At 36.2% G+C, this 144,179-nt stretch overlaps 2 protein-coding genes, 1 long non-coding RNA gene and 1 other non-coding gene across 9 annotated transcripts; 2 read left to right on the top strand and 2 right to left on the bottom strand.

Moving 5' to 3' along the window:
• The first annotated feature begins 34,210 nt into the window (after positions 1 to 34,210).
• Positions 34,211 to 51,990, top strand: LOC131149205 (uncharacterized). Its single transcript, XR_009135169.1, has 2 exons — positions 34,211 to 34,697; positions 51,625 to 51,990. It is a non-coding gene; the product is annotated as an uncharacterized LOC131149205 (long non-coding RNA).
• A 758-nt stretch (positions 51,991 to 52,748) lies between these two features.
• On the bottom strand, positions 52,749 to 53,312 carry LOC131148909 (putative cell wall protein). Its single transcript, XM_058098872.1, has one exon. The coding sequence runs from the start codon at positions 53,238 to 53,240 to the stop codon at positions 52,926 to 52,928; it is 315 nt and encodes a 104-aa protein (XP_057954855.1). The 5' UTR covers positions 53,241 to 53,312; the 3' UTR covers positions 52,749 to 52,925.
• A 24,773-nt stretch (positions 53,313 to 78,085) lies between these two features.
• On the bottom strand, positions 78,086 to 98,698 carry LOC131149615 (probable protein phosphatase 2C 52). 6 transcript variants are annotated; one of them, XM_058100229.1, is made up of 8 exons: positions 98,594 to 98,698; positions 98,390 to 98,446; positions 97,637 to 97,712; positions 96,679 to 97,140; positions 96,252 to 96,596; positions 96,040 to 96,157; positions 95,735 to 95,958; positions 78,086 to 78,941 (listed from the first exon to the last, which is right to left on the bottom strand). In XM_058100229.1, the coding sequence occupies exons 4-8, from the start codon at positions 96,937 to 96,939 to the stop codon at positions 78,480 to 78,482; spliced, it is 1,410 nt and encodes a 469-aa protein (XP_057956212.1). In that variant the 5' UTR covers positions 96,940 to 97,140; positions 97,637 to 97,712; positions 98,390 to 98,446; positions 98,594 to 98,698; the 3' UTR covers positions 78,086 to 78,479. The 6 variants fall into 6 exon arrangements, with proteins under 6 accessions (XP_057956212.1, XP_057956208.1, XP_057956207.1 ...); XM_058100225.1 differs by lacking the exon at positions 97,637 to 97,712 and having other exon boundaries at positions 96,679 to 97,190; XM_058100224.1 differs by lacking the exon at positions 97,637 to 97,712.
• A 21,048-nt stretch (positions 98,699 to 119,746) lies between these two features.
• Positions 119,747 to 119,852, top strand: LOC131149965 (small nucleolar RNA R71). The gene has a single exon (XR_009135353.1). It is a non-coding gene; the product is annotated as a small nucleolar RNA R71 (small nucleolar RNA).
• Positions 119,853 to 144,179: the final 24,327 nt, after the last annotated feature.

The raw sequence follows: 144,179 nt of genomic DNA, 5'->3' as shown, positions 1-144,179 counted from the left end.
AGGGTCTTGTCGACAAACACAGGGGATTCGTCGACGAGCACAAAGAGGGTCTCGTCGACGGGGATGTGTCTTGTCGATGAGAAGATACTGAGAGGCTATTTTCCAAATTCTGAATTCCATCGACAAGGTGTAAGCATTCGTCGATGAACTTCCTTCTTGACCTCGTCGACGAAGTGACGTGGCTCGTCGATGAAGGCTAGTGTATAAATAGCCTAAACTTCATTTTCGGCCAAACTTTCATGCATAAAAAGCCCTTTTCTTTCTCTACTTCATCCCTTCCCCCTTTCTCTCTAAGTTTTCAAGCCCGATTCTCATCGATTTGATGATCCGAGGCCACCACGACGCTCCTAGGAAAGTTCTTTTCAAGTCTGTTGGAGCAGATTGTTGGTGGGACTGGTTTGAAATTCATCACAATCTCAGGGTAAGGCATTATATTTAGCATTTGTCTTTCCTACAGTTATAAGAAATGAAGAATAAGAAGAAATACTAATATTTTGTTTTGGTAGATGTTGTTTTCAGCGTGTTGAGTGGGGAGCCCTACAGGTGTAGGGCCAGAGTACAATAGGGGCTTTTTTCAGAAATTAGGCAAAGGAAATATGGTATGCTAGGGAATTTTTAGAATGTATAACAGAAGATTATGTATGTATACTGTCAAGCATGTTGAACATTTTATTTCCCAGAATATCATGAGTATCATTATTTTAGAGAAATTACATATATGAAGCATGATACTTTAATTACATAGTTGTGTGGCATGAGTTTATTATAGTTTAATATGTTAATTATGAAACTTTACAGATATCCAGTTATGCAAGTTTATTAGCAGTAAGTAAGGTTTATAACATTTTTTAGAATAACATGATTTCTAAATCATAACACTCCGACAGATATTACAGATATTTTAGACAGATATTACAGATATTTTAGATAAATACTACAAATATTATAGATAAATATTACAGATATTTCAGATAGATACTACAGATATTACAGACAAATATTACAGATATTTCAAATATTACAGCTCAGATTTATAGTGTTATGGTTGTTTTGAAATCATGTTAAAACAACAAGATAAATATATTTATATATATAGTATTACATAGTACAGATCTCTGAGGATATTACAGACAGAAACAGATAGCAGAGCACGATACCGTTACAATTTCAGATAGAGTGCAACCACATAACTCAAATAGTATGTGGATTTCGTTTAATCGCGCCAAGAGAGATTGTAGTCTCCCCAACAAGCTGGGTTGAGGTGGCTAATTAGACGAGATAGATATGGAGATTTCCCGAAGAGATTGTAGTGGGCCAGATTGGCCGATGTTAGAGATATATATTGACTTGCCTGATAGGCCAACCAGAGTAAGTCCAACCTACAGGCTGCACAACCCTTTCATGAGGGGTTAAATCATGACATACAGATCCCAGGGTATTAGCAGAAGTTCCTATGTACAGATATATCATACAACAACAATTTATATTATCATATTAGCAATATGTACATATAGTAAACTGAGATACACAGTTGTATTTTAAACTACATTACATGTGTGTTATACAGTATATCAACTTGCTCGTTTTACAGTATCAGTATTATTTCAGTTTATTAAATGTGCAACTCAGCCGCCACACACTAGTGATAACATATTTCCTCTTACTGAGCGTTGTCTCATCCCATTGACTTACTATTTTTCTAGAGATCTAGTTAGGCGAGCAGATCAGGCTCGCGAGTAGGGATTATCTTGCACTGCTTATACTGGAAGGGTAGGTGTTTTATGATACCAGTGGTTTGGGGTAGATTCTAGGTTTTGGTGATGTCACTAAGTATTTTGTAATATTTACATACACTATGAGATTTATAGTTTTCTGGTATTGTATGTAATAGTTTACCGTTTCTTGTATACCGCTGCTTAGGTATGTGTGACGTACAGAGTATCCTCGGTGCTCCTTTGAGCCTGAGATATTTTCAGTAGTATTTTAGAAAGGTAGTATTTATGTTTATATATATATATATATATAATATATAAAAAAATTAAATTATATAAACAGCAGGTCGTTACAATTTGGTATCAAAGCCTAGGTTGCTAGGTTCTGCAGACTCTAGAATGTTGCAGATACAATACCAGAATATAGGGAAAAAAAGATTTGAGGTTTTGTTCTGTGGTTTAGATACAAGATTTTCGTAGTGATTTCTGTGTTTTTCCTAGGGTGATGATTTCATGAAAGCCATAGTAAACTATCGACAAGTCATGTGTCTAGGTTACAAGATTAGATTTTGGATCAGGAACAGGAGTGATAGTTAATAAAGAATCTAAGGTTTTAATTGAATGAAATAAAATAGATTGGTATGGGAAATAGGATCCTGAAATAGTGTTCTTTCTATTTTCAAGATGGATCCAGGGAGCAGTGGTAGGAATGTTGGAGGTGATAGACCAGGACCCTCCAGTATGGGAGGTAGAGATATGGATGCAGTGTTGCGCAACGTCACCCAGCAGGTGATGGCTAAGATGGCTAGGAGCGGATGAGAGCATGGCTGCACGATTGAGCAGTTTACGTGGATGAAACCTTCATCTTTTGCTGGAGGACCTGACCCGATCATAGTAGAAAACTAGATTTAGGACATTGAGGAGATTTTGACAGTGCTGGCATGTACAGACGAGCAGAAGGTATCATTCGTGTTGTTTAAACTGACAGGAGAGGCAAAGCGCTGGTGGAGATCAGCGCGTTTGATTGAGGAACAGAGGCCTGATCCAGTGCCAGTATCGTGGGGTCAGTTCAAGGAATTATTCTTCAAGCAGTATTTCCCTACTATTTTTTGGAGCGCAAAGGCAGCATAATTCCTGCATTTAGCTCAAGGGTTAATGATAGTGTCTTGGTATGCTGCATGATTTATTGAATTGTCCCGTTTCACCCTACACTTGGCACCAAATGAAGAGAAGAAAGCAAAGAAGTTTGAGGAAGGCCTGAGGTAGAATTTATTCGAGCAAGTTATCGATTTTCGGGCTTAGACGTTTGTGGAGGTGGTGGATAGAGCTGCTATTATCGAGAGTGGCATGCAGAGAGGTGTCGTAGTTCAGAGTCAGAGAAAGAGGCATGCGCCTTAGGATTATCAGGCGAGTTCCAGTCGAGGGTAATGGAGAGGAGGCCGATATGGAGGTAATCAGGGACGGATGATGGGGTGTGGTGGTTCTTAGGGTGGACGGGTTATTCCTATCTATACTAGATGTGGTGAAGACATCCTAGAGAATGTAGAATGGGAGAAGATGTCTGCTATCGTTGTGGGAGACCCGGGCACAGGTCTTGGTCGTGTCAAGGATTGCTGGCTCAGACACCAGCTCCTAGACCACATTGGTGTGGTTATCAAGCACCCCGTGGAGGCTAGCAGAGGAACATAGCATCGGCGAGAGTGTACGCGTTAATGCCGGGTGACACTAATGCAGCCGGAGACGTAGTATTAGGTACCCATACTGCTTTTTCATATAAAGCTGTTGTTTAATTTGATACATGTGACACCCACTCTTTTATTTCATCGGTATATGCTAAGTTGACGAGGTATGAGGCACAGTTGTTACATGTTGGTTTGGCTGTAGCTACGTTGATTGGATTAGTGGTGAGATGTAGGAGAATACTCAGGAGCTTTCCAGTGATTATTCGGGGGAAGGTATTGCCAGCTGATCTTGTAATGTTAGATATGCAGGGGTTTGATATAATTCTGGGAATGGATTGGTTGGAAGTTAACCATGCTAGTATCGATTGTCACTTGAAGAAGTGATTTTCAGACCTCTAGGTGAGCAAGAATTCCAATTTTTTGGTTCATATGTCTGTTCTTCACCACAGCTTGCGTCAGCCATTCAGGTGAAGAAACTGATTCAAGAAGGCTGCCATGGATCTGTTGCGTACATAAAGGAATTGCCAAAAGAAGAATTGAAACAAGCTGATATTCCTGTGGTCAGAGAATCTCAGATGTATTTCCAGAAGAATTACCTGGTTTGCCACCAGATCGTGCAATTGAATTTACTATGGAGCTTCTACTGGGGTCAGCGCCAATGTCTAAAGCACCTTACCGAATGGCCCTAACCGAGTTAAAAGAACTAAAAGACAATTACAAGAATTGTTGGATAAGGGATTTATCAGGCCTAGCGTGTCACCCTGGGGAGCACCAGTTCTATTTGTGAAAGAGAAAGATGGGACCATGAGGATGTGTATAAATTATAGAGAGATAAATAAAATGACAGTTAAGAATAAATATCCTCTTCTTAGGATTGATGATTTGTTTGATTAGCTTCAGGGTACCCAGGTTTATTCTAAAATTGACCTGCGGTTGGGTTATCATCAGGTGAAAGTGAGGGTAGAAGACATCTCAAAGACAACGTTACGAACGAGATATGGACATTACGAGTTCTTAGTGATGACATTTGGATTGACTAATGCACCAGCAGTATTTATGGATTTAATGAATCGAGATTTCCATCAGTATTTGGACTAGTTTGTGGTTGTATTCATTGATGATATACTGGTCTATTCGAGAAATTTTGAGGAGCACGAGTATTATTTGAGGCTGGTATTACAAACACTGAGAGAGAGAGAGAGAGAGAGCTATATGCGAAGTTTAAGAAATGTGAATTTTGGCTGAGGCAGGTTTCTTTTCTCGGCCATGTGATCTCTAAGGTAGGTGTATCAATTGATTCGAGTAAGATAGAGGCAGTAGTGAATTGCGTAAGGCCAGGGAATGTTCAAGAAGTTAGAAGTTTTTTGGGTTTGGCAGGCTACTACCGATGCTTTGTTGACAGTTTATTTAGTTTATCAAGTCTGTTGATGCGACTTACGAAGAAAAATGTAAGGTTTAAATGGACTGATGACTGTGAGCAGAGCTTTCAAGAGTTAAAACAGAGGTTGGTTACTGCCCAGTGTTGGCTATTCCATCAGGAGAGGACGGGTTTGTGATTTACAGTGATACGTCCCTAAAGGGACTTGGGTGCGTATTAATGCAGCACGATAGGGTTATTGCATATGCATCTAGACAACTTAAAGAATATGAGAAAAACTATCATGTGCATGATTTGGAGCTAGTTGTAGTGGTGTATGCTCTCAAGATTTGAAGGCATTATCTATATGGTGGGAAGTGCGAAATATTCACATATCATAAAAGCTTAATATACTTCTTTACCCAGAAAAAGCCGAATATGAGGCAAAGAAGGTGGCTAGAGCTAATTAAAGACTTTGATTGCACTATTAGTTACCACCTAGGAAAAGCGAATGTGGTAGCAGATACTTTGAGCAGGAAATTAGTGGAACCAGTAATGGCAGCTATGGAGATTCAGCACTCGATCCTGATGGATTTGGAGAGACTTGACATAGAGTTAGTAGAGGGTAATCCTCAAGCATTTATTGCCAGCTTGGTTGTACAGCCTACGTTATATAAGAAGATTAAGGCTGCTCAGGGTGATGACACAGAGTTAGCAGAAGTAATAGCCAGAGTATGGGATGGTCAGGGGAAGGAGTTCAACATCTCTGATGACGAAGCTCTAAGGTTTCGCACTAGGTTGTGTGTTCTTGCAGATGGTGATATTAGAAGGATGATTTTGGAAGAGGCTCACAGATCACTATACACAGTTCATCCCGACAGTACTAAAATGTATAGGGACCTGTGAGAGTATTTCTGATGGAGTGGAATAAAAAGAGAAATTGCCGAATTTGTACAATAATGTTTGACGTGCCAGCGAGTTAAGGCTGAGCACCAAAGACCAGCAGGACAGTTGCAACCACTCTTTATTCCAGAGTGGAAGTGCAATCACGTCTCTATGGATTTTATTACTGGGTTACCACCAGTACGACAAGGATTGAATGCTATTTGGGTGATTGTTGATCGTTTGAGGAAGACCGCTCATTTCATCCCCATTAAAGTCGGCTATTCCATGGACAGATTGGTAGAAATATATATTTAGAAAATAGTTCGTGTCCATGGTGTGCCCGGTATCCATAGTCTTTGTTAGCTTTGGTGCAATCCCAAGAGGGGGGGTGAATTGGGTATTTAAAATTTATCTCCTAGGTCAATTGGTTTAACCACATTATTACAGAACCTAGGGTCAGTCTATGTGATTAACAAATAAACATACACGTGCAATAAAAGTAAAGTTCCGAAAAGTAAATAGTACACGCAATATATTATCGAGGTTTGGCCAAATTGCCTACGTCCCCGCCTTGGCTAACAAGCATAAGGATTACCACTATAGGCTCACTTAATGGGTGGAGCGACACCTAAACAACCAGGTCAATTAGCATAGGGCTGACCTTAACCTTTACAACCAAGTCAATTAACACAGGGCTAGCCTCAACCTACACAATCCTTCCCTGGCTGGATTACCTCCCCCTCAGGCCACGCCTAGAAATATAACAGTAAGTTCGCAATAAAATCGGTACAGTGATTATGCTTTCATGTAAAGCAAATATGTACCGAAATACAACACAAACAAATATGCACTCATAGATGATATAGATTTAATGCTCAAGTGAGATCCAATATGTAAACTCTCTACGATGTGTGAGTGTATGTATATGTGAGAGTTCAACCTTTGATTCAAGATAAGATATTCAACACAGAAATTATCAAAGGAAGTTTAACACAATCCAAATCAAATATCTCAATGATATTCTAAATGTAAAGCACAATAGATATTTTGGATTGAAGCTAGCAAAAACAATATCAAGGATAATATGCAAGCTTGTGTAAAATAATATTTTTGCAAATAAAAATCCACAAGCTTGATGAGTCTTGCAATTAAGATGCAAAGACTCACTAGCTATAAGGGTATTCCCACTCAAAGATTTATTGTTTAAATCAGGGGAAAAACCCTAGCTAAGAACTGTCAATGAAAATTAATCAATCAACAAGCAAGGAGAGTTTTAGCAATGTAGAACACATAATAACACTCTTGGGAACTTGATCTATTAAGGGAATAGCAAAATAGAGTGTATGGAAGTAGTATGGGCTAAATGAGATTTTGAAAGTTTGAGAGAATTTTCGCTTAATGATCTTGCTAGTCAACCTTTAATTTTGCAAATGAGAAGACATATATAGGCAAAGGCAAAATTATGACCGTTGGGGACTCAATGGGCATTATTAGAAAAGTTTAAAATAGTTTTAGAAAAATTAACCCAGTTTACCCCTTTTAATTTTTAGTAAAAAATAATTTACTCCGCGAGATTCGAGTGCCCGGTCTAAGGCTCGGGTGCCCGAATAGACACACTCAAAAATTCACTTAAAAAAGGTTCGGGTGCCTGAATTGAGGGTTGATTGGCTGAACGAAAGACAAAATGTTTCTATCTGCAGTTCGGGTGCCCGGATACAAGTTCGGTCGCCCGAGGGCTTTTTGAACGCGAAGGTTCGGGCGCCCGGGTTGGTGAAAAGTTGTCATGTTAGGGACTCAGTCGCCGGTGGACGATAGGTTCATTTTAGGTTCGGTCACCCGAAGCCAAATCAACATGTTGACTTGTCCATGGTTTGGGTACCCGAGGCATTTTGAACGCCACAGGTTTGGTCACCCGACCTCTCTTATGATCTTCAATTATGTCCAATTTTTGCTTCAATTAATTCCCCTGATTATGTAAGAGGTATGGGAACTTATTATTTAGCATTAAATCCTATCATGCATATAGATGCATTATTACAAACCATATAAATTATTACAGGCCAATTAAAAAGGAATGCAAATACAATACAAAATAGGTCTTCATTCTTTCGATTCGTCAGACCCCATAAATGAAGCTTGAGCTTCATATACCATATGGCTTGCTTGAGTTCCTACCAACAGTGCATGCTAAGGATAAACCTGTTCAAGAAGCTCAGTGCACAGGTGAGAAACATTGGTTTTGTCATAATCAAAATGGGATCAGACTCATAGAGTCAACAGTCTTAGACTGAGATCCTTAGTTTACTTCACAATTTTGGAAAAGCTTTCAGGAGGCTATGGGTACACAGTTAGCATTCAACACTACTTTTCATCCCTAGATAGATGGCCAGGTTGAGAGTACAATCCAGACATTAGAAGATATGTTTCGTGCATGCGTGCTAGATTTTTGGGGTAGCTAGACTTAGTTTATGCCGCGAGTTGAATTTGCTTATAATAACAGCTATAAGGCTAGTATTGGTATGACACCCTACGAGACATTGTATGGTAGGAGATGTCGTTCTCCTCTTTTTTGGGATGAAGTAAGTGAGAGGCGAGTTTTGGGTCCAGAGATAGTGCAACAGGCGTGTGATACAATTCGACTAATTAAAGAAAGAATCAATATCGCGTAGAATCAGCAGAAAAGCTACGCAGATACCCGTCGTCGGGAGTTAGAGTTTGACGTGGGAGATCGAGTATTCCTGAAGGTAGGTCCTCTGAAAGGGGTTATGAGGTTTGGGAAGAAGGGCAAGTTGAGCCCTAGGTATATTGGCCCTTTTGAGATACTTGAGAGAGTGGGGTCAGTTGCCTAGAGGCTAGCTTTGCCACCAGCTTTATCTAAAATACATGACGTATTCCATGTAGCTATGTTGAGGAAATACGTCCCAAATTCATCCCACATAATCAGTTATGCAGAAATAGAACTAAAAGATTCATTAGCTTATGAAGAAGCACCAATACAGATCTTGGATAGAAAGACACTAGAATTGCGTACCAAAGAAATTTAGCTAGTAAAAGTTTTGTGGAGAAACCATGCTATAGAAGAAGTTTTTTGGGAGCTTGAAGAAGAAATTAAACAGAAATAACCACACTTATTTAATGAGTTATAGTATTAGTTAGTATGATAAAGATAAAGTTTGTTTAGTATAGAGTGATATTTATGTTGTACTTTAGGTTATAGGATAGGTAGTATTTTGGTTTTGGGGAAATTTTTCTTTTTGAATATATTTGTAATCTCCCAAAACTTCGAATGTAACCATGGTATTCCTCCGCCATAAGTGAGGGTAAATAATAAAATAAGTAGACAATTTTTCTTTAGAGAATAATGTTTGGTACGAATAGTAAATTTCGAGGACGAAATTTTATAAGGGAGAATGTAGAGACCTGGATAATTTTCATAATTTAATAATAGGAGACGGAGAGAAAAGGAATTTAAAATTGAAAAAATAAAATAGGGTCTCGTTGACGAATACAGGGGATTCGTCGACGAGCACAAAGAGGGTCTCGTCGACGGGGATATGTCTCATCGAGGAGAAGGTACTGAGAAGTTCCAAATTTTGAATTCCGTCAACGAGGTGTAGGCATTCGTCGATGAACTTCTTTCTTGACCACGTCGATGATGTGACGTGGGTCGTCGATGAAGGCCTTGCCCTCCAAGTTTGCTTGGAGTAAACATTAAGTTTTCAAAAAGAGTAGAGCCCAAGAAATCCATTTAAAAATTTTCCCATTGAGTTTTTGAAATTCTGCTCAAGTGGCAGTTGCTTTCCACGATCTGGCAGTCGCTTGCCATAGTGAAAACTAAACTACCAGAAGATTGGCAATTGCCTACCAAGACATAGGCAGTCACTTGGCTTGACCACCCAGGTGCTTAACAAATCTCAAGCAGTCGCCTGGGACCCTACTGGCTCCCAATTTTAATTCTTTTAAATTTTAGCAGTCTACTACCTTGTTTTGGCAGTCGCCTGGCTATCAGAAAATGGCTTTTTTACTTTGAAAACTTTCTTCCTTACTTGAGACCTTTATCATTTTGATTTAAAACATATTTTAAGGTCTTTCAAAATTTTGTTTCTTAGATTCTTTTTATTTGTAAGAGTTTCAATTCAATTTATATTGAGGTTTACATGAAGTACTTACATAGAGACATCCTTAAAACTCTAAACTTCTAATCTTCATGTAAATCCTTGCTTTGAAATTTTTCCTTGATATATATCATCTTTGAGCTTTCAATCAACTTTCATTCTTCAAGCTTTTATAAATTATGTCTATCATAAGCTTTATCAACTTTTGAGTTTGGCTTTGAAATACTTGAACTTTACCTGCTTCTTGAAACAGTTTAACTTGAAAACCATATCAAACTTATCTTGATTTATTATCATCAAAATAAGAATTGTGAGCCTTGTTAGGCCAACATAGGACATTTCCCATATTAAACCCGCATAAATTGATTCTTAACCAGACTATATATCACAAGTTTTGAGCATGCGAAAACCTAATATATCTACCAGCAAGAAATTTCACATCAACTGCATTCGCCATGCAGGAGGCTTTCAATTAGATAAGCATGTATATATATATATCAAAGCATGCAAGCCAATGAACAATCTGATATATAAAAATATAAGCAAAATGACAATCACCACAACATAGTATCTGTATGTATCTGTGTATGTGTGTGGTGAGTGTGTACGGCCGAAAAACAAAAATAAAAAGTTGTTTTAGGTATTACAAACCCCAAATATAAATGTATGTAGATAAAGCATAAGATCGATAAAATATAAAATAGCTGAACTCCAAGGACTCCTCTAAGTCTCACCATCATCGTGGTCGTCATCCTCATCACCACTCACCTCCATCTGATCCTCGCTGATGTCCTCATCATTCATCTCTCTTAGGTGCTCACCAAGGATATGGAAGTTCACCCGCACATCGGACTGGAACTTTGAGAACTTGCTATAGAAAGCATCAAGCCTGGCCGAGGAGGAGGATGCCTGCTATATCATATAGGTCTGAAACTCCTAAAATGATGCTGTGAGACTGGTGATGGCCGCCATGATCTCCGTGTTAGATGACACATAGGGATGTTCTTGTGGAATCTCCTGAGCCCCTGGTCCTCTCTCAGGAATAGTAGGTAACAACATGTTACCTTCAAGCTTTTACCCCATCAAGTTCAAAGTGGTGGAGGGGAAGACATTGATGCTCTTTATCTTCTTTAATACTGCATATGGAGTCCTCGTGACTCTCTATCTAAAAAACATCCTAGAAAGGATGCCTCCATATGGCAGTATGATTCTCTTCCCTACAATATTCACAAGCATCCACCTAAGGATCAATCTATGAAGATCTAGCTTCTTCCACGTGAATAAACACCACATGACAAAGCAGTCTAGGTATGAGACATGATCCTTGGACCCCGACTTCGGCAAGATATTATATGAAATCAAGTGGTGTACCACCTTTGCCTTTAGAGTCAATGATCTGTGGCTGGAGGTGTGTGCGAGATCTACCATGGGATGAGACATCACAAGATTCACGAAAGTGCTCACAGTGAAGTCCTGCTCATTTATCTAGGACGAGGTGGAGTCAGGACAATTGAAGTCGCCTCGCTGGATATCAAACACCTCAACCAGGTATGCATCATTGAAATGGATGTCCGTCTCAAACACAATGGAATAGTAACCCTGGTCATCCTGCCCAATGTTGGCATAGAACAGCCTAACTAGTATGAGGTTGATCCCCCTGGGTTGGAAACTTATAAACTCATACCATCCCTAGTATCTGAACATGTATAACACATTATTAAAATACATCTGCATAAATTGAATGTCCAGTACCTTACCAAGGATGGGATCCTTGAGCCGAAAAACTTTATCATACTTGATCCGTCTCTTAGGCGTGCAGAACCACTAATCAAGCGCAATGCCTACCTCAGTGCGTCTCTGGTCTCTAGATATGGTGGGAAGAAGTTTTTTTAAGAGATACTAGGTTAGGGATAAAAATCGAGTGGCTGAAATTGGGGAAAACTGGAGGATCTCTCAAGAGTGGAGTGAAAATAAAGCCTTTTCCATGGGTGAAAATATTTATACAGTGCGGTTCAGGCACTTGAACAGCAATTCGGTTGCCCGATCTGCAATGATTACCCCAGGTGCTAAGTCTGTTTGGCTGACCAAACAAAGATTTAGTTGGCCGAATTTCAAGCGCCTTTTCAGTTTTCCAATGCTCGGAAGCCCAAACTCATTTGTTCATCAAAGCTTAGTTGGCTGAAATACTGATTCGGTTACCCGAACCATGTTCGGTTGCCCAAATTATTTTGAACCTGAAAAATTCAGCAGCCCGAGTAAGGTCAACATGTTGGTCAACATTCTAAGTTCGGTCGCCCGATGAGAATAAGCTGAAATGGTTTAGCCGACCGAACTATGTTGATTTATCTTCCTTTGACCTTTTCTTAATATATATGACCCCCTATGATTTAGATATAAAACCTAAGGTTTATGGAGTCTACCTATTCTATTCAATTGGCACTTGGAACAGCTTCGGGTCAAGAAGGGATGGAATCAGATTTTTCTTTTACTCTCCACACTTGTTTCATTTTAACCCCTTTCCTTTTGAACGCACAATAAAACTTGGTATGTCCCTTCTTTTTACACAATGCACAGTAGATATGGGTATAAGGACCGGAGGAGGTACTAGCATAACAATCAGATTCTCTCACAAAGTACCCCATATACAGATTTTTCTTCTTTCTATTTCTAATTCCGTTGTACCCTAAACCCTCCCTATCTAAGGTCATCTTCTGTGATCCTAGCAACTTATCAAAATTTTCCTTCCCTCTAGTGAATGTGTGGATGATCTTAGACTAGTCTTCTATTTTCTTCTCTAGCTCTTGCATTTTTAAATTTTTAAGACCCTTGCAAACATCTTGTAATTTAATGAACTCTTTAGTCATATAGTTTGCTTTTTGTTCAAGTTCTGCAATCATAATATCTTTATTATTATCATTAAAGATTTTAGATTTCAAGATAGACATTTCCTTTTCCAATGATTCATTCTTGTTCACTAATCTTTTGATTTTCATGTCATTTTCTCTTTCAGCAAGAACTTTAGATTCACGTTCTTTCATATATGCCTCATACTTGTTCTCCAAAACAGCATATTTCTTATTAGATTTAACAAGTAACTTATGAATTCTAACATATTCAATTTGCAATTCTTCATAAGTAGGCATGCTTTCACTATCACTACTATCACATGATTTAGAATCAGATACATCATTCAAATCATCACATGAATCATTTCCAGATTGGTCTAATAAAATGGAAGGAGTTGAGATTACCTCATCATTAGTCAAAGCAACAAAGCATGAGTTACCTCCTTCAAGATTCGTGAAGCTTGAGTCACAAGGAGTGATTACTTTATTTTGCATGGATGCTCCATATCTCCTCTCAAGTTCATCTCAGATCTCTTTAACATTGCTACATGTCTGTTGACACTATGGGTCATTCCCTGTTTTGATTATGACAAATACTTTGGTATTTAATGTCTATCTAGTTTGTGTGCAGCTTTATATTAACAAATCAATTGATGGCACATGAAGACTTGAAGACTAAAGACCCTGAAGACTCATTGTAATTTATATTTTGTGGTATTTGGGTTTGTAATAGTAACTAGGTATATTGGTCTGTAATAATCTCTGCATGTAATGCATGTAAGTTTTGTAAGCTCAAAATGACCATAGAATGACCATAGGGTATCTAATGTCATTAGGGCACCCTTCGGTCGACCATGCCAAATTTTTTTGGTGTCTTCAAAAAGACCTTGAAATGGCCCTAGGATACTTACTCATGCATACATATGATTGATCATTTGATTAGGGTGATTGAATGCTTGAAACAGGACCGAAATGCACAAAATGTGCACACTCGATCGACCGAACTTACCTGTACAAAAATGCCCGGTCGACCGAACTGGTGCTGGGTTAATAAGTTGACCATAGCCCGGTCAACTGAACTCATGTAGTTCATTTGACCCTGGTCGACCCAACTCCCCAGGGGTCAACTTTATTGACCTCCTGCTCAACTGAGAATAAATTACATTGCAACGCCCTGGTCGACCGAGTTCCCACATGTGGGAACTCAGCTGTCTGGTCGATCAACTGGCTCAGTTCAAAATGGTTCTAGATGAACAAACCTCGAAAAAATAGGAAAATTGACTTAGACTTACAAGTCAGGTTGATCGAAGCTCACAATTCATTTAATGCTTGGTCGACCGAACCTCAAGAACTTCGGTCAACTGAACTTGTCCTGGTTGACCGGTGCTCTTGGGTTGTTCCAAATTTTTTACCGCAGTTAACTTTTTAAACGGGGTTAGTCGGGTTAAAATGATTTAAAACAACATTACTAATACCCTACATGTCCTAACGACTATAATTTTTCCTATCTCTATATATAGGCCTTCATTTGCAAAAATTAGGACGAGATTAGCCAAAATAATTAGCAAAAATCCTCTCTATCTCAAAATCTCATTTTGCCCAAAATACTCTTAAATATTCACTCCCTTGATACATCTTGATAGTGTAAGAATTTATTGATTTTCCTTTTGTTCATTAGATAGTGCTAATAATCCTATTTGTTTAGTTGATTGTTTGATATTATTTTTGGGGAGTCAATCAAGAGTTTTCCCACATATTTTTAATTGATAAATCTAGTACTGGGAAAAATTCATTAGCTTAAGGATCTTTGCATTGTCATTGTAAAGATTCCTATAGCTTGATTTTGTTGTGCAAAAACATTTTTCTACAAGTTATATTATTCTTTCAAGCAACTCTTAAGCAAATTACATTGAAGAAAATATTTTGAGTTGTTTTGAATATTTGCAGAATCTTTGAAACCTTAATTATTATTGAGATTTGATATATACTGTTTCAAAAAAATAGCTTGATTAGAAAACTCTTGAGCATATTAGCGATCATATCTAGTTGAGTGTGGCTTGCACAAAAATACACATCACTGAGCTTACATTTCCTATATTGTTGATGTGTGGTTGATTGAGTATACTGTGTTATTAGGGTACATATTTGCTTTACTTGAGAAGCATAATCACTGTACCAGTTATGTTGTGAAAAATACTGTTGTATTTCTAGGCGTGGCCTGAGGGGGCTTGATCTAGCCCAGAAGGATCAGGTTGGGGTCAGCCTTGTGAATTTAACCTAAAGCCTTCTCTGCCTTGCAAGGAGAATTTGTAAAGGTTGAGATAAGCCTTATGCTAATTGACCTGGTTGTATTAGGTGCTGCTCCACCTGTTAAGTGAGTATTAGTGGAATCCTCGGACTTGCAAGCTAGAGGCGGGGACGTAGGCACAGTTGGCTGAACCCCGATAACATATCGTTCGTGTTCTTTACATTTCTGCAATTTACTTAATGCACGTGTATGTTTTATTGTGAATGATTAGGTTTATTTTTGCATAGACAGACCCTAGGTTGAGTAATACAGTTGATCTGGTTTTACCTAGGTGATAATTTTTTAATATCGAATTCACCCCCCTCTTGGGAATACACCAAAACTAACAATGTCATAACCTCACATAAAATATCATAATCTAAAGCATATAGAAAGGTATTTGTAGCATCAAAATTCACTTGCACTAAGCTCCTATCATTATCATCCAACTCATATTAATATTTAGGAACACTAACACAATCAATGGTTTTTATAGGCACAATATCACCCTGATCAATGACTTTCCAAAACTTCCAATTTAAAGCTTTCACAAATATAGTCATTCTATATTTCCATACAACATAATTCTCACCATAGAATACTGGAGGGTGCGTAACTAATCTTCCCTCGCATGAAGGGGATGCACTAACATAAGTCATTATGAACTTTTACTCAGTAAAGTTTAAGTCTAAGTGATGAGTCTCCGATACCAAATGTTAGCTTTGGTGCAATCCCAAGTGGTGGGTGAATTGGGTATTTAAAAATTATGCCTAGGTTTATGTAGTCCAACCATTAGTATTACGCAACCTAGGAGGAAGTCTAAGCAGTTTCAAACCCAAGCCGATATTTAATCAATAAACATACAAGTATAGAAAATAAAGTGTGGAAAATAAACAGACACCAGATATGTTATCGAGTTTCAGCCAAAGTGCCTACATCCCCACCTTGGCTCACCAGCACAAGGATTCCACTACAGCTCACTTAACGGGTGGAGTGGCACCGTTTACAACCAGGTCAATCAGCAGGGCTAACCTCAATCTATACCTTACCAGGATGGTACACATAGCTTTCCTAACTGGGTCTAAGCCAATCCGAGACTATTCCATAGGGCTAGTCTCCCTCTTCAGGCCCACGCCTAGAATACAACAAATGTATATGAAATTTTGTGTACATAGAAATATGCTTCTTCAAATAATAACACAAGCACGAACGATAGAAAATATGCTCAATGCTTAGTGATGTGTGCTAAGCACTCAATCAAATATAGATAAGCAATCAACATCTAGAGTGTATATCTAAGCAACCTTTGAAACACAGTATTGAATATCACAATATCAGTTTAGGGTTTCAAAAAATGCTAGCAAGATGATTCAAACAACCTCAAAAATATGTTCTCAATAAACTAAGCACAAAAGATGTTTGAATGCAAACTTGAAAACAATTTTTGCACAAAAAAATACAGGCTAAGGTAACTTGCAATGACAATGCAAGAACCACTAGCCTCTAATTCTTCCCACACAAGATTGATTAAATAAAATCAATAGGAGAACTTTAAGCTTTACTCTCAATAATAAAATTAATCAAAGAGCACAACAAATGAGAGTATTAAGCTAATGAGAATGTAGCACAAATACTCTAAGCACACTCACAACTCTTGGATAATCAAGAAAAATGAAGCCTTTGAGTATATGGGAGTAGTATAGGCTAAAATATGATTTTGAAATTTTGAGAGAATTTGGCCATAATGATTTTTACTAATCCTTGCTAATTTTTGCAAATGAGATAGTATATATAGGCAAGGGGCAAATTATGATCGTTGGAGACAGATAGGGTATTATTAATTTTGTTTGAAACCAATTAAGAAAATTAACCCTATTTACCCCTCTTTAATCTCAGTAAAAATAAAAACAATCCGAGAGTTTCGGGTGTCTGACCCAAGATTCGGGTGCCCAAACAGACACAATAAAAGAAAGCAAATTTGAAGTTTGGGTGCTTGAAAATAAGTTCAGCTTGCTAAACCGAGGCGATTTTCCAAAAGACCGCGGTTCGGTCACCCGGTCTAACGTTCAGTATGCCGAACTTGTAATGACCGGCTTATTATTATTATTTTCCATAATATAATAAAAACCACAATAACAAATTCATCATAATCCACTTGAACCCGTGGGTAGCGGGGATATATCAAAAACACAATACGGAAACCTAAGCAGCAGGAAATTTAAAATCATAAATAACTCATAATACTATATACAATACCACCCATCACAATACTAGAGTTACTACATCCATTGTGTATATATACATCCCAAAAAGAATTCTAGAGTCACTTCTCACCAAAACTATCTGGCCCTAACAAAATACTCACCCTTCAAAAGGGCATGTCAGCTGAATCTATCCCAACGGAGCTTTATCTGCTCTCCTATCAGGGGCTCCTGAAATTTTCATGTAATTCGGGGTGAGACACCTCTCAGCAAGGGAAATAAACTAATACTAGTGTGTGATAACATGAGCATTTCGGTGTTTTACATATAATCATATACATATACATAAACATAACCAGTAAAACTATATGCATCATTTCTGAGAAAAACATGTATAATCACAGCATATCATAACATATAGGATTTCTTTAAGCATAATCCATCTTGTTGGAATTGGTGTGATCTTAAGAGAGGGGGTGAATTGGGTTTTAAAATATTTTTCGTTAATTTAAAAAATTACGCCGATTCACCACATATCATATCTCATCCAATATTAAACTCGTGTATGTAAGATGATTAATCTATTGGTTCATGCATACACGTGTATCTCATTCAATGTAAATGTGTGCATGCAACTAAATATAACAGTAAATAAATAGACATACACATACTTAATTTAAAGTGTAGTAATTTAAATGAGATAGGGAGAGAGAGACACAAGATTTGTTATTGAGGTTAGGCCAAAACCAACCTACGTCCCCACCTTAGGCATACCCCCCAAGGATTCCACTAAACCAACTCACTTAACCGGGCAGAGCAAAATCCTTTTACATCCTCTCCTTATGGGGCGAGGAAAATCCTAGCTCAATTATTAGGTTGAGCCAAACTAGTCTCACTTACGGGGCTGAGACTCCCCAGTTCAATTAACGGGCTGAACCCAACCATTACAATAAAACCATTTTTGTACATGAAAATGCTTCTGAAAATACAAGCTGAGATGTACACATTTTAGCTCAAATAAATGCACTCTAATATGATAAGCAATAATGCTCAGTAGAGTAAGGGTGTTTATCTAAATAGCATTTTGCAATCTTTGAAAAGAATGTATATAATAAAGAGCTTCAAAGAGGCATATTTGAACGTGGGGTTCGGGTGCCCGGGTTGGTGAAAAGGTATCTAACATGAGTTCGGTCGCTCGGGGACACTCAGTTCAATTTGGTTTGGTCGCCCAAACCAAGTCAAACGTTTGTCTGGATAGTAGTTTGGTCGCCCAAGGTAATTTGAACTGCAAGGTTTGGTCACCCGAAAGCCATTTGATTTTTACCTAAGGTCATTTTCTTTGCATTAAAATTTCCCTAATAATATGAGAATTATGTTAGGGCTTTGTGCACTTAAGTGCGGGAAACTAAGGTCTATTTAAGGCCAAAAATCTGGCATCGGTCGACCGAAGGGTCCCTAAGATCATTTGGTTCCCTATGGTCAATCTACGGTTATCTGAACATTCAAAACATATCATGGAAGATTTATGCATTATTACAAACCAAATAATAAAAAATAAATGCAATACATATTAAAATCAAAATGAACGTCTTCGTCTTTTGCTCTTCAGTCTTCACGGAATACGCCTGATAATATGATCTTTATGTTCTTCCAGGCTTCCATGTCCTTTACCTCATATGTGTGCTGAATCATGAACTTGTTCAAAAACACTAAATGACATGAGATACTTGTGTTTTGTTAGCATCAAAACAGGGATCGGACTCAAAAAGTCAACACATATCATATGATAATAATAATAATAAGAAAACAACCCTAGTAGGTTAGCTAGCTGTTGTCATGTATTACCCCCACATGACTGGGTTGTGTGGCCTGTAGGCCGGAGCTAGCAATGGCTGGTCGACCACTGTCAAGTCAAAAGTACAGTCTGTAAGTCTGATGGGTCTACCAGACCTAGTCCGTACACCAAGGGCGCTCACATTTCTTAAAACCATATCGACTATCTGTCCTCACGCTACTCCGTACAACATCGTTAACACAATATCATGATGATCACGAACACATAGCATCAGTACCGTGCAAGTGCTAGCCTAAACCAAGCCAACTAGGTTCTGATGACATATAGCTTATAATCAAACTGTGATACATGAATATTTCATACTATTAATTGCCAAATCAATATCATCACATCATTTTGCATTAATACATCATAAAATCATCGGCCCGTATGCCGGCATTTCATATTTTACCATAACTCGGCTCATGTGCCGACAAATCATATCCATAGCTCGGCCCATATATCGGCAAAACATATCCAGAGCTAGATTTGTACCCCGGCAAAATATATCCATAGTTCGGCCTGTAGGCCGACAAATCATATCCATAGCTCGGCTTGTATGCAGGCAAATCATGTAAAATTCTCGGTCTGTACGCCGGTTTTTCATTATAAAAATCCATATCTTTATCATATTCCCAGAAAACAGTATTTCATTATAAATTCTACTTATGCCACACAAAATAGGTTTCATACATATTTAAACATATCATCTTTTACAACAGTACTTCCCAAACATAAAGTACATATAAATATATTTATTTTCCCGAAATCAGATGCTGTAATAACATACATATATTTTCATAAAAGAACTAGCTTAGTTTATCCCCTTACCTGAGTCCTGAAAAACCCCTAAAATAAATAGTCCTGCACCCGCAGGGTTCTTCATTCAACACCTTGAAAATGAAATTCCCCATAACTAAATTTCAGTATTTCTATCCGTACTATGCTTCCTATAACCGTCAAGAAGTCAAATACTGTGTAGAAAGTCTTACCCTAAATTTGGAATGAATTTCAAACTCGCCCCACCGACGATCCACTCCAGCAAATATGTAGAGCACTTCCCCAGGAGTGTCATGGTGGCTTCGGATCATCGAACCGACAAAAGATCGGCCCGAAATCCTGGAGAGAAGTAAGGGGAACTAAAGGAAGAGAGAGAAGATTTTTGTGGCCAAAATCCACCAAAAAATGGCGTTTAGGACTACTTATACACTGGCCTTCGTAGACGAGCCACGTCACCTCGTCGACGAGGTTATGAAGAAAACTCGTCTATGAACTATCTCCTCGTCGACGAAATTCAGAATCACCCAAAACCCGCTCTCGGTATTTTCTCATCGACGAAGAGCACCCTCGTCGACGAGCCCAATATAGCGCGTCGTCGACGAACGCGAATTATTTCCTTTTTTCCTTATTTTATTATTATTTAATTACCATTATTCTTTGGGTCATTATATTCTCCCCTCCTTATAAAATTTCGTTCTTGAAATTTGCTATTTATGTAATCCATCATCCCTTAAAAGCAAAATGGTCTACTTATTTTATTACTTACCCTCACTTATGGTAGAGGAATACTGTGGTTACATTTCGAGTCCTGGGAGATTACATAAACAAAATAAAACTCTCCCAAAACTAAAATACCACTTACTAATAAAACTATTACATGTACCTGCAAAAGAAATATTACCTAACTACCTATGCTTCTTGAGATAATTGCTGGTACTTTTGCTTTATCTACTCCTCGGATTCCCAAGAAGCCTCTTCCACTGTATGATTCTTCCACAAAAATTTTACCAGAGGAATCTTCTTGTTACGTAATTCTTGTACTTTCCTAACTAGAATCTATACTAGTACCTCCTCATACACCAGTGAATCATTGAGCCCTAATTCACCATAGCTGATAATATGAGAAGGGTCTGAGACGTACTTTCTCAACATGGAAACGTGGAATACGTCGTGCATCATGGATAATACAAGTGGCAAAGCTAACCTGTAGGCAACCGGCCAAACTTTATCTAGAATCTCAAATGGACCGATAAACTTAGGGCTAAGTTTACCCTTCTTTCCAAATCGCATAACCCCTTTCAACGGAGCTATCTTCAAAAATATATGATTAACCACATCAAACTCTAGATTTTTGTGGCGATTATCAGCATAACTCTTCTGTTGGCTTTGAGTTACATTGATTCTCTCTATGATGAGTTGAACCTTATCATGCGCTTACTGAACAAGCTTTGGTCCCACAACTCGCCGCTCACCCACTTCATCCCAAAATAAAGGAGAACGACATCTCCTACCATAAAGAGCCTCAAATGGACCATGTCAATGCTGGTCTGATAGTTGTTATACGCAAATTCCACCAGCAGCATGAACTCAGTCCAACTACCCCCAAAATCTAATACACATGCTCAGAGTATATTTTCCAATATCTATATCGTCCTCTCAATCTGTCCATCTGACTGAGGATGGAATGTTGTGTTAAAAGACATTTAAGACCCTAGTGCTTCCTACAAACTCCTCCAAAATCGTGATATAAAGCGTGGGTCTCGATCCGACACAATAGATACCAGCACCCCATGATAACAGACTATTTCCTGAATGTAAATCTCTGCCAAACAGTTGAGAAAGTAGCTAATCTTGATAGGCAAAAAGTGGGCAGTCTTAGTCAAACGATCAACAATTAACCAGATGACATTCTGACCGTGTAATGTCGTCGGCAGTCCTGTCACAAAATCCATAGATATATGATCCCACTTATACTCTGGGATAAATAATGGCGGCAACTGCCCTGCCGGCCTCGGGTGCTCAGCTTTCACCTACCGGCACGTCAAACATTAGGCTACATACTCGACAATTTCTTTCTTTATACCACTCCACCAGTACAACTCCCGCAAGTCCCTATACATTTTCGTACTGTCGAGATGAATTGTATACAAAGATCTATGAGCCTCCTCTAAAATAGTCTTCCTGATCTCAGTATCGGCAGGAATGCATAATCTGGAACGGAACCGCAAAGCTCCATCGTCTGCAACACTGAATTCCTCCCCTTGATCACTCTACACTCTATCCATCACCTCTGCTAACTCTAGGTTTTCTTTCTAAGCAGCTTTAATTCTTTCCTGCAGAGTAGGTTGCACTACTAAACTGACAATGTGAGCTTGAGAACCACTTTCAACTAATTCAATGCCGAGTCTTTCTAGATCCATCATGATCGGATACTGGATCTCCATAGCCACGACCACTGGTCTCGTAGACTTCCTGCTCAACGCATCAGCTACCACATTTGCTTTCCTTGGGTAATAATTGATGGTACAATCAAAATCCTTAATTAAATCCAACCATCTTCTCTATCTTATGTTCAATTCGTTCTGAGTGAATAAATACTTTAAACTCTTATGGTTAGAGAAAATCTCACATCGCTCGCCGTACAGGTAATGCTTCCAAATCTTCAATGCGTGTACCACTACAGCCAATTCAAGATCATGGGTAGGGTAGTTCTTCTCATATTCTTTCAACTGTCTGGACGCATATTCCACCACCCTACTATGTTGCATCAATACACCGCTAAGTCCCTTTAAGGACGTATCACTGTACATAACATAACCCTCACCCCCTGACGAGATGATTAGTATTGGTGCTGTGACTAGCCTTTGCTTCAATTCTTGAAAAATCTACTCACAGCTATTATCCCACTCAAATATGACATTCTTCCTAGTCAGTCGTGTTAGAGGTCCTAATAGTGCTGAGAATCCCTTAACGAAACGACGGTAATACCCAGCTAGCCCCAAGAAACTCTTGATCTCTTGGACATTTATCGATCTAGCCCAATTCACAACTGCCGCAATCTTACTAGGATCCACATAAATTCCATCTCCAAAAATAACGTGCCCTAAAAACACGACCTTCTCAAGCCAGAAGTCACATTTACTAAAATTAGCGTACAACTTCTTTTCCCGTAGCGTCTGTAGAACCTGCCTCAAATGTGCCCTATGCTCCTCATAGCTCCTCGAATAGACCAGTACATCATCAATAAACACAACAACTAACTGATCTAAATATGGATGAAAAATCCTATGCATTAAATCCATAAATATAGCAGGAGCATTCATCAAGCCAAATGGCATAACGAGGAACTTGTAATGCCCATACCTGGTCCTGAAAGCCGTCTTCGAGACGTCCTCTGCTTTTACTTTCACTTGGTGATAGCCGGATCTTAGGTCATTCTTCAAATAAACCTGTGTACCCTGGAGTTGGTCAAACAAATCATCTGTGTGGGGTAGAGGATATTTTTTCTTGATTGTTACTTTATTAATCTCGCTATAATCTATATACATCCTCAAAAACCCGTATTTCTTCTTCACAAATAGAATTGGAGCTCTCCACGAAGCTACACTAGGTCATATAAAGCCCTTATCAAGCAAGTTCTGCAATTGATTCTTCAATTCCACCAATTCTGTTGGCACCATTCGGTAAGGTACTTTAGAGATCGACGTTGTACCTGTAAGTAGATCAATAGGAAAATCTACCTCACAATCAGGTGGCAGATCTGGTAATTCATCTGGGAACACATCGGTAAACTCCTTTACTACTAGCGTACTGGTGAACTTTACTTCATTCCCTATTGTTTCCTTCACGAAGGCCATAAATCCCTGACAACCACTCAAAAGTAGTCTCCTTGCCTGAATAGCTAAGACCATCTGAGGTAGAGATTGCACTCGTGACCCAGAAAATATGAATTCTGGTTTTCCTAGAGGTCTGAATATCACTTCTCTCACATGACAATCTATACTAGAAAAATTAACTGCTAGCCAATCCATGCCAAAAATGATATCAAACCCATGCATATCCAGCACCACCAAATTAGTAGATAAAATCCTCCCCTGAATATCAACTGAACAACCCCGGAGCATCCTACTACATCTCACCGCTGACCCAGTCAGTGTAGCCACTAATAATTCAACATCTAGTGATTGTGTTTCAGCCCCACACAATTTAACATACCCCACAGATACAAACGAGTGTGTGGCCCTTGAGTCAAAAGTTGTAATAACTTTAAATGAAAGAATACTAACCATACCTGTCACACGTTGCCGGTTGTCTCAGCATCACCCAGTGTTAGAGTGAACACTCTAGCTGGAGTCGTATTCCTCTGCTGGCCCCCTCGTGGCGCTTGATAACCTCCCTTGTATGGTCTAGGAGCAGGAGCTGCATTTGGGGGTGTAGGGCAATCTTGCACCATATAACCCTACCTACCGCAGCGGTAACAGACAATTCCACCTGCCCGATACTCTCCCTAGTGCCTCCTCCCACAAGTCTAGCAGACTGGAGGACCTAGCACTGCCTGTACCTCACGACCTCCAGTCTCTTGCCTCCGTCCACTACCATGTTTTCCTCTCCTTCACTGATTCTGTTTAGGACCCTAATGGTAGTCCGTATATGCAAATCTTTTCTTCTGTCCCTACTCCTCTACATCTAAACGCTTACCAACCTCTGCCAAGGCTGCTCTGTCGACTAACTCAGCAAAATCCTGGATCCGCAGTACTAGCACCTGCTTGAATATGCTTCACCTCAAACCTCTCTCAAACTGTCTCGCCTTTTTCACCTCATTAGGTACAATATACAGAGTGAAGCGAGAGAGCTCAATAAAATGTGTCGCATACTGTTGGACTGATAACTATCCCTACTTCAGACTTAGGAACTCCTTCACTTTAGCCTCTCGAACAGTAACTGGGAAATATCTATCGAAGAACAATTTCTTAAACCGATCCCAAGTCATGGCTATCGGCGTAGTCCTTTGCTACTCCAGAAGTCTCACAGCAGTCCACCACCTCTCAGCCTCTTCTGTCAGTTTATAGGTGGCAAAGAGGACCGTCTGTTCTTTGGTACACTACAACATGGCCAAGACTTTCTCCATCTCATACATTTAGTTCTCAGCAGCTACAAGATTGATTCCTCCTAAAAATGTCGGAGGATTCATCTTCGTAAACTTCTTGATAGTGCATTCATGACCTACAGATGGACCACCCTGCTCCCTAGAGCTCCTAGCGATCTCAGCCATAACTTGCTAAGCCACGCTGCGTAATACTGCGCTAGAGTCTGTCTCGCCTGCACTTGAGGGCCCTGCCCCATCACTACCACTTGCATTGGCACTACCTCCTCCTGGATCCATCCTGAAAAACAACAAACACAGCTCAATAATCCTATCCTTATAATTTACCTGCTAAACTTAGCCTCCTATCTCAACACTCTCAGCTTATTTCTAACCCTGGTCCTATATTATAGGAACATAACTCGACAATAGTTTACTATGGTTTTCCTGAAATCGTCACCCTAGGAAAAACATAGAAACCACCACGGAAGTCCTACCTATAAACTGTAGAACAAAATCTTAAATCATTTCCTATGCTCTGGTATCATTTTCGCTGCATTCTAAAGTCTACAGAACCTAGCAACCTAGGCTCTGATACCAAACTATAATAACCTACTTATTATTATTTTTTCCATGATATAATAAAAACCACAATAACAAATTCATCAAATCATAATCCACCTGAACTCGTGGGTACCAGGGATATATTAGAAACACAATACAGAAACCTAAGCAGCAGGAAACTTAAAATCATAAATAACTCATAATACTATATACAATACCACCCATCACAATACCAGAGTTACTACATCCATTGTGTGTCTATATATATATATACATCCTAAAAAGAATTCTAGAGCCACTTCTTACCAAAACCATCTGGCCCTAACAAAATACTCATCCTTCAAAAGGGCAGGTCAGTTGAATTTATCCTAGCGGAGCTTTATCCGCTCTCCTATCAGGGGCTCTTGAAAATTTCATGAAATTCGGGGTGAGACACCTCTCAGTAAGGGAAATAAACTAATACTAGTGTGTGATAACATGAACATTTCGGTGTTTTACATATAATCATATACATAAACATAACCAATAAAACTGTATGCATCATTTCTGGGAAAAACATGTATAATCACAGCATAGCAGAACATACAGGATTTTTTTTAGCATAATCCATCTCATATTATGATGATGATGACGATGATAATAATAATAATAATAATAATAATAATAATAATAATAATAATAATAATAATAATATAGCTGACTGTTGTCATGTATTATTCCCACATGACTGGGTCGTGTGGCCCGTAGGCGGGACCTGACAATGGTTGGACAACCACTGTCAAGTCAAAAGTACAGTCTATAAGTCCGATGGGTCTGTCAGACCTGGTCCGTACACCAAGGGTGCTCACACTTCTTAAAACCACATCGACTATCCATCCTCACGCTACTCCATATAGCAGCGTTAACACAATATTGTGATGATCACGAACACATAGCATCGGTACCGTGCAAGTGCTAGCCTAAACCAAGCCAACTAGGTCTGATAACATATATCATATAATCAAACTGTGATACATGGATATTTCATACTATTAATTGTTAAATCAATATCATCACATCATTTTGCATATTTATGTACATCATAAAATCATCGGCCCGTACGCCGACATTTCATATTTTACCATAACTCGACCCGTGCGCCAGAAAATCATATCCATAGCTCAGCCCGTACGCCAGAAAAACATATCCATAGCTCGACCCGTACGTCAGCAAAGCATATCCATAGCTCGGCTCGTACACCAACAAATTATATCCATAGCTCGACCCATACATCGGCAAATCATGTAAAATTCTTGGCTCGTATGCCGTTTTTTCATAATAAAAATCCATTTCTTTATCATATTCCCAAAAAACAGTATTTCATTATAAATTAGAATCATGCCACACGAAATAGGTTTCATACATATTTAAACATATCATCTTTTACAGCAATATTTCCCAAAAGTAAAGCATATATAAATATATTTATTTTCTTGAAATCAGATGTTGTAATAACATACATATATTTTTATAAAATAACTAGTTTAGTTTATCCCCTTACCCGAGTCCTAAAAAACCCCTAAAACAAACAGTCCTGCACTCGCAGGGTTCCCTGTTCAACACCCTGAAAATGACATTCCTCAGAACTAAACTTCAGTATTTCTACGCGTACTACGCTTCCTATAACTGTCAAGAAGTCAAATACTGAGTAGAAAGCCTTACCCTGAATTTTGGATGAATTTCAAACTCACCCCACCGACGATCCACTCCAGCAAATATGCACAGAACTTTAATAGGAGTGTCGTGGTGGCTTCGGATCGTCGAACCGGCAAAAGATCAGCCCGAAATCCGAGAGAGAAGTAAGGGGAACCAAAGAAAGAGAGAGAAAAGATTTCTGTGGCCAAAATCCATCAAAAAATGGCGTTTAGGACTACTTATACACTGGCCTTCGTCGACGAACTATCTCCTCGTCAACGAAATTCAGAATCACCCAAAACCCCCTCTCGATATTTTCTCATCAACGAAGAGCACCCTCGTCGATGAGCCTAATATGGCACATCGTCAACGAACGCGAGTTGTGCCCCCTTTTATTTTCTTTTCTCCCTCTTTTATTATTATTTAATTACCATTATTCTTCGAGTCATTAAAGAACTCATGTTTTCGATCACCTGAGGCTAAAATGAACGTATTGTTCGGGCGCATGGATTAGTGAAAAAGTGGCTTGACACAGGTTCAGTTGACCAAGAAGATGTGTACATTTTGGTTCGGTTTGCCAAACACAGGTCAACTTGTTGACCGGTCCACAGTTCGGTCAATCGAGGCAATTTGAACTGCCAGGTTTGATCACCCGACCACTCACAAAATTTGGCCTTTTAGTCCAACTATACTCCAGTTACATCCCCTGATAAATTATATAATATTGGGGGACTTAGTGCACTATGTGTAAGAACCTAAAGTCCAACTAAGGTCGTTTTGAGCATACCTACCTATCATGCATGATGCAACTTATTACAAGCCATATTGAGGTACAGTCCATAATTAAATTATATCCCAGAATGAAGAAAATGAAAATAATTACAACTACAACACAATTTTCTTCAATCTTCTGCTTGATCACTGTACACCATAATGATATGGGTTTCTGTTCGAATACACGCGTAAGGTGAACCTGCATGCAAGCCTTAGTACAAACATTAGTACCAAATGTATTTGTCATTATCAAAACAAGGATACGACCAACTAGGTCAACACTTATTCAGTCGAGTGCCATATTAGTGTTGAAATAAAGTAATGCTTCAAAAATAAATTAGCAATATCTCTCCATTTCTAGACTTGACTTTTGTCCAACGACACATGCCACTTTAGCGTAAGACTGGTGAAACCTTTGTGGAGTATATGCATCAAAATCTTCTAATTTCTTTTGCACATGACACCATCTTCCTAAAATAAATTTGGAGATGGATCTTTGGGCACCTTATTCCTTTGTATTTATTAAAATTAGGTACTTTGAATTTTTAGAGCAACATCACATATGTAAACAAGCACAAATTGTCAAAGCCTCCTTCCCTTATATCATGCAAACCTTGGATCGACTTTAGCTACTCTTCTATATATGACATTCGATCCTTATTGGTAGTGGATTGCCCTTCTTCTTCCTATGGCTTAGGTTACTTTGCGGCTGAGGTATGCTTAGTGATGTTTATAAAAATTTGCTCTGAAGGGATCAATGTTGGTTAAAGGGGCTAAGCCTCATTGGTCATTGGTGCTTTCCCTTTCATCAATCGCACTAGCTCAACTATGACCTTTTCCAAAAATTCTATCTTCTTCTCTATCAATGTTTCTTTGCTCTAGCTTGACTTTCATTGATCCATGCTCCAGACCTTGCTCGAATAATAATGGGGTCTTGGACAATGTGATGGTGCCTCTTTTGGCACAAAATTTTAGAGGTTTTTTTTGGTTAGACATAAAGTCAAAATATGTGCAAATGGGAAAATAATTCAACCAAACAACAAAAATAGAGAGGAAGGAGAAAATATAGAAGTTTATTGCATCATGGACATGACATGCCATAGAGCACTTGATTTCGTAGCCCATATAGGGATTATTTATCCCACGAGAACATATTACTCTAATTTTCATGATTTCATCCATAGAACTACCCTACTCTATACCATGGAGGCAAACAAAAGAACTTTATTCATAATTCCATAGATCAATTACAAGTAGCACTGAGAAGAGCATTTGTATTTTACCTTTCATTATACCTCATTTTCTCTCTTAAAATAAATTAATACATTAGAAAATAAAAAGAAAAATCGGGTTGATCCAGTTGATGCCGTATGGGCTAGTGTATCCCTAATCTTTGGGTCTAAATATTAGTGGGCTTGTTCGACCTGATGAAGGATAGGATCCAAGGCCATCAACTTATTCTGCATGGCATGATATAAAATGATGATAATATGGAGCTTCACTTTAGTGTCTATTTTCCCATCTCGAAGGACTGTGCATTGATCCTCTATTTTCTTAATGACCTCCTTTAGTTGATCTGCATAAGCTTGCTAGGCCTTGAGGTCCTGTTGTTGTTGTTGAGTCTACAATCGAGCTTCCTTAAGCCTTACTCCTAGCTCCTAGTTCATTGCCATTAACCGGTCAAATTGTTTTTCTAATTGCAATGATCTCTTAGCCTATTGGATCTTTTCATCATCAAGCTTTATCTTCTTCCACTTAAATTCTTAATTTTCTTTAGTCACTTGATCAAACTCTGATTGCGGTCTCTTCTTGGTTTAGTCATGCCTTTGCATTTACTTTCCTAATGTTTGCCATATGTTTGGTTCAATTGAGTAAGGTTGTCAATCTTAACTCTTAAATGTGTTTGTTCTTTTTAAACCTTCTCTTGCAACTCTCGACCAATTTCTTCTTTTGCCCTTTTAATTTTTGGACCTTCTTTTTCCATTCCTAATGGAAGACACATTGGCAGGGCCAAAACTCCTTGTAGTAATACTTCAAATCAGTGGGTTAGGGCATAGGCTCATTAGGTTCTTGTGCTCTTTAGGACCTTATAGGACTTGTCCCACCTTTCTTGCCAAACTAGGTAGCCAATGGTGATGCATGATGTGCACTTATATTTCTCTAATATCTTAGTGTTTAACCATGCTGCTTTGGCTTCATTGATCATCCCTTCGGCTAATGCTTCTTTGTACTTGAAATGAAACTAGGCTAAATATACCATTTTGAGGGATGAATTGAGGATGTACCCTTTAGCAGAGTGCAAGAGCTGGTGCATAGCTAATGCAACCATGGCCATCAAAGAGTGGGACCTAAGAGAATGTTCCATATCTTAGTAGCATCGGTCAGAGAACCATCCATTTGGCCACCCATTCCACTCTTGCTTATTTCAAGTTGGAGATGGCCTTTATCCTGTTTACCCTTGGGTGATTCTACAGACATTGCATTATTCAGTTCCTCTCACCCATGAAGGCGCTCTTAAACAAGTTCAAAGCAATGTGTCCGATGAACAAAAATTAAGAGAGAGAAGTTTTCAGTGAGAATGATGGGTATAGGGTTGTCTCCAGTATTCTCAATCTTTGAAAAAACCATGACAGTCTCATAGTCAACAATATGTGCTGATGAAGGAAGAAGTATCAAATCATATATCGTGAGATCTAATACCCATAGGCGGAAATGGGCAGTAGAATCATTGAGATGATACTTGAAGATTTTATTTATATTGGTCCAATGTCATCTTTTTATCTCTTATTCTTCTGAACATTGTATGCTATCTTTTTGGCCCTATGGCTTGGATCAGTACTCGACTTAGGTTGACTTTAGGGTCAAAGGTGTATAATCGGTCTTGTTCTAGTTTGGAAATCCGAAGCAACTCCTTGTATTGTTCTACTAATGACACTAGGTCAATGGGCCCAAAGGTAAAGCACTGGTATGATGGGTCCTTAGTGTTGTACCAAAGTGTCAAGGATCCTTTAGTCTTCATCCACCTTCACAATGTCCATGATACACCCGTATTTGGTCCTGAACTCACAATAATCCTCTATTGAAAGTCAATTCCAACAATTGAGGATACCACAAACATCTTGGTTCTTTTGCCATAATCTTATCTTATATGGTAGCATGCTTTGATAGCCCATTGGCAGTGCATCTAGCTCAATGGCTTGCCAACTTTGTTCTAGTGCCACCTCTGATATCCCAAGGATTTCCCTACGCATATCGCATCTCGAATGCAACAAAATTGTGTAAAATATAGAAAATGAAGACAATAAATTATTAACATGAGTTATGATGTTGACTACCCCAAGTGTCCTAATATCATGCATTTTTAAGGGGTATTACACTTGTCTCTAAACTTTGGACAAGTGATACATGGGTTTGCTAGTGTATGGTTTAGGATTTAGAGCACAATTCTTAAGGCTCCTAGAGTATCTTCAAAGAAAATATTCCGAGTGAGGGAATTTTTGTGAGACCTATATGGAGGACTAAGCCACACGAAGGCCCCACTACTTCTCCCTTCTCCTAGTCCCTAATTGGTATGAGTCCGAGTATAATTGGCTTTTCTAGGTTTCATCTCATTTTGATGATGATAAACCAAGACATCTAATTGTGCTACTAAGTATGTTTACAAGGATTAAGGTATTAAGCACAATAACCGATGCAAATTTAAAAACCATGAAGCGTACAAGACGATGATAATTGACTATGAACATGGAGCATATTAAGACCAAGTTTGAAGACTATGAAGATATTTATGGAGCTCATGAAATCCAAGCTTGAAGAATTTAAGGAAGTTATTTCATGTATTTTGCAAATAGGACCTATGCAAGTACACTTTCATTGATGATGTGAAGAAGCTCATAGGTGACCTTAGTTGGACCCTAGGCACTCTATATTTCATAAAAAATCATTTTTAAGATGTGCAAAAATTGTTTCAAAGTGTTGAAAATTATTTTACAAATGTGCAAAAATTATTTCGAAATGTTAAAATCACTTTTGGAATGAAAACCCCAAAACAAGTTTTTCAAAATTCCCTTCATGTTTTTGCCACTGCATTGATGAGCAATTTTCTTGATTCAATAAGTTCTCATCTTAAAAAATGTTCAACATGAAAGTTGTGGAATTTTCTCTTAGCTTTCTTGTGATACCAATAACGTCCCATTTGAAGTATTTTTAGAAAAAGTTATGCTCAAAATACTAAAGGGTGTTCGTAGCGGAAAACCCATAATCCAGCCGACTGAACCCTTGGCCCAATTGACCGGACCTCTCGGGAAAAGTGGCGTAACGGCAAAAAAACAACTAGTTTTCAAAATAAACAATTATTTTCAATCCTCAACGGTCATAAAATGGCTAGTAGACCATTTTGGCTATAAATACAAGGTCTCTAACTTGTTTTAATAAGGAGAAAAAGAGAGATACACATCTATCATAAAAATCCAAGTTTTTGTTTCTTTTTTGTAAATCTTTCTCAAGCACTTTGAAATTTCTTCATTTATCCTTCAAGTGCTCACCTTCTAAATGCTCATTGAGCTTCATTTATATTCATTTAGGGGTGTATTAGATTTGTGTTTCAAGTGTACTCATTTTCTCAAACAAGGAGCATTCATTGTACAACTTCTATTTTTCTTTTTACAAATGACGGTTCGGGTGTGAATTGTGCCAAGAAAGGGAATATTGTTTGAAGAGGTATCTCTGCCTACAAGGAGGAATTGTAAAGGCATCTCCGCTTGTTAAGAGAGATTGTAAAGGCATCTCCGCTTGTTAGGAGAGATTGTAAAGGCATCTCCGCTTGTTAGGAGAGATTATAAAGGCTTCTCTGCCGAGTGAAGGAGGGAGGTGACTCTGCTTATTGAAAGGGGTGGATAGTGAAATCCTCAAGTGGTTTTGTTGAGGCAAGGATGTAGGCGGGTATAGCCAAACCTTATAAAATTCGAGTTTTATTACTCCGCTTGTTAGGAGAGATTGTAAAGGCATCTCCGCTTGTTAGGAGATATTGTAAAGGCATCTCCGCTTGTTAGGAGAGATTATAAAGGCTTCTCTGCCGAGTGAAGGAGGGAGGTGACTCTGCTTATTGAAAGGGGTGGATAGTGAAATCTTCAAGTGGTTTTCTTGAGGCAAGGATGTAGGCGGGTATAGCCAAACCTTGTAAAATTCGAGTTTTATTCTTTCTTCCCTAATCTCTTTAATTTGAGCATATTTATATTTGTTCATATTTATTGTGAATATTGATTGGATGCACATTTTTAAATCACGTGCTCAAACTGTTGTTAAAATTGTTTAAGTATTTGCCTAAATTTTTTAAATATCCAATTCATCCCCCCTATTGGGACTACACCATTTCTAACATATAGGACTTGTGTAGTGTTGGTGATTGGTGTGTGATAGGAGCATGACATCAAGTAATAAGAAACAAATGTTGAGAAGTAAACACAACTAATAATAATAGCATTCATACAAACACAACAAGGGTGGCTAAAAACACATAAACACTAAACACAAATGTGGGCCATAGAGAGAAAAGCACACAAGTACATGAGTGGTTTGACTCCCAACAGTCCCCATATATTGTACACACAGACATATAAGGAGAGGGGAATGGGGGTATGCACTACTAAAGAATCTCCTTACCTTTCTCCCTTATGGGAGAAGCTATTTATACATGCAGTAGGGGGTGTTATGAGAGGTAAATGTGGATATTTTCACAAGAATGGCATGGAAAGGGGGGAATAGGAAGAGAAAAATGCATGGAGCATTTATAACACAAATGCACAGGCCCATGTGTTCGTGTGCGCTTGATGGAGCGACGCATGTGATGGCTTATGCTCTCATATGCTCGTAGATTTCTTTTAAAAAGTCCATGGAAGAAATGACGTTGTATGAAAAGTGATTTTTTAAACCACAATTTAATATTTAAGTTTTTGGAAGTGGTCCTCAATTTGGGAGGGATCCTATTGAGGCATGATGTATTAAAATGTAGGATTTATTATTTGAACACTCTAAATGAGAACCCCACAATCAAGCTATTAATGGTGAATTTTCTTTGAAAGCCACAGAGAGTAAAAAATATTGTAAAGATCTTTGCACCAAAGCTACTATTCAAACAATAAATATTCTCACTTATACATATGTGGCTAAATTTACAAAAAAACCTCAGAGTATAATTCTTGCAATTATACTATAACTTTCATTTAAAATAATACCTTAATATTTAAGTGAAAAAAGATAGAGGGACGAACCCAATATCTTGATAAATTAATTCAGTATTCAAAGATTCTTAACACTATTATTTAAAAATAAAAATAAAAATTAATATGAGATGGATAAAACTACACCATCTCAACGAAAAAACTTCTTACATAAACAGCTTTCTTAAAAATTATCATATTTTATATAATTTCTTTATTTTATTCTCTCAGCCTCACTGTGTTTTGTGAAGTTTACATAATCCACCAACTATGCTTATGGTCACGATTTTGTTTTTATTTTTTTCCTTCTAATTTTCTAAAATTAAGAAAGGTCTCCCTCGCGAAATAGAGCACGTAAACGTAGATCACCTGCACCGCACGAGATCTCTCAGCGCACAAACCACTACCGTCGGAGGGGGAAGGAGATACAGAGAGCAATCTCCGGCCATTGTACCAGAACTGGGAAACCCTAAGATCTTGACTGATCTGCGATCGAGAAATGGCGAAGCTTGAACAACAATTCGACGAACCAAAGGTGAAAAACAAGAAGAGGAATCATGGGTCCACCAAGTTGTTTGTCTTGATTGATTACATATTCATTCTCATATTTCTTGGTTTCCTGTCTTTCATTATCTTCAAGATGGTGGGACTCTGATTCCCGCAGACTCCCAATTCTTCATATGAGGTGATTGTTCGACCATTCGCTTTTTTGATATTTTCTTTTCTTTGCGTGCGTACCGTTTTAAGTTGCCGCAATAGATGTAATGTGTTGGGTAGAACGAATTCCTGGCTTCCGATTCATTATATTTTCAGATTTTAATTGCTAGCCATGGTGTAATGTTTATGGAGATTGAGTGATTGACTTAAGGAAACTAGGAGCTGTATGAGCATTTTCTGCACCTTAGCTGTCACATATAAGGGAATGAATCTAAATTGTTCTTTTCATATTGAGATATTCCTGCAATTTTTTGTATCTTTTTCTTTTATATGAAAATTAGTGTTTTTCACTTGCTTGTTATGGTCAGTTTAGTATGACTTCTTGAGCTTCCCCTGAATTTTCAACCTGAAACACTAATCTATATGACTATCTTGAAACCTCATATAATGGTTGATTGTTGGAAATAATTGGAATTACTTTTACACCTCTCTCTCTGCATGGCATTTTAATGTTTTTGTTTCTTTTGCTTGATGCCAAAGCTGAAGTGTTTTTTAGTGACTTGCTTAGATCTAGATTACATGCATCTAATCTAAATTGTCATGAGAGATGTTGACATTTTCTTGTTTTACGATTCATGGGGTTTACTAGACATTGAACAATTCTTTGTTCGTGATATGAAAAGTTGGGATTACATCTGGGCATTTATTTCTATGATTCACAAATTCACTTATGTAAATGATACTATCCTCATACCGGTTAATGAAATAATGATGGATCTAACATTCTAACCTGATTATGAATTTCTTTTAATTTTTTTTTTTCAATTTCTTACTGACATTTTCAATCAATGGTGCAGAAAGAACACTCCAAATTTAGCCAATTAGTTTCAAATATATTTAATATGAGGATTTTTTTGGGGTTAAGAGGGGAGTGAAAAATGTAATTTTGCAGGCTCTCTCAGGTAGATGTGAGATTCATAAAACGTTTGCTTGAAATTTATTGGTTCCCTATTGATTGTATTTATTTTTTGGTTATCAATATCCTTAGAGATTAATATTTTGATTTTTTTGTAATGGTTAGGATTCATATCACAATAGGATACATACAGACAGCGTTGTTACAATTGAGGGCTATTTTGTATGCTTGTTGTGATCGATTGGATTTATCAAAAATGGTCATGGGGCAATTTTCTTAGAATATTTTTTTATCAAGACAGCCACAAACCATAATAAATACCAATTGGAAGATTGTTTGGTCTTTGCTAGGAAAATTAAGTGCTAGGTTACAAGACAACTTACATGTATGAGTTTATTCATGCAATCAAGGAGAATTAATTGTAAGGACCTTAAATGTGTTTTAGACAAATAAATTCTCATTATTTTATTGTGAGTCAATAACAGTTTGGCAATGAAATTAGTATATGCCCATTGGTTTGATAGCTGAGTTTGACAACTTATGATTATACATGTTTTAGATCCATTTATGGTGCACCTAGGTAGGAATCCCAATGTTTTGATTCCATTTTTTTTTTAAACTTTTATAAATATATTTTGGTAAATACGTTTGGCAATGTTACAAGGTGAAAATTAAATTCTTTATCCTAGATATTTAGGAGGGGAGACTTGGTGTCTAATTGTGGGAGGAGGAACTAATGAGATTGTTAAATGACATATCATACTTTTATTTATTTTTGGATAGAAAAAGAAGATATACTAAGAGAGACAGAGAGAATATGCAATTAGTGCAAGGATACTAAATTGTCAAAAGAAAGAGAATAACAGAAAAAAATTTAAAATAAAAAAAGAGAAAAAATGAATAAATAACTAAAAAATTAACCAAGAAAACCCCTCTTTAAGCCCTTTCTATCATAGTTCACCAAGCACTACAAATTAGCTAATTCTGTCCAACCTGTTAGATTTACACAATCAAGCCGAACTTCATTTCCTCCACAATTAGACAATTTGAGGCTCAAATTATCCTATAAAATTTGAGCTTGAAGGTCCTTCCCAGAAATCTCTTGAGCTACTACACTTTTGTTCTTTAACTGAAACATCATCCTAAAAAATACTAATTCCACACGTAAAGTAGGTCCCCAAGGCAATTCGAAGAAGAGTTTGAAGAATAATGATGCTGATCTCGAATTTCATCCAAAAACAGGCCCTTGTCCCATTCAAAATCACTACTACCTACACTATCATCATCTGAGACCATGGTTTTAAATAATGGCCGTTACGTAACAGAAAATTGGGATGCCGAAATCGTTACGGACCGATATTGCAGGTGGAGAAATATTCACGGCCGTAACGGCTGTTACACTGCCATAATGGTCCATAACGACTGTTATGATCTGTTACACACCGTTACAGTTTGTTACGGACCGTTACGGAAGCCGACACTTCAATTTGGCTTTTCTCCTTCAAATCCACTCAACTTTCTCGCAATTCCTTGCTTTGCTTTCCCCTTCTCTCAGCCACTCGTCCTTGGCAGATCTACCATTTCAAAGACTGAAATCAAGAAATCGTACCTTTGATTTTTTGTTTGAAGCTGAAGAATAAGAAGGAGCCCTTTGCTTGCAGTCGGCCAACACTCCCCCTCTATTTCTCCAATTTCTCGAGTTCGAAGGCTAAGATCTCCCCCTCTCGAGCAGTCGAACTGTTGAAGGCTTAGATTCCCCCCCCTTCGAGTAGTTGAAGGCTCAAAGCCCTGTACTAGCCTGTTCGGAAGTCGCAGGCCAGCCCTGCAGCAGCTCCGTGAGTCGCCGCTAGCCCCATCTCTCTTCTAGTCTTCGAGAGTTCAAGTCTTGGAGTGGACTCTTTGACACTCCTCTTCCTTTAGCGCACTCTCTGTCTCTCTTGATTCTTGAATCTTCAGGTTCCTTTTTGTTTTTCTTTTTTCCCTCTCTTTTGTTTCTTGTTTACTTAAACTCTTAAACTAGTATATATTTGTATATTATATTGTTTATATATTATTTTAGGTTTAGGTTTAGTTATTTTAAGTAGTTATTTATATATTATATTATGTTTAGGGATAGGATTTGAGACTTAGGCAGTTTAATGAGTAAATTTGGCTGAATGAATACCTAAAATCCTAAATTCTTAATTTCTAAGATTTGAGAAATAAATTTCATGGTCTTAAAATAAATATATAATATATAAATAATTAATATTTTTTCTTATTTTATGACTCTTATTTTATTAATAGATGAAATATCTAATCTTTTAAAATATTAATTATTCAAAGATTTTAAATAAATACTAATTATTTTCAACCAAAGATTATATTTTATTTTTATGTAATAAAAATTTAAAATTAGAAGAAATATTAATAAAATAAGAAAAAATAGGGATGCAAATTACGAAGACCCTCCTCCACGTCATTCTTTTTGGTGGTGACGTGCTATGTTGTAAATTTGTAATATTGTATTCATCTATTCAACTATTGATACCAATCATTTTTCAAATTCATGTATGTGTATATTGAGTATTGACTCATTTTTAGTAATTTTATGTCTCTAATTAATTGATTATTCATTTTAATTACATCTCTACATTTTTTACCCATTAAAGTAGTGCAAACTATAAAAAAAAAAAATGACTTTTTTTTTTGGTAAAAAGGTCACTAAAATTAATATAAAAGTCATATTGCCTATCAAAAACCAGTTGCAGGTTGAATAAAAGCAGTCAAAAATCATTAAAAATAATGTATTAATGGATTTCATGCTTATTTTTCAATTTTGGCATGGTTGTGCATGCGTGAAAAAAATTCACGACTGTTACGCCTCTTCCCGTTACGTAACACCCGTATTCCTCGTGTCCCGCGACACCCACAACCATTACACGACATTACCTGCGACCATGATTTAAAACCATGTTTGAGGAATCCTCTGCCTCTTTTTATGGGGGATTGCTATTGAGGATTGCAAGTGGCTTCATTTGTATGAAGTTGCTTTTAAGATGTGATATCGATTTCTGTGCTTTGAGAGATAAGAAATTAAAGGGAATCACTCTCTTTGATTCCCAGAAGGTGAATAGGCTTCATGGTGGTGGAAGCTTGTCCTGGCCTTGAAGGAGGCCTCCCTCTTCAGGGAAGAAAACCAGGAGGAGGGAGAAGGGGCTGGCTTATGTTGCTGTGATTGTGGGTCGACCAAAATACATAGTTTTGAAGCCAGTCGTAGAATCAACATGTTTCAAATATTGCTGAATTCTTGTATGCAGATGTTCTTCATTGATCTCTTAGGAAGGGCTTGGCTCTTGACAATGACATCCTGTTGAATCTGGTAACCAGTGGGGTTCTTTTACGAATCAACAAGGAAAATTTCCTTTCGTTTCATGTAATGTGAGGGAGGAGAGGGGATTGCAAGTTGATTATGCTATATCGACTTTTGCTGAAATATGATGTTTGTTACAGATTTCCCAATGGATTTGTGTGAATGTTCATGGTTTGGGCAGCATGAGGTGGGGGATGATGTCCCTAGGAGTTCCTCCAAAGACACATATGCTCGTGTTCACCACTTCAAGAACAAAGATGACTAAGTAGGTAGTTCAATTGAGGTGCAGGGTCTTGGATTATTGTTCCATTTAGTGATTGTTGTCCTGACCCAAGGATGTCATGTTTGCTTCTATTTCTTATATAAAGTGGTGAGTAGTATTGTGCATGAGCCTACAATGGAGGATGAAGGAGACTTGAATTCCCAGAAAGGCATTCTTCCTGTTCCTAATTTCCCTAAAGTTACTGTTATTTCTTTGTGTGATAGGGAGGATTCCAATGAGGGAGGAGTCACCAGTAGTCCGTTGAAGGTGGTGGTGGTGGTAAAAGAGACAACCAAGACCAACACCTACAAGACTCCTAGAGGGAATGGGTGTTAAGTTAGTGAGTTCTCTTGGGCAAGAGTTGACAATGGTTGTTACTCCTAACTTAAATGAGAGGGAAAAAAGTGGATTAAAAAAAAGTTGAATTAGCTAGCAACTTTCTAAAATAGTTAAATTATGAGGGTTATTAGTTGGAATGTAAGGGGCTTAGGTGATGTTAGGAGGATTGGGTTGATTAAGAAAGTTTTGAAAAGAATTTCTCATAATATTGTTTTTTTTTTTTCAAGAAATTAAGCTTGATAGTAGAAGTATTTGGGAGAGTAGGGATAAGGAGTGGGAGGCTCTCCCTTGTCTTATCGTGTGGGATACTGGCTGTATTTCTAGAATTGATAGTCATAGGTTTTTCCCCTTTCAATTTTGTTGGAACTTGGAAGCTAAATGTAGGAGTCAGTGATGATTTATATCAGTCTATGGCCCTAGGAGGCCCGTGGTTCAGTTATACTTTTGGGATGAGGCATTTGTGGTGTATGGTTTTTGTTTCCCTAGGTGGAATGTAGGCAGCGGTTTTAATGTTGTGAGATTTCTTGGGGAGAAAAAAAGGACGGCGGTAGGATTACTTTTGCAGAATTTCGATAGGTTTATTGGGGAGTGTGGGTTGAGTAATCTTCATATGGATAACACTTTGTTCTATTGGTCACTGGTATGAGAGAGAGAGAGCAGTTGCTAGTCGTTTAGAGAAGTTTTTGTTTTGTAGACAGTGGGATGATGAATTTCCTAACATTTCATAAGTTGTTTTGTTTATACCGATGTCTAATATTTCCCTATTTTGTTTTAGTATAGTAAGAATGAGTGGGGTCCTATTCTTTTTGGTTTGAAAACATGTGGCTTAATCATCTATCTTTTTACTCGTTGTGTAGTAATTCTTGGACTCTTGGAGTAAGTGTTATGAGAGTGGTTGGGAAGCCTTTAGGTTCATGTAAAAATATTTTCCTGTATATTAGGTGGGCTTGGTCATTTGGACAGCAAAAAGGAAGGAGGTCATTTGGACAGCAAAAAGGAAGGAGGGAGCCTTTTGGATTTTGAGGTGACAAAGCGAGCTTCATTGAAAAAAGAGTTAGTGGAGGTGAATTTTAGGGAAGTGGGGAGCTGGGCTAGAAGACAAGCTTAAATGTGTTAGAGAGGATGATAGCAATTCAATTTCATAGGTTGGTTAATGGTAAGATGAGATGGGACTTGGTTAGGGATTTTGTGTTGAGGTGAGGTTAGGTAACTCCTGATCCTCATCTGATCACTAATGAGATTACAGAATTTTTTTAATAATATATTTTTTTACTAAGGAAGATATTTGTAGGCCTATGGTTGAGGGGTTGGAGTGGAATCCTTTTCTAGTGCCCAGGTGACTTGGGTGGAAAGGGTTTTTGAAGAGAATGAAATGAGGGCTGATGTGCTTGGGATGGAGAGGATAAGGCATCGGGTATGGATGGCTTTAATATGGCTTTCTTTTTAGGATTATTGGGATATGATTTGGGTGGATTTGTTGAAGATTTTTAATGGATTTATTTTAATGGATTTTGGGTAAAATCATTAACTCTAATTTCCTCACTTTGGTGTCTAAGAAGAGTCGGTCTATTAGGATTGCTGCTTTTCTACCTTTCTAGTAATTTGTATAGGATTATTACTGAGGATAGATTTGGCTTTGTGTTTAGGAGAAACTATTTCGAGGCCCAAAGTGCTTTTGTAGGGGGTAGACACATTGTGGATGCCATTTCTAGCAGATGAGATTGTGGAGGATGTTCGTTAGAGGAAAGAGGAGGGAGTTGTGTTTGTGTTCAAACTGGATTTTGGTTAGGCTTATGGTCACATTAGTTGGAATTTTTTATTTTTTATTTTGGATAAAGTTTCTGCTAGGAAGGGTTTTGGTGAGGGGTGGCTGGCTTGGACGAGGGAGTGCTTGTATAATCCATCTTTTTGTTTGCTCTTAATGTAAAAGATGCTATTCTTTTTCTTCTATGATAGAATCTTTTTTGAATGTGCTTTTACAAAATTTTGAGCAGGTTTCTGATTTAAAAATAAATTCGGGGAAGCTTGGATTTTGGTTCGAATAGATCTTTGGAGTTGGCTTCTTGATCTGTGTAGGATATATTAGTGTGGCCTTCAAGCTTTGACATATTTAAGGTTTCCTTTGGGTGGTATCTTGGTGCTGTAGACCTTTGGGACCCAATGGTGGAAAAGATGTTTAGTGGTATGGGGAAGGGTTCTTTGTTTCCTTTAGGAGGGCACATCACCCTCATTTGGGCTTATCTTTCAGGTATCCCTTATTATTTGTCTATTTAGAATTCCTATAGGGGTAGCTAGTAAAATTAGGAGAACTAGGAGAGATTTCCTTTGGTTTGGGTTTGGGGAAAAGAGGGATCTTGGCTAGTAGGGAGATTGTTTGCACTTTGTACATCTAAAGATGGAAGGGGGTTTGGTCTTGGTAATTTATTGTCTAAAAACACTGCTTTAATGGGTGAATGCCTTTTGCAGTTTCCTTTATAGGAGAACTGCCTTTAATTAAAAGAAATTTTGGAATACATTAAATGAGTGGGACGCAAATTTGGGAATAACGTTCGTTTTTGAGAGTCCTTGGAGGTGCATTAACGTATCTATTCTGTCCTTATCCCTTATATATAAAATTTGTTGTGGATAATGGTTCTCGTATTTGCTTTTGGGAAGACATTTGGTTGGGTGATTCTGCTCTTTTCATCCCTTTTCCTGGTGCCTATTACTTTTACTCGATGCATAATGGTTTCATTTCTTCTTTTTTTAATCTCTAATGGGTATAGTATTTCTTAGGATTTCCATTTTTGTGGGTCTCTTAATGATAGGGAGGTGGAGGAGCGCTCCTTTTTGTTGTTGTTGTTGGAAGGCTATTGTCTTTCCAAAAGGTGGGAGACATTCAGCCGTGGGTTTTAGATTCTTCGAGAGCTTATTCTTTGTAAATATCTTTTTGAGCTTTTGATTTTTGTGAACAAGTAGTTTTATTGTTAGAAATCTATATGTATTAAAAAATGGAAGAGAAAGGGTAATGTAATTTGATGCAAGGGAACTAGGTGGTGGAACCTAAAAGGAGAAAATATAAAAAATCTAAAGTTACAACGATCAAAGATGGTGACTGGACAATAGCAGATAGTGTAGATGCAACATTCTTTGCAGTAGGAAGCTAGCTCAATTAAAAAGAAAGTACTATGTAAAATTAGAGGAAAATTCTTGGCTAGTAAAGAAAGTAAGTGGTGGGATCAAGATGTCCAAAAAGCTGTAAAGACAAAATGAATTTGGTATAAAACATGGCAAAAATATAGAAACATGAAAAACTTTAAAAAGCGTAAAGAGGCTAGAAAAGATGCAAAAGAGGTTGTTAGTGAAGGTAAACATAGAGCATACAATAATTTGTATACTAGTTTGGATACAAAAGAAGGGGAAAGAGACATATTTAAACTTGCTAGAGTTATAGAAAGAAAGAGCTAGGACATAACAAATGTAAAATGTATAAAAAATGAGGATGATAGTATTTTGGCTAAAGAAGAAGACATAAAAGAAAAATGACGCAGTTACATTCATAAGTCATTTAATAAAAAATTGAAAATCAAGTAAAAGGCTTAAACTTGGTATTGAAAAAAAAAAAATGAGAAAAAGGCTAAAAAATTGAGATTTATTTGCAAAATTAGAGTTAATAAAGTTAGGTTTGCTTTAAAAAAATGAAAAATGGAAAAGCTATGACCATATGACATCCAAATTGAAGCTTGGAAATGCATAATGGAATTACATGGTTAACTAATTTAGTTAACACAATTATAAAAACTAAGAAAATGTTAGATGAATGGGGAAAAAGCAATTTAATACCTTCATAAGAAAATAAAGAAGGTATTCAAAATTGTAATAACTAATAACTATTGTGGAATTAGACTTATGAGCCATTCAATGAAACTTTGGAAAAGGGTACTTGAACAAGGACTATTGTTATAAACCAAGCTCGTAGAAATCAATTTGGTTTTATACCTAGGAGATGTTGCAGAAGCTATATATCTTTTAAAAAGATTAGTGGAAAAGTTTAGGGAAAAGAAAAGGGACTAGCATATCGCTTTTATTGACTTAGAGAAAACCATAAGGTACCTAGGGAAGTTTTATGGTGGGTTCTAAAAAAAATGAAATATGCAGTAGGTATTCCAATGTCATTAATGATATGTATGATAGAGTAATGAGTAGCGTTAGGACTACAAGTGGTGAGTCGAGGGAATTTCCAATCACAATAGCTGTACATCAAGGATTTGCCTTAAGCCCGTATTTTATTTATTTATTTATTATTATTTTATTTGCAGTAGTGATTGATGAACTTACTAGGAGTATCCAAAATGAGGTTTCATGGTGTATGTTGTTTGCAGATAGTTGTCTTCATTCATGAAACTAGGGGTAGAGTAGAGTCTATATTAGAATTATGGAGATAAATTTTAGAATCTAGAAGGCTTTAGGGTATAAGTAGAAATAAGACAATATATGAAATGTAATTTTGGTTGTGGTAGCAGGATATTGGACAAAAGACTAAACTTGGCGATCAAGAAATTAGTAGCACTAGTAGATTTCAATACCTTGAATATGTTATGCAATCTCAAGGAGAAATCTAAGGTGTAATACATAGGGGTTAAAGCAGGTTGGATAAAATAGAGAAGTGTTCCGGATGTGTTTTGTGATTGTAGAATAACAATAAAGTTAAAAGGAAAATTTATTGGACAGTTATAACACTAGCTATGCTATATGGATTAGGATGTTAGGCAACTAGTAAACATTATATCCAAAAAGTAAAAGTTGTCGAGTGAATGCTAAGGTGGATGAGTGGTATAAGTTAAAAGATAAGTTAAGATATGAACATATTCGCGGTAAGTTAGGCATAGAAAAGACAAGGGAAGTACACTTGGATGGTTTGAGCATCCACAACATAGGTCATGCACTAGTGAGGAGGGGGCGCTAGTTATTGTTAGTGGGTGTAGAAGGGGTAGGGGTAGACCTAAAATAATTTGGAATAAAATGGTCAGGATTTAATAGCCTTAAAATTGTTGGAGGAAATTGCCAACAATCGTATTGGTGGAAAAGGATTCATGTAGCTGACCCCACCTTGTTAAGAGTAAAGACCTTTTTTTTTTCCCACCAATATGCCCTTTTTGCTTCATCGTATTAATTGCAAGGTCAAAATCACCTCAATGACCAAGGGTTGTTTTAAATATAGTTAACACCAACAATTTGCTAGTAGGAGAATCTTAAAGGCTTTATCTTTGGACTTGTGCACTTAATGTTTTGATAATTCAGAATCCCCTTCTCAACTTTCTTTGAATTGTGCCTTCACTTGGAGAGTTTGGGATAAGTTGTTTAGTTTATTTTGAGAGAACTGGGTTTGTCTAGACTATAGATAAAGATGGCTCGGCATTGTAGTGATGTGGGATTTTTGCATGTGGGAACTTGGTTGGAATGAAATGCACATATCCTTATGATAAAAGAAGATGACATGTTCCTTTGCTTGGGATAGGATTCATTATTAGGGCTTCGCTTTGGTCTTTTGCAGCTATAGGCTTTGTTATTTTGATTGTACTTTTTTTTTCTTCTTAGGAGGATTTCTTATTCTTGTTTTTGTACATTTTTTCCTTAATTAAATCTCTTCTTTTTGTATAAAAAAGGCGTGTCCTCTCAAATTAGGTCCACCTTTGCAAGTAATTGTCCAATGAATGGATTGCTTTACCTATGCCAACTTTTCTTGGTCACATCATCCCCTTAGTGTGCTTCAACAATTGTATAGTCAACACTTCAGGTTGGTTGGTACCTTTGCTGATTGGTAACTTTCCAAATTGGAGTAATATGGAAAGGTTTCTCTACTTCATGAAGAAATAGACTTGAAAACGTGTTTGTTTATGTTAATTTTCTATTTCTATTGTCGATTTCAGCTGTTTTTGAAAAAAATTGAAAACCAAAATTTATGGTTTTTAGTTGTTTTGGCAAGTTGTTGCCACTATAATTTAATATCCATAATTAACTTTTGTGGATTAAATAATTTAGTTTACACATAATTTTTAATCAAAATTAAAATTAAATGATAATATGAATTTGAAATATAATTAAAATAAAAAAATCCATAAATTTTCTAAAAAAAATAAAAAATAATGAAAACAATTCAAAAAATATTTTTAGTATTATTCAATTGTCATGTACAATTAGATTGTTCTTGTAAAGTCAATTTTGAAATATAATAATTAAGTAAAAAAATTATAATAATTTTCATTTTTATTATTATATATTCTTAATTTGTATTATTTTTCCATTTTATTGTTTTAATCATTTTTTTTTATTCTTATTTGATTCAAGGACAAAAATGAGCATTTGGTTCTATCAAGTTTTTAATTTGTTTTAGTTTTAGAAACATTAGCTAAACACGTTGCTAGTTTTTATTTTTTAGTTTTTGTTTATAGTTGTTGGTTTTTGTTCTTGATTTTTGTTTCCATAATTTTTGCAAGCTAAAGGAGAAATTAAAAAATATGTGATGCATAGAGTTAAAGCAAAGTGGGTAAAGTGGAGAAACGCTACAAGTGTGTTGTATGATCATAGAATACCTTTAAAATTTAAAGGAAAGTTTTATAGAACAATTGTCAGATTGACTATGCTATATGGATCAAAATCGTGGCAACATTTCCAAAAAGTGGAAGTTTCCGAAGAAAGAATATTAAGGTGGATGAGTGGTATAATGTTAAAAGATAAATTAAGAAACGAACATATTCATGGTAAGTTAGATATACCACTTGTAGAAGAAAAAATAAGGGAGGGGCAGCTTAGATGGTATGGTCATGAGCAACATAGGCCAAATAGTGCATCCATGAGTAGGAGTGAGCTAGTTGCTCTTAGTTGCTGTAGAGGGGTAGGGTTAGATCTAAAATAATTTGGAATGAAATAGTAAGGATTTAATAATCCTTAAATTGTTAGAAGAAATCGCCCGCAATCATGCAAATTGGTATGGAAAGATTCATGTGGCCGACCTTACCTAGTAGGACTTAAGGTTTGGTTTGTTGTTGTTGTATACCGGACGACCCTTGTGAGAAGCGGTTTTTCTTTTTCTTAAAATCATTAATGGCAATGAATCAGTCTCCCTAACTGCAGCTTGCCGAGTTCTTTAAAAACTACTGGTTTGTAACTTGCCCCCTCCCATCTTCCCTCTAGCATATGCTCACGTGCTCATAGATAAATGACCAACTCTTCGTCGTAGATATCTTGTAATTTTTTTTTTTTGCTCAAGTGTGCTTTTAGTGATGAAGAATTTGGGCACTAAAAGCATCTTTTTGTAGCTTTCTCCTTTGTTTTAGTAATTCATTAACCTTGTCGCTAATTACTCACAGGATATGGCCCCAGATGGAGCTAATGGGAAAAGTTTAACCCAACTACCAAGTAGTTGGTGGATTTAAGGCTTTTTTGCTATGTTTGGTTAATTAGTTGTTTAAATATATTATTTCTAGACAACGATTATTGGTTTTTTAAAATTTTTTTAGAATTTTTTGGGATTGAAGATCAACAGGTCTTGGGGTTTTGCAGCTGGCATTAATCTGTATCACTGCAACTTAGATGAGTTTTTCTGTAGCGGGTTGCATTACTCTGTTTTGGCATCTGTCTTAATTGAGTCATCCTCTGTGGGTTAATGTGACATATTGGGAGCTGGGGGCTGAGAGACTGGGTTGGAGTTCTATCACTCATAAAATTTCCGTCTTTCTAACATCCCATTGTATTTGTTTTTCATCCCTTTTTAGAATCCCTGTTAGTGTTGCTGAGGCTTTGGGGAGTATCATGAGAGATTTCTTGTGGTTGGGTATGGTTGATAGTAAGAGGGATTGCTTTGTTTGCTAGGAGACGTGAGTCAGAAGGATATTTGGGATTTGGCAATTTCGTGTCTGAAACATCTCTCTAGTAGGGGAATGGTTGTGGACTTGGAGGTTCTATTTTTATGGCACAACCATGCAAGGTTATGAGAAGCGAATATGGTATTCCTAGGAATGGATGGCATGCTCTGTAATGATATAATGTTTCTCGTGCAAATCTATGGTAGTCTGTTTCTCAGGTTTCTCATTTCTTCTTTCCTTTTACATGTTTCAAGGTTGGTACTGGTAATAATATTCAGTTTAGAGAAGATTTGTGGATGGTTGAGGTTTCTTTGGAAACTTTGGTGCCTCTGCTTTTTTTGGAATCTTAATGAGAGGTTGATGGACTAGCTATCTCGTTGAACTCTTTTGTTCCATAAATTGAGGTGCGAATTCTGAATTTGGTTTAGGGATACTTTAGCTTCTTTTCATCCAAGGGTAGTGCTACGGTCAGATGATGTAATCAGTTGCCCTTGATCTGCTCGCTCCATTAAATAGGCCATACCATACCCTTGACACACACAAACAGGCTACTGGGAAATTTATTTTTTTTCTTTTTGTGTTTTTTTTCCTCCAAATAAAAAAGCCATGACTTCTTCTCCTAAGCTCTCGCTGTGAATCCACGAATCCAAATGGAAGAGACTTGTCTGTCAGAATCAATCCAGACCATCAGAGGCAACTGTGAAATGCCACATTCAGTTTTTTTTTCTCCCTCAATTCTCTAAGTTGACTTTTTAAGAAAGATGATGAATATTTAAATAGAAATAAAAACTAAGAAAAGAAAAGGAAATAGAAAGGGTGAGGACTGGATATGATGCCCATAAACTTGACTACCTTTGGTTTTGAACATATAAATAAAAAAAAAGAAAAAAGAAAAAACAGGTTGACTAGTTCTAATTGCTCAAGAGTGCTGGATCTGTAAAGCCCCTTCGTAGATGGAGAAGTGCTTCTATTCTAACCTCTGTGAAGTGGTAACCGTGAGATAGATGGGTCTTTTTCCACTAAAACTAATTCTGTAAGGGTCATGAATATTTTCTTACATTCATTAAAACTTAGAAGGCATTAGGCTTTAAAAATTCAACTGAAGTCAATTGGCTTCATCAGTTCTCGGTTTCTTTTTTCAACAAGTGCATAACGTGGCTTATACAACCAGGCAAGTGGTCATGGACCCATGGTGACTAAGTCCCCTAATTGTAGCACTCCTCTTTCATCTTAAGTTTTCTATGTTCACTTAATCAAACATTCAACTTTCTGTCTTTTTCCTCTTAATAATTTTATTTGTAAGGCCAAGGTTCCTTATAAGATTACGGCTTTTACTTTGAATTTTTTTTATTAGAATTAATATGAATGACACATTACATGTAAGAGACCTTATAATGCTACTAGTGGATATTTGGATCATGTGGTTAGTCTAACGTGATGACTTCATTTTGGGGTTTGCTATTCTTTGGACTCTGGCTTGAGAGAAATGTGAGAAAATTTAATGACAGAACACCATCTTCCCATTTTTTTTTGGGGGGGGGATAAAAGACAATTAAAGCAATAAACAAAGTATGTAAAATAGAGGACAAGGACTCCTCCCTGGATAACAAAGATACAAAAAGCAGCAAACTACTAAAGGAACCAGGAAAAGAAGTACATGTATCAATTACCAGAGTGCTGCCCTTCAAATCTCTCACGAGGTTGGACAGTGGTAATCCCTGAAAAAATCCAAGGGAGTGCAGCCAAAGGGAAGTGAAGAAAGATGTTCTGTTGCCAAAGTAACCATGGACAGTTTGAGTGACCTTTAAAAATCCCAACACTCCTCTCAATCCATAGGGGCCAAAGGATTGCAATTATAGCCTGCAAACCAAAGAGATTTTTTGTTTCTTTTATTTCCAAAATGCCAGAAGTTGACCAATAACAAGTCTCCCATCTTTCTTGGGGACACGCACTGTTCTCCGCAAGAGAAAAAAGGGAATTCTAAAGCTCCAGTGCTACCTTGTAATGCACAAAAGATGGGCATTTGTTTCATTGCTTGCATGACATATGAAGCACATGTTATGACAGAGAGCTTTGTGGGGCCTTCTCCTCTGAAGCAAGTCCTGCATTGTTACTCCTTTTTAGGATCACGATCCAACCAAAAGCTTGAATTTTCCTAGGGACCTTAGGCCTCCAAAGAATGTGGTTCCAAGGAAAAAGGTAGGGGGAGGGAGGTTTTTATAGGTGAGATAGAAAGAATTTAGAAGTGAATGTACCCGAGTAATCACCCTCCCACACTCCTGTCCTTATGGATGGTAGGAACGTGATGGTCCTACAAAGAAAGAAGGATAGTGAGCACTTCAATCTGTCTTTCATTGAAATTCCTAAAGAAACTGAAATCCCAAGAAGAACCCCCCTCAGAATAAATGACGGAACTGATGGGAGTGTTATGAAGCAATGAGAGCTTGAATAAATGAGGAAGTTTCAACTCCAACTAAGAGTCCCCCACCCACATGTCCTCACAGAAGTGAACTTTTTTGCCATTACCCACTTTAAAATGTATAAGAGGAAAGAACAAAAGCTACCTGGGACACGAATTTCCAGGGACACACTTGAGAGGTAATGCCACAGCCTCTCGTCTCCCACCCATTCCTTTTGATCCCATACTCGCTCTTAATCACCTTATGCCATAGGGTGTTAACTTCTAGAGGGAACCTCCAAAACCACTTGCCTATAAAGATGTTTTCAGATGCCACATTCTTGATGTCCAAATCCCCCTCAGATTTGGTCTGCTGATCACATCCCAGCTAACTAGATGGTCTCTCCTACCCTCCCCAAAACCCGACCAAAGGAAATCATGCATCAGCCTTTCTAGCAATTTGGCTACTTTCAAGGGAATTCTAAACAGGGAGAGAGAATAAATAGGAATGTTAGAGACTGAGGCAAGGCATTAATTGAAGTGGCTCAGCCCCCAGGAGAGAAATAACCCTCCCCCAACCATTCAATCTCCTAGCCACCTTATCTACCACGGGATCCCAGGAGACTTCAGAATTTGGGTTCCCTTCCAGAGGAAGACCAAGACAGGATAGGGGTCACTCAAGGGATTCACAAGCTGCTAGCGTAATGAAATTCTGAATAACTCTTTCCCCCAAATTGACGCCTGCTATCCCACTCTTGGACATTAAATCTCAAGGCATGAGATCTGCTAAAAATTTTTTAGCAACAAAATGACATTTCGAAATTTAGCAGAATTGTCCTTCAGAAAGAGCAGGGTGTCGCCAGTAAATTTTTGGCAAGAGATCTCTACTTCCTCCCCACATGCAAACCACTGATAACTTTACTTCCCTGAGTTGGTGTAGGATATACTGCTCAAACTCTGTATGGGAATAGCAGATGAAGTATTGTTTGAGCTGTTTTCCTTGCTTTTTATAGGCTCCTGCTTCAGAGGTGGTTTTGGGATTTCTTTCTGATTGCACAGATGTTGGATGGCTGCAGTTTTTTTAATTACTTTTAGATTCTCATAGAAGGTATTTTTCTCCAAATCTTATATTTCTTTCATGTTCTTGTTAATGAGTTTCTTTCATAAATAAAAATAGGCATCCAAAATTCCAGTCCAGTCACTGGGCTTCACGCTCAATTTCACAATGATGACGCTCATCAAACTGATTAAGGAAATGCTTATTGCATTTGGGGCCTAAACTTTAGTTTCTTAAGAATTACTATGCTCCCTTAAGATCACGTCAGATAACAGTAACAATGAAGCCAATCTCACTAAGTGGAATTGGCTATATCAAATCGTTTTTCTCCATTTCATGATGTAGCCAATATTGTTAAGAAAGTTGGAATTATCTCACTCCACGGTGTTGTAGGTCTATCTCCCCCCACCTTACAACCATTAACAACTTCATGATCACCCCGTCTAGGAGCATGAGTTGGTCTGCAAGTGTTTAAACTTTAAGTTATCGTTGTTGCCCTCCCCACAGGCATTCTCCTTTCTCCAACCTTTACTTTTACCTCTTCAAATATGTTGTTTCTTAATTACCCAACATTCTTTGTTGCCATCTCCATAGGCATTCTACTTTCTCCAACCTTTATTTTTACATGTTTCTTAATTAGCCAACATTCTGATTCATTCCTTGTCTAGCAAACTCCTGTCAATGATATGTACTGCTGTAAACATTAATTTCTCCTCACTTGCTGTCGTATATTTTTGTCTCATCTCTGTTGGGTGTTTTTTGAATGGTGTTTTAATTCTGAATTCAGGTCCAAGCTGTTGGGAATTCGAGGGCATTGTCATAATCAGATAGAGATCGTGGATATCTCAATACACACTGTTATGCGGGGCATTGAAAAATGAAAATCCCATGCCTTCATGTTCATGATCTTGAAAGTTTTGGAATTATTGTTGAGAACTTGTTGCCTTACCCATGTTCATGTATGCAATTTATTGATTCTGACGTTTTCTTTCTTTTTTCTTAATTTTTTTTTTTTCAAAATGAAACGATAGGGGTCTGGTCCTATATCTAGTTCTACAATTAGTGCATGTATTTTCCAGTGAGATTGTCTACCATTCACATCGATAAAAATGTATAGAATACACGGTTGGAAGCAACGAGGCGCTTACAAAAATTAAATGTTCAGGGATATATTGGGAAAATCCTGTAGATTCAGGAGTATTAGGGCATTGAAACACTTGGCGTATTGACATGTTCGGCTTTTGGTTTTAATGCTTTCCGGTTATATCGTGCTTCATGATTGATGATGGTTTCGCAAAAGTAAGCATTTTTCATTCCGTCATTGATTCGAAGAGGAACTCAAGTCGTCGAGAATTTTGGAGTGAACATTGTCTGATGGCCTCCAGCCGATTTAATTCTTCTGCGAAGTGGCTCTGAGTGAAAAATGAGCTTAGTTTACTTTTGATTTGAGAAGGTGTATTTTATTCTTAGCAATAAGATAAAATGAGCAATAAAAGAATTAATTATCGAACTTTTTTCTTGAGGTTCTAAATATTTGAGGGATTTGTTTTTGAGGTTTTAAAATTTTTGCAATAATTTAAAAGATGATGGATATAACAATAAGGAAAATTTCAAAATATTTATCAGCAAGTGTTAAATTTTAAAAACATTAAAGTTAGTTAAATATCTATAATAAATGTTCAACTAAACAAATTTTTAAAATTAAATATACAATTTGAGGGCTACCAATTATAAATAAAACAGCGTTTAGCTTTTTATTCCTACTGAATATTAAGATTTTTAACCTTCCACGACCATTCCTGACGGTCCATTCATTCCATTATTAAAATTAATCTTTACCAAACACAAATATTAAAAGAGAATAAGAACGTCCATTTATTTTAGAGTCATTTCATGCTGATGACCAAACACTGAGTAGAAATAATAATTTCATTCCATTCTCAAATTCATTCCGTACATTGTCCCTACTAAGAGAACCCCTGGTCCCGGACTCCATTACTGTCACAGATGCAAACACACATGCATCTCCACTACTAGATTTATTCATGACAAGCAACTCATGAGCAAGAAATGTAGGCGCAATCTCAATTAAGGATGAGCTGCGGCCGGAATGCCGCCGGCAGGATTTGGGATCTCAAACCCAGGGTTAGGGACAAACGTGTCGTCTCCGCCCGGAAGATAACTGCCGCCAGTTCCCCCAAACGATGGGAGCCGCCTGGACGGCGGCACCATTACCCGGCCGATGCCCGGAATGAGCAAACTGCCGTCGGGTTCCAGAAACCACTGCGGTCGCATTTTGTTGGCGGTGTTGGAGTTTTTGGGGAGTTCACGTCCGGCAACCGTAATGGCTACCAGGATGTTGAAGATGAAAAGGAGAGCAAGGAGAGATGAGTTGTGAGCCATTGCAGGAATATTGCTAATTTCTTGGAGAGGGTTTTTGGTGATGGAGGAGGGAAAAGAATATCACTATTTATATAATTCAGGTCTGAATGAGTTGGGTGAGTTTCTGGCGGCGAGTTATGAAAATATCAATACGAGTGTGTGTCTGCATGAGAGAGAGAGAGAGAGAGAGAGAGAGAGAGAATCATTGTGAACGATTTAAGGTGTGCATGTCAGTAAATCTTGGGAGGGTATTTCACATGGTGAATTGATAAAAATTAATGGGTTTGTTCACATATTTTTTTTTATTCATCAAATCTTTTAGACTTTGTTTGAATCTTGAAAACTTGGAAAATGAGAGAAAAATACTGAATTGATAAAAGTTAAATAATTTCAATGTTTATTTTATTCAAGAGAAAGTTGATGACAGTTCAAGTATTGTAAAACTTATTAATTTTCTTATGCACACAATACTTATTCCATACTATTTTTATCTAGTGTTGTGTTATTAGGTGAAATCTTTTTATATGCGGGTTTTTTTTTAATATTAAATTTGTTTATAATAATAATAAATAAATAAATAAATAAATAAATAAATAAATAAATTAATTAATTAACCAAATGCTTCTTAATGCATTAAAAAAAAAAAAAAACAAAAGAATAATAGTTTGACCTGGAAACAATCAAATAAATAAAATAAAAAATAGAAGTGAGGAATTAATAAATTCGGTTGCACCCAAAAATTGGTGAGAAGTTGTGGGGAGGGAGTAAAGGCATATCCATGATATGTAGGTGGATGCATCCTTGGGCTGCATTTAACCTATCTCCTTCTCAACGATCCCGGCGGCCAATGGTAAATTCATCTCTCCCCATGTCCCACTCGCTGTTAATAATAGATTTCATCCCTTCATTTTGGATTCTGTAAATTTATCTTATGTGGTTAGGAGTAATCCGTGATCCATCTCCCACGTCACTCTTTGTCACTATGAATGCCAATTCGACTTTTCATTTGAAATAATATCTTAGTATTTAAGTGAAAAAAAGTAGAAAGATGGGCCCATTTTCCCGGTGGATTAGTCAATTATCCAAATGACCTCGGACACCATTATTTAAAAAATAAATTTCAATATAAAAATTATAGAATTTAATTATTATAATGTCCTTCAACAAATTATTTTTTTACACTTTGAAATAATTGAGTGAATCCAACTTTCATAACTAACTAAAATGTAAATCACAACAATCTTTCTCCAACAAGAAAATTTTCAAAGAAGATTATGACTTACTTTTTCTTCTTAATTTATTTATTTAAATCATAAATCATAAATATATGAGTCATTCCAAATAACCTCAGATTGGACATCTTAATTTGTGACAATAGGGTATTAAATTCTTCTTCAATAATAGGGTATTCAAATGCAACATCTATTCCCAGGGATCCATACATCTCGATTGAAAAAGAATCAATAAAGAAGCGCAATTGGATGTGCTTAAGTGATAAGGGTGAAATTGAACTTTAGTAACCTTAAGGTCCTAAGTTCTATTTTCTGGGTGAAGTTTGACTTTGGTGACCCTAAGGTCTCAAGTTTGATTCTCCACTTGTGGTGGTGAATTACCAAAGATGTGTCAATAGGTGGGTGACAATGTTTTCATCTCTTAGTTTAGTGCCATTTAGGTGTGTTTGAAGGGTTTGGCAGGTTAGAATTTCATGTCATAAAAAAAAAAAAAAAAAATCAATAAAGAAAGAATCAAAATTAACTTATATATTTCTTGAAATAGAAGAAAAAAGAAATGAAAGATGAAAATGATAAAGAATAAGAAGAAAAAAAATGATAAAATTTGAAATATGATCCTTATGTTGCGATGTAATGGTTGTAGACTCAAGAACGATCCAATAATTACTATTCAAAAGCATAGCATCTTTCATGTCATTAATAACAACATATGTAAATCAAATGATTAAATTTTACTATATAATCAATAAAATGAAACTCATTAAAGAATAAAAAGGTGTCAAAAATAATAAAAATTTGTGGGTAAGCTATTGAAATTGTCTGTTGTGATATGTGGCTTATGTATTGAGTGAAAGACATGCACAAAGTGAAAACATGGTAGAAATCAAGATGCTAGTGTCAGCGGGGGAAATTGTCGATGGTAGCTCTATAACCATCGACAGTTTGGTCAAGTTTCAGAGAGATTTTGCTCTCTATTTGAAATCATCGATGGTATGTCTACAAACCGTTGACGGTTTGACTCGAGAACCCAGTGCAGATTTTCAAATTTTGAATAGGGACGTTAAGTTGGCTGGGGTTTGGAGGGAAAACCTCTAGAAACTTTTTATATACATTGTATATGATGTATTTGTAACAGAGTTGGTGTCTTTGATACAAGATAGTAAGAAAATACTGTTGATTTCTCTCGTGGATGTAGGCATTGTCGAACCACGTAATCCTTTGTATCTTTTGTTATTGTTTTCATATAATCTGCGTGATTGTGTTGTTATGTATTTTCACCGTTGAGTGCTGCATTGTAAGATCGTGTTATTCCACTGTGCAATTTGTTTTACACAACAAATTGGTATTAGAGCATTGTTGTAATGACGTTTGGAACTTCTTCTGCAAAGTTCGATGTTGTCAAGTTCAATGGAATAGGAAACTTTGGTTTATGGCAGAGAAGGGTGAATGATCTATTAGTAAAGTAAGGTATGGTGAAGGCCTTATACGGAGTTTAACTGGAAAGCATGGATGATACAAATTGGAAGGAATTAGAAGCAAAGGTTGTGGCTACTATCGGACTTTGTTTGGCCGATGAAGTGTTTTATCACTTCATAGATGAGGAGCCTTCGGCAACAGTTTGGTAGAAACCGAAAAGCCAATATATGTTTGAGAATTTGTCAAAATCTACAAATGTAGTGGAAGGAGACTAAAAAAGCAGTGATGGTTATATGCTATTTGTTTCATTGGGTTCATAATGCCTCACAAATTTGTTTAGATTCCGGATGTTCTTATCACATAACACTAAATAGAAATTGCGTGAAATTAGGTGTAATCCCGAGAGAGAGAGAGAGAGGGGGGGGGGGGTGGGGGGAAAAATTGGGTATTTTAAAATTTCTAAGTTTTTAAGTTCTAATTTTAAAATGACACAACCACACAAACACAAGTATGAAGATACACAGATTTCAATATTACATAACCTAATAGATTCAAGCTATGTATTCCACAACCAATCAGTATTTCCCAATCAATCATAAGTGCATGAAATATTTAAGACATACACATTAGGTATATATATAATAAACAATCAAATGTAAGCGAAAATAAAAATGAGATAAAAGAAGAGAGATGCACACTCCAAATTTTACGAGGTTCGGCCAACCCGGCCTACATCCTCGCTCCTTAACTTGGGACAGAGCTTCCCGTTACAATCCGCTGCTTACAAGAGGCACAATTTCCTCCTTACAATCTGTTACTTATAAGAGGCGTAGCTTCCTAATTCCCGGCTCACAACTCGAATCGTCAATACAAGTGATTTTTGGATACATTCAGATGCTTCTCAACAAGCTAACATGTACAAGTGAAATCCTAAACAATCTTTTAAGATATAATTTGAAGTTCAATGGATTAAATGTGTTGATCTCAATATGATATTTGTAATAAAATAATATATGACCTTTGTACATAATAATATGTATGATGAGATTCTTTAAAGATCTAAACCCAATGCAATATTTCTCCAAAAGATGATTTTTCAAATAATATATGTGTTGGAGATCTAGGGTTTGCTCTTAAATAGATTTTGTAAAAACAAAGAGAATATGATATATTTGAATAAAAATATGAAAGTGAATGCTTCAAAGATTTAAGTCATGGTATAACCTTTTTCCCAAAAGATTTATCAAACAATGAATAAAACATTTAGGGTTCTAAAATATGAGAATAAGAGAGAAGAAAAAGTTTGAAGATAAAGATTGAATGCCCAAATAAAATTTTTATTTATCAAACCTCAATATCAAAGATGCTTGCAAGATATGTGGGTGACTGCTATTTGAAAAACTGAGAGAATGCCCAAAAGATGAATATCAGTATATCATCAGTGAATACCACAACAAACTGGTCTAAGTACCGATGAAACAACCGATTCATTAGATCCATGAACACCTCTGGTGCGTTTGTCAATCTGAACGAAATTACCAAGAGCTTGTAGTGCCCGTACCTAGTTCGGAATGTTGTCTTTGATATGTCCTCTGCTTTAACTTTCACCTGGTGATAGCCTGACCGAAGGTCAATTTTGGAGTAGACTCGGGTCCCCTAGAGTTGGTCAAATAAATCATCAATTTTGGGAAGTGGATATTTATTCTTGACTATCAGTTTGTTTATTTCCCTATAATCTATGCACATCCTCATGGTCTCATCTTTCTTTTTCACAAACAGAATTGGGGCACCCCCAAGGTGACACACTGGGCTTGATAAACCCCTTATCCAGCAACTCCTGCAATTGATCTTTCAAAACCTTCAATTCAGCTGGAACCATTCTATACAGCGCTTTACATATTGGTGCTGACCTTGGTAGCAGATCCACGGTGAATTCAATTTCCCGATCTAGTGGTAAATCAATTACTTCCTCTAAAAAAAATTCTCTGACTAGTAAAATATCAACCTATTTCAATTCTTCCTTCGATAGCTCTTTTATGTAAGCTACATATCCCTGCCATCCACCCTGAATCAGTCTCTTCGCTTGAATAGTTGACACTAGCTATGGTGAGGCACGCACACGTGAACCCACAAATTTGTATTCTTGCTCACCTGGGGGACTGAAAATCATTTCTTTCTGATAGGTCCTGAACGGTTATAATTTTTGGGATGTCTATATATAGCCCTTCATTTGCATGGATTAGCAAGAGACTAGCGAAAATGATCAACAATTTTTTCTCTGAAATCCAAGAATTCCATTTCTCATATTCAAGCTTCCTATATTCATTCTTACTCATTCCTATTGCTAAAATCACTTAGTAAGAGTGCTCTTGTGTTCATCTCATTTAGCTTACACTCTCATCTGCTTGTGTTGATTGAGATTCATTTTACTTTGAGAGTAAGCACTAAGTTTTTCTAGGAGACTATGTTTATAAGTCTTCCATAGGAAAACTTCTTTGAACTTGTGAGTTTTTCATAATCATTGCAATACTCAAGAGCTCATACTGCGTTTTATTTGTAAAATAACTTTTTGCAAACCATTTTCAAATATCTCTTGTGCTTATTTTTGAGAAAAATATTTTTAAGATATTTGCTTGTGTTGTGAAAGATCTTTATTGCTAAATATTGTGATTGATATTATTGTCTTGACACAAAGATCCTAACACTCACACTCTCACGCACTGATTGCTAGACTTGCATTATTTTTGAGAGTAGAACATCAAAACTACATTGAGCTTATCATATATTATCATTCGGTAGTGTGTTGATTATATTGGTGCAAATCTACTTGATTAAGAAGCATATAGTTTGTACGCAAATTTTATTGTAAATCTGTTGTATTCCAAGTGTGGCCTGAGAGGGCAGTAATCCAACCCAGAAGGATTGGTTGTGAAGGTTGAGGTTAACCCTGTGCTAATTGACCTGGTTGTATTTAGGTGCCGCTCCACCCATTAAGTGAACCTATAGTGTAATCCTTGTACTTGTGAGTCAAGGCAAGGACGTAGATAGTTTGCCGAACCTCGGTAACATTTCTAGTTTCGTCTCTATTTACTGCTTTATTGTGCATGCTTAATTAAATCTCTTATGCAGTTTAATTTCTACCGAGTATATATACTGATTTATTTTATACGCATTAGATTGACCTAGGGGATTAAATTTTAAAATACTAATTCACCCCCCCTCTTGGGATTACAGTAAAGCTAACATTCTTTCCTCAATTCCTCAATTTTCTAACCCCAAGGCCCAATCTCCTTTTGCTGATCCCCATCTTGGTTAACATGTGCCTTAGGTGACTCCAACTCATCTTCCAAGGCTTCTGGACATTTATCAAGCTTAGGATCATTTTTAGCTGATGGCTTTGGTATAACCTACTCAATTTGCTTACCACTCCTGAGTGTGATAACAACTTTCACTGGTTTTACGTCTTCATTCTCAACTAAATGCACCTGTGACTTCTTCTACACTTATGGGTTGGGTTGAGTTTGAGTGTGAAATTTACCTTTCTTCAAAGTGTTCAAAGTAGTTTTCATTTTGCTAAGTGTGCCTCTGATTTCACTGATGGCTCAAGAATTCGGAGTGTTGGTTGCATTTTGGCTTGCCATAAATTGCTGAAAAGTGGTAGCCATCTGAGCAACTGTATCATCCAGTGATTTCTTAGGAGGTTGAAAAGGTTGTTGATATTGAGCCATGTGGAATTACTGAAAAGTTTCCTAAGGAGGTGTAGTTGGCTGCCTTGATTGTCCTGGATCATTTCTTCATGAAAAATTAAGGTGATTCCGCCATGCTGGAGTTTAAGTATTTGAGATTGATGGATTCTGAGGTCGATCCACCCAGCTTACATTCAGAGGTTGCTTTATACTATTCTCCTGATACGTCGGCAAAGACATTCCAACATTTTATAACTTGTGTCAGCACACAAAGCACAAAATTCTTGAGATTGGTTTACTGCCTTCACTTTTTCCATCTCCATAACATCCAATCTTCTAGTGATTGCAGCCATACATGCTTGAACATTAATTTCATCCTTCAGTTCATATTGCTTGCCACCAGGTGTTGCTCTCAATGGTTGAGCTGCAATTGGTTTTCTGTTAATCCTAGTAGTCCACTTTTGAGCATTTTTAGCTAAATAATCAAGAAAATCAAGTGCTTCATCAAGCTTTTTATTGAAGAAATCCCCTGTACACATTGTATGGACAAATTGCTTTGATCCAGGGGTCAAAGCAGTGTAGAAATAATTCACCAATCCGTCATGACTCGAACCCATGATAAGGACACATGCTAACCAGCTCTTTAAATCTTTCCTAGCTTGCATGAAAGGTCTCATCAGCTCTCTGCATGAATTAATGATTTGTTCCTGTAAAGATTGAGTTCTCTGTAAGGAAAAAAATTATTCAAAAACTCTTTTTGCATATCAGACCAACTAGCAATAGAATTTGGCCTAAGAGAATTAAACCATGCATTAACCTTGTCTTTCAATAAAAAAGGAAAAAGATACAATCTAATCATCTCATCAGTAACAACCTTATTCATGAATGTAGTGCAAACAAGTTCAAAATCAGTTAAGTGCTGATATGGATTTTTCAGGCTCCATGCCACGAAACCGAGGTATCACATACATCATTCCATGCTTAATATTAAAATTCTATGCATTCTAAGACAATATGAAGTAAGATAGTTGTGCAGTTCAGGTGGGCTGTAGATAATCCTTAAGTGTCCTAGGAACTTGTTGAGTCATATTGTCAACATAAAAAGGATTTTCTATATCAGTCTCAGAACTAAAATTAAGGCAGAACTAAAATTAAGGCTAGAATCCAATTCAACACTTGACACACTACTACTTGGACTGTGATGCACGCGATATAATCTATTTGTGTCATCCCTAGCCCACGACATTAAACATGAGTTCCAAAAATATAAAATGCTTCAAAAAAACTAAGGCATAATAAATTACAAGAAGGAAGAAAAACTGAAAAGTAAGGTGTAGTCCCAAGAGGGGGGGGGGGTGAATTGGATTTTAAAACTTTCTTTTAATTCCTATGAGAACTTCTTCTTGATTAATTAATTTTAGGCTTGTTCGTTTAATTTGTCAATCACACAAGAACTTAGTTTTCTTTATCTGATCAACAACACAATTAAACAACCAATCAATTAAGCACAATATTCAAACCAAACAACCAATTAATTTCCCAAGTATAAGTTAATGGCAGCACTATTAGATTAATGGAAGTACGTAAGATTCAACACTCTTTGGAATATAAACACATTCAAACTTTAAACCATTCAGCCACAATATATCAATATATTAAATTCAAGTTTTGAGCTTTTGTTGTCAGCCCTGGTTATAAATTTGAATCAAGCCCTGTAGTAATGTATTTGCTTCTTTAATATGATGTGTAATATGAAATCCAATCAACACAATATCCACACTCTTCCCAATATTCAGAATTCAAATAAACTCTTAGTTAATTTATCTTTGGGATGTTAACCAAGTAACGTACTCCCGTATGGTTTCCACAAGATATGGTATAACCAACGTACTCCCTTTCGGTTTTTGCAACCCAAATCAAAATCAGACTTCAAGTTTACTTGATTTCCAAATATACGTAGTATATATGATTTCGAATTTAAACCATCTACACAATTTAAATATGCTGAAAATAAAGAGTAGGGAAAGAGAGAGTGAGACTGGGATTTTTACGAGGTTTGGCTTATACCTAGCCTACGTCCTCGCCTTTGGCAAACCACCAAAGGATTCACTAAACCTGTTCCTTTAACGGGCAGAACAAACCTTTACAACACTCCTTGGTTAAGCCGCCTTCTCCAAACGATGTCCCCTCGTTCGGTCACTCCTTAACTAGGCTAGAGCACGTCTCTCTAAGCAATATCCCCTTACTTAGCCAACGATCCAAACAATCCTTGGAATCGTCAATCTACAAGATATAAATCAAATATTTGTGTACAAAGAATTTGCTCGTAAAAGAGTTGATTAGTACAACAATTTAGAACTATAATATACTTCAAAGTAAATAATAATATGGAAATTAACTTGAAGTTCAATGGAGTATATCACCGATTAATTCTTTCAATGATTGAAAGATTTATAATTAGTAGCACAATTCCAATGGAAGAAGATCGGCAAAAACTTAGTTGAATTTGTGCAAGTTGAGAGCAAGAGAGAGCCTTGAGAATTGGAGCGCATTTGAGAGAGATTTTGAATTTTTGCAGAATTTGAATTCTTTTTGTGTATTGATTCAATGATCTTTGAGGCTTATTTATAGACTTGAAAATGTATGTAACTTGATTCCCAAGTGACTTGGAGTATTCCCCAAGTTTTTACAAAGTTTGAGCCCCAAGAAAACCATTTAAAAAATGTTTCCGTTGAGTTTTTTAAAATTCTGTTCGAGTGGCAGTTGCCTGCCACTATCTGGCAGTCGTCTGCCATGTTATTTTTAATGGGAAAGTAGGGTGGTTGTTGGTTGTCCCAACCTGAGAGTATATAGTCTAGAGGGGTGGTGAATTGACTCTTTTCGTAGAATACGCATTTTTATACAAAATAAAAACTCTTGGCAAGGTACAAGAAATTATATCGCAATATAAATATAAACATGCACAAGATATAAAATAAAGAGTCTAAGGGAGAGAAAGAACAACACCGGTATTTTTACGTGGTTCGGCACCAAGCCTACGTCCACGCCTTAGCACCAAACTAAGGATTCCACAATCCACTATAATCGCTCCTTCCGCAGTGGAGCAAGCCTTACAAACTTGGGAACAAAACCTTACCGCTTACAAAGAGCCTTCACCGATTCGGTTCACAAAGAACCTTTCACACGTAGATGGAAGATTACAAAATATACTCCTTACAATGAACAAATATGATTTACAACTCAAACCTCACACTATTCTCTCAAGAATTGAATCAAACACAATAAGTGAGTAAGAGAGAATGAGCACGTGTAATGAAGAACTAATATGCAATGTGTTAGGTTTTGTATAAAATGATGTTTTTTACTAATAATGATCAAAGACCTTCAAAACCATGTTAATACAAGTCTAATATCTTGTATTTATAGCCTAAGAGCCTTAAGAGCCGTTAACTAGCCGTTGGAGGGAAGAAAATATATTTTATTTGGCAAACTAGTCGTTTTCCGCCCTTTAGCGTCATTCTGCCCATTGGACTCGTCGAAGAATCCCCTGTGTTCGTCGATGATGTCCCTAAATTAGAAAAAGTCATCAAAATAAAATTTATGTAATTTTGTCTTAGCTTTCCAGGGACACCAAGATCGTTCCATTTGGACTTTTATAGAAAAAGTTATGCCCAAAATACCGCAAGATATTCAGGACTCAAGGCTGCACTACGGTAGTGACGATTGCTTTGTTTTTTCTCATCAAAAAGTATTTTAATGACTCAAAACATTCTTGAACAAAAGTATATGAAATATATTAAATCTAATGAAGATTAAAACTTGTCCAAATAAGTCTCCTTTTAAATATAAGATATCTTAATTAATAAAACACGTTTGAGAATCCATTTTGATATCTTATATGCTTAGTACGTCCTTTTATAAATATACTTGACTTTCTCTGAACCTTTAGGACATAAAACTTGTTTTAACACAATCAGAACTAAGTATAAAAATGTTCTTAAAACTAGGATGTTAAAAACTTGTCCCTTTGAAAACATATTTGAGTTTTAGGATTCATTTGACAAACTCTTGTTTTAACTTAGAAAACTATGAATTGTGAGTTTGCTACATTTGTGTAGATCCTATATGCTCATGTGTCCTAGTATGCTTATGCAATGACTCAACTCTTACTCAGAAATCATGCAAGACACACACCGCAAGAGTTACAATATACCCTCACTCACACAACCCTTATTATAATTAATTTATACACAATAGAAACTTCAGGATGCGCTTTGGTGCTTCCGAGTCAGCGTCCTTCCGATCTTTCCTATTTGACGTCTACTCAGTCCGATCTCTGCTTCTGGTTTGGTACTTCCATGTATCCAACACTTTGTACCTGTACTAAATAAGATCTGCAAAGATAGGAAAACACTAGGAACAACATATAGGTTAATATCATCAAAACACATTAAATAATGATGGTGTAGCCACTAAGGCAAACATTCTCCCTCTTTTTGATAATGTCTAGCCTATTACTAATTTACTTAATCTTTGTATTTGTATTTATACTAATCATGGCTTGATATGCAAAGATAAGCATACCTAGAACCACTAATGGGTTGTTATCATAAAAACAGTGCAGTTAAGCTCACATAGCCTCTAAGGCTAACAGTGGTAGTCGCTTGCCAGGACATAGCCAGTCGCTTGGCTTGACCACCCAGGCTGCTGTTAGGCTGCTGTCAGGCTACTGTTAGCTTCGAGTACCCTTCAATATTTCAATAATAACTTTTTTTGTGTAACTCCAAATTTGATGATATTATGTCAAATGAAAGTTAAGAGAAAATCCTACAACTTTCATGTTAAATATTTTTTAAAATAAGGATATTTGGATAAATAAAAATACACCTCAATGCGGATGTAGAAAAATTAACAGCATTTGGAAAATCCTCTTTTTGGTGCTTTTCATTCCAAAATGATTCTAACCTTTTTAAAATAATTTTTGACCTTATAAAAATATTTTCCAAGTATGTTAAAAGGTATCTAGGTCCAATAAGTTTACCTAAGAGCTTCATGCATCCATATTGAAATTATTTGAAGTACTTACATGAAATTTTCTATAAACTCTTTCAAAATTTTCAATTCTTGAATTCCTTGAGGTCTTTATGCTTGCTTCATCTTTCTTTGGGCTTTCATCAAATTCTCTTTAATCCTCTTGCTCTCATGATCTTCAAACTTTATCTTTAAATCCATTTTTGAATCCATGCTTCAAGCTTCATATAATCATCCTTCTTTGGAGCACAAGCTTTTATGAACTCTTCTGAACACTCGACCTTGCATTCATCATTGAATCCTGAAGTAACATCACTTAACCAAATATATTAAGTTCTACTTGTTTGTTAGCATCAAAATAAGATGTTAAACCTTGTAAGGCCAACAATCTCCCCTTTTTTGATGATGACAAATAAGAAGCAAAAATTGGAATGAGCCTTAAAAAGACTCCCTCTTTCAATAAGCATCATCTTAACAATATTTGCAAGATCAATATTAATTTCAAAAACTCTTTTGCAATCATGCTCATCCCTTCATTCAAGTTTAAGTTTATCAATCAATATCAAGTACTTCTCTTCCTTTTAATATATATTATGTTCATGCTCAATTTTTGCTTAACACTTCTCCCCTTTTTGACATCGATCAAAAAGAGAAAATAAATGATTAAGTTCAAATAAAATCAAATTCTGAGCATATCATCAAACATGCATATTAAACATATGTACACACTCAATTTATAGTTTTTCAATATAACATATGTAGTGTGTTTTAACAATCATATCTTGACTAATAACTTTTTCCTTCTTTGACATTACTCAAGATATCAATAGTTGATTTAATGATACCAATTTAAAATTGAATTCATGATATTTATTTAAAATTCGTGATACCAATTGAGAATTGATACCAATTGAAAATTTAATTCATGATACCAATTGAAACTGAATTGATTAATAGGGGAACAATCATAATATAAGCAATATGACATAACACTCCCCCTAAATTCAATACATTTAGTTTTGTTATCAATTTTGCTTTCATCATCCTATATTTCAAAACATTGATTCACATTATGTATCAAATATCAATATTATGTTCATATCATAAATGTCATACCATGCTCATAGATATAATTATTCTCGTCATATAAAAAAAAAATACCAATTGATCTTTTAGATTGTGATACCAAATGAGTTTTTTTTTTTTTTTTTAAATTGTGATACTAATTAAAATTTTTAAAATGTGATACCAAAAATATTCATGGATACCAAAGACTTTATAGATACCAAAGTCATTATCACATTATACATAGCTCATGGATACCAATATAACCATTATATCTTTCATAGCTCATGGATATCAATATAAAAAACAGTAAGTCTATCCATGTAATTCATCAATAGCATGCATGATCAAGAATTAATCTCATATCAAAATTCATCCTTACACTCAATAATCTCATGCTCAAATTTTCAACATAGTGAGCCATAAATTATCAATATAAGTTAAGTCAAGTCAAGTCATAGATGTAGCATATAGCATATCATATAGACAAGTAAGCATGTAACATATAGGTTTTCATTCTCAAATATCTTTTTCTTTAATCAAGATACTTATGTAATAAGCTCAATTTGATATTTTCTTAAGTTAAGCCTTGTAAAAATTATCCTATGATTTTCCCAACAATGTTATTTAAATTTTTTTTTTTTTATGTATTTCAATAAACACTTTGAGTTTTTCAAGGCTTTTTATCTAGGTACCCATACCTTTTTAGGTCTGTTAGGTTTTACAAGGGATGTTTCTTTTACTCTCCATATTTGTCTAATCTTCACACTTTTCCTTTTAAATGGACATTCAAACTTTATATGCCCATTTTTCTTACATTGATAGCATATGGTATTAGTGTATGCATTAGAGGATGTACTAGCATAATTTTTGGAGGCTTTTGAGAAATAACTCATGTGAAGATTCTTTTTCTTTTTATTTTTAATCCCATTAAAACCAATGCCTTCTTTATTTAGAGACATTCTTTGTGAGCTTATCATTTTGTCAAAGTTTGTTTTTCCTTTTGTAAAGTTATAAATGATTTTTTCTTTGTCTTCAATTTGATTTTTGAAATCATTTATTTCAATGTCTTTCTTGTTATCAACCTTCTTTTGCGATTTCTCTAATTCTAGAGATAATTTTTTGATTTTATCTTCTAATTCAGAAATATATATGTCTTTCTTATATTCCATAGAGGATAGGGATCGAAGGTCTTCTATCATCCTTTCATTCTTGCTTTCTAATTCTTTGATTTTTAAGTCTTTTTCTTTTTCAGTAAGGTGTTTTGATTCTAATTCTTTTATTGCAGCATCATACTTGTTTTCTATTTTCATGAGTTTTGAATCTTTTTCATTTTCAGCAACCTTAATTGATTCTAACTTTTTCATCAATCCTTCATTCTTATTTTTCAATGATGTGTTTTGTTTGGTTTCTTTGATTAGCATCTTATGTACTTTGAATAGATCCTTTTGTAATTCATCATAAGATGACATATTGGATTCATCACTACAAGAATTATTTGAAGATTTGGATGAGAAACTTTCCTCATCGTCCCAAGCCATAAAGCAAATATAAGCAACCTTTTGGTCACTTGATTCATTTTACGAACTACTTGAACTATCCCAAGTAGTGGCTTTCATGGTCTTTTTGTTTTTCTTCTTAGACTCTTTCTTAAGTAGTGGATATTCCGATTTTATATGTCCAGTTTTGTTGCAATTATAACATGTAGGAGTTTTATCTTTGGATTTCTTTTTGCTAATATCTTTTTCTTCTGATTTGGAGTCTTGGTTTCTTCTTTTAAGTTTGTTTTTCCTTCTAAAGATTTTTGCTAGTTTTTTAGAAATGAAGGCTACTTCATCTTCATCCATTTCTTCTTCACTACTTGAGTTTTCTTTTAAGGCTTTAAAGGCTATTGATTCTTGGGCTTTGGTTTTTCCACTCTTTTCATTCATTGCCATTTCGTATGTGAGTAAAGAACCTATAAGTTCATCTAAGGAAGTGGTTTTCAGATTTCTTCCATCCGTTATTGCAGTGACTTTTGGTTCCCATTTAGGTGGCAACCCTCTAAGAATTTTCCTTATCATCTCATAAGTAGTGTAGGATTTTCCTAGTGCATTTAGGGAATTGACTATGTGAGTGAACCTAGTAAACATATTAGTTATGGATTCATCCGAGTTCATCCTAAAGGCTTCATATTCACTTGTAAGCATATCGATCCTATTATCCCTAACATCTATAGTTCCTTCATATGTTACTTCTAATTTGTCCCATATCTCCTTAACTGATTTGCAAGCCATTATTCTATTAAATTCATTGGCATCTAAAGCACAATATAGAACATTCATGGCACTAGAATTTACTTGCAGCATCTTATAGTCTAAATTGGTCATATCATTTTTCTCTTTGGAAACTTGTTTTCCATCTACTATCTTAGTGGGAATTTGGTTACCATCCATAACAACCTCTCATGCTTTCCAATTCATAGTTTTGAGATATATTTGCATTCTTTTTTTTCAAACCACAAAATATGGGTGGCCGGGTTGAAGATTGTCCCTCTCCAAAGGGAGCTACGCCTAAGTTAGCCATTACGATCTTTTTATAGTTACTAATTAAGATTTGCTATAACCCCGCTCCGATACCAATTGAAAAGTAAGGCGTAGTCCCAAGAGGGAGGGTGAGTTGGATTTTAAAACTTTCTTTTAATTCCTATGAGAACTTCTTCTTGATTAATTAATTTTAGGCTTGTTCGTTTAATTTGTCAATCACGCAAGAACTTAGTTTTCTTTATCTGATCAACAACACAATTAAACAACCAATCAATTAAGCACAATATTCAAACCAAACAACCAATTAATTTCCCAAGTATAAGTTAATGGCAGCACTATTAGATTAATGGAAGTACGCAAGATTCAACACTCTTTGGAATATAAACACATTCAAACTTTAAACCATTCAGCCACAATATATCCATATATTAAATTCAAGTTTTGAGCTTTTGTTGTCAGCCCTGGTTATAAATTTGAATCAAGCCCTGTAGTAATGGATTTTCTTCTTTAATATGATGTGTAATATGAAATCCAATCAACACAATATCCACACTCTTCCCAATATTTAGAATTCAACTAAACTCTCAGTTAATTTATCTTTGGGATGTTAACCAAGTAACGTACTCCCGTATGGTTTCCGCAAGATATGGTATGATCAACGTACTCCCTTTCGGTTTTCGCAACCCAAATCAAAATCAGAGTTCAAGTTTACTTGATTTCCAAATATACATAGTATATATGATTTCCAATTTAAACCATCCACACAATTTAAATATGCTGAAAATAAAGAGTAGGGAAAGAGAGACTAAGACCGGGATTTTTATGAGTTTCGGCTTATACCCAGCCTACATCCTCGTCTTTGGCAAACCACCAAGGGATTCACTAAATTTGTTCCTTTAATAGGCGGAAAAAACCTTTAAACTTGACTCACTCTAAAAACATTAGAGAATAACTTCCAAGTATAAGAGTGTCACAAAGTAGTATTAGGCAAGTTCCTCAGTCATTTCCACAAGGAACGGTTTATTTAAGTTCCAAATTTAACTATTATAAAAATTAATGGATAATTAAACACTACGATTGATTAAAATGTTATTTGCAGTGAAACGAGGTTTTTGGGCATAACCCAAAAGATGGTTTGTTCTTATTTTGTATGAGACTCATAAAATGTGTACTCAATGAACTAAAAGAATTTTAAATGCGGCATGTTTACAAGCTCAAGTTAGAAGCGGAACACAGTCATGTAACAAGTTAGAATTTATGCTTTGATGCACTTGACACTAACATTACTCTTGCCCTTAAATTGGAGAAATTTGACAATGTGTGTTGAATGAATTATGGTTACCTTAAAGAGCTAAATCATAATTATCAACATCATCTAATCCACCTATTTCTAAAAATAAATGGCAAAATATAATGCTTATTTAAGGTGCATTTTTTTTTTGGATTACACACCGAGTTTCCACGTGTCCGTTTTACGGTCGACGTGACTAATCGCGCGCCCCTTAAAGTAGACCCCACAACTCCAAAGGGAGGTAAATTTTAAAAATCCAGGGGCGGAAACGAACCTGAGAGGGTTCGAACAGCTGACCTCGTGAGAGGCACTCTCACAGCCCGCACTACCACCTCAACCACACCCTGGGGGTTTAAGGTGCATTTTTTTAAAACACTTTGAAATTAAACTAGGTTCTAATTGTAAAACAACCCATAAGCACAAATCAAATCAGCAAATTACACAAAAATAAATGTAGAAAATGAAACCAACAATGCTTAAAACAAAATTCAGCAATGGCCACAAGCATAATCTAAGAACAATTAAAAAAAATAAATTGCCGAAAATTAAACTTAAAATTTAAGAGTTGCAAAATTAAATGAAACATAGATTGAGTTCCGATTCAGCTATGTTCTTAATTACGAACCCAAAATTAAAAACTGAAATTAGAGAAGACAAGATGCAAGGAAACACTGGGTTGCTGAATTTCTGCTGTGCTGGCCGTGTGGAGGAGCTGTTTCTGCTGGCCGTGTGGACGAGCTGCTGCTGCTGGCCGTGAGTTGTTCCTGATGGTTGTGACTTGTTGCTGCATAAGTTGTTCCTAATGGCCGTGACCTGCTGCTGTGCGTGAGCTGTTTCTAGTGCTGTCGTGTGAAATCTGCTGCTGGCCGTGTGAAATATGCTGTTGTCCATGAGAAATTCTGTTGCTGGCCGTGTGAAATCTGCTGTTGGCTGTGTGAAATTCTACCCGAAAATAGAAAACAAAATTGGAAGAATGGAGGAAGAAGAAGAAGTGGGTGCTGGAGCTCGGCTCAAAGAGTCCATTAACAACCCAGTCCAAATTGAAATTGTTGTTGTGTGCTCCCTTTTCTTCCCTTCTCCCAGCCGAATCTTCCCCCAACGGATTGCTCATGCATCCTCTATTCCTCTCAATTTCCTCTTCCAGCTGCAAATTTCACTAACAAATTGGCACATGTGCAAGGGGAGGGGGGGAGGGGAGGATCTCCAATTTCTTGAAATGCTGCAAAGGCCGCTCCAATTTCCTAAAATGCTACAAGAGGCCCTCAAGTTCTTGAAATGCTACAAGAGCCCTTACTATTTGGATTTGGAATAAATTTATGTTTCCATTTTAACTTGAAGAGAAAAGTCAAATAGGATATTGTGTTTTGGAAAATAAAATAAAAATATATTGATGATTTAAGTATTAAACTGTGTTTCAAGATTACACAAGTGTCGAACATTTTATAACCAATTCAAACCTTAAGAACACAACTAATAGAGGGAAAACACAATATTTCTTAAGAATTGGATTTAAACACGTTTTTTCTCTTCACGGTTGAATTTCATCAATTACAAGTGAGCAAAACATTGATTAATGTGAATTATCGTGTAAAATAATTGCAATATTATGGCTCAATCAATGAGCACCGCTTATAAGGCCTTGAAGAATTGCCCACTTAATGAGTACGACTCATGAGCCACAAAGGAGTGAGCACGAATCACCTGTAATGACTTATCTTGTTAGCCTTACAAGGCTTAAAATCTTGTTATCTTATTTTGATGCTAACAAACAAGTGAAATTTAATGTAATTGTGTGAGTAATGATATTTCAGGATTCATATATGTGAAAGTAAGGTCAAAGTGCCCACAAGGATCAAATATGATGGAAGCAAGGTCAAAGTGCTCACAAGGATCAAATGAAGCTTAAATGAGCCAAGACATGAATTACTTGTTGAAGAACATGAGGACATGAATAAGTTGTTGAAAGCCAAGGCATATTAAAGTCAAAAGATTCAAAGAAAGGCAAAGTAAGAAAGCTTAAAGAATATGGAAGTTTGAAGAAAAGATGGATTCAATCAAAGGACAAAGCATGAAGACTCAAAAACTTAGAATGTTAATATTTTAGAAGTCTCATGTAAGTGCTTTAATGTTTAAAATATCATTTGAAATATTTTGAAGCTCTTAGGTTAACTTCTTAGACCTAGATACTTTTTAAAATACCTGAATAATATTTTTATATGGTCAAAAATTATTTTAAAAAGGTTAAAATCATTTTTGGAATAAAGAGCACCAAAAAGAGTTTTTTCCCAAATGCTGTCAGTTTTTATACAGCCGCATTGAGGTAAATTTTTCTCTATCAAAACCTCATTATTTTAAATAGTGGTAAACATGAAAGTTTTAGGATTTTCTCTTAGATTTCGTTGGACACCAAGATCACCTAATTTGGAGTTATACAGAAAAAGTTATGGCCAAAACACTGAAACGGGGTCACTGCTGTCAGACATTTAAAAATTGTTCAACGGGCAAATTTTTAAAATTCCAATGTTTTAAATTATAGCCGTTTGAACCTTAAATATTCTAATAAATAGGGAAATTCTTTAAGGAAACTTTTTCAAGTTTGAAAGCCTATAAATACATGGTTTTGCAAAACAAATAAAAAACTAAGAATTGAAAAATCTGTTTTGAGAAGCTGAAAGTATTCTTGTTCTTCCTAAGTTCTCTTGCTCACTCATTGGAAAATTCTTTTGCTGAGAACTTTGAAGTGTTGATCCTTCTTCCTTTGAATTCCTACTGCTAATCCTCTTCTAAGAAGGATATTGGTGAATTCTACACTTGAGCTTTATTCTATTTCCTATTGATATTTTACATTTAAGTATATAGTGCTGAAATTGTACTAACTTGCTCTTTGAGAGAGTATACTTGTACGCAGATTTTATTTTATGTTTCTTGTAGTTCATTGACGTTCCAAGGTGTTTGGATCATTGGCTAAGCAAGGGGATATTGCTTAGAGAGGCAGACTCTAGCCTATGTAAGGAGTGACCGAACGAGGGAATATCGTTTGGAGAAGGCAGACTCTAGCCTTAACCAAGGAGTGTTGTAATCGGTTTTGTTCCACCCGTCAACGGAACAAGTTTAGTGAATCCTTTGGTGGTTTGCCAAAGGCGAGGACGTAGGCTGGGTATAAGCCGAACCTCGTAAAAATCTCCGTCTCACTCTCTCTTTCCCTATTCTTTAATTTCAGTTCATATACAACTGCGTGGATGATTTAAATATCTAAATTATACATACTATGCATATTTGGAAATCAAGTAAACTTAAAATCCAATTTTGATTTGGGTTAAGGAAACCGAAAGGGAGTACGTTGGTTACACCATATCTTGCGGAAACCATACGGGAGTACGTTACTTGGTTAACACCCCAAAGATAAATTTACCAAGAGTTTATTTGAATTCTAAATGTTAGCTTTACCGTGATCCCAAGAGGGGGGGTGAATTGGTATTTTTAAATTTTACCTTCTAAGTATTCCTCCTAGCAGCAGTATGTTCACAAGCCTAGGGTCAATCTAGTGCAAATGATGTAAATGTGCCAGAGATCAGATGAAGCAGTTTAAACAATCACACAAGTATCAGAAAGCAGTAAAGAGAAGATGACACGCGGATATGTTATCGAGGTTCGGCCAACAGCCTACGTCCCCGCCTTGGCTAACCAGCACAAGGATTATCACAATACCTTGGTCACTTAAACGGGTGGAGCGTCACCTATACAAACCAGGTCAAATTACCACAGGGCTGACCTCAACCTTAACCAGGTCAATTAGCGGGGCTGATCTCAACCTTTACACCAATCCTTACCGGGCTGGATTACCGCCCCCTCAGGCCACGCCTGGAATCTCTCAGATATACAATCAAAGGTACAATACAACTGTGCTTTCAAGTAAAGCAGATATGTACCACAAATGCGCACAAACACAAACACCACAAGTGATTTAAAATGTAAGCTCTGTGTGGTCTAAAATGTCAATCTCTCAACTATGTTTTCTATCAGTGTAACACGTACGTGAGAGTGTCAATAATAATCTGTGCACTTCAAAATATTCAGTCAAGAGTGTTCACACAGAATACCAAGCAAGCCTCAATATTATCAATCAATAGAATGCGTATGTGCTTGTATTGCAAAGTAGATAATCTTTGTTTTCGGTAAATGATATATATTTATAAAACTTGTACAAACAATACCACAAAGATTTATATATCACACACACACGAATATCCTTTCCCAAATATATCAATATGAACACCACAAGATATTCAAATATGTTTGAAAGTATTTTTGCAATCTCCAAACAAAAATGAACTTCCTAAGATATTGCAACTAGAGTGCAATACTTGGGATGTCACAAAGAGTCTTTCTTAGGGCAGGCTTATTGGCAAAGCCTCCTAAGAAAACTTAGGTTATGCTCTCAAAAATCGATTCAAATACACAGCAATATGAAGAGCTAACCAAAAATAAAAGACTCAATACACTTACAAATGATTTGGATAGATGAAGAGTGTAAGCTTGAGTAGGTTTTTAAAGTAATGTAAGTAGTAGGAGGCAAATATGAGTATTTGGCTTGAGAGAAAATTTTTCTTAATTTATTTGCTAATCCGTACTTAATCCACCAAATGAAGGAGTATATATAGACATACCAAGAATTTTGACCGTTGGGGACTTATTAGGAATTTTCAGAAAAGATTAATGACACTTAAGAAAATTTAACCCTGTTTAAAAAATTTAATCGCGGTAAAAAAATCAGGGCAACCCGAGAGGTCTGGTCGACCAAAAGTAGCTCGGTCGACCGGGACTCAAGTAGCTCGGTCGACCGAGGGCATTTTGAACTAAGGGGTCGGTCGACCGGGTAAGGGCGATTTTTGAAATCTCCGAGTTTCGGTCGACCGAGGCCTTTTTGAACTGCATGGCTCGGTCGACCGAGTTGTTGGGAATTCTCCCGAGGCGCTTCGGTCGACCGAGTTGTTGGAGTACAAAAGTGGTCGGTCGACCGGGGGGTCAAATAGTTGACTCCCAGGTGGTTCGGTCGACCGAGGTCAAATGACCTGTAAGGGGTCGGTCGACCGGGCCAATTTGAACTGTTTGACTCGGTCGACCGAAAGTGCACCAAGTGTGCATTTCGGTCCCGAATTGACCCAACTCAATCAATTTTAAGTGCCTAATAAACATATGTGCATATGTGTGTGTCCTAAGGCCACTTGGGGTCCAATTTTGAAGACACCGAAAAAGTTCGGTGTCGGTCGACCTTCGGTCACCCGAAGGTACACTCTAAGGTCTTTCTATGGTTCGGTTTGAGCTTACAAAGTAAATCATTCATGTGATGTGTGTGAGCTTATTACAAACCAGTACCCTAATTACTATTACAGACAGCCTAATTACTATTACAGACAAAATTCACTTAGAGATATTACAATTGGGAATATGAAATTGTCTTCAAGCTTTCACGTGCCCTTGAATGTATGTTAGTATAAACCTGCACATGAACTGGATATTTATTAAATACAATTGAGTTTGTCATTATCAAAACCAGGGTGTGACCTATAAGGTCAACACTAAATATTTGGAAAGAGTGATTGGATTTATTTATACAGGGCTTTAGTTCAGTAAGCATAAATTATAATTCATAATCACAGGGCTTATATAAACAAATAAACTATCTCAAGATCTTATATTACCAAATTGCTGAATACTTTATATCTTGATTTGGTTGTTTGTTGTTTAACTTGTACTTGGCAAATAAATTGATTGTTTGCTTTGAAGATTATGTTTAATTTATTGGATAAAAGAACTAAGTTCTTGATTGATTAAGGAATTAAAAAATAAGTCAAGAATTGGTTAAAATAAATAAAAGAAGTTTAAGGTATTTTAAAAGGAATTAAAAGAAACTTCTAGAATCCAATTCACCCCCCCTCTTGGGAAGCTATTTCTAATTTCATATCTGATGAGCATCGCTCATAAGGCTTTGAAGATCTACCCATTTGATGAGCATAGTTTATGAAGCAACAAAGGAGTGAGCACGACTAACCCACAGTGACCCATCTGATGAGCACCGCTTATGAGGCAACAAAGGAGTGAGCACGACCCACCCATAATGACACATTTGATGAACATAGCTCATGAGACACAAAGGAGTGAGCACAATTCACCCATAGTGGCCCATCTAATGAGTACAACTCATAAGGCCCTGAAAACTTACCCACTTGATGAGCACGGCTCATGAGGCATAGAGGAGTGAGCATGACTCACCTGTTTTAGTCAATCTGATGAGAAAAGCTCGTGAGATCTCGTCGACCTACCCACTTGATGAGCACGACTCATGAGACATATAGGAGTGAGTACAACTCACTTGAATGGCCCATTTGGACCGCAGGGTAGTTTCAAACCAGCATGGCTTAGGCAAGAAGCCTTATAGCTGGCTCTCTAAGTCACTCGGGGACCGGTTCGAATTATTACTCTCAAATAAGAGAAATTTATTTCAAATATTTGAGAGTATGGGGAGAGGGGGGGAACTGATACACCCAAAATTAGTACACTCAAAATTGACTGGTATGCCCATAGGGGAGGATAGTTGTAAGGCCAATATTAGACAACATTTGGTGTCTCGCATAATTGCCTTCAGGTTATCCATAACCTCCGATGCAATTACAAGAGCTACTATTGATGTCCTGCAAAACTGCCTTGAGTCACCCATAACCCCTCTAAGCATAATGGCGAGACACCCATAACCCCCCTTAAGCATAATGACACACTCATAAATGCCAAGTTGAAGGGGAATCGACCTTCATCACTATAAAAAGGGATCTCAGGAGGAAGTAAACATCTTATTATCACTCACTCTTCATTTACTATTGCAATCTAAACCTTTCATTTCCTAATCATTAGAGTGATCCTTAGAGTATACCCCGGGTCCTTCAAGTCATTATTATTTAATATTCTTTAGGTGATCACGGTCGAAGGACGATTTAAAAAAAAAGTCGCACGATTCTTGAAAGCAACAACTTCTAAATACTAGTAAATGAGAGAGAGAGAGAGAGAGAGAGAGAGAGAGAGAGATCACAGCATGCATTGAGAATTCTTTTATCTTCTTGCTGAGCATCTGTAGTTCAACAGTCAAATGAAGTGCTCAGGCCAACTTTCTGGTGGTGAATTGAAGTATTAAGCAGAAATTGAATAACCCCACTTTACTTGTTTTCTCTTTCTTTTGATACATGCGATAGTGTAAAATGTTGGGCACCCAAACAACCCCTATGTCCTTTTCTTTCCAGTTTCTAGGTCATATAATTGAGCAACTCTTATCAATGCTCAGCTCAGCAACAAATAGCGACCCACTGTGGGAACAGCTGCGCCTTTTTTGCCCCTATTTTTTTAAGGGCCATTTATGAAAATATTAGAAATATAAAATTTTTAAAAGCTAATTTACGTGTTCAGTTCTAAAAAATAAAAATAAAAACAAACTAATTTTATAAAACCATTAACATTTAATTTAAATTTTTTATCTCATTAAAATAAATATTAAAAATTAATAGCATATGAATCTAATGAACAATATATTTTGTAATTTTTTTTTTTCCTCAAATTCTTATTTCAAACAGATTCTAGAAGTTTTTTTTTCCTCATTAAAAGTCAGCTGAACTTTTATTACTTAATACAAATTGTAAACAAAATTTTCCTTTTTTCCTTTCCTTAAAAACCAAATACTGGGAAACTCAAAAATACCAGATTCCCCCCCTTAGAATTTTAACCTCAAAACATCCAACTGCGATTATGCGCCAAGCCCCAGAATTTCCAACCCAAGAGTAAACAAAGATTTTTCCAAGAAGGGTGGGGGAACTACTTTTTTTTTTACAAGGATAAGCCGTCCCTCCCAAAATCCCTAAAAGTTTTGAAACCAAAACCTTTTAGTTTTTTTTTAATTTAATATAAGTTTATAATTTTTCAAAATAAACACATATGGGAACTAACGACTTTTCCCCAGAACAAGTAACGCCCAATTAAAATACCCCCAAAGTGTGGGTTTGTCCATGTGTGTAATTTAACGGGTTTTTTGGGGTCAAGAAGAAGTTTACCCTCCCTCAACGAGGGTCCAGGTTATTTCCCCCAAACCCCTCCCCCCGAATTTATTGTTTTTTCCACCTCTTGAAATTTCCCCTGAATTTTACCTCCTCCTATGAAATTTGTGGGGGATCGCCCTTGCAAAAAGAGCGCGGAATGTCGTTCACGTTGAAACCAATAATACGGAAAACACTGAAAATTTCCAAAGTGGCATAAATTCCCCAAAAAAATCCGCATTAAAATTCAATTACAAAAAATTAATGGCACTCCCAAATGTCCAACCTTTAACCAGTAAGCCCCTGGGGGTGGTACTCGTCCCCCCCCCACAAATTTATTATCCAACATATTGGGAAATAAACAAGGCACTGTTTTTTTTTTTTTTTTCTTATTTTTAAACCAGGTTTTGCCCTGAATAAATGTAACCAAAAATTGGCCCTTCCCCCTACGGCCGTTTTTTGAAAATGAGGAACTAATGAATAAAGCCCCCCCCAAACACCATTTATTTTTGTTAAAAAACCCTGTTGTTTTTAAAAAAAAGAGAGAGAAAGAAGAGCTTAGTTGGGGGGCTCCAAACTTTCAAAAACAAAATGGCCAAACCCACCCCTGAAAGATCCCCTCCTTATTTCTTTCCTTGGGATTGTTTTTTACAGGGGCTTTAAAAGCCCCAAAGATTTAACACACCACAAAAGCCCCCTCACATTTGCAGTTTTCCTCAGCAAAATCAACAATTCAAAAGGAGCTCAAGTTGGTTGTGACCTTTTCCTCCCCAGAAAAAAAAATCCCTTGGAATTTTTTTTTTGTAACAAAGTGGGTAGTTCCACATTCGTGTACAACCTCCAAACCTGAACCATTTCCCCCTGGTCTTTCCAAAAGCTCCCTACAATTTTTTTTCCCTTTCCATTACCTTCCCCCCATCATTTTAGCAATTTTTTTTTCTATGTGGTTTTCAGTTTTTCTTCCGAATGATCCCTCCACGTGGAAAAGTTTGCCTCCCCTGCAGAAAAGATGGTTTCGGAGTTTTTTTTCCTTGAAAACCAATCATCTTGGAATTCCATTGCCGGTAAACAAGAATGAATTTTTTGCCCTCTTGGAGGGGTTTTTTTTTTTTCGGAAATGAGTAACAATGGCCCTCCTTCCAATAATCGGAACTCCCGAGTTCCCCCCCCCCCATTGTTTTTTTCCCATCCAAAAACCAAGCAAGAACCCCCCACCTTGCACAGTCGTCCAATCTTTTTTGAAGTTTGGGGTAATTTCAAGTTTCCTTTTCGAAAAGCAGCCCAAATTTTTTTCCTTAACGGAAAATCTTTTGCAGCCGATTGCAACCCCTGGAATTTGGCCTGAGGATTACTATCCTCAAACCCCTTTTCTTCATTGGCCTCAATACATCCCCCAAAAACCTGCAAAAAGTTAACTGGGTTTTTTTAGGAATTTCTATGGAAGAAGAAAACTTTAATACTTTCCTAAACAGTCTAATTTTTCTCCCATCTGAAAGGAAGGTCCCAAATTTTTTTCTTTTGAAACACAGCCCCTGAAAACCATAGCTTAACAATAATGTAAAATCAAAAGAAATTCCCAAGTAAATTTTTCCCTCAAAAAATTAAGGGCAGTTTTCCCCCCAACACTTTTCCCATCTCTCCAATTAATGTTTTTTTAAAAAATTTTTTTTTTCTTCATAATAAAAAATTATTTTAGTAAACCCTACAAATATAGACTTAAATTTAATTTTTTTTTTAATTCATTAGGGAATTAATTCCCCCTAACTTTTTCCCCCCCCCAAGTGTTTTAAGCAGCGGATTTCAATATAACAGAATCCATATAGGAATACACTTTATACAAATCTTATCCTAATATAAAGAATTTTTCAAAACCTTTTTTTCCCCCATTCATAAGATTGTTTATTTCCTGCCTGTTTTGGGTTTTCAAAACCCTAGCCACATTCTTCTTCAAAATTTTAAAAAAACACCCTCTTCAAATGAATTAAATTTCCGAGGTTTTTTTTTTTTTTATTTTTGAAAAAAAGGAATAAAAAAAAAAGAAAAGTATAGAAATGAACACTCTAAACTCCCTCCTCTCATTCTCCCCTCTAATCTATTCCCTTTCTTCCCCTCCCTCTCACACAAACACAGCACAAAAACTTCAAACTCACAACCTCACCACTCACAAACAACCCCAACAGAGTTAAAAAAACAACCAAATAGGCCATTTTTTTTCCACTTCCCCTCTTCCCCTGTAAAGGCCCTCCATCCAAGGAACGGTAAGGTAACAAACAAAACCTGGCCCACCCTCAAACTCAAGGAGAACTTGGAAAGTCAATAGTCCCCAGCAAAAGGTTCCTTGGTAAAGTAATTCCCCCATGCCCTCCCCCCTCATTAACATATAGGGGCCCCCCCTATTTTGGGTCCCCCCCGTGGGAGAAAACTTGTTTTTTTTTTTTTTTTATTTTTTATTTTTTAAATTTTCCGTATTTCTACAAATAATTAACAAACTTGGCCCCACCTTGTCTTCTACTTACCAGATTTATACAGGAAAACTAGTAAATAGCAAAAAGATGTTTTCCAACTTCCCTACACAAATTTAGAAACGAAAAATAAAGTAACAGTTTTTTTCTGTTTAAAATTTTATTATAGAAAAAACCTTGGAAAATGGGAAAACATCAATGGTTTTAGTTAAAAACCAAAACAAAACCTGCCACTCCCCTACTCAGGAAAACTTTGGGAGTCATCCCTCAAAAATTCCTTTGTAAAGTTTAACTCCCCCATGCTCCTTTCAAATAAAAACATATAGGGCCCCATTTTTTGGTTCGTGGGGAGAAACAACAGTTTTTTTTTTTATATTTTTTAATTGTTTTCCCCCCCAGAATTTTCCACACAATAATTACAAAAAATCCCCACATTGACTTCCCTTTACTTTACCCAGATTTTTACATACAGGAAAAAACCCTAAGTTAATAGTAAAAAAAGGCATGTTTTTTCCCCAACTTCCCCTACACAAAATTTTTAAGAAGCGAAAAAATTAAAAGTTGGACCCAGTTCTGGAAAAATATAAATAAAACCTGGAAATGGAAAAATAAAAACTGTTTGTTTTTTCCACAAAAAATCAACAGAGCCTTACATTCTAAAAATCCATTGTGCCAGTCCCAAAAGAAATTGGATTAGAAATCCAATTTTTTTTTTGAAATCAACTGTCAAGAAAAAATGAGTCCCTTTGGAAACCAGTAAATGACCTACTTCCGCTATTTTTGTCCATGAAGACATCAAGCACCTTTTTTTCCAACTTCACTAAGGGTTGACCTAAGGGCTTCTTAAAGAGGAACCGCAAACCAATCTTAATCAAAAATGGTAGAATGGGCCCCTGCGCACAGCCAAACATTTTGAGTTTTTTTTAAATGGCCTTCCCAAAAAAAAAAAAAAGGCTGTATTTCCCCAGCGTTTGCTTAGGGTTGTAAAAGGTGAACTCCAATATAAGATATTCTACTTTTTTCCCCCCGTTTTCTTTTTCCCATTAACAGATTTTGTAATTACTAGCCCGGTGCCACAATTTTTTTTTTATTTAACCTTTTTGTCCCCCCTTCAATCGGTTTTTTTTTTGCTGGTAAGATTAAAATTAATTTGCCAAATACTCTTGTCTTTTGTAGAGTTGGGGGTTTTTTTTCTTGGAAGGAAAGGGGAAAGCCCGTTTGTTGGTCACCCAAGTAACTTTAAAAAAGGGAAACCCACACATTTCTTTTTCCCCCTGAGGAAAGCCCTTCAAGGTAAAGGGATGGCAAGTTGAAAAAAATTTCCAAATTTGCTTTGGGAATTCCCTAGTTTAGATGGATTCCAGGCCCCCCTAGGAAAGGGAAATTTTTTAAGAGAGTGTGGTAAAATGTTGTTGCGTGTTTTGGCTAGCCAAATGGGGGTGGTCAAGTGTCCCCCCATGACCCAATAGAAGTGAAGCCCCTTTGGGTATTTTTAAATCGTAGCAGACAATGTGTGGCACGAGTGTTTTTGTCCCCATCCCTCCCATAAGAAAGAATAATGACCACAAATGTTTAAGCTTCAACAAATGGGCCAGAATTTTTTGTTTTTTTGGGTCCAAATAAGGTTTTGGCCAACACAATATGGCCGCCCCTAAGTTTGAGTATTGAAGAATATGAAAGGGGACACATGTTTTTTTTTTTTTTTAAAACAAATGGCATGAAGAAGGATTGAGCAGCCTTTAAGAAAAAAAAAATTAGGGCCTTTGAGACTCCCCTTACCACAATCCCCCCTTTGTTTTCAGCCTGGGTTAAAAGTCCAAAACTCTTGGCAGGGGAACCAGGATTCCCCGCAACTGAAATTTGAAAATAGAGAACTAATCTATAAGTTGGGTTTCCCCCTCCACCATCTTCACATGCCAATGCCGCTGCCGGTTCCCCAACCCTTCATAAAGGGGTACAAAAACATAAAATATTAGCATCAATTCAAAACCATTGGCAATGCATGCAAAGTTTTTCCACTATTGGAAGAAATTTCATAATGGAGGGCCAAAAAAGATAATTTCAAGCAAATTTGCCATTTTAGTCCCCCTGCATTGGAAATCCCCCCCTCCTTTTAAAAGCACCAAATTAAATTTCCCCCATGTTTTTACCAAAGTTCCCCCCATGGGCTTTTCAATTTAGGTGGTAGTTGGTGAAAAAAAAGAGATATTTAAGATTTTAATTGTGCCTTTTGAAAAATTTTAAATAACCTTCCCTTATTTATGAAGGGATAATTGCCCAAGATTTTTTGGAAAATTTGCAAAAAGCAAAAAAAAAAAAAAAAAAGCAAGAAGCAAACAACAACCTTTCCCTAAAACATCCGCAAAAACACACACACACCTTTCAAAGCCCCAACCAGAACCTCTTCCGAAAGCCGGAAAAATAGAGTAGCGAGACAAGAAAACTAATAGTGACGACCCTCTTCAAATCGTTTAACTCCACCTCTATCAAAAAATGGCCCCTCCCATAACTCCCCTTTTTTTTGGTTTTGGGTTCCATTCTTAAAATAAATCGAAATGTAAATTTGTTTCTATAGAAAGACAAACAATCCTGGCATGGTAAAATTGGATCCCCATGGGAAGGAAATACTGTGGGGGGAATCCCCCCCCTGGTTCAAGGCTTGCCAAACTAATTACCAAGCTTGTTTTGGTGGGGGTGGTATTAATCCCGACCCACTAATTTGTGTCCAGTTTTTTCCAGTAAAATGACCCCCTTCCCCCCCCCCAAACGTCTTTCTAAGTCCCCCCCTAGTCCCTGGGTGGTTTTTGTTTCAAAACTCCTAATTGCCATCACCCACTAATTAAATTTTTCTCAACACAGAAACCAACAAATTTAAAAATAAAAATAGTTTCCCCCCAGTTTCAATGAATGAAAGAAAAGTGGGGGTTTTTTCCCTACTTTGAACCAATGGAATGCCCAAAGTTCAAAAATCCAAAATAAAAAGTAAACCATTGAACCTTTTAAAAATATCCTTAGGAAACCACAAACAAGAAAAAAAAAGAATAAAAAGGAAATAAAGCTTTTCATACCCATCCCCCCAAAATTTTTGGAGGAGTAAAAAAAAAAATTGTCCCAACAGAAAAAGAATAGTCCCCCCCAACTAAAATCCTAATTAATAAAATGGTTTGGCGACCGAGGCAGAAACCTGGCCCCAGGGTCCTGAGCAGTTTTTTTTAAACAGCGGAAACAACAAAACAACAATAAGTTCCACAAAGAATCAACCATAAATCTTTCCCCAGAGTCAAAAAGAATTTTGGTTTGAACATTGGAGTGTTTTTATAACCCAAGGGGGCAGTTCACCATGAAAACCCTTTGATTTTTTAACTCCACAATGTTCTCATTGGTTTAAAATGTTTCCCCCCCTCCAAATTTGACCTTCTTTTATGTCCCCCCCCCCCCCCATGTAAACCGAATATATGCTTGTGTTAGTTTTTTCCAATTCAACATGGAAACTTGAGCCCAATGGCAACCAAAGACTACCCCAATTACAAGGGAGAAACCAAAGTTCCGACACTATTTTTTGGCAGAACATGAGGGAATTGGTCCAGTAAAATATTGCCAAAGAAAAAATCCCCAGGGGTGCTTTATCTGGAAATTTTTCCCTAAGACAAAATTGATAATATTTTTTTTAAGTTTTCCAGCTACCAGAAATTTATAAACATTAAAGTAAATCAAACTTTTTAATAATTTTTTTTAAATATGCCCCAATGTAAATGCAAAACCTTTTTTTTCTCAACACTTTTTTTTTTTTCCTGGGAAAAAAGGGGCTGCTTTCGTTTTATGACCTTTTTTATCTATGAAAGACAGAATAACCAAACTCTTGATGGAAATGTCCCCCGACGATCCTCAAGCATTAGCCAAAATTTTCTCAAACTATAAAACTTTTTACAAAGTCCCCCCCTTTGAGTTTAAAAAATTTTTTTTTTTGCTAATCCCTTACCCTCCTCCCCCCCTCCCCCCAGGGGGAAAAAGGAACTCCCCACAAAAACAAAAAACCTCAAGAATTTTTTTTTTTTACCGTAAACCCTTAAATAAAGTTTTTTTTTTCTTTTTCCCTACAAAAATATAAGTTAATTTTAAATTACATTAGCAATTTTCCATATTTTTTTTTCCAACCCCAAAAGTTTTTAAAAAATGAGCAAATTCAAGGAGGGCTTTTGCCCTTGAGATGAGGGGGGGGGTGGGTGGGCCTAAACATGCCCCCAGGCCCCAGAAAACAGTCCCCCCCCCCCCCCCCCCCCTAAAAAAAAACCCGAACTTTCCCCCCTTTTCCCAATGAGGTAAAATAAAATGGCCATATCAACAAAATTAAAACATTTTTATGTATTTTTAAATATTGCCAATGACTTGCCCTTTTTGTTTGTTTTTTAGGTTTTAAGATTTTAAAATGCCCATTTCAAAGGTTTTTTCGTTGGAACTTAAGTTTTTGGGATTTTCGGTCACAAAACCTAGGGGCAAAAGCAAAATTAAACCGATTGCCAAATATATGAATAAGGATCCAGGAGTGGTCTTTTTTCAATCTTGAAGTTGGGGACTCTCCCAAAGCTCTTGAAAACCTAAAACCTTTTTTTCCCAAAAGCCAAATTGGAAAACTGCAACTGGGGAATTTGGCTTTTTGGGAATCCCAATGAACAGAACTCCGGGCTTTTTTTTTTGGTAAATGTTTCATGAATCATTTCTTAAATCCAATAGTTTTTTTTTTTTTTTTTTACTCGTTACTCAAATTGAAATTTAAATGCCCGTATGGCCTTTAGAATGTAACCCCCAAAGAAAAAACATTCCCCACAGATTTTCAACAATTCAATTTAAATAGTTGTCCCAAATTTTTAATTTTTTTCCTAAATTTTTTTTTTTCCCCTTTTACATTTTTTCTTTAGCATGCCAAACATGTAGTTTACTGTAGAGATTTTTGTACGTAAAAAAATAAATTGTTCCCCCTCAAAGGGGCCCATGGCCCCTTTAATGCCCTTGAGGCTTATTGACTTTGCCTCCATTATTAGGGGTTTTAACAAAAAAGCCCCTTCCCATTTATTCCTCCCCTTAACAAAACATTGCCCTCCCAGCCATAGCCTAAACCATCCAAACTATTGGAGGCCCCAAGGAGGGAAATTGAACCCATACTGAGACCTTTTTACCCTCCCATTCCTTTCATTGATTGCCTCAAAACCAACATAAAGACCAAAGGCAAAATAAATTCACAAAATATCACCCAAACCCTTGAAGCATTTAAAAATCCACAAACAAACAAAATTTTTTGCCTCTTAATGAAAAAAAAGTTTTTTTTTATGGGAAAAAAAAAAAAAAAAACCCTTCAAGTTTTCAACCCTTGTTTCCCCCCTTAAGTTTTTTTTGGGTCCTGATAAATGGGTATTTTTTTTCAAAAAAAAATTCCAAAATTCCTTAACTTGGCTATCTTTTTTTATCCCATAAATTAAAAATACTTTCAATAATCTGGTCAGGATATTTTTGGGAAAAATTCCGCCAATTATGAAAATGTTTTAAAAATTAAGATTCAAATAAATGAATGCCAGTCCCCCCCCCGATGAGAACTTTTGAAAAAAATAATCGTAAAAGTAACATTTTTTTTTTTTTTTTAAACTTCGACAATCCTTTTTTTTTTTTTTCCCATTCTTTAATCTTCTTAGAAAATTTTCCCATCTTTTTATTTTATTTTTTCCTTCGTTTTATCAATACTGTGGGGGTTTTTTTGTCAACTATTAAAAGTTTTTTTTTTTTCCAACATAATTACCCTAAAGGGGCAAACTAATTTTTCCCCTAACAAAATACAACCTTCCAAGGAACAGGCCAAACGGGTTTTCTTTTTTTTTTTAAAGTTTTTTGCTTTTAGAGCAAACATCCATTTGTTTTTTTAAAAGTTTTTTTTGAGACACAAAAAGAGGTCCAGATGTCTCCCCAAAATAAAAATAACTAATAAATAATACTTTTTTTTCCCCACTTTCCCCCTATAGGGGATGTTTTTTTTTGGGTTGCAAAAGGTTCAAGGCCCCCCTGGCGTACGATAGAACCCATTGTTGGTCCCAACCCCCCTTTCCCGGAGCCCACAATAAAACGGAAAGCAAAAATTTTGTTGCAAACCGGGCCTGCCCTTTTTTTTTTTTTTTTTTTTTTTTTTTTTTTTTTTTTCTATAGGGATTTTTTGGTTTTTTTTCCCTCCCCCCAGAAAAAATCATTTAAAAAAAATTGGCCTTTAAATGAATATAATAATGGGGAAAATAATAAAAACTTTGAAAAAATACGAAAAAAGGGAAAGTTGGGATCAACCCACCCCTACACACAAACCAAAAGCCAAAAAACAACCCTGCAGAAACATTAAAATCCAAAAAACCCGGGTTTGGAAATGTGGAGTTCCCCCTAGCGTGGAAAATCAAAAATGGCGATACTTAAAACCATAATAGCCCCCCAATTTGTCCCCCTGGTCCAAATGAATTTCCTTTCCTTTTCATATTGTTGTTTTTGGGTTTTTTTCCCCCTCCCTAATTGGAGGAATGGGGGCCAGCATTTTTTTGTTTTTATTGGGTCCCCCACTTAAGAATTTGTCTTTGGGTCCAAATGCCCCCCCTTCAGTAAGAAATCCATGCCTAAAAGTTCCCGACAGAAGAAGAATGTTTTTATGGTTTTGTTTTTTTTGAAATTCACCCACTTCGCTGTTTTTTTTTTTTTTTTTTTTTTATCGAATGAAATTTTCATTAGTAATCAATTTGTGGGCTTTTGGGATGGAAGATGATTGAATTCATCTTTTGGAGAAATTTAAGGTAGCCCTAAAGAAAAATTATGGCTTAAAGAGTTTCCCACAAAAATTTTTTTTTCCAATGCCTTATGGTGAAGAGTTCATAAAGGGAGAAAACAGTGATAAAAAGAAGAGAAGGAAAACAAGATGAAAGTCCCCCCAGTGTTTTAGAAAAAGGTGTCCTGCATTAGTTCAGATTGCTATTTAACGATTTCAAAAAATGGTTGATTTTTTTTGGGGTGGATATTACCACCATTTTGTGACCTTGGTTCCCCCTTTTCTTTCCATCCCCTGAATTGGTTTTTTTTTGATAGTCCCCCCCTTCGAAGGTCCCATTTTGGCATTTGGTTTTTCAAAAAATCGCGTCAAGACAGCACCTCCCTGTTTTTTTTGGTTGGGGGAGACCTCTCCATTTTCCCCTTGAATTTGGAATTCCCACCTTTTTTTTTTTGGGGTTAATGATTTCATTGAATACTTTTTGGTAACAAAATGAAAAATTTTCCTTTGTTTTTCCTTAAGATGATTTTATTATGTTAAATACCTCTCTGTTTTTTTTTAACTAAGAAGGAACCTAAGTTTGACCCTAACTTAAACCTTCCCATTTTTTAAAAATATAGTGTTATATGGAAGTGGGAAACCTTCCATCCCCCGTTGGTTTTTTTTTTTACCATTTCACACTGACGGGTTTTTTTTTTTCCCAACGTAAATTTTGGTGTTGTTTTCCCCCCCTTTCCCCCTTTCCCCCGTGGTTTGTTGTTTGGTTTTCCAATTTGTAAAAAATCCCCTGTTTTTTTTTTGGGCCTGCTGATTATTTTTCAGATTATATGGTAATTAAATTTATTCCTACTTAAAGTGTTTAAAATGGAACTAGGGGAAAAGGTTTTGTTTTGTTTGGGTCCTTGAAATTTGTGTGGGCTTTTTTGACCCATCCACCGTCCATCAAAATCTCCCCTTCCCTTTCCCCCCAAACAATAATTGCTTGCTTCTTTTCCCAAACTCCCATATTTTAGTTACATAAATACACTTTTTTTTTTTGGTGTTTTTTTTTTTCAGAAAAGGTAAACCCATACTTAAATGTATAATGTTACAAAAATCAAAATTAAAAATCCAGGAATGAAAGGTTTTTGGCCCCAAAAAGTTTGGTTTTTTTTTTTTTTTTATTGAAAAAGTACGCCGTCCCCCCCTCCAGGGGCTGTTTTTTTTTTAGGGAAAATAAACCCAAGAAACACCCCTCAAAGTTATATATTAAAATACCATGTTTTTTGTTTCCAACAACAATCACATTAATCCCAATACCATATCAATCTTTAATTAAAAATTTATTTAAAAAAGTTTCCTTTGAAAACCCTTGCCCACCCTTTTACTTCCACCCTAAAAAACACAAGGTTTTTTCTGTTTTTTTTTTTTTTTTTTTTCTTCCCTTTGAAGGTTCCCCCAGCCCTGCACAATCAACACTATTTTTATTTTGGCTAAAAATTTTAACTATTGGGCCCGCGTGCGTTGAAACAATAAAAAAAAAATAAATGCAGACCCTGCAAAGCAAATTTCAAACTCTATTAATTTTTGGTTCCACCCCCCCCTTGCTTATTTTACTTTTTTTTAACTTGAACCCAATAATCTTTCAACTTCATACAATAATTTAAAAATAAGTCCCCCCTAAAATCATAAAAATTAAGTGGGTGGGGGCAAATAACCCCACAAAAATTTCCCTGTCCCAAAATTCCCAGAAAGTGGCATGGAAAAATAAAAACTACAAAGTTTTTTTTAAAATTGAGCAGACATAATTTTATAATTCCCCCTATCATGGTTACCTTGTTGCCTTTTTTTTTTTCTGATGGGCCAAAAAAAAATGTTCCCTAGTGACTTTCCCCTCCATTTAAATTAATGTTAACTAATTAAAAGTATTATCATTAACACTTTTAATTTTTTTTTTTTTTGGTTGTTTTTTTTTTTGTTTTGGCAAGAAATAGTTAGAATCAAAAAACCAACAAGCTCAACTAAAAAAACCTAAATCGTGAACGTCCCAACAGTTTGTTTTTTCTTTCTTTATAATCAGTAAAAAAAAGATTTAAATGGTTTATGAACCAGGTAAGTTTGGTTGAAAGCACTGCCTACACAAATTTAGAAGCGAAAAATAAAGTGACAGTTCTGTAATTATATAGAAAACTGAAAATGGAAAATAAAACTGTTTTCCACAAATCAACAGAGCCTTAAATTCTAAATCATTTTGCCAGTCCAAAGAATTTGATAGAAATCAATTTTTTGAAATCACTGTCAAGATGAGTCTTGACAGTAATGACCTACTCGACTATTCCATGAGACATCAAGCAACTTTTCACTTCACTATGGTTGACTAGGCTTCTTAAAGAGGAACCGCAAACCAATCTTAATCAAAAAGGGGTAGAATGGGCCTGCTGCACAGCACAATTTGAGTTTTAGGCTTCAAAAAAAAAAAAAGGCTATGTCAGCTTTGCTAGGGTTGTAGGGGACTCATTAAGATACTTCTTTTCTTTTCAATACAGATTTGGAAATTACTATGCGTGCACATTTTTTTACTTTGTCTTCATGTTTGCTGTAGATTAATTAATTTGCATACTCTGTTCTTTGTAGAGTGGTTCTTGGAAGGAGGGGAAGCCTGTGTTGTACCCAAGTACTTAAAAAAGGAAACCCACACATTTCTGAGGAAGCTCAAGGGTAAGGGATGGCAAGTGAAAAAATTCAAATGGCTTGGGATCCCTAAGGTAGATGGATTCCAGGCCTAGGAAGGATTTTTTAGAGAGTGTGTATGTGTGCGTGTTGGCTAGCAAATGTGTCAAGTGTCATGACCCAATAAGAGTGAGCTTGGGATATTTATCGGGAAGAGACATGTGCACGAGTTGTCATCCTCTAAGAAGAGAGGACACCATGTTAAAGCTCAACAAATGGGCAGATTTGTTGGTCCAATAAGGTTGCCACATATGGCTAGTTGAGATGAGAAAGATGAAGGGGACACATGTTTAAAACAATGCATGACAGAAGATTGAGCAGCTTAAGAAAAAAATTAAGGGGGCTGAGACTCCTTAACAAAACTCTGGTTTCAGCCTGTAAAGTCAAAACTCTGCAGGGACATCCCAGGACTGAAATTGAAATAGAGACTATCTATCTGTTCCCTCAACCAATCTCATGCGCATGCGCTGCAGGTCCAACCTCATACAAGGGTACAAACATAAGATAATTAGCAATCAATTCACAATTGCATGCATGCAAGTTCACTATTGGAGAATTTCATAATTGAGGGCAAAAACGATAATTTCAAGCAATTGCATTTAGTCCCCTGCATTGAAAGTCCTCCTTTAAGCAACCAAAAGGAATTCCCATGTACCAAAGTCAATGGCTTCATGTAGGTGGTAGTGTGAAAAAAGAGGAGATTTAAGATATTGTTGCTTGAAATTTTAAATAACCTCCCTTATTTATGAGGATAATGCAAGATTTTGGAAAAATTGCAGCAAAAAAAAAAAGAAAAAAAAGGGACAAGAGCACACACCTTCCCTAAACATTCCTGCACACACACACACCTTCAAGCCAACAGACTCTTCCGAAGAGCGGAAAAATAGAGTAGCGAGACAAGAACTAAGAGTGAAGAGCCTCTTCATCTTCAACCTTCTAGAAAAATGGCCTCCCATAACTCTTTTGGTCCATTCTAAATAAAATTGAATGTATTTGTCTAATAAGAAAGACAAACAATCTGCATTGTAATTGGCTCCCCATGGAAGGATACATGTGGGAATCCCTGGTAAAGGCTTGCACTATTACCAGCTGTGTGTATTATCCAGACCACTAATGTGTCAAGTTCCAGTATGACCCTGTCAAACTGTCTATTCTAGTCTAGTCTGTGTTTCAAAACTCTATTGCCATCACCACTAATTATTTCTCAAAACAAAGAACAACAAATTAAAAATAAAAGAGTCAGTTCAATGATGAAAAGAAGTGGTTTCCATTACTTGAACCAATGATGCCCAAGTCAAATCAAAATAAAAAAGAAACATTGAACTTAAAATATCTAGGACCACAAACAAGAAAAGAAGAAAAGGATAAGCTTTACATACCATCCAAATGGAGGAGTATTTCAACAGGAAGAATAAGTCAACTAAATCTTATAGTATGGTTTGGCGACCGAGGCATGAACCTGCCAGGTCTGAGCAGTTTAAACTAGAAAGCGAGAAAAACAAAAACAACATAGTTCACAAAGAATCAACCATATCATTCAGTAGTATAATTGTGACATTGAGTGTTATAACCAAGGGGCAGTCACATGACTTGATTTTAACTCATGTCCTATGATTAAATGTCCTCCAATTTGACTTCTTTTATGTCCATGTAACGATATATGCTTGTGTTAGATTCAACAATGGAACTTGAGCCAATGCAACAAAGACTACCCAATTACAAAGGAGACCAAAGTCGACACTATTTGCAGAACATGAGGATGTGTCAGTATAATTGTCAAAGAAAATCCAGGGTGCTTATCTGGAATTTTCCTAAGACAAATGAATATATTTTAAGTTCTACCAGAAATTTATAACATGAAAGAATCACGTTTATAATTTATATGCCATGTATGCAACACTTTCTGAAAAAGGATGCTTTCTTTATGACTTTTATCTATGAGACATAATAGCAGACTCTTGATGAAATTCACGACGATCATCAAAGCATTAGCAAAATTTTCTCAAAACTATAAAACTTTACAGTCTTGAGTTAAAATTTGCTAATAGCTACTCCCTCCCCAGTGGAAAAAAGGAACTCACAAAAACAAAACTCAGAATTTTCATTACCTAACATTAATAAGTTTTCTAAAAAATATAAGTTAATTTAATTACATAGCATTTCCATAATTTTTCCAACCCAAAGTTTTAAAATGAGCAATCAAGGCTTGCCTTGAGATGAGGTGTGGCTAAAATGCCCCAGGCACAGTCTAAAAAACCGAATTCCCAAGAGGTAAATGCATAGTACATTAACATTTATGTATTTATGCAAATGATCTGCCTTTTGTGTTTTTAGGTTGAGATTTATGCATTTCAGGTTCGTGAACTTAAGTTGGATTCGGTCAGCAAACTAGGGCAGCAAAATTAAACAGATGCATATATGAGAGGATTCAGGAGTGCTTCAATCTGAGTGACTCTCCAAAGCTCTTGAACCTAAACCTTTCCAAAGCAATTGACTGAACTGGGAATTGCTTGGATCATGAACAGAACTCGGGCTTTGTAATGTCATGATCATTTCTTAGCATAGTTTACTCAAATGAATTTAAATGCGTATGCTTAGAATGACCAAGAAACATTCCACAGATCACATTCATATTTATAGGTTCAAATTTTAATTTTCCTAATTTTCTTTTATTTCTTCAGCATGCATGTAGTTTACTTATATATTTGTACGTAAAAAATAAATTTCTCAAAAGGCCAATGCCTTAATGCCTTGAGGCTTATGACTTGCCTCATTAGTAGGGTTAAAATGCCTTCCATTATTCCTCCCCTTACAAAACATTGCTCCAGCCATAGCAAACCATCAAACTATTGAGCCAAGTGAGGGAAATGACATACCTGAAGACCTTTACCCAATTCCATTCTTCATGATGCTCAAACCAAACATAAAGACAAGCATAATCACATATCACCTTGAGCATTAAAAGCACAAACAAAACAAAATTTTTGCTCTTATGAAAATTTATGGGAAAAAAAAAAAAAAAACCTTCAATTCACCTTGTCCTTAGTTGGGTCTGATAATGGGTATTTCAATTCACATTCCCCTAACTTGCCTAGCTATCATAATTAATACTTATATATCTGGTCAGGATTTGGATCCACCATTATGATGTTTAATTAAGATTCATAAATGATTGCAGTCGATGAGAAACTTGATAGCGTAAAGTAATTTTTTAAACTTCGGACATCTTTTTCCATTCTTTAATCTTCTAGATTTTCCATCTTTTATTTTATTTTCTTCTTTTTATAATATGTGGTTGTCAATATTATGATTTTTATCACAATATACCTAAAGGGAAACTAATTTTCAAAAATAACAACTTCCAAGACAGGCACGGGTTGCTTTATTGCTGGGAAGTCAAAAAGGAAGGAAAAAAGAGAAACAAGACAAAACGAAAAGAAAGGAGAATGGGAACAAGGAGAAACGGGGGAAAGAGGAAGGGTAATAAGAGAAAAAAAAGAGAAAAAGGAAAGAAAAGGACGATAAAGCTGGCAAAAGGGAACGGCTAAAGAAAGGAAAAGGGAAAAGAGAAAAGAAAGGAGCGTAGAACAGAACAGAGAGAAGAACGTAGGAAAGGGCCAAATAAGGCGGGATAGAGAGGAACAAAATAGGAAGGATAAAAGAAAAGGACGAAAAAAAAACGAACGAAGCAAAGAGAGAAAAGACAGAGGGTCGCCCAAGAAAAGAAAAAAGGCGTTAGAACGGAAGGGAAAAAAAAAGGGGACCTAAACGGAGAGAAACAAGAGGGAGAAAGGGGAAAGATATAAAGAGGAGAAAAGAAGAAAAAAAGGGAAGAGACCAAGAAGAAAAAAGAGCCCAAAAAAGGGAAAAGAAGAAATGCATTGAGACTTGCTCCCGGATCAAAAGGAACGGGCGAAAGGAAAGAGAAAAAGGCGGTGTCAAAGAACGGGCGGGTAAAAGAAGGAAAAGAAACAAATGACAGAGAGGACAAAGGAAACCTTTTAGCAAACATCATTTTAAAAGTTGAGACACAAAAGAGGGCAGATTCTACCAAATAAATAAATAAATAAATAATACTTCACTTCTATAGGGATTTTGTGCAAGGTAAGGCTGCGTACTATAGACCCATTGTGGTCCACCCCTTTCCCGGAGCCCACATACACGGGAGCATTGTGCACCGGGCTGCTTTTTTTTTTTTTTTTTTTTCTATAGGGATTTTGTTTCCCCAGAAAAATCATTAAAAAAAATTGAGCCTTTAATGAATATATATGGAAATAAGAAATGAATAAGAGGAAAGTGATCAACCCACCATCACACCAAACAACTGCATGTAATCAAACCTAGGTTGGAATGTGGAGTTCTAGCGTGAAATCAAAATGCTATACTAAACCATAAATAGCCAATTGTCTGTCAAATGAATTCTTTCTTCAATATTGTGTTGGGTTTCCCTCCTATGTGGAGGATGGCCAGCATTTGTTATTGGTCCACTTAGATGTCTTGGTCAATGCTCAAGTAGAATCCATGCCTAAGTCGAAGAAGAAGATTTTTTATGGTTTGAATTAACCCACTTCGCTGTTATCGAATGATTCATTAAGTAATCAATTGTGCTTTGATTGGAAGATGATTGATCATCTTTGGAGAAATTAAAGGTAGCAAATTAAAGAGAATTATGGCTAAGAGTCACAAAATTTCATGCATTATGGTGAGAGTCATAAAGGGAGAAAGAAGGGATAAAAAGGAGAGAAGAAAACAAGATGAAAGTCAGGGTTTAGAGGTGTCTGCATAGTCAGATTGATCATTACGATCAGATGGTGATTTGTGATATACCACATGTGTGACTTGTCTTTCTTCAATCTGATTGGTTTGATAGTCTTTCGAAGGTCATTTGCATTGGTTTTCATCGCTCAGACAGCAGCCTCTGTTTTTGGTGAGACCTCTCCATTTTCCTTGAAATTTGATTCCACCTTTTATTGGTAATGATTCATGATACTTTGTATGCCAAGAATTTCTTGTTCTAGATGAATTTAGTTTATGTATACCTCTAGTTTTAACTAGAGAAGACCTAGTGACCTACTGTAACCTACCATTTAATATAGTGGTAGATTGGAAGTGGACTTCCATCCCGTGGTTTTTCCATTCACACTGAAGGGTTTTCCACGTAAATTTGGTGTTCCCGTGGTGATTGTGTGGTTCATTTGTATCTGTTTTGGCTGCTGATTATTTCAGATTATATGGTAATTAATTATTCTACTTAGTGTTAAATGGACTAGGGAAAGGTTTGTCTTGAAATTTTGTGCTTTGACCATCACCTCCATATCTCTCCTTCCCCAACATATTGCTTGCTTCTTTCAACTCATATTTAGTACATGAAGAAACTTTTTGTTCAATGAAAAGGTAGAACCATACTTATGTATAATGTACAAATATTAAATCCTAGGATGAGAGTTGCAAGTTGGTTATTGAAAGGTACGCCGTCTCAAGGGGCTGTTTAGGGAAAATAACCCAAGAAACAACCTCATAAGTAATATATTATGACATGTTTCCAACACAATCACATTAATCACAATAAACATATCAATGCTAATAAAATATAAATTTCTTGAACCCTGCACCTTTACTCACCCTAAAAAACACAAGGTTTTCTGTTTTTTCTTCTTTTGAAGGTCAGCTGCATCAAACAACTATTTTGAGCTAAAAATTACTATTGGCAGCTGCTTGACAAACATAAAAAGAATGCAGACTGCAAAGCATTTCACTCTATTAATTGTCTTGCTTATTTACTTTTTTACTTGAACCCAATATCTCAAATTCATACCATAATTATAGTCTAAAATCATAAAAATTAGTGGGTGGGCATAAGCCCTACAAAAATGTCTGTCAAAATCATGAGTGGCAATGAATAAACTACAAAGTTTAATTTAGACAGACATATTTATAATTCTATTCAATGTTACCTTTGCTGGTTTCTGATTGGCCAAAAAAATTTCCTAGTGACTCTCATTTAATTATGTAACTAATTAAGTATTATCATTACTTTATTTTTTTTTGGTGCTTTTGTTGGCAGATAGTAGAATCAAACACAGCGCACTAAAACTATCTGTACGTCCCAACAGTTCTTCATTTATAATCAGTAAAAGATAATGGTTATGACAGTAATTGTTGAGCATTACTTGCATGAATTTAGTAAATAAAATAAAATGGAAATAAATACCCTTTAGAAGCAGCATTAAAGAACTTACACCATCTGAAGCAAGAACAATGAACTGATCTCTATCGGTAAGTGTGCGGTGAGAGAATTCAGGTATAGAGATGACCCCATACTCTTTCAAACAAAAATCTCCAAAAGCTCGAGCCATAGCTAATCCAGGTGCATCATCAAATGGCAACCAAACTCTAGGCACTTCAGGCTCATCTTGCAATGCAAAAACCCTACCTTTACAGCGTTTAATCCTTTCAGCTTCCCCTATGGATGTTAACCACTGATCAGCAGAGTTGGGTCATATAAAAAGCAGAAGGCATAAATTTTATGATTAATGATGCATACTTGGCAAATCCGGCTTTAGATCAACAGTTAACTGGGTTGCCATCATAGAATCACTGCTGTCCTTAGATCCCAGGATTGCTCGAGAATCCCCAATATTTCCCATGAAAAGATTTGACCCCTTGCAAACACAAAATGAGCAGAAACAAATAATTAAAAAATAAAAATAAAAACAATGCAAGATTAAAAAGAGTGATTGGTGCCTCCTTATATACCTGTTTCACAATAGTGACAGCAGTGCTACCACTGCAAAAACAATCCAAGTTCGGATGGGACCTCAGCTCTTTGTCCATAGCCTTGTATGATTTTAAAAAAGCTTCTCTCCATAAAGAATCCAATCTATCTTCATTAGAGCCAACATTCTCCACATTTCCACCATCAGATTTCAAATTCTTTTTGAAACAAGTAGTACCTGATCCATTTTGCTTGGATTCACAAGAATGCAAAAATGATAGAAGCTTTAATGGCAGGGCATCCCTCACTTTGCGAGCAACAAGATGGCCGTGAGGACCATGACCATCAAAGACTCCGCAAAATGTAACATCTTCAGACATGAAATCCTACATGGATTTAAAGGTTAATAAAGAATTTTTTCTAAAAACATTACCATATATAATTCTGAACATAAAGAACGTGACTTACTTCCCACACAATCATAGCATCCTGGTTTATGCCCTTCCTTCCCTGCTGAGTGAATATACAAGAAGTTCGGCTCTTTCCATTAGTGAAAATCCGGTTAGGTATGGTAGGCAGATGCTGCAACATATTGACATGGTCGGAGAATGTCTTCTTAGTTCTTTTGCGCCCATGTAATCCAATCCCCAAACAAGCTGGAGCAATTGTCTCCCCATTGCTCCTGCTACTACAGCTACTCCGACTACTAGTGGAGCAACAGGCACCCATTTGCTCAGCTCCAAAAAGAAAACATCCAACTAAAAAATGGGATATGAGGCTCCTCCTTTTGCTAGAAGAGATCTTGTACAAGCTTCCTAAATTTGGTCAGATGGTCAACCAAGCAAAAGGCCATAGAAACTCTGAAGATTCTCATGCATCAAACCACAGGAACTTTACACCTCAACATAAAATATATAAGTCTGCTTTATCCTAGTCAAATGCAGATTCATTGAAGGATAGTGAATCAATAATGAAACCAGCTGAATAAAACAAAAAAATGTCAAATATTTAAATGGGTGATTCAAAAGTTCTATAAAGAAAAAATGGCAGCATGTACAGTAACTCAACATTTCAAATAACATGTACATTTAAAAAATTGCATGTGATCAACGAATAAAAAATGAATAGGCATGTCTTGATCATTTGTCCTTCATGTGATGGATGCCAAACTGTGAGTTCTTATGTAGTCTTATCAAATAGAATCTAGAGAAGACAGGAAAACAGATAACCAAACATTGATTTACCTACAAGAACCATCTTCAAAAACTACTGTAAACAAATGTTGAAAAGATAAACGAAAATCCTCTCTCCTCTCTCCTCTCTCTCTCTCCCTCTCTCTCTCTCTCTGCATGCGTGCAAAAACATTTTGAAATTGGATGGAACCAAAGGAGCAATGCGGATGTCCAGATGATTATTATAAATTTACCTTCTGCTCACCCACCCACCCACCATCAGGAGATGAGGCGGTCAAGAACCACTGTCTTAGCATCCCTAGTCTTAGTCTTGCAAAAACACAAAAAAGAGAAATTTAAAATACCAAATTTTTAGCCGAGCCATCAATGACGGGCAACAAAACGTAGACGGAATATGAGAATATCACTCTCATGACAAGAAGCATGTTTATTTGCCCAAATTCCAATTTCTACCCTTCACATAACGGCATGAAAAAGCAGAACGGTAAAGCAGAAAAGGCCGAGTAGGGTCATGATTTCGTTAAACAAAGTATCAAAGAAAAATCGAACAGATCTGGCAAATATTACGTGATTTCTCGGAAAGAGAGAAAAAGTAGAAACAAAGAAACGAGAACTGACCAACCTCCGCATGGTTAGTGAGAAATGCAGCAAAAATAAAAGAAATCCAAGTCTCAAATATTCAAAGCAAAACGAAATGAAACAGAGATTCTAAACTAGTGCTTTCTTTTCGTTTTTCTTCGGTTTTTCCCGGTACCCAAACGGACAGTAAGATACTGAATCAAAGGACCGGCACCATATGTATCTCACATTATTTTATGCACTGAACAATCATGAACTGACTGTATACAGTCATTTTTACTCCAGCCAAAAAGATCATTAAATTATGTGAAAATACTTGGGGAAAACAGATTAATTTAGAAATCAATCTTTCGCTCAACAAAGAAAATAATATTCGAAAAAAAAAAAACGTACAGGCGTAGGATTACCCTGTTCTTGGGCGATTTCGCTGTTGAGGATCAGGAAGTTGAGCTTAGAACCCGCACCTACAGAGAGAGAGAGAGAGAGAGAGAGAGTAAAGGAAGATAATAATTAGAACGGAGGTGGTGCATTAATTGCCAAGGCAGGAGGAGAGAGAGAGAGCGCAATAACTATCAGAGCAAGATGGAAAGTGGAGAGAGAGAGAGAGGTACCAGTAGCTACTTTTGGGGATGAGAAAGAGAGAGAGAGAGGGAACTGTAGAGCAGGATCCAGGAAGAAAGCGAACTACGCTTTAGGACTTTATTTAGACTTCAATCATATTTTTTGGGTAACGGGAGACTTTTTAAAAATGGTTTGAAATTTCTTCTCTTAATGAGATATAGATTGGAACTGTATGATTATATCTCAACTGGTCAAACTGTTTTTTTCCTTTTTCCAAATTTTAATTTTGATTAAAACGCCTTAGTACTCTTTTCTCTTTTATGAACTGAAATCATTTTCATATTCATTTTTTTGGTGAAGGCTTGAAATCTCAAAGGTTTACTATATATTTTTATAAATGTGTTTATTTGTATTATTAATTTTCTATTTCTATTGTTGATTTTATATTATTTGTAAAAAAATTAAAACTAAATTTTATAATTTTTAATTTTTTTGACAACCTATTGTCGAAAATTTTAATTTTAAGAAATAATTTTTTTAAAATTAAATCATTTATTTTATACACTTTTAGATTAAAATTAAACTTAAACGATCACATGAATTTAAATATAATTGAAATGAAAATATACATAAAGTTCAAAAAAATTAATAAAGTCAATTATTAAAATATTTTTACTAAATTTCAATTGTCATGTCCAACAAAATTTTTATTGCAAAATTTAAAAGTATAACAATTAAGTAAAATAATTATAATTGTTGATATTTGAAAGTAGATCTCCTCTTCATATGTCGATTAGGTTGAAGGTTAATAAAGTATCTTTCTCACTTTTGATTTGTAAAATCAAAAGTAGGCTCTTAGGAAGTCCCGATAGCCTTTAGGGGATCTCTCTAATGCCTAAGTTGATCACTTAATAATTCTCTGATTAATATATGAAAATGAGAGAGTGAGAAGAATGGAGAGAGTGAATCCATCCCCTCTTGGTGAACTTACCCCTTTTGTTGTCTGACTCCCTTCTTCCTAATTGCCTCAGAGACGTGGATCCTCTTCACTTAGATGTGGATAACTACCTCTCTCTACCACAAGAATGTTAGTTTCTCTGTCGGAGTGGATGGTTAAGGTTTGTCATTATGAGTGTGTGGGTTCCCTCATTAGATAGTTAAAGTAATTGATGCACTAGGTAGTTGAGGTTAGCTAAAGAGATTGGTTAGGCCAAATTGGTTTTGACCTTCATAGGGGCACCTCGATTGGTGAGACCCATGGCTCAGCTCGATTTTGGCCTTTCAAGGGCACTTCAGTCAGTGGGGCTTAAGGCCCAATTCGATTTTGGCCTTCTAAGGGCACTTTGATTGGCAGGGCCTATGATCTAGCTTGATTTTGGTCTTTCAAGGGCACCTCAATCGATAAGGTCTATGGCCAACTCGGTTTTGGTCTTCCAAGGGCATCTTGGTTGGTGAGGCCTACAATCCATCTTGATTTTGGCCTCTTAACGACACTTTGATTAGTGAGGCCACAACTGAACTCAATTTTGACTTTACAAGGGCACCTTGATTAGTGGGGCCAATGGCCTAACTTGATTTGGCCTCTTAAGGGTACCTTGATTGATGAGGCTCATAACCCCACTTTATTCTACCCTTCAAAAGGAATCTTAGTTGGTGGGGCCCATAGCTCAGCCTAACTTTTGCCTCATAGGACCTATAGCCTTACACGATTTTGGCTTTCCAAAACCACCTTGGTTGGTGGAGCCCACAACCCAGCTTGGTTTTGGCCTCCTAAGGGGCTACGACTTAGCTCGATTTTGGCATTCTAAAGACACCTCGATAAGTGAGGCCTCTAGCCTATGCATAAATGACTCAAGTGTGTAATTCTTAAGTTATATGCAAGTATGTGAAGGGTATAAGTCAGTGTTAATCATGACATAATCATCTATCTTCAATGCTCTTTCTTTTTCTCTTTTTTTTTTTCTTTGAATTTTTTTTTCAAATTAATATAAAACCCAGCAAGTATATGTGCACAGTGTCACATGCAAATGCTTACCCCCCAATTAAAGTGGAGCATTGTCCTCAATGTGAAAGCATAAGGGGAAATAGAAAAACTGTGCACCGGAAAAGTAGGCGTACCTGGGTGGAGAAGTAATGGAAAAGGAAAATTGAACTATAAGAAAATGTACTTGAAAATTAATTAAAAATAAAATAAGGTAAAATAAAATGAAAAGAATGGAAAGAAAAACATCATAGTTGTCTGGTGGAGGCTATGGAGGGATTTTGTCTTGTGGGTGCAGGTCTATAAATTGGACTAGTGGGTCTCCAAATTTGAGCCGCCACAATGAATCAGTCTTCATACCTACACGAAAGTCAGCCTCAAATGAGTTAATACTTGTCAAAATACTAGACAGTACGTGTGCAGATCGACTTTCTTGTTTTAACAAGAAAGGGTCTTTATTCAGCATATTTTCCAAGAAATTTACTTCTTTACAAACTAGTGTTTGAGGAAAATTTGTTGGAACAGTTACCTTTAGTTCTTCAGAAGCATTAGCATTAAAAGTTTTACCTGGATTCTTGAAAGTTAAACATTCACCATTCTTCTTACCCTCTTTATCGGGTGTACCAATTATCTTACCACTACGAGGATCTGCTTCAGAATTAGGCTCCTTGATAGTTATTCTAGTCGGGAGTGACGGTTCCACCGCTGCCAAACTCTGAGGATAAGGTACCACAGGTTGGTACTCCTTATTAATATCAACCTCCTCATTAACTGATTGCTTTACTTCTAGGCCCGCTTCCTCTGGTTTTTCTTTGACTTCATTTGTGTAAGCTGTAACTTCAGGTGCTGGATAACTGGTTGTTTGGCGTTGAGCATCTCAGGTTGGGGAACTTCTTTCCCACTTCTCGAAGTGATGGCGGCCTCCGCTATCTCAAGAGAAACATTATGTATTTGTTGTTGGTGCTACTGGTATTCTTAAGGACTAGGCTGAAGTTCCACGGAAAATTCCTCTTTTTCTAAGATATGTAACTGTGTGCTTATCGCATTAATGGTGTCTCACAATTCATTTAAGTCCTGAGTATACTGAGTATACTAATTGATTTGAATTTGCATGAACCACTAGAATATATTCACTATTTGTGTCATGCTATCATCAGGAAATCCTAATGGCGCACAACTCTGAGGAGTCTGTTATGGCTGATACTGAGGTAATAGAGTGCCTGGGTAATATGTTGATTCATATGCATCTCCACCACTAATTGTGCTGATAGGGTGTACTGTTATGGGTGTCTGATTGTTTTGTGTATTCCACTGTGGGACACTTTTAGCTAGGTAATCAAAGAATGATAGCACCTGATCCGGATCCTCGCTGAAGGATTCTCCATTGCACATGGTCTGGACAAAGTGCTTACAATCAGGGGTAATAGCGGTATAAAAACAATTAACCAACCTCCATGATTCAAACTCGTGATTTGGGACACGTACGTAGAATCTTGAATCTCTCCTACAAGCCGGAAAATCTATCCACCCTTTTGCATAAACTGAATAATATGTTCCTGCAAAAATTGAGTTCTCTGTGAGGGACAAAACATATGCAGAAATTCACGCTCCATATCAGCCCAATTATTGATAGAGTGAGGTCTCAAGAAATTAAACCACATCTGCGCCCTATCCTTCAAAGAGGTAAGAAATAAATGCAGTCTAGTAGATTCATCAGTTCTAGCATGAGATAGAAAAATATTGCAAGTTAACTCGAACTCTGATAGATGTCGATAAGGGCACTCTAATTCTGTCCCATAGAATTGAGGTAGCAATGACGTTCTCCCGCGCTGCATCATGAAATCAAGTTCTTCAGTAGGTAAAACAGTAGAAGATGGTGCAGTGGTGTATTGAAGCTGCAAAAAGTCCATAAGCGTGTGTGGTGCAGGTGCAGCCATATTTATTTGTTTATTTTTTCAAAACTCAATTTTTTTTTTTTTGTTTTCATGAGACTAATTAAAATGACGGGAAAAACGCTAATTTAAGACTAAGGCCGACATTCTCTGGTAACGGCGCCAAAAACTTGACTCACTCAAAAAATGAGTAGCTCGGAAGCTATCCCAAGTATAGGAGTTACGTTGTGTAATATTCAGCCCAAAGGTTAGATCATCTCCTCAGGGAATGCGGTTAAATTCCAAATTTTACGTATTTCCAATCGAAAAAAAAAAAATTTACTGAACATAGTTTAGATTTAGTTTCCAGGGATTTTTGAGATTTTTGTGACTAAATTAAAACATAAATTAAGAACCTAATATGCATAAAATAATAAGAAACGAATGACAGTGATCAAATCCTATTCAAACAATAAATAAATGCTGCGTATGAAAATTCCAGATAAAAACCTAAAAATCAAAACTTTATTAACCAATTTAAGCATTCAACTACAAAATCATCAACTAAACACCAACTAAAAAGTTAAACTTAACCCAAAAAATATTAATCCAAACCAAAATTAATTCCAACAATAATATTGAATAATAAGCTAAACTTGATGAGAAAAATAACTGAAATTAGGAATAGCTTCCCAACAGGGGGGGTGAATTGGCTTTTAAAATTTTCTTTTAATTCTTTTTTAGAATTCTTAAACTTATTTTATTTCTTTTAACCAATTTGTGACTCATTTGTTTAATTTGTTAAGCACTCAAGAACTTAGTTTCTTTATTTAATCCTTAACCATACAAACATCCAATCATTCAACCAAACCAATAAACTATAATTAGAAAACAAACAAACAAGCCAATACACAACACTTATGTAATATAAAAACTCAAAATGGTTGTTTGTTGATATTAGCCAAATTTGAACCAAGCCCTGTAGTGAATGAGAATTTATGCTTGCTGATGTAAAGCCCTGTATAAATGAATCCAATCACTCTTTCCAAATATTTAGAATTCAAATAAACTTTTGGTAAATTTATCTTGGGATGTTAACCAAGTAACGTACTCCCGTATGGTTTCCGCAAGATATGGTTTAACTAACATACTCCCTTTCGGTTTCCGCAACCCAAATCAAAATTGGACTCTAAGTTTACTTGATTTCCAAATATGCGTAGTATGTATAATTTAGATATTTAAAACATCCACGCAGTTGTATATGAACTAAAAATAAAGAATAGGGAAAGAGAGAGCGAGACGAGGATTTTTAAGAGGTTCGACTTATACCCTGCCTATGTCCTTGCCTTTGGCAAACCACCAAAGGATTCACTAAACCTGTTCCGTTGACGAGTGGAACAAAACCTTTACAAGCAATACTCCACGCTCAAACACTCCTTCACTAGGCTAGAGCCCGTCTCTCCAAACGATGTCCCCTCGTTCGGTCACTCCTTTAGGCTAGAGCCCGCCTCTCTAGGCAATATCCCCTTGTTTAGCCAACGATCCAAACAATCCTTGGAACATCAAAGAATTACAAGAAACAAGATATAGTATGCGTACAAATATACTCTCACAAAGAGCAAGTTAGTACAATTTCAACACTATATACTTGAATGTAAAATATCAATATGAAATACAATGAAGCTTAAGTGTAGAATTCACCAATATCCTTTTTAGATGAGGATTAGTAGTAGGAATTCAAAGAAGGAAGGATTAGCACTTCAGAATATCTCAGCAAAGGAGATTTGCAATGAGTGAGCAAGAGAACTTTGGAAGAACAAGAGTGCTTTCAGCTTCTCAAAACAGATTTTTCAATTCTTGGATGTATTTTGATTTGAAAAACCATATTTTTATAGGCTTTCAAACTTGTTTCCATGTTGTTAAAGTTTTCTTGGAGTGTTTCCCAAAATTTTAAAAAGTTTGGAGCCCAAGCAACAAATATTTAAAAATTAAAACTTTTAAAATTTCTACCTATTGAACAGTGTTCAGATGACTGAAGAGTCGAGTTCAGCCATCTGAAGTTCCTGAAACCCTTTAAAAAATGAAGTGGACACAGGTTTAGATGATTGAAGTAGGGTTTAGACGTCTGAGGTGGTTCTATGTGCTGTTCAGTCAGCTGAAGTTCCTCCCGTGAACAGTGTTCGGTTGGCTGACAATTGTGACCTCGCTTCAATGTTTTGGCTATAACGTTTTCTGCATAACTCCAAATTAGGTGTTATTTGTGTCAAAAGAAATCTAAGATAAAATCCTACAACTTTTATGTTGAACACATTTTAAAATAAGGGGTTTTTGATAGAAAAAAATACACCTAAATGTAGATGTTTAAAAACTGACAACATTTGAAAAAAACTCTTTTTGGTGTTTTTCAGTCCAAAAATGATTCTAACCTTTTTAAAATAATTTTTAACCTTATAAAAATATTTTCCAAGTATGTTAAAAGGTATCTAGGTCCAAGAAATTAAACTAAGAGTTTCAAAATATTTCAAACGATATTTTAAATATTAAAGCACTTACATGAGACTTCTAAGACATTAACATTCTAAACGCTCAAGTCTTCATGCTTGCTTTGGCCCTTTCTTGGTCTTCAAGATTTAATATTATTTGAGCTCTCTCACTTTGCTTTTACTTGGCTCTATTGACTTTAAACATTCCTTGGCTTTCAACAAATCATGGATGACCTCATATTCTTCAAGGTTTAATATATCATCTTTAAATCCATGCTTTGACTCATTTAAGTTTCATTTGATCCTTGTGAGCACTTTTACCTTACTTTCTCATATGTGAGCCCTGAAATAACATTATTCACACAAATATGTTAAATTCCACTTGTTTGGTAGCATCAAAACAAGATAACAAGATTTTAAGTCTTGTAAGGCCAACAATAATCCAACGAAATATTCAAAATCAACTAAAGACTTTAAGTAAAATAAAAAGAAAACAACTAAACTTAATAATCCAAAATAACCCAACCAAGAATTCCAACAATAACTTTGAAGAAAAAAAATATTACTTTAATAATAATAGCCCAATAAAAAAAAAGATTAAATATTATAATGGAGACTTGTAAATAACACAAAAGTAACACTAATAACTTTGAAGAAAAAAAAAAACTTACCTTAATAATAATAGCCCAATAAAAAAAAAGATTAAATATTATAATGGAGACTTGTAAATAACACAAAAGTAACACTAATAATTAAACAAGTGTTGTCTTGAAATAAATAAAGAGAGAGAGAGAGAGAGAGAGAGAGAGAGAGAGAGAGAGAGAGAGAGAGAGAGAGAGAGAGAGAGAGAGAGAGAGAGAGGGATATGGTGCTGGAAGAGGAGAGCTCGGGCAGGTTGCAGTAGAGCATGGAGTTGGGGAAGCATGACTAGCAACTACTGTGTGCAGGTCCAGAAGCTTCGGGTCCCTGGAGCAGGTGGATGGCAGCTGGTTCGGGTGGTTGTGGTTGTGTGGTGTTTGAATGTGCAGCAAGCACAGCTGATCTGATGGCTGACTTGTTGTCTGTTGTTGTGGGTGACTGTGCAATAAGGGAGATGGTCATGGTTGAGTCTGGAGTGGTGGTGCGTGGCTGGAGAGTTGCAGTAGACTTCGGCTGGGCTTGAAGTAGCAGTTGGAAGTGATGGGTGTTGCTAGCCTTCTCGGGAGAGTAAGGGACTGAGGGAGGAGGTGAAAGTTAGGGGGAGAGAAAAAAGAAAGGGAAGCCAAGAAAGAGAAAGGGAAAGGGAGAGTGAGAGATTAAGGGAGCTGCGAGAGAGAGGGGGAGCCCGAGAAGAGGGGGAGAGAAGGGAAGAAGGGGTAGGAGAGGTAGGGAAGGGTTGAGAGAAAAGATGGAAGAGAAGAGAAGAGGGGTGCACTAGAGGGAGAAGTGGAAGCTTTATAGGAGAAAAAAAAAACTCTTTGCCATTGAGGATACCTGACCCAGCTGCATGGCCGAGTCACATCAAAATTATTTATTTTATTTATTTTTCCTTTTTCTTTTTTTTTTTTCTTAGTGAACAAGCCAATTTTGATCCTTCTAGAGCTTGTTTCTTTTGAAACTTAAAACACAGAAGTTGTAGAAAATCTTCTCATTTTTCTCCAAAATTTTGAATCATCTTGATCGAGATTCAGATGGAAAAGTTATGCATGAATTATGAACTAATGCTGGTTTTAGCTCCCGATAATTTTTATGCGATAAAAAAATGCCAAAAATTTATAGATTGCTTAACAAAGCCCAAATATTATAAATAAGATACCTTGTTAAAATATTGAAAGTAATTAGGTATTTAATTAAAAATATAAGCCCCATTACGTGAATTAAAAAGCCTAATTACGCAATTTAAGCGCATAATCAAGTGAGGCCTCCAGCCTAGCTCGATTTGGCCTCCCATGGGCGCCTCGATTGGTGGGCGCACAATCGCTCGATTTTGGTCTTCCAAGGGCACCTTAGTTGGTGAGGTCCATGACCTAGCTCGGTTTAGCTCTCCCAAGGCCACCTTGGTCGATGGCACCCATGCCCTGGCTCGATTTCTCCTTGTTTAAGACCACAACATATGTGCCCCTTCTACAATTTGATAACTTTAACCAAGCTATCAAAAGACAAATTTGTTTTTGCACATGCTTCTCTTAACTAAGGTGTTGATATTCCTTCACTGAGCTTGGTCTATCTTGGACTAAGATTTCCTTCTTTAACTTTTGATGGGATATTTCTCAAGTTCCCAATGTTTAAGCTTTGGCATTTTCCCATGATGGACACGTGTTCTCTTCCCAACACCTAGTTTTTAGTGCCAATTATTTTCGCCAAAAAGTGTCTATGCTTTTATACATATTTGCTTCTTTCCTTCTCCACTTTCCATTTTCATTTGCTCTCTCTCTCTCTCTCTCTTTCTCTCTCTCTAGTCTCTTTGAAGTGTCATCTTTGGGAGCCATCCCCTTCACCGACCGTCAAATTTTCTTTCTACCTATTGTCAACTTTTTTTGTAGGTACGTGCCCTTTTGTCTCTTTTAGTATCTTGGGGCTGCCAGGTTTTTGTGGAGGATTAAAGGTAGAGCCACCAAGGGGTTGACCTGGTTGAGCTCTCGTGAGATGGGGTGAGCATTAGTGGGGTAACGATTCAAAATGAGGTCAAAATTACCAACCAAGTTGCCTCATCTTCTTATTGAGCTAATTGGGAGGCATATACCTTGTCCAAGGAGTCTCTTCTTCGGCTAAGGGTGGGGGGGGTACACCATATACCTCCCTCAGTTAAGCTTTGGCTCCCAAGTAGCAATAATTAAGCTCATGAACACCAGCTTGAGAAGCTAAGCATGTATAAGGATTACTTCAAGAATAGGTTACAACTCCCTTTAAACCCTTTTCTATTTGAGGTACTCCAATTACATAGGCTTATTGTAACGACCTGATTTTCATGCCATTTTTTTTATACATATAGATCATAAAGTTATACTACTCTGATACTTTGAATAAAATCTATAACGTCATCCCAATCCAAGTGGGGACCTGGAAGCCTGAACATAAATAAAATTTCCTATGTAGCAGTAAACAAAAAGGCATACATCCATAATTACAATACCATAATTTCAGCATTCCCAAAATATACATACAACATGAACATTCCCAAAATATATTCCATCTGATCTCTTGGGGACCATTCCAAAATACATATTTACCAAAAATACTCACCCTATAGACAGGCCAGTATTGTAGTCCCCTTACCTCCGAGCCTGATTTGCTCATATATCTGGTTCACCTGAAAAGTGATAAATTAATGGGATGAGACAACTCTCAATAAGATTAAATATGCTATTAGTAATGTGTGGCAGATGAGTTTACATATGTAACGACCTGAAATTTCCATCCATTTTTTTCCTTTTCTATATTAATAAATGAGCTCTGAAAGCTTAGATGGGCATAACTATCATCATCATGGCCCGAAGTGGGATTGTGGAATCCTGTGCATTTCATTTAACACCTAAGCAACAAAAGTACATACATATCCAACAAAAACCAAAATACAATACCAGAGTACCATATACCTAACTGTACACATACACACATATACATAACATTTCCCAAAAAGTCCCAAAACACTGTGGGCTCCACAAACCAGTCCAAAACTCATCCCAAAGACTACGTCGACTCTACGCCAACTCTACCCCTGAGCCGGTCCCACTCGTCTCTCTAAATTACCTAAAATATTTAATAATTTTGGGGTGAGACACCTCTTAGTAAGGAGAAACATGTTATCACTAGTGCGTGGCATATGAGTAGTTGGCAACATATCATTTGATTGATACTGTATACAATATACATCAAGAAAAACATTTGTATAATAACACATGCTTATATCATATAGAATATGAAAATTTCTAAGTTATCTATTTAAAAGTACTTCTATCTATAATACATAATTTCTTCTTTCTGAGTGTACTATATATAACACTATATTTGTAAACTTTCCCCCTGGATGGCTATATGTCATGACTTACCCCTTCATGACTGGGTTGTGCGGCCCAAAGGCGGGGCTAAACATTGGTTGGCCCTCCAGTGCTAGCCTAATTGTATGCATATCTAGATGCCTATAGCACAAAAGGCCTGCTCACCTGGTCCAGATGCCAGGGAGCTCACAACTCTACCTAAGGGCACAATCGGTTATACCATACTCTATTTGAGACGTATGGTTGCACTGTCTATACAGTAACACAACGGTACCGTGCTCTGTAAACTATTGTATTCCATTGGGGTCTGATACTGTATAATAATATTTCTATATAAATCTAGCTATTTTACCATGATTTTGTATTTCTGTATAACCATGATTCTGTATAAACTGTATAGCCATGACACTGTAATAACTATATATCTGTATATCTGTATATTGTGTAATGTTGTAACTGTAATTCTGTATTCTGTATGTCATGGCTCTATTATGTATAATCTATATTTCTGTATATCATGGTTCTATATTCTGTAAATTACGATTTTATAAAATTTTGTATAATCATGGTTCTATATTCTGTAAATCATGATTCTATAAAATTTTGTATAATCATGGTTCTATATTCTGTAAAATCACGATTCTATAAAATTTTGTATAATCATGGTTCTATATTCTATATAATCATGATAATAAAATACTACATAATTAGATCTATAAAATGCTGTACAATCTTGTTCTAGAATATATTACGTACTCATAATTCTGTAAAATACTGTATAAGCATGATTTTGTAAAATACTGTATATCATATAAACTATATTTCTGTAAAATTCTGTATAGCCATAGCTCTGTATATAAAATTGTATAAGCTGTGTTCCATAATTCTGTAGGTTATATAATCATGCTTCTGTAAAACTATATAACATATTTTATAATATTCCAGTATTTCTTATGCCACACAATTCAATAAAACTCGATACCTATGTCCTGTAAAACTGTATAATTTTCATGCTCTGATAAAATACTATAATATATTGATAAAATGCCTAATAATATTGGCATAATATGTATTCCCCTTACTTGGCTGTCAAGCTTTAAATACTACTCATAATTTCATGCATGTGGCGTTCATAATTTTCAACTCCTTGAAACAACACCCATATAATTTCTAGTCACACAACTGAATTTACCATAATAATTATCACATTCATATTTTCCTTAACTCCACATATTCAGCTTTTCTAAACTATAATTTACTTGAGTTCCTGGAAATATACCTGCTGGGGTCCTCAACCCATACCTGTAGGGTCCCAAAAACACCCTAATCCTGAAAACACAATACCCCAGTTTTACTCCACAAAACACCAGTATATTCCCATATAACACAGAATCTAAACTCTGACAAACTTGGTAATACTGAAAATGCCCAAATAATCAGCTTACCTTGATTTTGGGATGGTGCCCAAGTTGGCCAAACCAACAATCTACTCCAGTAGACTTGAAGAAAATCTTCTCAGGAGTAGCGTGGCGGCTTTCGATCGTCGAACCAACGAGGAACAAAGCCGGAATCATAGAGAAAATGTACGAAAAACGTATTCTAGAGAAAGAGAGGGGGGGGGGGGAGAGAGAGAGAGAGAGAGGGAGGGAGTTGCAAGAATTTCTCACTGGAAGACCGAGTTAGGCCTATTTATAAACTATAGAGTCGTCGACGATACACGTCACCTCGTCGGTGAGTCCATGAAGGGAGTTCATTGACGAACACCTCACCATCATTGACAAGTTTTAAGCCCTAAAAACAACCCTCTCGGTAAATTATCATCGATGAAACACGTGTCCACGTCGACGAGTACAAGAAGGATGCTCGTCGATGAGTGCCCTGCGTTCGTCGATGAGATCCTGTAAGTCCCTTTTTAAATTTCCCTTTCCTCTCTTTGATTTTATTATTTAATTACTATAATTCTTTGGATCTCTACAACATAACTATAATATATAATTTAAAAGTATTGTAAACAATTGAGTATAAGAAAATACGTATAAATAGTACACAGTATAACTCACACCTATGTGGCTTAACATAAACTGTTTTCTAAATATTCTATTCAACATACTTTTAATATTTATAGGTATGACTGCAGTTTCTGTAAAATCTAGATATATAATAATAACTAGGAAAACTTCCTTAGATGGATAACTGAAAGTCATGAATTAACCCCTAATGATAAGGTTGTGCAGCTCGTAGGCGGGACTAAACACTGGTTGGCCGACCAGGATAAGTCAACTGAACTCCGATATTCAGATCGGCCACCTCAACCTTAACTGACAAGGACCCTGTCCACAACAAAGGCATGATCGACTGTTGAAAATCCATATACTATCTGAGACAACCATAACGTTGTATAAATTGATTTGAATAAACTGTAATAATTGAATATCTAAGATATTTGAATAACTAAATTATCTGAATAATTGAAATATCTGATTAACTGAAATAAATGAAAGTTATGGTTCTGAAATCTGCATATCATGGTATTTTGAAAATGCTGTAAAATATAGGTTTCTATACGTATACTGTAAATTATGGTATTATGAAAACTGTATAAACTCTGTACTGATCTAATATTAACTCATGCCACACAACTAAATAAATGAAAACCCCTGTACTGAAATATGTATTTACTGATAATAAAAGTAATTTATAATCTGTAGAATTTTCCTTGAAACATATATATTTTACTGATAAAATTTCTAAAATTACTAGCATAACATATTTCCCTTACCTATCTGACTAGGAGGCTTGCCTCCAATTCAACTCTCACGCCCTCAGTGTACCAACCTCAAAATCCTGCAATTACATATATACAAATTTCCCAGTAAAATACTGAATTTCCCAGAAAATCATCACACTCATATTTTCTGAATTTACCTACTTGTAATTTTCTAAATTATAATTTACCTGGGCTCCTAAAAAAATATCCACTGGGGTCCTCAACCCATGCCTACAGGGTCCCAAAAACACCCTAACTCTGAAATTATAACACCCTAATTTTACTCTACAAAACACTAGTATATTTGCACACAATACAAAATTTGGGCTTAGATAAACCTAATAATACTGAAAATACTTAAATAATCTACTTACCCTAATTTTGGGATGGTGCCCAAGTTGCCCTAATCAACAATCTATTCCAACAAACTTGTAGAGAATCTCCCCAGGATCAACATGGTGGCTTTTGATCATCGAAACGGGGAGAAATGAGGCGAGAAAGGTAGAGAGAAGGAGGGAGAATTGAACTAGAGAGAGAGAGAGAGAGAGAGAGAGAGAGAGCTGAGAGATTTTGATTTTCCTCACTGAAATGTTATTTTTGGCTATTTATAGGCCTCTAGCCACGTGACCTCATCAACGAGCCACAACACCTCGTCGATGAGTCCAAGAAGGAGGTTCATCAACAAACACATAACCCTCGTTGATGAGTTTCAGGTCTTAAAATCAGCCCTCTCGGTAAGTTCTCATCGACGAGACACACGTCACGTCGATGTGCCCAAGAAGACTTCTCGTCGACGAATGTTCTGCATTCGTTGACGAGACCCTGCTAAATCCTCCTTTGAAATTTCCTTTTCTCTCCTTCTTTATATTATTTAATTGCAATAATTCTTTGGGTCTCTACACTTACTCCAGGTTATGTCGCTTCAAATTTTTACTTAAAGCTTGTTTGGATTTGTTGCCTTAAGTTGATAAGGTACACGACAAGCTTGAACCTGGTCAGGGCTTTCTTCCAGCTCATGGCTCTCCTCAAAAGCATGAGTGGTGCTACTTCACCTACCGCCTAGGCAAGATTTTGGTCCATGCAAACCCTTCCTCACATCATAGGTGATAAGGAAAATTCTTTTATGCCTCAAGAGAGCTTAACTAGAGTGAGGAGACCTAGTGGAAGGTCCTTGACATTACTTCATATAGGAACTTTTCTTTTAAGAAAACTTCATATAAGATAATTGTATATGAGCATCTCTTAGACTCTATAAGTAGGCATGGGAGAGTTGTCGACACCAGATTTTGGCCTGGGGTGGTGGTGCAAAGGATAAAAAAAATGGTGGCATGGCGATCCCTTAAACAAGATAGTTAAATAAGGGGTAGATAAGACTGTGAACATATATAAAGACTAAAATGCAGAGTTGCAACCTTTGTTATTATTTTTTTGGTCAAGGAAAGAAAATAAAAATAAAAAACGTAAAAAGGTCTAAGAAACAGAGAACATGGGTTCCGAAGTAGATTTCTATGTAGGTAAGGTGGTCAACTAACCATTCTAAGGGAGATTAGTCAACAAGCTCTTACCAACACCCAATCTAAAAATGGTTACCGGTGTGTGCGTATGTGTGTGTGTATGTGTGTCGTAACTAAGAATTAAAAAAGGGAATAAAAGCCCCCTTTTGGGTCATTCAGTGAATAATCATTGTCCAAGAGTCTAAACAAAAGAGCTAAAAGCCCTGAACATGCTCTTTGTTTAAAAAAAAAAGGAAAAAAAAAAAGGAAATTTGCCTTTAGATAACACTAAATATTGAAATCACAGAAGAAAAGTTGAAAAAGGGTTTTGATTGACTACCATAATTAAATTTAGAGATGACTCTTCCCTTTGAAATTATAACATCAAAATATCTTATTTCAATCAATGATTGTATAAGATGGATGGGGCTTATTGATTGAATTCCGAATCAAATAAAAATGCAGTCTCAATCCTATGATTGAAATTAGAGAATTCGATGCTAGTAGAGTTGAAAACCTTTTGATTGAGATAAGGTCTCAATGGAGAGTTGAAATAAATCAATCATTAACGAATTTTCAAAGTCCTTTAATTGGCAATCAAGATTTGAATCTAGTTAAAGTCAATCATTGATGAATGGTTTGAAGATCTTCTGATTAACAACCGGGTCTTAACTGTTTGATGAGTGAACCCTTAATTGAGGATCTCTAAAAATCTCTGATTACAAATTAGGGTTGAGGGGAATGGTGTAATGCCAAGAGGGGGGAGGTGAATTGGAATTTTAAAAACATTTGCGGATTTTTTTTGCCGATTCACTAAACAATATCCCAATCAAAATTAAATGCATATGTAAAAAAATCAAGACAATAAATATATAAACATGCACGAATGAAAATTAAAGAGATAAGGGAGAGAGAAAATGACACAAATATTTTTAACGAGGTTCGGAAAATCTTGCCTATGTCCTCGCTTTGGGCAAACCCCCCCAAGGATTCCACTATACCACTCCTTCAATAGGACGAAGCCACCCTCTACACCAGTCCTTCTAGGTAGACCAACCACTCCAAGCGATACCCCATGCTTGGCACTCCTTCAATAGGATAGAGCCCCCCTCTCCAAGTGATAACCCACGCTTGGTCCAGTTCTGTACCCGAACCATAAACCACTCTTTACTGGGTAGAGTCCTCTTCTCCAAGTGATGTACCCTTATTTGGCCACGATTCACAACCTAAACTGCGAAGAGCTTGTTTTGAAAATATTTTTCATACAATGAAATACTCCTTTAAGAGTTGATGTGTACAATTTGAAAAACTATATGCACTCTCAAATGATTTTAAAAATGAAGCTCAGTAGAGTTAGGATTTTTCCTTGAAATATAATTTTCAAGTAAAAGTGAGAGTATGGAAAATGATTCCAAGATTGACCTTTGTGAAATCAAATATGAGAAGCTTTTCAAGCAAGTATATATGAAATGAATATATGCTCAAAGCTCTCTTGAATAACCCTAAAAGATTTTCTCCCAAAAAATTATATACAAAGATAAGAATAGAAGAAACTAGGGTTTTCTTCTAAAATGATTGACCTTTGAGAAATCAAAAGCTAGAAGGCTTTCAAGAAATATATTTATGAGTTTAGATATATGCTCTAGCCTTTTGATAACTCAAAATATTTTCAAAAGAAAGTTGAAGAAAAAATGAATTTGATCTTTGAAATGAGTATAAAATGTAAGAAAGAGTCAAAGAATACTCAATAAAACTTTCAATGTAATTCTCTAACATTTGCAAAGCGGTTTGGCCAAGTTATTACAGGCAATTTCAAAATATGGTCATTATAAGACCATTGGGCATTAAAATAATATTTTAATTCAAATTTTTCTGACCTTTGGGGCTCAAAATTGCTTCAGCCCAAGAGGTCCAGTTGACTAGCTCAAGGTCTGGTCGACCGACCAAAGGGTGAAATCCTTTTTCGCGAGCTTCAGTCTACCGGACATTTTGATCTGGTCGGCTAGATCATCCTTCGTATGAAGGTTGGTCGACTGGGCTAAAAAGAGTTTGGAGAGGCCGATTGACTGAGCCCTTAATAAATTGCCCATGTGGTCAGTCCGGTCAACCGGGATGAAACATCTGGTCGACTAACCGTTTTGTAAAATCCTTATTTTTGGCTAGAAAGAGCACTCCGATGGACTGGGCCTAATAGGCCGGTCGACTGGCCCTTAACAAAATTGAGTTTTTGGCCTGTGCTTGATTTCAAAATCATTTTAAACCTTTTGGTAAATGTTTAAATTTGAGTATAAAAGGTTTTTATGAAAATTTTGGACATCCTAAGGTCAATCTAGGGTTAGAACTAAGCTTCAATTTAAACCATGAGATATGCATGCACAATTTAGACCTAATTACTATTACAACACAAAGTCTTCAAGCTTCAGCTCTTTGAATCTCGATGGAATATGCCAAAATAGGTGCTCAATTAATTCCTTCATGGCTTCCATTCTACATCAGTCACTTGTGTTCATAAAAACATAAACTTGTTCATACACTTAGCACATAAGTGAGATACTATGATTTGTTATTATCAAAACAGGGATAGGACTCAAAATGTCAAAATCTCCCCATATTTTATGATGACAAATAGTAGAGAAAAATTAAGGTTTGCTTGATAAGACTGTAATGCCCCGGCCTGAGTATGCCAGGGAGCACTGCGTTTTCCCTCCTCTACCTGGACCATACAATAGGGGGGTGGGCCTTATCGGAATAATGAATGGCCCCACAGGCTAACACGTGTCCTTTTCAGTGTGTTTTGTCCTCACTCACACACTTCCTGAGAAAACTTCCCAAAAGATCACCCATCCCAAGATTATTCCAAGCCAAGCACGCTTAATCGTGGAGTTCTTATAGGAAGACTCTCGAAAAAAAAGGTGCACCTTATTGATATGGGTAGTAACATGAAATCCTTTTTAAGCCTTTCTTCCATGGGGCATCACATTCTCCACCACTTATAGAACACAATGTCCTCGTTGCGAACCCATATTTCCAAACCCAGGCGATGTGAATCTCATCACACTTTTGGTTAGGTAATTGCTCTAATACAAAACTGTAACGACTTGCTTATTTTTCCATATATTTTTTTTCCACATAATAACATTTATAATAATTATAATAACCTGCTAAACTGCCAAAGTCATAATCAACCTGAACCCATGGGTACCAGGGATATACCTGTCATACATCTCTAATACCTAAGCAACGAAAAACATAAAATTACATACATACCATAAAACACCAAATACAATACCAGAGTTCTACTGAGTCTATCATATATATACAATCATCCACAAAAGACCAAAAAGTATCCTAGGGTCTCAATCGAAAAACCCATCTAACCCTAGCTTAACTACTTACCCTTCAAACAGGGTAGCTCGGTCGACTTCTACTGCTGCGGAGCTCTATTCGCCCTCCTACCTGGATTTCCTTAAATGTTTGTAATGCTAGGGTGAGACACCTCTTAGTAAGAGAGATAAACTAACATCAATATGTGGCAATATGAGTATTATCGTAACATAAACATGGATTGTACTTAATTGTATAACATGTAAAACTGCCTGTATAGTTTCTGAATAAAACATGTTTGACAGAACATAATATAACATACTAAATATCTGTAATGTGAATCATCTTATATAACTGTATAATACTGAAATAATGCCCAAGATGGATAGCTAGCTGATGTCATGTCTTAGTCCCCACATGATAGGGTTGGGCTGCCTGAAGGCGGGATCTAGTAATGGCTGGCCGACCATGCTAAGTCAACATAAGTCTGTAAGTACGATGGGTTTGCCCCACCTGGTCTGGACTTCTAGTGGGACACCTGCACTACCATGAAGCCACATCGACTACCATCTCCCACACTCTATCTGAGATGTGTGGTAGCACTAACATAAACATAATCTTGAACATATAACTATGGTACTGTGCTTCGTGAAACTAAACTAATCCATCCGAGTTCTGATAACATATAATACATTTTATGACACTGATACATAACTGTTTCATATTTCATAAAAATATCTATCATGATCATAATTTCATGAATCTTGACATGACATGCATATTTACGACATCTGCGCCAGCATATCATATTGTATAAATCACGGCATCTGTGCTAGCATATCATATCGTATAAATCATGGCATCTACACTAACATATTATATCGTATAAACCACGGCATTTGCACCGGCACATAACGTAACATACTGAATCTTGATATTTCCGCATTGTTAAGGTATTATTTACAAACCATAGTTTCTATACTACTTTTATGGTTTTTCTGAAAATTATTATAACATGCTTATTCTGGGAAATCATAATATTTCAGCATAACATAATTTTCATGGAAAATCATTCTTATACCACACAAATGTGAATATTATTCTAAATATAAAATCTGAACTAAAACCATGTTTTTTGCTAAAATGTATAAATTCATTTCCCTGTTCAACAGCAGTATTCCCAAACACTGTATTATATCATATGTTATTTCTAAAAATAAATGTTGTATAATAATAAATAATTTCATGAAAATGCTAACTTAATTTATCCCCTTACTTGATTTATTGAGAAGCCCACAAATTTAACCAAACCTGCACTTGTGGTGTTCCCAGCTCAACACCCTAAAATTTACATTTTCCTAACAAAGTTCCAGTATTATTCCTTCTACTACACTTTGCTCAGTCCAAAAATTTACTTTTCTCTCCTTCCTTTAATTATTTAATTACTATTATTCTTCGGGTCTCTTCATTCGCCCCTCCTTATAAAAATTTCGTCCTCGAAATTTACTATTTGTATTGAACACCATCCTTTGAGGAAAATTACCCTCACTTGTGGCGGAGGAATACCGTGGTTACATTTAGGGTCCTGGGAGATTACAAATACATAAAATAATATTCTCCCAAAACCAAAATACTACCTACTAACAGAAAATTATTACATGTACTGACTAACCTGCACAAAAGAAACTTAACATATCTGCATTTTCCCTGATTACTACTGGTCCTCACTAAATAGGTGTGGTTATTTCTATCGTATTTCTTCTTCAAGCTCCCAAGAAGCTTCTTTCACTGCATGATTCCTCCACAGGATCTTTACTAATGGAATTTTCTTACTACCAATTCCTATTCCTTCCTGTATAAGATGTGCACTAGTATCTCCTCATAAGCTAGTGAGTCTTTGAACTCTATCTCTGCATAACTGACCACGTGGGAGGGATCTGAGACATATTTTCTCAGTATGGAAACATGAAATACGTCGTGTATCCTAGATAAAATTGGTGGTAAGGTTAGCTGGTAGGCAATTGATCCCACCTTATCAAGTATCTTGAAAGAGCCAATAAACCTAGGGCTCAACTTACCCTTCCTCATAAACCTTATAATTCCTTTCAGTGGCACTATTTTCAGAATTACATGGTCTCCCACTTCGAATTCCAACTTCTGGCGGTAAGTATCTGCGTAGCTTTTCTGCCGACTCTGAGCTGCACTAATATACCATTGCTGTAAAATTCAAATCCCATAACTATACTTTAATTAAATAAATTTCTGAAATTAATTGGCGTAACTTATTTCCCTTACCTGATTATCGAGAGGCCTATGAATACACTATATTTACGCTTGCGGCGTTCGAAACTCTAAAATCCTGAAATCATGTAACCTCAGAATAGTATCACATTCACATTTTTTGCACACCCACATACCCCATTCAACTAGGGAAAATATCAAATAATTAACTATTTATCATCTATACCTCATTCCCTAATAAAACGCCCTTAGGAACCCTAAACCTGCGCTTGCGACATTCACACCAAAACTCTGTATTCCACAAATCCCAATTTATCATTTCACTCCCTAATTAAGCTCATATTCACATTCCTAGGCATATATACCCATTACACCAATTAAAACACCAATTAACACCATAAAAAACTTTGTTACCTCAGTTTGGGATGGTGCTTAGAATTCTCTAAACACAATTATGCTCCGATTAATTTGAAGAGAATCGCTGCTACACCGTAGATACGGAGTTTGATCGTCAATTGGGCTATTCTAGAGAGAGAAAATGAAGAGAGAGAGAGAGAGAGGTTCACAGCTTTTTAGAGGAGTGAGAGAGAGAGTTTTTTTTTTTAACAAGAAAATGACACGCAACCCTTTATAAGCATTGTGTCCCTAGCAAAAACCGTCGATGATTTTATTAGGTTCCTAGAAAACCGTCGCTGATTTTCTCTTTAATCGACCCATTTTTCAACATTTACCCATTTACCCGGCTGCGGTAAAACCACATAACTATTGATGATTTTCTTAATACTTTAAACAACCATTGCCTGTTTTCTTAATATTTTAGAAAACCGTCACCAGTTTTATCCTCACCAACCCATTTTCCATCCTTTTCTTATTTATACTTATTGTTATATTTTCTAGGTCTCTACAAATAGCATGCTGCTGAGAATTTTCGGCATGGTTCTCAAAGAGTGCCCATGCCTTATTTTTGTGTCTTGTGAGGAAAGTACTTCCATAAGATGCATCTACCATGGACCAGTCTCGTTAAACTAATCCTTCATAAAAGGTCTGAACTAATTGCCACCTTGGGACTTGGTGGTGAGGGCATTTATGCAAGAGGTCCCTAAAATGCTCCCATGTCTCGAAAAATAGTCCCCCATCCAATTGTGAGAAACTAGTGATTGCCTTCCTCAGCTGGTTAGTCTTCCCAATGAGGATGCACTTTTTCAAGAACTCATGTTGCATAGTGTCCTAGTTTTTCACCAAGTTCGGCTCTAAGGAATTCAACCAATATGTTGACTTGATTGGTCACACCTAGTTTTGATTATAACAAATACTCTTGGTACTGATGGTTGCACTAAGACTTGCATGCAGGTTCATTGTACATGTGTATTTGGACTAAAAGACATACCATGATGGCATGCGGTGTTCGTGCCAAAGAATGAAGAAATATGTGTTATCTTCATATTTATTATTTCATTTCTTCATTTTGGGATGTAATTATTATGGATTGTGCACTCCTATAGCTTGTAATAATTTGCATCATGCATGGTAGGTAGGTATGCTCAAATCGACCCTAGTTGGACTTTAGGTACCTACTCAGATCATAGAAAGACCTTAGGGAATCGGTTGACCAACATTGGATTTTTTTGGTGCACTCAAAAAGGCCTAAAAAATAAGGACACTCACTCTTGCACGTATATGAATAATCATTTAAAATGGGTGATTGAATGTTTAAAACAGAACCAAAATGCAAAAAAACATGCATGGTCGGTCGACCGAACCTTCCAGTTCAATATCACTTGGTTGACCGAACTAGGACAGGGTCAACAAGTTGGCCACAACCCGGTTGACCAAACTCACATAGTTCATTTGACCCTGGTCAACGGAACTTCCCAGGAGTCAACGTTTTGACCACCTAGTCGATTGAGCCCAAAATGTACTTCAACGCTCTAGTCGACCGAGGGTCCTCGGGAGATGTCCCAATGCCATGGTCGACCGAACTACTCAGTTCAAATGTCCCCGGTCGACCGAACCTTGCTAGAAGAAAAAATCGCATTTGGAATTATAAGTCTGGTCGATCGACCGGGTTAGTTCATTATAGTCTTGGTCGACCGAACCTCGTAAAAAGGCCTTGGACATACATGTCTGGTCGACTGAACGGGCAGTTCGTTTTTGGCCCGGTCAACTGAAACCCAAGAACTTGGGTTGACCAAACTTGTCCTGATCAACCGGTGCTCTCGGATTGCCCCTTATTTTTTACCGTGGTTAACATTTTTGAATGGGGTTAATTTAATTAAATAACATTAAAACTTTTCTAATTATTTCGCCTATATCCTTAATGGTCATATTTTTTGGGAAGTCTATAAATACCCCCTCATTTGGAATAATTAGCAAGGAGATTAGAAAGATCATTAAGGCCAAAATTCTCTCAAATCCAAAAATAATTTTACAGTCAATACTACTTCCAAACACTCACATACTCCACACTCTTGATCTCTTTAAGCATTGTGATTATCGCTAAGGCTATTGTGCTTAATCCCTCCAGTTAGAACTCTCACTTGTATTATTGCTTGATTGATTTTATTTGAGAGTTTAGCATTAAAGTTCTTCCACCGATTTCATTTGATAAATCTTGTGTGGGAAGACTTTGAGGGTTGTGGTACTTGCATTGTCATTACAAGATACCTAAACCTAGTTTTTGGTGTGCAAAAATCCTTTTCAAAAGCTAGTATTTCAAACAACTCCACTGTGCTTTGTATATTGAAATATCCTATTTAGTTTATTTGATTTAACTTGCTTATCATATTTGAAACCCTAATATGATTTTGTGTTATTCACATATTGTGTTTCAAATCTTGCTTGGATATACACTCTAGATCTGGACTGATTATCATACTTGATTGAGTGTTTAGCACACATTAGAGCACTGAGCATATTTACATATCATTCATGCTTGTAATATTGACTGAGTTGTATTGGTGCACACATTTTCTTTTTTAGAAGTGTATTTCCGTGTACAAACCTTTATACACATTGGTTGTATTCCAAGCGTGGGCGTGAAGAGGGAGACTAGCCCTATGGAATAGTCCCAAACTGGCTTAAACCCAGTTAGGAAATCTAGGTGCGCTGTCTATTTAGGCGTATTGTGTTAGAATTGGTGTATTCCCAAGAGGGGGGGGGGTGAATTGGAATTTTAAACTTTTCTCCTAGGTTGAACTAGATGTTAGTTGAATATTACAACCTAGGGTCTTTCTATGCAGTTCCAAATACACCGATAAATATAATATATGGAAATTTAAATCAAGCGCATCATTCACATAATAACATACACGTGCGGTAAATATAAAGTGCGGAAATATGAGCAAACACACGATATGTTATTGGGGTTCGGCCACATGACATCCCCGCCTCTAGCTCGCAAGCCCGATGATTCCACTAATAGCTCACTTAAGGGTGGAGTGACACCGATTACAACCAGGTCAATTAGCACAGGGCTGACCTCAACCTTAACCAGGTCAATAAGCGGGGCTGATCTCAACTTACACGTCTTAACAGGATGGCACACCTAGCTTTCCTAACTGGGTCTAAGCCAATCCGGGACTATTCTAGGGCTAGTCTCCCTCTTTAGGCCCGTGCCTGGAAATACAATAGATTTTGCAATCAAATAATATCTGTACAGTGATTGTGCTTTCGTGTAAAGCATATATGTACCCAAATACGCGCAATTACATACACCACAATATGATTTAATATGTAAGCTCAGTGTGATCCAATATTTCAACTCTCAGATATATATATATTTACTATCAGTGTAATGAGTGTGTGAGAGTATCAATCAATGAATCTTTGTATTTCAAGATATTTAGTCAAGGTGCTCACACAAAGATATTAAGCAAGTCTCATGTATATTAATTAGTATGATATCTCAGCCACATAGATCAGATAATGTATATGCTTGGTTTGCAAAAGATGTATAATCTTTGTATTCAGCAAAAATTATATGTGAGTGAATAACTTTTGCACAAAGATTAATATCACAAACACAAATATCTTCTCACAAGTATATCAAATATAAAACACAAGATATTTGAGTATGTTTTGAAAATGATTTTGCAACCCAAAGACAAATACAAGCTTCCTAAGATATTGCAACACAAATGCAATACTCATAAGTTTAAGCAAGTCTTCTTAGGATAGGCTTATTAGCAAAAGCCCCCTAAGAACACTTAGGTTTAACTCTCGTAAAAAAATCGAATCAATCAATCAAGAGTGAGAGAGCAAACCTATTTAGACTAACACTCAATCAACTTACTGAGGGTTTAATCAGTATGAGAAGGTAAGTATGAGTGTAGGAGGCTAAAAAATGAGTATTATAGGTTTTTGGATTTTCAAAGAATTTTCCCTAATCAAATATGCTAATCTCTTGCTAATCGTAGCAAATGATGGGCTATATATAGACATTGGAAGAATTATAGCCCTTAGGACATGTAGGGCATTATTAATATTGTTTAATATCATTTTAACCCTAATTAACCCTGTTTAAAGATGTTTAATCGCGGTAAAAATCAGGGCAACCCGAGAGGTCTGGTCGACCAGAACCATTTCGATCGACCAAAGTTCATATGGTTCGGTCGACCAGGACACTTTTGAACTGGAGACTCAGTTAACCGAAAGTGCCTATCAAAAGGACGATTTTCCATTTCTCTGAGGTTCGGTCGACCAGACCATTGGGACTTCTCCCGAGGACCGTTGGTCGACTAGGTAGTTGGTGTATAAATTTTGCTCGATTGACCAGATGGTCAATTTGTTGACCTTAGAAGGTTTCGGTCAACCGGGGGTTTTGAACTACACTGGTTCGGTCGACCGGGACCTTGGTCAATTGTTGACCCATGCCTGTTTCGATCGAGTGGGGCAGAATGAACTGCCTTGGCCGATTGACCGAAAGTGCACAATGTGTGCATTTCGGTCCTGTTATGATCTACTCAAACCCTAATCAAGTTCCTAACATTCATAGGTGCAATGGTGAATGTCCTAGGGTCATTTATGTCCAATTAAAGACACCGAAAGAATCCGATGTCTGTCGACCGAAGGGTAAACCCTAAGTTCATTCTAAGGTATCTTTAGATTATACTTGGTTTGAGCTTACGTAATAGATCATGCATGTGATGTGTGTGAGCTTATTACAAACTAAAGACCCTAATTACTATTACACACCAATTACACAACTGAATTACAATTGAAAAAAAGAATTGGTCTTCAAGCTTTGTTTTCTTTACATGCATCTTGATCTTGACAATTGAGGTTCCTGCATATAACTTCAAAATACCCATTAGATACAATGAGTATTTGTCATAATCAAAACCGGGGATGACCTATAAGATCAACATGTTGGTTGAGGTCAGCCCCTTGAATTGACCTGGTTTGTATAGGTGCCGCTCCACCCATTTAAGTGAGCATTATAGTTGTAATGACCCGAAGAATAATGGTATTGAAATAATAAGAAAAAAGGAAAAAATGGGAAATAGTAATAGAAGGAGGCAGCAGGCTTTGTCGACGAACGCTTCGACGTTACATTATGAGCTCGTCGACGAAGGTATGTTTCATCGACGAGAAGATATGGAGAGGATTTGTAGGCCTTTGATTTGTCGACGAAGGGGAGAGTTCGTCGACGAATTACCTCTTAACCTCATCGATGAGGTGATGTGGCTCGTTGACGAAGCCCATGTTATAAATAGTGCAAAACTTAAATTTTTATGTAGAAAAATCAAAAAACCTCCCTCTCACTCTCTCTCTCTCTCTCTCTCTCTATCTCTCTCTCTCTCTCTCTCTCTCTCTCCTCCGTACGGTTTCTCTCTCCTCTCTCTTTGATTTCGGCTTTGCTAGCCCCCAGATCGACGATCTGAGGCCACCACGATGCTTCTGGGGAAGTCTCTCTAAGTCTGCCGGAGTGGATCGTTGGTGGGACTGAGTGAAATTCATCCCTGATTTGAGGTAAGACTTTTTATGCCAAATTTGGTCTTCCCATAGTTATAAGAAATATTATTCACGAAAAAAAATACTAAAGTTTAGTTATGAGAGTTGTTGAATTTAGGGTGTTGAACGGGGAACCCTGCGAGTGCAGGACGAGTGGATTTTTAGGGGGTTTTTCTTGGTGTCAGGTAAAGGAATAAATTAAAACAATTATTTTCCATGCAAATTATATTATTATTATTTATTAGCAAATTTATTTTCAAGAAGCATGTATAATATATATAAAAAGATTGGTAATAATGCATGTTTGGGAAAATACTACTATTATGTTGAAATGTACATATATTAGTATGATATGCCAGGAAATATGATTTTTAGAATGGAATGTATAGTTTATTCAGCATTGTATGACATGAATATTATTTTACCTGAAAAGTATCATGTTATAGAAATTTTATGAATAAAACATGTTTTTACAGATTATGAGATAATGCAGTATATTATGGTTTCAAAATACATGATAAATGAATTATTTATTCAGAACGATATTCATGAAATGTTTGGCGCAAGGCTATGATTGATAGTCGGCTTAAGGCCATGTGTGATATATGCTTTCGACGCAAGGCTGTATGTATGATTTTGGCATGAGGCCACAGATATGAAAGTAAATGGTGCAAGGTTGTAAGTTTTTACGTTATTACAGAACATGCTATCAATTTATTTACGCTAAACTGTATATTATCATGTATTATGTATTATCATAACTCGGATGATAGTTCAGTTCAGTTACAGGAGCACGATACTGTTACTATACAGATTAGATATCTATGTTCAGACTTGTGCTAACCACCCCCTAAGGGGGTGGGAGATGGATAGTCGAAGTGGCTTTCAATGTAGAGTTGTAGACGTCCACCTGGAAGTTTGGACCATGGTGTAGCGGGCCCATTGTACTTACAGACATTTTTGACTCGGCAGTGGTCGGTAGCCATTGTCGGGTCCCGCCTTCGGGTTGCACAGCCCGTCATGGGGGGTAATATATGACATCAGCTAGTTATACATCCTGAGTAAATTTCAGTATTACTAGTTATATCAGAAATTTTATGAACTGTATGATTTATTAGAAAATATGAAAGTATATGATTATTCAGTATGATATGATGAATTTTTTCAGGTATATGAAATGTACTGTATATGTATAATTGCATCAAATATTCATGTTGCTACATAACTTTATTTAGTTTATTTTCCCTTATTGATAAGTGTCTCACCTCCGAACTTAAATCATTTTCAGGAAACCTAGAAAGGCCGATGGATCGAGGCCACCGTTGAGATAGTGTGGTACTACCCTGCTAGGAGGGTAAGTTTGAACTAGGATCAAGAGATTTTGATGTGGGGTCCTAGAGATACTTTTTATTTTTATTTGTGGGAGATTGTATATAAACATCATGTTTTTGGATTATATTTGACTCTGGTTTTATGTATTTTGTGGTTATGAGAATGTGATTTACATTTACTGCTACTTAGGTTTTCGCTGTGAATGTCAGATGTGTCCCCATTACCCATGGGTTCAGGTTAATCTTATTATTAAATATATTTTATTATATGATTAGATAGGCAGGTCATTACAATAGTAGTAATCCTTGTGCTAGTGTGGCCAAGGCAGGGACGTAGGCACAATTGGCCAAACCTCGATAACATTAAAATTAGTTAACCTAGGCGATAAATTTTAAATACCCAATTCGCCCCCCCTTTTGGGGTTGCACCAAAGCTAACACAATATTTGGCCTTGTCCTTCAGAGAGAATGGAAAAAGCCTTAATCGGAGGGTGTCATCACTAAAATTAGGTATACGCATGGTGGAACAGTTTTCGAGGAATTCATCAAGTTGGTTGTAAGGACTTTTAGTAGAATTCTCAAAAGAGTTGGGAAGCATCGAGATGATGGAAGTCTTAATCTCAAATTGTGCTGCCTTGACATCTAGGAACTGGATGCAAGACGGTGAAGTGTATGTGTTGGGTGTGAAGTAGTCTCTAAGAGGCTGAAGAGGTTTCTCCTCCATCACAGGTTGGCGCGGAGCCTAAGGTTCTAGGATTTGAAAGGTGGGAACTATAGGATGTTCAACTATGACTTTAGGTTCAGTCGACTCGACTAACTTGGGAATAGAGGTGGATTTTCTAATGGATCTATGGGTTCTCTCAATCTCAAGGTCTATAGGCACTAACCCAGGATCTAGAGAACACAAACCTAGAATATACACATGTAGCACATAATCAAGACTTCAGATTATTCAAAAAAAAAACAAAAAAACAAAAAAACAAAAGAAAACAAAGAAAAACAAAGTATGTAGTATTCTAAAGTAGAAATTGGCTTACGACCGTAACTAATACCTCAGCAACGGTGCCAAAATTTGGTAGGCTCCCCAAGGCTTTGGTCATTAACTACCAAAGATAAAATTCATAAACCTAACTAATCTAAGTTCAGTAGAATAGTGAGTAAGTCGGGTGTTAATCCATAGGGACTATAGCGCAGTTATTTACCACTTCCAGCTTAGTTTACTACACTTTGTGAAAAAAGGTTACTACACTTTGTGAAAAAGGGAAAAAGGAGAGATTTTGAAATGGTTTTTCTAACAACTACTAAAGCATGTAAATCTATATTAACACTACTCTTAGAAAGCAAGTCCAAGATTTGAATCAAGCCTAGACTGTCGTGTGCACTAGCTATGTTCGGTCAGCTATCCTTATTAGGCTAACTCTTTGGTGAACCATTCGATGACATAGGGTAGGGAAGGTGTACCAATCATCCAAAGCACGATCGGGAACCATTTTATACTCTATCCAACGATCATGAGATCACCTCGTACTTGAATCGTAGCCTAATCCTTATAGGTGACCGAATTCCTAGTTAGGCTATACTTTACCCTAGGGTCTCATCACAATCAAAGATGTAAACTTGCATGGAAAGTAAAGACATGGAATTTAAAGTGCATGTATTTAAATGAAAGCAGAGTAAAGAAAGCTTGTAAAAATGGATTCAATTGCAACTCAATTGTAATGACTTGAAATTCTATAACATTTTTTTTCCAAATAATATATAAAATATACTGATAATCATTTTACTTTGATACCCCTGAAATCACCTATACAACGGAAAGTATAAAGTCATACATTCATAATTACAATACCAGAATCTAGTATTAACCTAAAGCATACATACATAATTATACATCATCCCAGAACCTTCTACCCAACACTCCTGAATACTGCTTAAGAATACAATCCCTTGATAGCACTTACCCTTCAAATAGGGTAGTGTAGATGACTTCTCTACCTGTGAGCCTGATCCGCTCATCTAACTGCATCTTTTGAAAAATTTTAATTTATTAGGATGATACAATGCTTAGTAAGAAGAAATATGCTATTACTAGTGTGTGGCAACTGAGTCTACATAAATAATTTATTGATAAATAACAGAACTGAGATATCATGTAAATACTGTCCAACTCACACTTACATGGCTTAAATTACAATTGTATTATCTGAGTTTTCTATTTATCCATACTGATAAGAATATAATATATCTGCTATTCTTTTATGAATATGTATATATATATATATATATATAAATAATTGAGAAATATCCCTAAAAATATATATGTCATGATTTAACCCCTCATGACTGGGTTGTGTGGCCCGTAGGCTGGACTTAACTCTAGTTGGCCTACCAAGATAAGTCACCTGAATAATCTACCAATCCTCAGTTCGGCCTTTACTGCAATTTCTCGAAAGGCATGATATTGGTATCTACCTCATCGAACCGGCCTCCTCAACCCAGAATACTAGGGAGACTATAATCCTTCCATAGGCACGGTCGACGGAATCCACACATTATCTGAGATATGTGGTTGCACTCTAACCTGAAAATAGCAACGATACTGTGCTCTACTGACTGAATCTGTCTGAAATAATTCATCAGGGATCTGATAATGTATAATACTAATCTTGTTATTTCATCATGATTCTAAAATAACAATAATACTATAAATCTGATTTGAAATTTTGAAATATCTGACTGAAATATCTAACTGAATAACCTGTAATATCTAACTGAATAATCTGTAATGTTTGAGTGTTATGGTTTTGGAAATCATGGAATTTTGTAAATGATGTAAAATATCTGTTTGTAAAATATCTGTAAAATATCTCTCTATATATGTATATATATACATATATACTGTAATTTATGATTCTATAAAATCTGGTACATCATATTTAGGTGCAAAAAATACTATAAATCAAAGTATTCTGAAATGCTATATAAATTCTAAACTGTCCTAATATTAACTCATGCCACACAACTAAATAAAAACTCCTTGTACTGAAATTTGTATTTTCTGATAATAAATATAATTTATACCCCATAAAGCATATCCTAAAAACACACATACATTATTGATAATATTTCTAAAATTTCTAGCATAGCATATTTCCCTTACCTGGTTTCTTGAACTACATCTACAGGGATCCCAAAATTATACCTGTGGTGCTCACCTGAACCTTGAATTCAATAACCTTAAGTTAATAAAATCAACCCTAAATAAAATTCTATTTTAACATTTCTTATGCCCATAAATTCCAAATAAATAATTAAACTCCCAAAATAATCAATTTTCTTATTTCCCTAAGTCCCACTCTCGCTTTGGAGTGGTGCCTAAGACCCACTCCCAAAATTGAAAATTTGCTCCGACCAAAATGACGACGATCTAGACTAGGACCCTGTGGTGGTGTCCGATCGTTGATTTAGCTGAAGATCTAAGGAGAAATTAAGTAAAAAGTGAAGGTTTAACTTTCCCTAGGAGTGGTGCCTACACCGCTCCCACAACAAATCCACCCTGGTAGAAATGTCGGTGATGGAGATAGGAATCCAACGGCACCTTCCGTTTCCTGATTGGCTGAATATCCGTTGAGAATTTGAGGAGAGAGAGAAAGAGGATGGAGGAGAGAACTGAGAGTTGGAGAGAGAACTGAGCGTTGGGCGAGAGTCCAGAAAGATCAAGATTTCAATTTTGAAATCTGATCTCCAGATTGTATCAAATGCAATCTTATATATCCACTGCTATGATTATATTAATATTATATATATATATATATATGTACATATATAACTTAATATACATATCTTTATTTCAATTTTTTCCACACTATTCCCTTTTAATTAATTAATTAATTTAATAATGATTAATTAATTAATTGATTAATAATATTTTTTTTAAATTTTTTTTCCTGAATTATTACATTCTTCCCTCCTTAAAAGAATTTCATCCTCGAAATTCACTACTCGATCATTTTTTACATTTCTAAAATTTTTCGACTAACTATTTCACACAATCCAGTACATATCATTATATAAATTTCTACATTATCCATAATTAAATACCATCATCATATAAACTTCTTAATCATCCACAGTTAAATTAAATCATTATTATCTTAATCATAAACCCATACCTGCCCCCCTTAGCAATATCTGCCTCAGTCGGGATCAACGAGTACACTCATGCTGGACTACCTCCACCTCGGGGTACTTGCTGGTTTCCTTTGATCTGGTTTGGTACAGGTGCAATAGGCAACGATTCATGACAGTTCCTCCTAATGTGCCCTGGTTTACTACACCTATAGCAGTTAGGAGTCCTGATCCGGCATTCACCCCTATGCCTCTTATTACATCTATGACATAGAGAGTTAGATAGATTATCCTGATAACCAGAATAACCCTGGTAAATCATCTAGGAAGAATATCTAAAAATTCATCACCTATGGGTAAAGAAGTTTGGAATTTGTTAATCGTATATTTCTTTCATTGCTGTTACAACCCCATACATGTGCCCAAATTCTGTCCTTTCACAAGCACTTAAGATGTCAAATATGAGATCTTGTTAGTTAGAAAGAAAACCCTCACTCCATTTAGATTTCTAAATGCTATTTTCTTTTAAAAACAAACAACTAGGTGAATGATCAATAGATAACCACCAATGGTTAGCCTCATTTTAAAACAGAAAACTTGCAATAATGACTCATACTTATTAAGAACCATACTTGCTGGGATATCTCATACCAGGATATATAATCATTTACCAATTAGATCAATTGTATAAAAGACTCTTCACACTCTCATCATAACTTGTGATTTGTTTGAGTAAAAATTATATGAACTTCCAAACATTCCTTGGAATTCTAATCACCCAATTTATTTTCAATATCAAACTAATGCATAGGCTTTCACTTTTATATCAAGGTAAGGTATCATTTTCCTACCAAATTGTTTCCTAGATTTTTTTTCTTGGTTCCAATAGTTTTAAGATTCCACTTCTAGCCTGTGTTGGAAAACGTTGAATATCAAAATATAGTTAGAAAATATCCTTAATGAAAAATAGGGTTTGCAATTATGGCAAGTATAAGTCTTGCTATATTGACTTAAGCCAACCCTGATCTTGCTCCAGTGGCTGGACAAATATGCAATACACATGTGTCTTGGTTTTTGGTATAGAATACAATATTATTGAAGTTGTTTAGTCAGCTATGATCAGTGATTGGACATTGTCTGGTAGCATAAATCTTGTGTAAAATGGACCAAGAAGGAAAGGGTGACATTTATTTGTTCTTGAGAGTTGCTAATGGTAGAAGGATTAAGTTCTGAAGATGGCATCAAAAGCCATAATCAATTGCAGATAACCACAGAAGATTTCACATGAAGCTATATACAAGTTAAATCCCAATCAAGTTGATGCTTAAGTAGTTAAATTAGTGTCCCATTGCCAAATAGGAATCACACAGGATAGAGCAAAAAGATAAAGCTCTAGATTCTAGCATACATGGTTTTCCTTCTAGATAGCAGATTGCTAAAGGTCCGAGTATCACTATAATTTTTCTTCTAAGTAAGTTGCTAAAAATGATTCTATTAGGTGTTATTTGATTCAACGGAACCTTCGGAAGACTTGGCAATGTGATGCCCATGACATCTTGTTCCCATGGTTGGTTTCAGGTTATAGTGATGACCCCACTTTCCAGGGAATAAAGAAATTCAACTGTTCCTTTAACTCTTTTAACTCTACTGGTGCCATTCCATATAGAGCCTTCAAAATTGGCGCTGTCCCTAGAACTAAATCAATAAAAAATTTTACCCCACGATTAAGAGGTAGTCCCAACAAATCTTCAGGGAATACACCAAGAAAATCCCTCACTACCGAAATTTCCTTAATTTCTCCTTTCGATACTTCCTTCACACAAGCCAAATATCCATGGCAACCCTCTAATAATAACCTTCTCGCCTGAATGGCAGATAACAACTATAGTGGGGTGCGCACCCATGACCCCACAAATCTCTACCCTTGTCCTCTTGAAGGTTTGAATACTACCTCTTTCTGATAATAGTCTATACTAGCATAGTTAGTTGTCAGCCAGTCCATACCCAATATTATATCGAATCCTTGCATGTCTAACCTTACAAGATCGGTTGGTAATATTCTTTCCTGAATGCCCACTGGATAGTTTTTTTTAAGTACCCTTCCACATCTCATTACTGGTCCAATTGGTGTGGCTACTACAAATTAGTACTAACAACTGTGTCTCAACTCCAGTCATCTTAACATATCCCAATGACATGAAAGAATGGGTGGCACCTGTGTTAAACAAAACAACAACTTTATATGGTAAAGCAATAATAATACCTGTAACGGCGTCTCCAGCAGCCTCAGCATCTCTTGGCATCAATGCATAAACACTTGCCAGTGTTATATTCCTCTGTTGGCCTCCTCGAGGAACCTAGTAACCACCCCAAATTGGTCTACGAACTAATGCTTGTGCCAGCAGTCCCTCGCATGACCAAAACCTATGTATGAGTCTCCCACAATGATAGCAGACATTCTCTCCCATCCCACACTCACCTGAATGCCTCCGATCACATCTGGGACAAACAAGGTAAACCTGCTCTCCTTGAAACCCTTGGTTTCCTGTCATCTGTCTCTGGCCTCCTTTATACCGATCTCCTCTCCATGGGCCCCAATTGGAACTAGCCTGAAAAATCAAAGGCGTGGACCTTTTCCTTTGACTCGGTACTCCCACATCTATCTACTCACTCTCCTTTACTACCCTGGCTCTGTTAACAAGTTCAGTAAAATCCTGTATCTTTAGAACCGCCACCTGCTTGTATATATCTCGCCTCAAGCCCCTCTCAAACATCTTGGCCTTCTTAGTTTCATCTGGCACTATATATGGAGTGAGTCGTGACAGCTCAATAAATTTTGCCGCATACTGCTGAACTGTCGACGGTCCTTGGGTCAAACTTAGAAACTCCTATACTTTAGCCTCTCTAACTATGGCAGGAAAATATTTGCCAAAGAATATCTCTCTAAATTTGCTCCAAGTCATAGAAATTGGTATAGCTCTCTGCTCCTCCAGTAGTCTAGTAGCCATCCACCATCTCTCAGTCTCCCTTGTCAACTTATACGTGGCATAAAGAATCTCTCTGCTCATCAATGTAGTGGAGCACCATTAGTATTTTCTCTATCTCCTGCATCCAGTTCTTAGCAACTGTAGGATCAGCTGCTCCTGAAAACTCTAGAGGATTCATCTTAGTAAACTTCTCTATCATGCACCCCTGCATTGCAGATGGACCTCCTTGCTCTCTAGAGCTCCATGTAATCTCAGTCATAACCTGCTGAGCTACGTTGCGTAAAATAACATCTAAATCTCCGCCGCCCATATTAGATGGCCCTATACCATCATCGTCGCTAACGTGAGCACTACTACCTCCCAGGTCCATCATGCAATAACATCAAATTATCCTGAAAATCTAACCTCATATTACTATTCTAACTAAAACATTCCCCCATACCCCCTATCACTAATTTAAGGTTTAGTCCTATCGTATAGAAAAAGAAACTGATGATAGTTTACTATGGTTTTCCTGAAATCGTCACCCCAGGAAAAACACAGAAACCACCATGAAGTTCCTGCTCCTAGATTGCATATCAAAATCCTAAATCCTTACCCTAGTTTCCCAACATTAACTTACTGATATTATGTTTTGTCCTTCTCAAGATTCCATTCCTAAATTCTAGTATTGTTTTCTGCTTCACTCTAGAGTCCACAAAACCTAGCAACCTAGGCTCTGATACCAAAATGTAATGACCAAAAATTCCATACCATTTTTTTTTCCAAATAATATATAAAAACTGATAATCATTTTACTCTGATACCCTTGAAATCACCTATATAGCGGAAAACATAAAGTCATACATCCATAATTACAATACCAGAATCCAGTATTAACCCAAAGCATACATACATAATTATACATCATACAAGCATCTTCTACCCAACACTCCTGAATACTACTCAAAAATACAATCCCCTGATAACACTTACCCTTTAGATAGCGTAGTGTAGACGATCTCTCTACCTGCGAGCCTGATCCGCTCGTTTAGCTCGATCTCCTGAAAAATGTTAATTTACTGGAATGAGGCAATGCTCAGTAAGAAGAAATATGCTATTACTAGTGTGTGGCAACTGAGTCTACATAAATAATTTACTGATAAATAACTGAACTAAGATATCATATAAATACTGTGCAACTCACACCTATGGGGCTTAAAATACAATTGTATTGTAATGACCCGAAAAATAATGGTATTTAAATAATAAATAGAGAGGGAAAGGGAAACAGGAATAGAAGGAGGCAGTCTACGCAATTGACAAATAAATAGGGAATTCGTCGATGAACACAGGGAATTCGTCGATGAGCGCATAAGGGGACCTTGTTGACGAAGCCACGCCTCATCGACGAGAAGATACCGAGAAGGGTTTTTGTACCGTCTGAAATTCATCGAAGAGGGGGGAAGTTCGTCAATGAAATTATTAAAGGACTCGTCGATGAGGTGACATGTCTCGTTGATGAATCCAGCTCTATAAATAGTGCAAAACCTAGATTTTGATGAAAAATCAGCGCAAGAAACTCCTTCTCTCTCTCTAAAATGTCTTCCACCCCTTCTCTCTTCGATTCCGGGTCCGTTTTACGCTGGATCGACGATCTGAAGCCACCACGACCCTCCTGGCGAAGTTCTCCACAAGTCTGCTGAAGTTAATCGTTGGTGGAGTTGGTTTGGATTTCGTCCTAATCGTAGGGTAAGACATTTTATTCAGTATTTATCTTTCCCTCAGTTATGAGAAATACAATACACGAAGAAATACTGATGTTTTTTTCTGGGGGATTTGATTTTCAGGGTGTTGAGTGGAGAACCCTGCGGGTATGGGGCTAGGGTACAGTAGGGGCATTTCAGAGTTAAAGTAAGAGAAATATGCTATGCTAGGAGATTTACTTACGTTATCAGAAATTTTATATATGTATGCATGTATACCAGACATTATATAGGATATGAATTTTTAAAGTATGTGTGGCCTGAGTATATGATATTGATATGGAGTTTTATATAGTTTTTTAGTATTTCAAGTTATACATATATAGATAGATAATTGTAGATTTTACACAGACAGAATTTGTATACATATATAGTTTATTTCAGATGATTATATAGACAGTTATATATATTAGTATACAGACATTTATTCAGAACAGTATATACAGTGTATATCAAAAGTTATGATTTCCTAAATGCCATAACACTTAGATTATATAGAAAGGAAGTATAGACAGATTATATAGAAAGAAAGTACAGATAGATTACACAGTTATAGCATCAAGATGCTACAGATATTACAGTATTTACAGTACAACAATATAGTGTTATGGTTATTTTGGAAATATAATGAAAACAGTATAAAGAGTATAGTATGTATATATATAGTATCAAATCCCCGTGGAAAGATTACAGACATATACAGTACAAACACAGAATACAGAGCACGGTACCGTTTCTAGATATAGATAGAGTGCAACCACATATCTCAGATAGTGTGTGGGTATCGTTGACTGTGCTCGAAGAGTATACAGCTCCCCTGTTCGCTGGGTGGAGGGGGCTAGTTTGACGAGGTAGCAGCTAGTACCGAGCTTAGGAGTGTTTGCAGTTTGGCCGGGCTGGAGTAGTGTAGAGTATAGTGACTTACCTGGAGGGTCGACCAGGTTAAGTCTCGCCTACGGGCCACACAACCCTGTCATAAGGGGTTAAATCATGACTTACAAAGTCCCAGGGAAAGAGCACAACTATTTATATGTATACAATTTTATTGCTTTTGTTGTATATAGTATGATATAGCAATATGAATGATAAAAGTTCAGATGATGCAAATGTTTTAAGCTACTATACATGTGCATGGTAGATTTTCCAGATTATGCAGTTTTATATGTTTGAATGTTATAATTTTTATGACTCGGTCGCCACACACTAGCAATAGCATATTTCCACTTACTGAGCGTCGACTCACCCCATTACTTTAACATTTTTCAGGTGAGCCAGCCAGGTGAGCAGATCAAGCTCGTGGATAGAGATCACTTGGTCACCCTAGTTATAGGTAAGTTTGGTGTAGGGTTTTGTATTTTGGGGTAGTTGACACTAGAGAGAGAAAGGTATTATGTATCTATGGTTGAAAATACTGAATTCTGGTATCATATATATATATATGCATATGTGGTTATGGTTATGTGATTTATGTTTCCCGTTGCATAGAGGTGCCCATTATTTTCAGTTATTGGAGTAATTTGTTATTATTTAAAAAAAATGGTGAAAATTTTGAGGACGTTACATTTATTATCCGAGTTTTCTATTTATCCATATTGATAAGAATATAATATATTTTCCGTTCTTCTATAAATCTGTATATATATAAATGATTGAGAAATATCTTTAAAAATCTGTATGTTATGATTTAACCCCTCATGATAGGGTTGTGCAGCCCGTAGACTGGACTTAACTCTAGTTGGCCTACCAGGATAAGTCACCTGAATACTCTACCGATCATCAGTCCGGCCTTTACTGCAATCTCTCCAAAGGAACGATACTGGTATCTACCTCGTTGAACCAACCTTCTTAACCCAGAATACTGGGGAGATTGCAATCCCTCCATTGGCACGGTCGATGGAATTAACACATTATCTGAGATATGTGATTGCACTCTGATCTGAAAATAACAAAGGTACCATGCTCTACTGACTGAATCTGTCTGAAATAATTCATCAGGGATCTGTTACTGTACAATACTAATATATATAATGTTGACCCTATGGGTCATACCCGGTTTTGATTACGATAATTACTCAAGTATTTAATGTCTATAAAGTTTGTGTGCAGGCTCATATTTGCAAGATCACTTGATGGCTGAGAAGACTTAAAGTTTAAAGACCCAGAAGACTTATTCTTGTTGTAATTTATTTTATACTTATTCGAATCGGTAATAGTAATTTGGGCAAAGGTCTATAATAATTTGCATTACATGCATGTAAGTCTTAATAAGTTCAAAGACCTTAGAAAGCCCTTAGGTCCTTGCACATACATATAAAATAATCCCCATAATCACTTATATTATTAGGGGATTTAATTGGAGAAAAACTGGACTTATAGGCAAAAGTTGTGAGGATTTGGGTGACCGAACCCTTGGTGTTCAAAACACCTCGGGCGCCCAAATCGTGGACCGGTCAACATGTTGACTTGAGTTTGGTAAATTGAACTAAAATACACGTATCATACATGGTCGACCGAACTGCTGATCTGCCCTTTCCAAACAACTCGACAGCTTGAACTTATACATTCAAAATAGCCTCGGGTGACCGAACACATGAGTTCGGTAAACCGAACTCTAGACTGGGCACCCGAATCTTGAACAGTGTGGGAATCGCCTTAGTTCGACAAACCAAACCCATGCTCAGGCGACCGAACTTCAAAAACTGACTTTTTTCATTGTCTCTATTCGAGTGACCGAACCATGGTTCAGCCACTCGAAACTCTCGGGTTGTTTTATATTTTTACCAAAGTTAAGGTGTTTAAACAGGGTCATTTTTACTAAACCGTTTTAAAACAAATTTAATAATTCCTTACATGTCCCCAACGGTTATCATTTTTACCATTTCTATATATATGAGTTCATTTGCAAGGATTAGTGAGAAATTAGCAAAGTGATTAGTGAAAAATCCTCGGAAAATTTTCAAAGCCTATATTTCTCAAATACTCCCAAATACTCTCCTACTTCATTTTCTTTGATCATCCAAGCTTAGAGAGAGCGTTTAGATTATTAGTGCTTCATTCTAAATAGCCCTATACTCTCAGTGAAATTTGTACTATTTGATTTTTGTATTGAGAGTTTGGTTAGGGTTTTTCCCATAGATTTAACTTGATAAATCTAGTGTTGGGAAAACTCTTTCGCTCGAGGAACTTTGCATTGTTATTGCAAGATTCCTTAAGTAATAATTTTTGTGTGCAAAATATTTTACAAAGTTTGATTTCAAATAACTCTTGTGCTTGATACAATTTGAGAAAATATTTTTAAGTTCGTTTAAATATTATTGCTAGCATCTTTGAAACACTAATATGATATTGAGATTTGATATGCTTTGCTTTCAAAGATTAGCTTGTTTAAATACTCTTGTGCATACTTGAGATTATCATTGTATTGAGTGTAGATTACACATATACACCACTAAGCTTATCGTTCTTACATGTTTGGTGTGCATTGATTATATTGTGCGTAGTGGTACAAGTTTGCTTAGTTAAGAAGCATTTACATGTATGCAAATTTTTATTTCTGTTGTATTCCAAGCATGGGCCTGAAGAGGGAGACTAGCCCTATTGAATAGTCCCGGTTTGGGTTAGACCTAGTTAGGAAAGGTAGGTGCACCATCCTGGTAAGGTGTAGTTTGAGGTCAGTCCCACTAATTGACTTGGTTGTAACTGGTGCCGCTCCACCCATTAAGTGAGCCGTAGTGGAATCCTTGTGCTAGTGAGCCAAGGCGGGAACGTAGGCATAGTTGGCCGAACCCTGATAACATATCGTGTGTGCATTTTATTTTTTCCTAATTTATTTATGGAATGTGTATGTTATATTATGAATGTTGTGCATGATTTAATTTCAGCATGTTTTATTTATTTGTGCATTTGGAATTGTATAGACAGACCCTAGATTGTGGATATACTGCTGCTATTTAGTTTAACCTAGGAAAAAAGTTTAAAATTCCAATTCACCACCCGCTCTTAGGAATGTACCAAAGCTAACAATTTTTATTAGAGCCTTGTTGCACTAGGCTTAATAGCTTTTGTAAAATATCGCAATGGCTCTCATCGGTATATCCCCATTCGGTGAGGGATAGTCACCTTCTAGCCCATCCATTGTTTTGCTCTGTAAATTACACCCATTGAAAAATTAGAATGAGCATACTTATAAAATCTATGGACTAGAGAGTTTGGCTTGTGACTACTAAGGGAAGATGTGCACAAATAAATGAAAATGATTTTAATATGGTTAATTCTAATGCCATGGATTTATTATACTGTGCTTTAGATACTAATATTTTTCATGAGATCATGGCATGTACAAATGCGAGGGAGATTTGGGAAGAGCTGGAAAAAAAATATGGAGTACCTAAAACAGAAGAGACTATTACTCCGAATGCTCCAACCTTAAATGATCAAGAGGAGGTAAATCATGGATTAATAACGCAAATTGGTGAAGAGGTATATGATTTATCTTCTATCTCTGTTAATGATGCATTTGATGATTATTCTGTTGATGTCTACTATATATTTTGTGATGAATCTTCAAATGTTTCTTGTGATGATGTTGCTATGAATGCATGCAATGATTAATGTGATACTTAAGGTGATAAATCTTATAATATTGAATCATGTGCATCTAGTTTTGGAAGCATGACATCTTATGAGAAACTGAAAAAGAAATTCCTTAATGCTCATAAGATTATAGTTAGAATGTCTAAGCAGAAAATCTTTCTGAAAAACAAAAGTGAAAAGTTGGCAGCACAATTAGAAAATCTAAAAGATTATCATGCCATATCAAAAAAGAAAAAGATTGAAAAGATATTGAGAATTTTTTGCTTGAAGGAAGAAGCAAATGATTATTTCAGAGTTATAATCAAAGTTAAAAATGAAAAAGAATAATCATAGCAAACCCTTAAGAGTTAAGAAGAGAATTTTTTTCAGAAAGGGTTTAGTTTACAAGTCCCATCGTCATAAATTTTTTAATGCCTCATCTAGCAAAAATAGAGTATGCAAGCACAATCTTTCTCGGTTATTCAAAACTCACTTGCACTATAAAATGAAATGGCACATTTTATCTACTTGCTCATCCATAAGTGCCAGAGGGTTAGAAAATGAAATGAAATGGATACTCATGAAAGCAAACCCCATAGGACCTTTGGAAAAATGGATCTAAAGTAATATTACATAATCATTTATCCATCCTTAGTTTCTAGGTTTAGGGGTAGTGATGACCAAAAGGCTAGGAAGTGGTCTTTGCTTAAAATATCAAATCTTGGTATATGCTTTCACTATATAATATTATTTTACCAAAAACCTTTAGAGAATCACATCAGTGTGGAAATACATGCAATATATCCAATTTTAACTTAATGCATATATATATATATATATATCATAATGATTGGTGAAAATATGAAAACATTGGAAGTTTGCTAAAATGAAATCCACTTTCAAAATGGACAAATCATTTTTGCTTGGTAAACAATTCAAAATGCTTAACTCATACTTAAGTTAAGCATACATTGTCCATTGCATAAACTTGTGGTTTAGGGAATCCATATCACACTATATATCATTTAATCCTAAACCCATCCTTGAACTTAAAAGCCTTGAACAAATTGCAGTCATTACTCTAGGTATAAGCACCATTGATAATAAATTCCATATCTATCTAGTGTTAATAAAAAGTCATTCTCCTTGTAATCAAAATTAGAGGCATCCACTAAGGGGTTGCTTCCTTTGAGTTAAAAATTAAAATACTCTAATTTTGATTCTTCTCTTCCATAGGAATTCTTTACCAACCACGATCACATCAGGAAAAGTTTTTTGCCTATCACTTGATGTGTATCCTTGCTCCTGATTGTGATCATATTTAAAGGATACTTTTCATTCTCCAAAGAGCATCATGCTTCAAAAATCTATATACTCCTAAATGCTCTTTATCTAAATAGCTAGGACTTAACTTCCAGCCTGCTCATATTATACAATGTCCGCTTCACCTAAATACTCTTTTAAGCTTAATGATAATCTTATTATCCAAGAGTATTTATTTTCTACAACTCAAACAAAGCTCTCAAATTTTAATATTAAATCATTTAGAGCTTCATATCCTTTGACTCTGTTGAATGGCTAAATTGGTTGCCTAGATCCTAACCTTGATAAATGGGTGTATCTCAAAGTGACCTATGCACATGTATTTATAATTCAAAGTCATTCAAACATGTGCCTCTCACTCGTTAGGATTCTCAAAGAAAACAATAAATGTAAGCTTAGTTCATTTTCATTGTGACATTTTAGTCCTCTAAGCCTAAGTATGATATGCCAAGATTAAATCACAAAAAATATAAAACACTTGGCTAAGTAATTAGATAATGAAAAAGGCATAAAATGGTTTAGCACATAACTCAGGGGGAGCATTTATCTTCTATGGCTATAAATTGAAAGGTTCTCTTAATCCAATATCATACTATATGCTTATATGCCTTTATGGGAACTGAATTGCACATTGTTATCTATAGCATACTGATTAGTTAAATATTTTTTATGGATAATATATCTTTCTTGAACTATTGATTGTACTACCTGATTGCATGCTTATGTTGAAAGCCACCAGCATGGTGGATGCAGTTGATGTGTATTGCATGCTAGTAGTGGTTTTAGGTTCTTGTGTGCCTTGAGCTGAATTAAACAAATTGCTTATTTGAACCTATTAGGTACAGTTTTTATGAAAAAATATTCAATTTACAAATGGCATGCTGCTGAAATTTTTCTAGAATTTTCCCAAAAGTAAAACCTTGTACATAGATGATTATAATAAAATTAATGTTAAAATCTTTTTGAAAGGATGAGTGAAACTCAATTGAATAATCAAATTTCATCCTAGCATAATCATCAAATGGTTAGGGGAGCTGACCTCCATCCCTAGAAAAGGAACGTAAAAGATTCATATGCATCAATTCACATTCTTGAATATTGAGTCTTTTTAGAAAGCCCTGAACATCATATCCAGTGTTTAAACGTCTATGATATGATATGGAATGTTCTTGGTTCAAGAACTACAACACATTCCTTAATATCTATTTCTGATGCATTTGTTGCCTGTAGGGATAACCATACTAATCAGAATACTGTTAATAAATCATTAGTATGGTTGGTTTAAAGAATTTCAAATGAATGACTTATACTACTAAGCATAATGAAATTAATCTGTGGTTAGTATATGTAGTTAAAGAATCTAAGCACGTACTCAAATTGATAGGGGGAGCATCGAAACATAAATTCCTATTTTGTTTTGCTCACTAATATTTTTAGCTTAGATCTATTGTGAACTCATTATAGCATGTGATTGAATGAAATGTTTTATTGAAAATCATAATTTGAAGCATGTTGATTTTCCACAATCATTTGATTTGCCATATGATCTTGCATGTGATTGTTAAATTTTTAGGATCATTATGGTTGTGGTTTTCTGGTTATATTTTAATATGTGCTTCATTGACAAACTAGAAAATTTGTGCTTGCTTGATCCTTAAAGCTTCTTTTTCAACAAGTAGCCCCCAGTACCATTTTGCAAACATTTATATATATATATATATATATATATATATATATACACACACACACATACATATTATATACATATATATCTTTAAATTGCACAACTAGTTTGGTAACTTCACATAAAAATGCATGTGAACTTGTTGGACTGTTTTTATGCTCAAACTTTTCATTTGTTTTCATATGCCGTGTGCTTTGAACTAAAATCTTTCACGGGTCTTATGAAATATTTGAACTAAAATGGTTTGTGGATAATTCTGGTTTGATCTTGTTTTCATGTCATGTAAATCAGTTTAATAACCAGTTATATAGTTTGTGTGCTTAATTGCTAAACCTGTCATTGCTTTATACTCTATGAATTTGTTTGTGACATGAAACACATGACTATCATATCTCTTGCATGTTGATAGTTATATTTATGTTTTGAGAATACTGGATTGTTTGAGTTGGTAGTTGTGGATAAACTGTTAATTTAAAACTCAATCAGGTCATTTTTATATAGATATTCTTTTGGGAAATATTCTATTTTCAAACGGCATGCTGCCGAAATTTTTTAAAGATTTCCCAAAACCATATTTGTATTTGAATGATAATTATCTTTTATTTGCCTATATGCTCAAATGATTTATTTAGGCCCTTTTTGTTGTTGCCAAAAGGGGGAGAAGTAGACAAGTATTTGTTATCATCAAAAAGGGGGAGTTTGTTAACCCTATAGGTCATACCTGATTTTAATTATGACAAATACTCAAGTATTTAATGTCTATTGAGTTTGTGTGCAGGCTCATATTTGCGAGATCACTTGATGGCTGAGAAGACTTAAAGTCTAAAGACCCAGAAGACTTATTCTTGTTGTAATTTATTTTATGCTTATTCGGGTTTGTAATAGTAATTTGGGCAAAGGTCTGTAATAATCTGCATTGCATGCATGTAAGTCTTAATAAGCTAAAAGACCTCAGGTCCTTGCAAATACATATAAAATAATCCCCATAATCACTTATATTATCAAGGGATTTAATTGGAGAAAAACTGGACTTATAGGCAAAAGTTGTGAGGATTTGGGCGACTAAACCCTTGGTGTTCAAAACACCTCGGGTGCCTGAACCATGGACCGGTCAACATATTGACATGAGTTTGGCAAGCCGAACTAAAATACACGTATTGTCCACGGTCGACCGAACCGCTTATCTGACTTTTCTAAACAACTCGGCAGCTCGAACTTATACGTTCAAAATAGCCTCGAATGACCAAACACATGATTTTCGTAAACCGAACTCTAGACTGGGCACCCGAATCTCAGACAGTGTGGGAATCGCCTTGGTTTGGCAAACCGAACCCAAGCTCTGGCGACTGAACTTCAAAAATTGACTTTTTTCATTGTCTTTATTCGACTGACTGAACCGTGGTTCAGCCACCTGAAACTCTTGGGTTGTTTTATATTTTACCACACTTAAGATGGTTAAATAGGGTTATTTTTACTAAACCGTTTTAAAAAAAATTTAATAATTCCTTACATGTCCCTAACGGTTATAATTTTTACCATTTCTATATATAGGAGTTCATTTGCAAGGATTAGTGAGAAATTAGAAAAGTGATTAGTTTCAAAGCCTATATTTCTCAAATACTCCCAAATACTCTCCTACTTCATTTTCTTCGATCATCCAAGCTTAGAGAGCGTGTTTAGATTATTAGTGCTCCATTCTAAATAGCCCTATACTCTCATTGAAATTATTATTGTTTGATTTTTGTATTGAGAGTTTGGCTAGGGTTCTTCCCACAAA

The sequence above is a fragment of the Malania oleifera genome, chromosome 2 (assembly GCF_029873635.1).
Source record: "Malania oleifera isolate guangnan ecotype guangnan chromosome 2, ASM2987363v1, whole genome shotgun sequence".
In the NCBI taxonomy this organism is placed as follows: Eukaryota; Viridiplantae; Streptophyta; class Magnoliopsida; order Santalales; family Ximeniaceae; genus Malania; species Malania oleifera.
This window is presented reverse-complemented; position numbering and strand designations above follow the sequence as displayed.

Excerpts from the sequence above, each read along its gene's own strand:
- LOC131148909 (XM_058098872.1), bottom strand. The coding sequence starts at position 53,240 with ATGGCTCACAACTCATCTCTCCTTGCTCTCCTTTTCATCTTCAACATC.
- LOC131149615 (XM_058100229.1), bottom strand. The coding sequence starts at position 96,939 with ATGGGTGCCTGTTGCTCCACTAGTAGTCGGAGTAGCTGTAGTAGCAGG. Across the intron at positions 96,597-96,678 it reads ATGCTATGATTGTGTGGGAA|GATTTCATGTCTGAAGATGT; the intron begins GTAAGTCACGTT and ends AAATCCATGTAG. Across the intron at positions 96,158-96,251 it reads CTGTCACTATTGTGAAACAG|GGGTCAAATCTTTTCATGGG; the intron begins GTATATAAGGAG and ends TGTGTTTGCAAG.